This window comes from Oreochromis niloticus, linkage group LG6 (genome assembly GCF_001858045.2).
Source record: "Oreochromis niloticus isolate F11D_XX linkage group LG6, O_niloticus_UMD_NMBU, whole genome shotgun sequence".
Taxonomy (NCBI): Eukaryota; Metazoa; Chordata; class Actinopteri; order Cichliformes; family Cichlidae; genus Oreochromis; species Oreochromis niloticus.
The window spans coordinates 6912181-7036270 of record NC_031971.2 but is presented as its reverse complement, the minus strand read 5'-3'; the positions used below and the strand labels follow the sequence as shown (position 1 = coordinate 7036270).

At 40.0% G+C, this 124090-nt stretch overlaps 6 protein-coding genes and 1 long non-coding RNA gene across 16 annotated transcripts; 3 read left to right on the top strand and 4 right to left on the bottom strand.

The window, feature by feature from the left end:
- Positions 1-8094: 8094 nt before the first annotated feature.
- Positions 8095-11662, bottom strand: wdr83os (WD repeat domain 83 opposite strand). Its single transcript, XM_003454080.5, has 4 exons — positions 11478-11662; positions 10553-10658; positions 9387-9484; positions 8095-8454 (listed from the first exon to the last, which is right to left on the bottom strand). Exons 1-4 carry the CDS (start codon positions 11525-11527, stop codon positions 8388-8390), a joined length of 321 nt encoding a protein of 106 aa, XP_003454128.1. The 5' UTR covers positions 11528-11662; the 3' UTR covers positions 8095-8387.
- A 73-nt stretch (positions 11663-11735) lies between these two features.
- On the top strand, positions 11736-16193 carry wdr83 (WD repeat domain containing 83). The gene is made up of 10 exons (XM_003454079.5): positions 11736-11878; positions 12546-12658; positions 12846-12966; positions 13096-13201; positions 13370-13418; positions 13642-13768; positions 13934-14001; positions 14146-14254; positions 14677-14791; positions 15359-16193. Exons 2-10 carry the CDS (start codon positions 12556-12558, stop codon positions 15512-15514), a joined length of 954 nt encoding a protein of 317 aa, XP_003454127.1. The 5' UTR covers positions 11736-11878; positions 12546-12555; the 3' UTR covers positions 15515-16193.
- Positions 16194-26142: 9949 nt separating this feature from the next.
- LOC100709542 (transcription factor IIIA) lies at positions 26143-27778 on the bottom strand. Its single transcript, XM_003454117.3, has one exon. It carries the CDS (start codon positions 27744-27746, stop codon positions 26529-26531), a length of 1218 nt encoding a protein of 405 aa, XP_003454165.2. The 5' UTR covers positions 27747-27778; the 3' UTR covers positions 26143-26528.
- Positions 27675-33786, top strand: yju2b (YJU2 splicing factor homolog B). Its single transcript, XM_005458681.4, has 10 exons — positions 27675-27798; positions 28535-28584; positions 28714-28767; positions 28852-28934; positions 29451-29506; positions 29607-29667; positions 29833-29975; positions 30246-30418; positions 31610-31748; positions 31918-33786. Exons 2-10 carry the CDS (start codon positions 28582-28584, stop codon positions 32409-32411), a joined length of 1206 nt encoding a protein of 401 aa, XP_005458738.1. The 5' UTR covers positions 27675-27798; positions 28535-28581; the 3' UTR covers positions 32412-33786.
- A 1667-nt stretch (positions 33787-35453) lies between these two features.
- Positions 35454-67358, top strand: LOC100709003 (complement C3). The gene is made up of 44 exons (XM_005458683.4): positions 35454-35613; positions 35703-35720; positions 35839-35874; positions 36870-36908; positions 37475-37664; positions 38127-38292; positions 38544-38614; positions 38849-38940; positions 39340-39422; positions 39511-39598; positions 40070-40172; positions 42969-43083; positions 43665-43780; positions 43851-43994; positions 45239-45451; positions 46701-46901; positions 47211-47366; positions 47481-47610; positions 48286-48354; positions 48661-48936; positions 49538-49868; positions 52697-52782; positions 53718-53857; positions 53938-54147; positions 54253-54313; positions 55693-55776; positions 55863-56066; positions 56286-56361; positions 56626-56788; positions 58431-58544; positions 58630-58780; positions 59358-59521; positions 59624-59779; positions 59932-59991; positions 60123-60213; positions 63053-63104; positions 63455-63542; positions 63956-64045; positions 64185-64290; positions 64540-64629; positions 64724-64807; positions 65441-65521; positions 65702-65849; positions 66003-67358. Exons 1-44 carry the CDS (start codon positions 35534-35536, stop codon positions 66145-66147), a joined length of 5361 nt encoding a protein of 1786 aa, XP_005458740.1. The 5' UTR covers positions 35454-35533; the 3' UTR covers positions 66148-67358.
- On the bottom strand, positions 67070-85365 carry LOC102080925 (B-cell receptor CD22). Of its 9 annotated transcripts, none has more exons than XM_025907929.1 (16): positions 85284-85356; positions 81223-81314; positions 80971-81111; positions 76342-76695; positions 75995-76222; positions 75366-75716; positions 75031-75270; positions 74617-74877; positions 73043-73303; positions 72495-72755; positions 72139-72399; positions 71686-71776; positions 71535-71595; positions 71062-71103; positions 70632-70810; positions 69410-70364 (listed from the first exon to the last, which is right to left on the bottom strand). In XM_025907929.1, exons 3-16 carry the CDS (start codon positions 81032-81034, stop codon positions 70301-70303), a joined length of 2718 nt encoding a protein of 905 aa, XP_025763714.1. In that variant the 5' UTR covers positions 81035-81111; positions 81223-81314; positions 85284-85356; the 3' UTR covers positions 69410-70300. The 9 variants fall into 9 exon arrangements, with proteins under 9 accessions (XP_025763719.1, XP_025763720.1, XP_025763714.1 ...); XM_025907932.1 differs by having other exon boundaries at positions 81235-81314; positions 85284-85349; XM_025907930.1 differs by having other exon boundaries at positions 85214-85292.
- Positions 85366-101537: 16172 nt separating this feature from the next.
- LOC109202561 (uncharacterized) lies at positions 101538-105658 on the bottom strand. Of its 2 annotated transcripts, none has more exons than XR_002062483.2 (8): positions 105340-105658; positions 104679-105139; positions 104398-104481; positions 104162-104304; positions 103713-103985; positions 103382-103614; positions 103145-103272; positions 101538-102178 (listed from the first exon to the last, which is right to left on the bottom strand). It is a non-coding gene; the product is annotated as an uncharacterized LOC109202561 (long non-coding RNA). The 2 variants fall into 2 exon arrangements; XR_002062486.2 differs by having other exon boundaries at positions 103713-103905.
- Between the last annotated feature and the right edge of the window lie 18432 nt (positions 105659-124090).

Genomic DNA, 124090 nt, shown 5'->3' with positions numbered 1-124090 from the left:
TCTTGTTTTAGAATTCGGTGTCAAACTGTGTTGCACATGGCAAACCCATGCCATTGCACCGGTAACACTGTGCAGCCTACCATTTGAGTTTTCTGTGCATGTTTGCCCGCCGAGTCTTGGCATTATTCCATGCACAAAGAGTCAGTGCGTGACAGGCTGGTGACGCAGAATACCAACTCAGCATCTTCTCACCCACAGTGCTGGTGTTCCCATCTAACAGCCATAAATGCAGTTTAACCTCATTTGAGGACACAAAAAGCTGCCAGAGTAACAGAGACTCAGTGGGGTTTCACTGAGCTTTACACGCATTAACACACATGCACTTTAATGCCTGATCACAGCTCACATGGGCTGTGGTACAGAGACTGCTGCACTATAGCATTTGCAAAGGATACAATCTACATCAAATAAATATATACTGTGCAAACACACTCTGACAGCCAGTGGTAAAATTCCAGGTTGGAATCTTAGAATTACCCTCACAATAAAAATTTAGTCTTTGATGGCTTCAGATTACTTAACGTTGTCACCCCATGTTACCACTGTAATCATATCATTCAACATATGAAAATAATGACCAATTTTAAATGTAGCCCCTCATTACGTGTAATTAAAAGAGTGTGCACCTGTTTGCCTGTCCATTCAAACTTCATGACCTTTCTTATTTATTGGTTTATACAGTCATAAACTGTTGATATCATACATTTTAACCATTATCCCATTTGAAAATCAAGTCTTTAACCTTGTTAACACGTCAGTCTTGTCTTTTATGTGCTGGAAGACATATCAGTGACGTATGGAGTCCATGTCTTGGCTCAGCATGGCACGTTGGAACTGCAGCATGCAAATGACGGGCTCAAAAACCACATTCAGTTGCAACTTGTCAACATGGTAGCACCAGCAGTACATAATTAGCTGGCTCATACTGTAGTCAAACCAAAGACACTTTACGATCTCTTGCCTGCTGCATTTTGCTGTCACTCACAGCAAGTGCAGAAAAACTTGTGAAAATATGTGATCACATTTTTTGCTTAGCTGTAACAGCTGCATCCATGCGTTGTTCAGCATATTCCAGGTAGTGCTGATATTTTCACAAAATCACAAAATTTTCTTTCTTTTTCTTTTCTTTTACCAGCAACCTCTCTGTGTTCAGGACAAATTAAGCACTGGGTTTTCTTCAGCTGATTAAGGAAATACTTACTTTGGCAGAGTGGACTGGTTCCACATCTCCCTATAATCGTTAAAATTTGCCCTTCGGTAATAGAGAAAAGAAATGCAGGCAAAGTATATTCAAGTAATAACTTCAGAGCTGTTTATAATTTTGGAAGTCATCCAATCTTTTCCCTGCAATTTACTTCACATTCTTCATTCTTGAAAGCAAACAGTTATTGGAAATGACCTGCTTTATGACACAGGTTTCTAAGGTGAAATGCAGGATTAGCCCATGTCTTCCTGTGTTTGTCAGGGGAGTAGCTGCTTAACTAAGCAGAAGAAAGGGTAATGTACTGACTCACTGATATAAAAGCAGTCCAGCTTTTTTTCAACATTTTAACATCATCAACACGTCATTTTATGGACCACGTTTTATTCTTATGATAATAATAGTAAGACAATTTTTTTTGCAGTGGTAAAAAAAAATTGGGGTAGGCCACCTTCCACTTTTTGTGCGTCATTACAAAATATAGTTATTATTCTGTTATTTGATCTTTAAATCTTTTACAGGGAAAATGCCAAATATTTAATTATTTCATGTATAAAGTTACTGTAAATTTAATAACACTCACCTAAACTTGTGTTATTGTTTCATCAGAGATTCGTTCATTTGTGATGCCACTGTGCCCTCTAGTGTTAGACGGACACCTGTCCAGCACTCTCCTTACACTCTGGATCAGAGGAGGCAGAGCAGAACAGTGAGATTAGATTTAATTACAATCGCCTCCAGCCAGTCATCCACTGAACTTAAGATCTCCCTTCAGTAAAGTGTGGCAGTTTTCAATATCCAAATTATGCAGCCCATTGATCAGCGCTGACGATAACTGCTAACTCATCCAAATTCAATATCCTCCCCATGGATCACAAACAACTGGAGCAGATGAAATGGAAAAACTACAAAACTGGCCTCCTTAAGGGCTTCAAAAAACAATTCAGTTAGCAGTTTGACTCAGGACAGAATCAGGGAAAATCCAATGGATTCTGCTGTAAATGTGGCAGCAAGCCAAGCAGCTCAAGTGCCCACTTGGCATGGCTGTGGTGGAACCAGGCCTGGGGGGACATGAGTTATAAGCCACTAAATCAGTCTCACATCCAGCTGACTCTCCAGCTTCTTGTCTGTCATCAGCACACAAAGTGTAGGTGTCTGCATGAGTTGTGCTCAGTGCCCTTGCTGAATGAGACATTGGAGAAGCAAAGACTAAACGGTGAGTGTGTGTTTGTGTGGAGGCGATTAACAGATGTAACAGCTCCTCAACAAAGAAGGAAAATTGTACAATCAGAAACGGAAAACTTTGAAGTATACTCTGAGGTCATGTAAAAGATCTTTATAAGCTGTGGACTGTGTTAACTAGTGCTTCTAAACTGTGGAGCATAGAGCTAATGTAGGAGATTTGTGGATCACCAGAGGCAGAAAACTGAGTTGAACAAGAAGCACACAGATAGTGCAAACCTCCACCAAGGCAGCTCACTCTCAGGGCAGCATTTAAGTATAAGTATCTTTACTCTTTTAAAACCTTCTTTAACAAGTTTATAGTGCAGTAAATGATGTTTACATCAAGTATATAATCATTATGTATCAGTGGGTAATGGATAAAAGGTACTGATTTGTAAATAAGTGGACATGAATAACTTGGGCTTATTATTTAATGATACTGAAGTATATTTCTAACTAACTAGGCAGCTCATTCGCTCTTCTTGACACATACTTGAAAGAAAGGCAGATGTGAAATGTAAAAGTGAGATCAGAAGTCAAATCTGACATGATATTTAGATGCAAACTGTAATGTGATATTTAGAATCTTCATATATCATTCCTTATAAATGTTGTCAGTACAAACAATGTCAGTGAGAAACATAGTGTTAAACAGCTCTATAGCATTATTATCAGTTTGAGATTCAGATAAATCTACTGATATTGATGGAGAGGTCACAGGTCAGTTGTGACATGATATTTTAAATCTTTATATGGTACTTTTATATATATATTTTTTTTTTAATTATTATTTTTTTGCCCCTGTCCCGTTTGGCTCTTTTGTCATCAGAATTATTGTCTAAAGGCGAAGAAAGATGCCCAACGGATTTACTTTACCAAATGGACCATCCCAGCCTTGCCGTAATGGTCTATTTGATTCACCTTTTATTGTTTATTTTATTGTCACTTGCTGAATACGGGACAGACTTGACTGGGGGAAAGAAGGGGAGAAAGAAAGAGAGAAAGAAAAACAGCTGAGAAGAGGGACGGGGAAAAAGGGCAAAAAACAAAAACCAACAGAATAAGCAGACAAAAAATACATATATCGATCACCTGGATCACCTGTTGAGAAAGAAAAAAGAAAACAAGCAGAAGAAAATGAGAGTAATAGAATAAACAACATCACAATGATATATGGGAATATGACAGTAAATACTAAATATTAAACATTATGGTGCAGCACGTAAGATTGACAGCGCACAGTGTGCTTTGAGGTAGGAGCCAAAAAGGGTGTAGTTTGTGTGTGTGAGCACCCGTGTGTGCACCTGTGAGCATGAACGCGCTTGTTTTTAAAAGGTTCCTTCATGTAATGATCTGCTAGAGGGTGTGGGGAGCCACAGCCCCGTCCTCCAGGGCATGAAGCAGGTATGGAGGAGATCAAAACTCCAGACATCCAGAGGCCCCCAGAACACAAGAGACCAAGGAAGACCAACAGAGGGGCAGCCGCGCCACTATCCCAGAAAGAGCTGAGGAGAGTCCCAGATGAGGGGTCACTCAGCAGCCGCGGAGCAGAAGCCGGGGGGGGTTGCAGTGACGTGCCCGGGAGCTCCGCCGGCAGCCAGCTGTGCCTGAGTGACCGAGCCCCGGGCCGAGAGGCCGAGGGCACCCCACCCCCGAAGTGGCCCAAGCGAGCCCCAGGCTCCAGGCCCCGGCAAGCAGCCACCAAGGAGTGAGCCGGTGTGTACCTGGGCGCCCATCCCCGGACACAGAGAACCACCAACGCACCGATGTCTGAGGGCGTCCGCCACCAGCAGGGGAAGTGGGGGGGGGGGGGGGGAGATAGGCCTCCAAACCTTGGAGGGCCTGAGATGTCCCTAGAGAGGTGACGTCTGATACCAAACCTGACATATAGACACAGACATACAGGCACACACAGATACAAACATCCATTCCCACCCTTATGCTCTCATATGCAATTACTCAACACTCACCCAACGTGGAGACAGACATAAAGAGACACTGTACACATAATCACACTCCCCAAACGTACTCTAAGAACCGGGTCTAGGTACCCTTGCCCCTGGAGGGGGAAACTGCACCCAGACCCAGGTGGTGTTACCCTTTTCCCTGCAGTGGGGAGAAGCAGACCGCCCCGACTCCGCAGCAGCAGGGAGGCCCCACATTCCAGACCCCAGTCGGACGGCCAACTCCTCCTCCCAGCCCCCCCGCTCCAGCAGGCCGCAGAGAACGGGGGTGTGAGAGGACTCCAAACCTCCCTCCACCCGCTCATATGTAGTGTTGATGTATGTGAGTTCTAAGGTGCATTTAAAACCCAGGAGGGCATGGAGCTACCTGCCAGAGAGCAGCAGGTAAACGCATAGCCCCTCCTGCTAGCCCTCAATGTCTACGTGTATTTAAAATTGAGAGGTGGGCAATGACGCCAGGGGTGAGGTTGTACACCCTGATGGTAATTTGGAGTCTGTGTTGCGTGCCCACCCCCAAGATCCTATATGTATGTGTTATGAGAGTGTGAGTAATGTGAATGTCTAAGTTGTGAGATAAAATTGAGGCAGAGGCAGCCAGAAGGGGACAGGGGGGGGGGGGGGGGGGGGGGATGCCTCCCTGCACCCTGGTGACACACCTTTACCCCAAGGCCCTGCATGTGTGGGTGATTGTGGTGGAGTGGGAAGAGGGAGGCAGCTGGAGATGGGGAGGGAAGGAAGGGAGGGGCAAGTGACCCTTTCCTGGGGCCAGCTCCCCTGCTGACCCCAGTAGGCACCCCCATACTCTGCAACCCGCCAGGGAAAGGGGGCCCAGGCCCATCCGGACCGGGGCCCAGTGCAGCAGCGCCGCCCGGCCCCACAGAGCCCGGGACAGCCCACCCGACCCCACCACAGAGAAAACTGCACCCACCCCGTCATCCACTCATCTTCCAGACTACACAAGACAATAGACGCCCAGGCTGAGATCTTCCTCCACCTCTCCTGTATCTCCCCCTCCTGCAGAGAGAGTTCCTGAAGAGAGGAAAGCTCCTGCAAGATGTGACAACCTCCCCCACCAGTTGAAGAGCCCCCCAGGTGGCTCGATGCACTAGCGGCACCCTGCGCCAGGGCTGGGCCCCCATACACCCACCCGCCCACAACCCCGGCAACACACCAACCAGGACCCAAGCCCCCGAGGCCCGGCCAGGGCCCCAGCCCTGAGACGGAGCGCCCCCAGAACCTCACGCCCGTCCCGGACCCACCCAGGGGCAGCCAGGCTACCAGGTCAGTAACCCACGTCCATCAGCACAGACCCTCCCCTAGCCACGCTGCACGCAGCCACGAGGAAACCGTCACCTAAGAGCCAACAGAGCCCTTAATTGGCCATGACCGCTACCCCGGGTTGAGCCCCCCAAGGTACTTTTATATGTTGACACACCACACAAGAATCTACCTTCTGAATTATAAGGCTGTTTGTCCATTTTTGACCAATAAATCATGAAGTTGACCTTGAAGACCTTGGTGGATTTAAGCAAAATTTTAATGAATTGTTAACATGACCCGACTCTACACCCCTACAAAGCTTAATCAGAATTCCTTCAAAAGATTTCAAGCTATGATATTTACAGATACAATGACATGGAAGCAAATGCTGCCAAGAACATAACCAAGGTAACAAATGAACACATGTATATTCTCCTGCATATATATATATATATACATATATATATATATATATATATATACATATATATATATATATATATATATATATATATCTATATATATAGATATATATATACACATATATATAGATATATATAGATATATATATAGATATAGATATAGATATAGATATAGATACATAGATATATGCAGGAGAATACCTTTGGGTTGTCTGCCTTATTAATAGTAATGTGATAGGTCTTGAGAGGCTTGAGGGAGTTTTTTCCAGTTTATGAAGAACTGATTAGAATTTTATGGTCCCAAAGTTCAAAAGTCGAGATCACTTTCACCACCTTCACAAAAGATATTTTTAGCAATAATTTAAAAAAATCAATGCAGCTTTAATACCATTACCACATTTTTTGGTAATTGTTCAACACCATAACTCATAAAGAGAAGGTGCGATTGTGAGCATATTTCTTTGGTCACACATGTCTGTACGTGTATATTACATAAGACTTCGGTGCAAATGCATTTGCTGGTGGGAGGAATATAACTATTCCATTAATTCCAGTTTTTAATATAATTGTATGAGTGCTAAAATGTAGTAATCTACCTTAATATTTTCAGTTGCAGTTCAGTTTCATTTTTATTTTTCCTATGTAAGTTAACATTGGGTCAACATTGTAATGAAATGTGTATGACAAGACAAAACAAGTCACTCAGCATCTAAAAATGTCACCAGATAAATAGCAATGTAAGTTTAAAAACCATGAAATAAGCAGAGAAAAATAAAATTTAAAAAAGTCCTAATGTGTTGGGTGACTATGATCCTTGATAATGCTGTGGGCAGACTCGGCTGGAGATAAATGCCCTTAATGGCTACACCACTTGCCAGTGATGTTGTCGGCCACCTGCACCACTCTGTAGTGATTTCTGACTGTTGGCAAATCCTCTCCCATACCAACCTGTCACACAGGCCTTCAACAGGTTCTTGAGGTGCTCCTGTAGAAGGTTGAGGAAATATTGGGGGTTCATACCAAACTTCCTAAGCCTCCTTAGAAAGTTTAAACAACGACATGCCTTTCTGACCACAGTGTCTGTAAAGGTACCAGGAGAGACCCCTGGTAGTGTTCATGTCAAGGAAGTTGAAGTTGCTGACCGTTTCAACCTTAACGCCTCTGATGTTTGGAAACAATTTCAGAGCAATGATGGTGATGAATGCAGAGCTGTAATCAGTGAAGAGCATTCTTATATACTTCTTCCCCTTGTTCAGATGGGTGAGCACAGTGTTTATTGCCAATATGATGGCATCGTTGATGGGTCTGCTTTTTTGGTAAGGCAAATTGAAGAGGGTCCAACATGTCAGGGATGGAAGAGCAGATGTGTCTCCTTCGTGTTGTCTGGTGCAAGATGGTAGTCCTTAAGACATGAATCCACCAGTTTCTTGGGGAAAGGAATGATGGTGGATTCCTTGAAGGATCTGGGGACCAACAACTGCTTAAGGTTTGGTTTTGGCACTTATTGATGATGGTTAGGTACCTGACCAGTTTAAAGCAAATGCGGTGAGCAGTTTTGGAAAAGGTGAGTGACACGCAGATACAAGACTGTTGACTCTGTTCAGCCAGATTTAATTTTGGGTGAAGCATTTGCATCTCTCACTGGAAACTCTACATCCAAACGTAGAAAATTTACTTTCTGGGATTTGCTTACCTGGTTGATTAAGCATGCATCAAAACACTGACATACAGTAACATCCAAATATTTGCAGGAGGATTCAGTAGGACTTTGTGTAATTCATGTGTAATTCACTATGATGGTGAAGCTTTGTGGAATAAAGCAAACCAAAATGTAAATAGGGGCGAGATTAACTTGATAGGATGTGTCAAAGTCTGTTATTTATTTTGTGACCTGTCAAATGTACCCGAGCGTCACAAAAATGAGATGTATGTTGACATGATTATTTAAGGCCAAGTAAACAATCTAAATGTCATATAAGCAAATCCTTAACACTTTTCCTCCAGAGTAATAAAAGCCAGCAGATCCTTTTAAAACCGTAAAACTTTATTGATGACATCAGTTCATGAACAAGCAAAAGACTTAGAAAAGGTTATAAACACAAAAAAACAAGTCCAAGATATTTTATCTTTCTATCTTGACGTAGTGCTCTCCTTGCTGTCTACCTCTCCTGCTCGTCTGTTTTCTCTCTATTACATTATGTTCTTCTTCGTCTCTGTTTATGCTCATAGATGGCCGGGGGGGATTCAGTCAGATGTGCTGTCACCCACTCCTGCATCCACAATTCACTTCTGCTCTCTCCTGAGATTGGCCGTATGTTACCATGGCGGTGACATTGGCTGTGGGTTCTGGAGGTAGGACATCACAACTGCTGAGATGGACAGCCTGAAGACAGCACAGAAAATGGGATCAAAGCATCATGAAAACTGTGCAATTTAGGTTTTTAAAGGCATGTTAAAATTTTGCTTTGTAGCACCTTTTTCTGCAAAGGGGAGCTCTTTAAAATGACTCATTGTTACACTGCTTACAAAACAAAAATACACTCCTGGTTGCTTTTAATTGTATTATTTTGCTGAATACTTGGGGTATTATAAAATCCTGCAGTTGAGCACAGCTAAGAGTAGAATTTGTGCCTGAACCTTTTGAAGCTTCTATGGGGTAAATTCACCCACACACGTGGGACCATTTTCATCTGATACCCTCAATGTCATACTTGCCCTCCACTGTCCATTCATCCTGCACAACCACTTGGAGTGTCCTAAATTTGGCCTTGAACCAGCTTCTACACACACAAGGCTGGTGCCTTTAACTGGTCGTCTGACATTATTTGCCGAGCCAAACATTTTGCATTACTAATCTTTGAGTGCATTAGGTTCATTTTTAATACGACCTCATTCAGACAATGGACAAGAAGGCTTTTCCTCATTGCAAATCTGTCTGTGAAGCCTGGACAGGGGCCCTACTGTAGTGGTCTTTTATAGGCAAATGTACCTCCCAGATGGGTCACACATTTAAAAGCTTTTGGACATTAAAGCTGGCTTGTCTGGACTTGCAGTTGCAGAAAGACACAAGGTCTAACCTCCAATTTCAAAAATGCAGACTCCTACCCTATAATCTAAACATGTTCATTTTACTGGCCATTATAACTAAGAACTAACAAAAATAGTTTAAGTTTGTTCCAGTTTGAGCCAAAAAAATGTTAATTTTATATCAAATGGCTTTAACATAGATAAATCTTAAACAATATACAAAGCAGTGCTACACATGCATTGTGTAGTGTGTTTATAGTGCATCCACAGATGGGATGGTATACTCACATGAAGCTGCTCATCATCTGTTTGGTGTCCTCTGAGCTTCGGGAGTTTGCAAAGCTGATGAACGAGCAGTAGACTGCGATCCATGCACACCACTTAAGCTGAAACACAAACACATGAGTCAGCTTTAGACTGTGTTTATGTTCTGACGAGCTTATTAGAGATGTATAACAAAAAAAGGTGAAAAAGTTGCAGGGCTGAAATCTGCTAAAGAAATAGAGGAGCATCTAACAGCACAGCTCCTAAATTGCACTTAACTGGTACATGAAGTACATGAGGAACAATTATGTGGTCTGGAAGTGCTCGTATCACAGAAAGCATACAGAGATGCTTAACACAGCATAACCCGTGTGGGGGTTATGCTGTGTTGAGCATCTGTTATCCCATTTGGACAGAGGTCCAAATAGGATAACAGCATTCCAGGAAAACTCTAGTCTAAAGCCAAGGGTGGTCCTGATAATCTGTTTTCAAACAAGCCTCTGAATCACTAAATGCTTAGCTACAGTATTGAGTAGAGAATGGAACAGAAAGAACATGAATCACATGGGCTCAAAATAAGACTCCACAGGTTTTATATACTGAGGAGCTGGAAGAGTAAAGTGTGTTTAATGCCTGCTTCAACTGATTCAGAAAGTTGCATTCTCACACAGGGATCCTTTAAGTAATGTCTACAAAGTGCAAATGTGAAAACAGCAAGAGAGTACGTTTTTAGGTGTTGCCACTGTTTGTACACCATCTTCAAATGCAATCATTCCCAGCATTTGCCTAAAATTTAAGATGCTCCTTCTTAATATTTTGCCTTGAATCAAAAATGAGTAAAAATTGTCAGTTGGTTATTAAAAGAAAGTCAATTATAAAAATGTTCTCCTTGGACCTTGAATGAATGACTTCAGCTCCATCGTCTTTTTTTTTTCCCCACTCATTGTGTCCTTTGTGGTCACGTCGGTAGCTGCTGTTCATCCTTTCATCTAAAAAGGCAGGTTTACCTTTAATCTTCTAAATGGAATGAATGGGCCTAAGGTCTATCCTTCAGGGGCAACACATGTTTATGTGGACACATAAATATGCAGAAAACAAAGGAGATGGAAGTCAGAGTTTTGGTGTGAGGAGGGTTTTGTGTGTGTGTGTGTGTGTGTGTGTGTGTGTGTGTGTGTGTGTGTGTAGGTCACCTTGAGCATAAGTCCACACATGCTGAAGATCATGCCGAGCAGGTTCATGTAGTCAGGTGTGGGGTCCTCCAGTGTCGGGTTAGTCTCTGTGCTGGGAGGTTTGTACCTGTCATGACACAAACTTATTTTAACCAAAGACAACTAAAAGGGAAACTTACTGTTTTTTTGGTCACTGTTAAAATCTCTGGTCCTAAGTTTATATAAATAAACACACATTTTACACAGCTGAAAATTTTCTCTACAAAACTTTTGACACTATAAGACTTTCATATGTTGCTACAGAAGTCTTCCCTGCTTCACGATGTCCTTAAAGCAAATTTTGGAACCTGACTATAGGGATTTTCTCCCATTCAGCCACAGAAGCTTTACTGCAGTGCCAAACTTGCACTTGATGTTTTTGATCCAGTTTATCTCACATGTTAAACTCAGTTCAAGTATGTCCAAAGGAGAATCACCATGTTACCAAAAAGGAGCCATCCCCAGTGTTTCCAACAAGTTATTGCCTAATTTATTGGTACTGGTTGTTGTTGATTTCCTGCTGTTATCATTTTTCCTACAACAACTTCTTAGTTAACCATTGAACACCTTTATGAAAACCGCTACTGACGGGCCCGAAACAAAGCAATCTATGACAGCTAACTCAAAAGAGACCCATTGGAAATCATAATCGTAAATAACGGTGAAACAAAGATGGGAACAGGTTGGGTTAGTCACGACGACTTTGTGTAAAATTAAACAACCAAGAGCGGACAACATATTGATTAGCTGCCATTATACAGCTGCTCTTCAGCAGTATATATTAGGTCCTACAGCTAATTCGCCCAGTTAATCCTTTCAGGCTCCACTCATTATAAATGATATAGGTTAGCTAGCTGTTAGCTCTATTCTATAACGTAGAAACTTGTTGACTGAATTAAACGCCCACCTTAAGATTTTATTTTGCCTCCTCGGGTCTGCCATATTGTTGGATAACATAATATGTTTCAAGGTCTTCCTATTGTAAGCAAATGAAAATAAGTTTAAACTCCGAAAACCGACAGACAGCTGACCAGCTACTTCAGGAAAGGAGTCGACAGAGAGAGTCGTTTCCGGTGTATTTAACAATAAAAGCTTAACGCAATCCTTATGCCAATATCAAAGCGGTAAATGCTTTTCGAGCTTTTATTTTGACGGGAATAATTGTTCCCATGATGCATTGCGTGCCTGTGCTAAAAACATGGAAGAAATGATGCGAAGGAGAGGGTTATAGTAACAAACTGAGCAAAAACGTTACTTTTAATCAGGAATGTGAATATGGCACGTCCCTGAAACTGTCTTTCAATAAAAGTAAGTGAGCGAAATAAGCTACATAGAAATAAATAAAGTTGTCTGCTTTAATTCAAGAGGTCCTTTAAGTCATTCATGGATTAAGGAGAAATTGCCTAAATGTATCCGATAAACGTAAATAGTTTAAATGTTGGTATGTAGTGCTTTTGTGAAAGCTAATAAAACTGTCTGTATGACAGGATATCATACTCTGTAACTAGCTTAAATTTTTGTAGCCGTGTAAACTTCTGGTCTTAAATCTACAGCTACAGCAGACTATGCGGAAGAATTTAAGAGTTTAGGATCGCCACAGCATGTCCTTCACTTCACCAGTTTGTCTTCTCTGTGGTCTTCCTTTTTTCCTCCCAACGGGCACCTCCACATCCTCTGTTCAATACTGTCTAAACCATCTCAGCTCTGCCTTTTTGACTTTGTCTCCAAACTGCTCGACCTGAGCTGTCTCTCTGATCTAATCTAATTCTAATCTTGTCACTTCCAGTGTTGCTTTTTATTGACCCCAGATTTTTAAACGTTTCCCCTTTCACTACCTCTACTCTTTGCATGGTCAACGTAACACCCGCCTCTTTACCATTTATACACATGTATTCTGTCTTGCTTCTGACTTTCATTTTAGAAGGAGATGCTAATGTGGGTAGCTAAAAGGTTTGTGTGTGTTTGTTTTAAACAGAGGTTAAGTGATGGCATTTCCTCAGCCCAGACCTCAGGCTCCTCAACTTCCTCAACATCTTCTCAGAACCATAGACTGTCAGCAAGGAGCTGTCAGGGCTGTTCGCTTCAACAGTAAGAAAAAGCTAAAAAAACAAATCATTCTCAAGTTGAGTCTATTTAGCTGCTGGCATAATATCAATTGCCAAATCTTGTTGAAATTGTATGATCTTTATTTCATTTGTTAAAAGTATGTAAGCTCCATTCCTCAGTTCTGAGTTATCCACTTATATCAGCTTGTCTCTGGGTCATGTCTTTTAAGTTGATGGGAACTACCTGCTGTCTTGTGGCAGTGACAAGTCTTTAAAACTGTGGAGTGCAAGCCGAGGCACCTTGTTGAAGACGTACAGTGGTCATGGATACGAGGTTTTGGATGCTGATGGGTGAGAGAACTACCACGGGGTTGTCTACGGGGTTTTAGTCTCAGGAATATAGCCCCAGAAGTAATATAAGCAAATGTTTAAAGTGTATAAAATAAATGAATGACCTTTTCTCGTTGGCTCCTTGCACAGGTCCTATGACAACAGCCAGATTTGCTCATGTAGCTCAGATAAGACAGTGATTCTGTGGGACGTCGCCACCGGCCAGGTCACACGCAAACTCAGGGGTCATGCCGGGGTCAGTCCTTCTCTTTTTAGCTCTGTGTTTCACTTTGGGCATCATGGTATTTCATTTGAAAAACATCTGCATGTTTTCATGGCGGCTGCACTGTTGTTTGTGCCTGTGTACTTGTTTTATGTAATATTTTTTTCACTGTCTGTCTCCTTTTCAAATTTTTGTTTGCAGAAAGTTAACTGTGTGCAGTTTAATGAGGAGGCAACAGTCATATTGTCTGGTGAGTCATAATGACAGTAAATTATTTATGGAATGTGGATGTTCTAACTGGTGTCTGCCTTATGTTAAAGTCAGTTATCTGTACATTCTCAAAGTTTCCATGCTTTAATCATCCAACTTGAAACGTAAACTATTTTTAGTATTTCTTGTATTTGCTTAGCAAATGTATAAACTATTACATTTGTATTTACTGGGTTTTATTTTTATGTATTCTCATCATTCAGGGTCCATAGACGGGACAGTTCGATGCTGGGACACCAGATCCAGAAGATATGAGCCAATCCAGGTTCTAGATGAAGCTCGGGACAGCATCAGCAGCCTCAAGGTGGCACAACACGAGCTGCTTACTGGGTCAGCACTTCAGACATAGTTGGGAAAAAAAAACAATCTGCATGTTAAGAGTTTCACAAATAAAAACAGAGATTTGATTCATTTATTCAACTATTTTTGTTCATTTTTGCTATGGAAGTTTATAATAATAATAATTATAATAATGATAATGATCTTGTGTTTTAGGTCGGTGGATGGCAGAGTGAGGCGCTACGACCTGAGAATGGGACAGCTACATGTTGACTTCATCAGCAGTTAGTAATCTTTTTCATAACATTTTTTTAAACTTTCACACAGTTTAATCTCAGCAGATATTACTGTTACATACTGATTTTTGTAGCAAAACAGTTTCACTGAAAATATAAAACCATTGAAGTGTTTTTATCCTTGCGTTCCAGGTCCTATTACCTGTGTGTGTTTCAGTCAAGATGGTCAGTGTACCCTGAGCTCTAGCTTGGATTCAACACTCAGACTTCTAGACAAGAGCACCGGTGAAATGCTGGGAGAGTGAGTGCTGATTGTTTTCACTTACAGTGTGATGTGCTGCTACTATGGCTTCATAAAGTAAAAGCAATACAATAAATATTGTTTTTTTGTTACCTCATTATGATATCTGAAAACTGAAATCTGAAAACTTGTTCCCTGACAAGCTGACTGGTTGCAATATTTTCTTTGCAACCAGCCATCAGCTTGTCAGAGAACATTTGTCCCTCGCGACCGTTGGTTGTGCTCTTGAGTAATGTCCGCATGACATCACTCGAGATACCTCAACATTTAACATAACCTCAGGACCACATGACATAAACTGAAATTTAGAAATTAGACCACAGTTAACTTAGAGTGAGTAATTACAAGATTCTAAATCGTACGATTTACTGATGTAAATAAGTTTTTTAACTCATGTTTTTATCATATATTTGTTTTTATAGGTATACCGGACACAAGATGAAGGGCTACAAATTGGATTGCTGCCTGTCCAGTAAAGACACCCACGTCCTGAGCTGCTCAGAGGACGGACACGTTTACTGCTGGGACCTGGTGGAGGTAACTATGCATTTGAATTTGATTTTCGAATGGTACTTAAAGGGCCTCTGCAGAAAACAACTGTTATTAAATGAAGTGAACAACATCTGCATTCTGTCAGTCACTTTTGCATCAATGTGGTTTGACATTTGTAATCATTGGTTAGTATCACAGTTAGGTGTAGTAATCAGGGAAGCTGATCAAGTAGCATTTCCACACAGATATCATTTTATTAATGATATCTTAAGCAGGCAAGGTACAGAGTGTAAGCCAGCCTTGCTGCACAAATCTAGTGATGGTTAGCAATAGCCTGCTACGTTACCAGATCAGCCCTGAGAGTTTAAAGGCTCAAGAAAAATATTTTGACACATAAAGCTTAGTTGCTCAAGTCTTTTTTTTTTTTAGCTGGTATGCTAACATTACATTCTCAGTGCAAACCTCCACCAGATCATTATAATGCAGAACCCGTATGATATTTGTGACAGAATAATGAATAGTGGAGGTATTTGTCAAACCCGCACAACAATTCTTTACTGAAAGCATACAGTCTAGCATGCAAACTAACATTTTTGCTTGTTTTACTTTCAGGGGTCTTTATCATTGAAGCTGCCGGTGGGGAAAGCAGTTGTCCAGTCCCTGTCCTTCCACCCTACAGAGACCCGTCTCCTCACAGCTATGGAGGGGCGTGTCCAAGTGTGGGGCGCAGAGCAAGAGGAGATGGAGGAGGATGTGATAGCCACATAGAGGGAGAAAACAAGAACCTGCTGTCTGTACATACAGTCTATCTGACAGATCCTTACAGAAGCACGCAAACCTGTTCTTCCCACAGTCAGATGTTGTGCCTGGAGACACTGGGTTTGATGCTGGAGTTATCACTATATTGTTTGTTATGTGAGTCTTTCCAGGAGAACCTGTTCTCTGGCATACTAATCAAATGGGATTAGGTGTGCACCCAGTGATAATGCACATGCCTGAGAAACCAAGCTGTTTATCAGAGCTACATGGAAATGTTCCTCCATTTATTTTTATTTCTGTGTTCCACTCAAAAATAAATAAAGTGGAAAAAGGTTCAGCTTGAATAAAATCTTAACAAGAGACTATTTAATTCTTAAAAAGTTCCAAGTATTAGAGTTGTTTTTGTTTGAAGCTGAGCTACATCAGTAAACTAAATTCTTAATTTGTAATCAGTCTGACGAGAAGACAAGTGAATCATTAGCAAACCAGCCAAATCATATAGAGGCAAAAATGAAAGAAAAACTATGCTTTGCTTTGGTTCACAGACATAAACACTGTGGTTGTGAATCCACTTCAAATCCACAAATTAAACAGAAAAGCTTGCAAAATGAGTGATTTTTGTATTTGTGTCATTCCTGTTTTTTTTTTTTAATCTAAAATCCTTCAATAATAAATGTTGTGTAAATTACACTAACGCATTTACTGCATGTGTCTTTTTCAACTAAGATAACTCCCATAAATTCAGATGTGGTCAGCAAGAGTTTATTTTTATCAGAGATTGTGGACATCATAGATTTGCAGTTTAATTTGTAATTGTAAAATAAATATAATGAAAATGACAAAAAAGTATCAAATAAATAAATAACTTATCTTACATACATACATTTTATCTTACATACATTTAAAACTGTCCACTGCAATCCGCAGTGATTGTCGAACCACTGGGCGTGTCTACGCAGCTTTGTACATGTCAGTTCTGTTATTCAACCCCAACATCGCACCGAAGAGTTTAAATAAATACATATGAGTGTATAAACAAAATGGTCAAGTTGTTGTTGAAGAATTGCATTGACACTTAAGCTTAGTTTACCCTTTTAGATCAGAAAATATTTACAACAAAAATCAGTTAGCAATAATAAAATAGTAAAGCTTTCATTAAAAGACAAAAAACGATCAATGCACTTTTGAACAGATAACTTCTAATGCCCCATACACACATTTTTAGCGGACATGCCATTAAAACTGAGTCAATGAGAACAGCAACTGCAGTCCAACATTTAAGACAGCTAAGTAGTTTTGATATTTTCACCCAGAAGTCATAAAGAAAACAGCTTATTTTCAGCTTATTGAGTTTCCCATTTCATAAGAACTGATTTCCACTTCACTGACAGCATGCCACGAAAGAACAAAAGTTCAGTCATTCATATACAGACATTACAAGAGAATGTTCGCCAAGTTCATGTCCCCCTTTTACAGTACCCGTTTACTCTCAGCCATCTAGCCCACGCAACTGCAGCCGGCAGCTGACAGCTTCTCCACCTTGTGCCATCGGTGCGAGTTATCAAGAAAGGCCACGTCCTCGTGGTGGGTGGGCCTGCAGCAGGGAGCATTGTGCCACAGCTCCCCGGGCACTGGGCTGGGGAGAAGTCCAGTGAGCAGCAGGTTGGTGAGGGTGAGGTCGTGGTTGGAGCGCACACGGGGGCATGTGCCACTGCAGTACTTGAATAAAATAGTCTCATCTGAGTCGTAGCCCAGCCCCAGGTCCCGAACCTGCAGCAGGATGGAGTGGAGGCCGCACTGGGAGTCCAGAGTTGAGCGGCGTGATCGAACCGGGATTGGTACGATGGGATTCAAAGATGATCCGACTCCAGAAGCTTCCATGTGACTGTTTTCAACTGCTGAATAACTGCTCCTTTTGTCCTCATCTGGAGAAATGTGTGCAGATGCTGTCTGTCGTTTCAGATCTGGAAAAGACAAAGTCATTTATACAACTGATAAACCCACTTACAACTATATTTACTTTAATTTTAACATTCTCAAAACAAAAAGCCATCGGTCCCAACCGTCACTTGAGCCATCACTTACCAATCAGCGATCTCAGCAAGTGGCCTTGTCCCCTCTCGACGCAGAAAAGAATCACCACAAACTTCAACAGGGACCTCATCTCTACGTTCTGGTCTTCGTTTTTCGCTGTCGATCAAAGTGAACCGTACACGAGTGGGCTTGTATGTCTGCGAGTGATGCCTAAGATGCAGACGAGTTGCGACCTCCAATATATAGCCCCAGGAGATAAGGGGGGGTGAAGAGATGAGGCGAGGAGGTGTAGCGGGGAGACAGACACTAACCCGTTACTTGCCAACAGACTATCCTACTCACCTGAGCCTGACAGGGAGCGTAGGAGGGCAGGCGGGCGCTTGACCCAGAATTTGTCCTGTTGGGATTATCTAATTGATGTAAATCACTGGTTTATTGTTGAGATTCTCCCAGATGTTTTTCCAGAGGATGCTGGCCCCTAGCAATATGGATTCCCAAAGGCTCAGGGCTTCTTAAAAGCTCCTCAGCGGTGGACAGTGATGTCACTTTGGTAATGCTGAGAGGTATGTGCGACTGTGTGAATCAGTAGATACGCAGACAAGCAAATAGTCAAACATTCATAGATAGTAATTTATCCAAACATAAATACAGGGAATAACCAATGGAGGAAATGCATGAGAAGTGTTAAGGGCTGAGAAATAAAAAAGGCCTACTGAGTCATTGTGGAATGTCTCATATTTGGGCCCTCTTATGTTCTGCTTCTTGATTAAATGCAAGAGACGTGAAAATGTGAAACACATTAAGAATAACAAAGGGAGGCTATAATTAGAACATAACAGGGCCTGCTTCAACAGACATTCCACATTGGGTGACTTGTCTTGAGCTGGTCCGTAAATTGAGGGATTTCACCAGCAATGTGTGGCTGACAAGTGGAATATGTAGAATGTGGATTATGTAACAGTTATAGGGCCCAAACAGGCAGAGCTATTGGAATTTCACGTTTTCATCAAAGTGCATATTTGGGGGCAGTTTCTGCCAGCCATACGCAGGACGAACGCCCGATTGTTCCTTATTTAGCAAATGATCTTAATTATTCTGAATATATCCAATCGGCTCAAATTCATTTGTAAGTTACCAAAATTTGTGAATTCATTTTGGCCTTTCTCTGTGCTTCTCACTAAAGATATTCTGCTTGGGACATAAACAGTATCCATCGTTAGGGATGGACTGAGGTGACGTGGGAAGCCTGTGCTCTAACGCTTCAAAATTCCTTTTGGAATTGCCATATTCTCTGGGCTAAAGCAAATTTAGCGGATTTAGTGAACCCTAAAAAATTGTATCTAAATACAATGATTATTTACATACAGTACAGTCTATAGGAGTATGTTTAGATATGCCACTTTGAAGTTGCCTTGTTCAACCCTGCATTTTCAAACCCTCATTATCTCAAAAATCCAGCACTGAAAAACAAATAGTAAATAAACTGGTTCTTATATAACACTTTGTACTCTACCTGAGGACTCAGCAAACTTTGTACATCTTGCCTCATTTACACCCACTCATACAAGCACATTCTGCTATGCTTTTAAGTGCTTTCTATCTATTATACACACACTTTCATACTCGAATGGATGCATTGGAGATAACTTTGGGATGGGATATGTTGTAGTTTCACTATCCATCCATCCATCCATCCATCCATCCGCTTCTCCTTTCCAGGGTCGCGGGGGGCACTGGAGCCTATCCCAGCTGTCATAGGGCGAGAGGCAGGGTACACCTTGGACAGGTCACCAGTCTGTCGCAGGGCCAACACACAAGGACAGACAACCATTCATGCTCACATTCACACCTAGTGACAATTTGGATTATCCAATTAACTTATCCCCTCAAACTGGACGGTGGGAGGAAGCCGGAGTACCCGGAGGGAACCCACGCAAACACGGGGAGAACATGCAAACTCCACACAGAAAGACCCCGGCCTGATGGTGGAATTGAACTCAGGACCTTCTTGCTGTGCGGCAACAGTGCTAACCACCGTGCCATCGTGCTGCCCTTGTAGTTTCACTAGCAAACCTAATATCTGTGTCACAGAGTAACAGAGACAGCCGTTGTTAATTTGGATGTTTTCTCCTAATTCTGCAAATTTTTTGGCTAAACTTTGAAGGGCCATATCACCTTTTGGGATAGGTGGCTGGCCAAAACAGCAACATCTTATAAAAAGGTCTCCTTTTTATGACACAAGGCTCATATTGTATCCAAATTGTTTTCTAATACTAATATAGTCATATTTAAACACTTGGCAAATCTTTAATATGAGATTAAGAGAGTTAATGCCATGAAAATCCCAAATGAATGACCACTTTATATTCAAAATGTCCCGTCAACCTGCACTAAGGAAGTTGTGAGCAATCAGAAATGCTCTGAAAAATATAAGGCGAAGAAAAAGGCCTGTAAGTTTTCATTGCACGGCAGTAAAAATTTGCACAGACCCAATGAACTAAAGTTATTGTGAGCGGGTCAGGAGGAAACATTTTGAGTGCTTTTACACAGAGTTAGCAGATGAGGAGTTTACATAATGTCCTTGTGTTTCGAGCGGGGCGATCGTGGCTCAAGAGTTGGGAGTTTGCCTTGTAATCGGAAGGTTGCTGGTTTGAGCCCCAGCTCCGACAGTCTCGGTCGTTGTGTCCTTGGGCAAGACACTTCACCCCGCTGCCTACTGGTGGTGGTCAGAGAGCCCGGTGGCGCCAGTGTCCGGCAGCCTCACCTCTGTCAGTGCGCCCTAGGGTGGCTGTGGCTACAATGTAGCTTGCCATCACCAGTGCGTGAATGGGTGGATGACTGGATGTGTAAAGTGCTTTGGGCTCCTTAAGGACTAGGAAAGCGCTATACAAATACAGGCCATTTACCATTTTATTACTTCCTGCAGGACAGTCTGTGCTCTCTGTTTTTATGTGACCGTTTAAATGTTTAAAAACTGAATTAAACCACATCTTGTTTAAATGTGGAGACTTCTACCTATAGAGAAATGAAACTAGAAGAAGAAAAAATGATTACTGGTAAACTTGTAGCACTCAGTTCAGGAGCAAAAATTATTATATTATAAAATTAATGTTTTGCAAGGATGAAACAATTACATTTGCCTGAGTCTTCGTTGAATAGACAAGGCTTTTACCATTAAAGAGCTTATTTAAAAAATATACTCATTTTTCATTCAATCGAGAAATTTACTCAGGCTTCAAAGTCTGATCCTTGAAAGAATTATTGAAATTCCTGGCAATAATTTTTGTGGGCCATTATTAGTTCAAGACTTAGGGATGAGTCCTCAGTAATTCATATCAACAGTGGTATAATAGATGAGAACTGGTGCTGTTTAATGCAGTAATAAATACACTTAAAATCTCTTTGGACACACTCATTTTGTCCAAAGGATTGAAGCCAGACCTCTAATATTAAGAAGACTCAGTAAAACTAATGTTCTTTCTGGTGATTGCTGTGTTGTAATTCTTGCTATCAGCACAGCACGATTTGCACGTCTTATCTTTTGTAATTCTTTATCTCTTATTCTTTTATATATTTATGTATTTTGTTATGTGGAATTTAAATTTAAATATGAAAATGTCTGCAAAGTTCAGAAACTGGATTTGGGCATTAAAATGAATTCCTGATCTGGGGAAGAGTGTGTATGACCAACAGTCACTGAATTGACGTGGATAAATGAACAGGCTCGCTCACATCTGACACCAGGAGTCTTATTTGTATGCAGACCCTCTCCCCTCATTATGACCATATTTTTCACACGTGGTAAGGGATGTTCCACTTTTTAGTATAATACTTGCTGCTTCCATCTTCTGATGAAAACCATTCAATGCGATTGAAAACCAAACAATTTCTTTAAAAACCAAAGGTGAAAGGTTAAATCTTTTTCACATGACTAAATTGCCATATGGATTCAGGACTTGGAACAGGACCAGTCAAATAGAGAAAAACACCACAATACCACAGCTAAATGTGTCCAGTCATTCTTGCTTATCTTTTTTGGGCTTATTGTAAATGTATATGTAAGTTTATTGACAGCTGGACCAAGCTTTCAGTTAGCTGTCCTCAGAATATTAAGACCTTTATTACATTTCCCAGCTATTTGCATAGAAAACCAGAAAACGAAAGGGCAAAGGACCCAACACATTCCTTCCACTTCTTAAAGAGACAGGAAGAGACAGGGGAAAGGGGAGGAGGTGCTGGGAGAAATACAGTGGAGCAAGAGCAATCCTTTTGGATTACAGGGTGAAGAGCCCGTCTGGAATTCCACTGTTGTCAAAAGACAGGAATGGAAAGAACGTGGCACCAGTTTCTGTAAATGAACAAAAACAGAAAAGATAGAAATCTGATGCTATTTATCAGACACTCATCAAGCACACTGACTGATATTGTTCTAAAGTTAGAAACACAGTATTCAAAGCAGTATCAAAACCTATGTCAAAATAAAATAAAGTAGGTTGATATCACAGTAAGTGCTTTTTTATAATCTTGTGGATCCAATTGCTGATGTTTACAGATGGTTTCTAATTTAGAAAAATTTCAAAAGAAATGAGTCAACATCTCTAGCTTTTTTTATTGCGCCACAAGAACCAATGACCTGATGTAGAGCAGAGGTGCTTGAAACATCTCTTTCTTATTTGGTTCAATAAAACTGAGCCCTACATTGTGCAAACCTTGAATATTTTTTAATTTTTGTTTGCTTGTTTTCATCCCAGTTCAAACACCTCTTGCCATTAAGGTTTTTTTTCTACTTTGTAAGCGGGCTCTATGCAGTCCTGGAAAACTGAGTACACCCATACTGCTTACATAGGAAATAAGATGGTAAGTCATGTGCTGATAATCACATTTACTGGATTAAATGATCTCCAGCAGTGTCAGCAGTTTTTGTCCGTTTGCTGTCCTGGAGCATTCAGGTGTGTTCTAACACAACGCCACAATATTCCCAGGAGCGGACGCCCCAGTAAATTCACCCCAAGATGTGCAATATCCGAAGAAACTGCAAAATAAACCCCAAGAGCTTCATCTCAGTTCATGAAAGTTCATGACAGTACAATTAGAACAAGACTTAACAAGTATGGCTTATTCAGACAAAACCTTCTTTTTAAAGTGAATATGTCAGCATAGCTTTGTTTTGGAGAGTAAAAGACTTCTTTAACAATGTCCTTTGGACAGACGAGGCCAAAATGGAGATGTCTGGAGATAATGCACATTCCCACCTTTGGTGAAAACCAAACACAACAGATCAGCACAAGCACCTCATACAAACTGTCAGCACAGTGGCATGATCAGTTGGGTTTATTTTGCAGACACAGGACCTGGGAACCTTGCACTCATTGAGTCAACCATGAACTCCTCTGTATGCCAAAGTATTGTAGAATCAAATGTAAGGCCATCTCTGTGATAGCTAAAATTTGGTCAAGTTGTCATCGTCCTGCATGCAGCATGACAACAATCCTAAACACAGGAAATCTACAACAGAATGGCTGAAAAAGCTATCAAAATGGGCCAGTCAAAGTCCAGACCTCAACCTGACTGAAATCCTGTGGTAGGACTCTAAGAAAGCATCATAAATTAATGCCTGTAAATCTCAATGAACTGAAGCAACACTGTAAAAAAGAAATTCCTTCACAATGACGCGAGAGACTGATTACAGAAAAAGGATATTTGTGCTAAAGGTGGCCCTGCAAGCTACTAAAGGCTGTGTTTCTGACGACTGCACAGAGTCCTGGGAAAACTTTCTTTTTCACCTGAGTGCATAATATCTTTCCAATAAGCCATGGCCACCGGTCATGTACTGGTGGCCTCTTCAAATCCAAAAACAATGCTTGCCTGTATTCTTCTATTTTCTTTAGACTGGCCTGATTTTGCAGGGGCCACGTTACAGCTTTTTAACTTCTAGGTTTTTAATAAACTGTCTGGTTCCTGGCCTACTTTTACATTTGCAAAGCACTGTAAATCTTTAAAGTGAAAATCACTGCCCTCCATAATACTTTGCCTCTGCATTCCTACATGCTCAGCACCTTGTTTTTTGTGTGTCTTGTGAAGCACATGCATACAATCAAAAATATATTTCCTTTAGAATGTACTGCTTCCTCAGTGTCTGTCCATTCAACAATGAGAAAAATTATCCTACCTGGGTAAGGAGAGGCATTAACCATTTGAATGTGATAGTCCTACCTCCTTCACTAAACAAGTGCAGTGGACCTAAAGTCTTCTTACTGTCATGTATTTTACATTTTCTCCTAATGACATTTGAAATTGTTGTTACCTGTTAATTTTATATGCAAGTCGGATTTTGGAAAAACTAGAACCAGTCAAATTGTGAGAAATTGTCTCAGTATGTGAGAAAATGTTGTATAGTCCAACATGAAGAAAGACACCTCATTGCCCTACAATACACTCCATGCTGTAGTAAGTTAAAGGATGGACTCGGAGATGCTTTTATGGTTCCTTATTAGTTTTTTAGCCTAAACTAATTGTTAGTACCAAAGTGAGTTTAGTCACCAAGGGCTTTTTTTAATTGTAACACTTCTTAAATTCATCAAATTATACTTTTTTGTACTTTTTGTATCAACTGACTGAATGTACTCACATGTTGTGCTTCTAATATATAATTATCCACCATCTAATTACATTTTCAAGGCTAAGTGAAGTGTTTGAGATACAAATAGAAGTTTGTATAGCAGTTACCTTTAAACCAGTGCCATCAGCCTACAATCATGTTCAGACAGAAACTGGGATGACTGTGGCCTTGCAGAAACTGATTTGATGGAGTATAAAGTTTACCATCATATATATAATGCGGAAGGTTTTTTAATACACTTAGTGTGCACTGTATGTGTCAAAACCTACAAAAATGACCCCCCCCCAAAAAAACAAACAAACAAACAAACAGAGAAACTAATGTTCATCAAAGAAAAAGAGTGTTATTACATTTCAAAGTAAGAGCGTGTGCATTACACTGTATCTGTGTGTTGACGACTGCAGGGCTATCAGAGGGTTTTGCAGCTTTGTCATCCAAGAAGAATTAGTTCTACATGATGAATTTGGGTTTTATCATTCTAATAGTCATGTAGGAAGCTCTTAAAATAGGAACTGATAACAGGACATGTTACATTCATATTCTATGAATACTAATTGGCTGCAGTCTCTGGTGCATTCCTGGAGGAGCTGGTCAGACAGTCAGTCCATATAGGGCTCGTCTGAGTTGAGCGGGTCAGGAATGAAGGGAGCAGCCTTCCTGTAACTGGAAATATTCAGAGAGGATTTAGCCTTGGAATGTCAAACTTGCACGGAGCTTCTCCTATTCATGCCGTAAATCTGTTGGTCCGAGCGGAGACGCTCTATCGTTTGTCATCAAGGCACAAGAATGCACAGGGCTTCATTCCAGCTAATCTGGGCAGCAGGTGATTTCACACACACATGCACACATGCACACCTCTCCTCTGATTGAGGATGTGCAAAGTTGTTGGCATCAGCTGAAAACTCCTAGACCACGATGACACGGTGACATTTCACCTGTATGTGATAAGATAGGCAGTTCCATTATCATTGGCATTAATCTGCTCTTAGATTTTGGAACCTGGCTGCAGATATCTGCTCCTGTCCATACACTCATCCAGTTTTCCTAAACATGTTGAATGGGGTGAGATAAAGTTCATACTGAACACAGGGTGTAGGATACTGCTGTTTTTCAACATTTTCAGGGTGTCTATCAGTAGCCAAAAGTTCAACTGAAGACCCCTTTGAATACCAACATACCAAAGTTGTCCATATTATTATGAGGTTGTCTGAGTCTGACTCTGAAACACCTTAAAAATGCAGAGACCGACTTCAGAGATTTTCTCAATTTATTATTAATCTCGCTTCTTCTATTTCTGCAGACTGACATTCAGGTCAGTCAGCAAGATCTCCATCATCCTCAAGGCCTTTTCTGTGGCACTTTACCATCTTTGCCATTTTTAAGATGGTTTTTAGACTTTGAAGTTAGAGAATGTAATCAGTTTTCACATATAAAAAAAGCTGGAACTGTACAGCACCAAAGCTGCATCACGATTTGCCGTGATCTTACAAAGCCTTTTAAACAAATTAGTACTCAAGGCTTTTTATTTTTAGATGTATTTAATATATTTTTAAAACTTCTGCACACACCTGAACATTAGAAACAGTTCTAAAGCAAAACTGAATATAATTAATGTAATGCATTGAATAGAAAGTCGCGTCCAGATGTTTTTAATGGTATGTTTAGCCATGTAGTGTCAGGGTGAAAGTTTAGTTTTCATTCCCAAACTCTTTAAAGACTCTGTTGTGAACAAAAATGCTAAACAGCAAGACATTATTTCCAATTAAATACCACTTTTATCATCACTGCGAACAATTTAGTGTTTTAGATGATGCTGCAGTTCGAAGGATTTGAAGACTGTTTTATTATTAGCCTTTAGACTTGAATTACCAACAGATACATGTCAACACCAAGCTCTGCATTTTAGTTATACTGAACTCTTGGACAGGTTATATTATGACCCACTTATTTAAATGAACAAATAAGAGCACTCAAGAAGAAAAAATACATTCCACAGGTTTTATTGAAATACTGTCATTATGTAGTAACAAAACACCCATCACATTTTTTCAAGTTTTATACAGTAAACAAAATATATTTTCTTAGATACAAACATCAAACATAATTAATTGAATTGCTCTGGGGAAAAACAAAACATTATAATGTTTTTCTACAATGAAACACTCTAGAGGACAGAACACCAGGATCAGGTTCCACTTCTTCATTCTGAATTCCCTTTCAGAAAGATTGTAAATTATAATAAACCAACCAATGACCAGTGTTCAACACCAAGACTCCCAACAACCATGTCACAAATAATATATATTATAAATGCTCTTTTAAAGTGCCTGCTGTCCACACAAAACCGGGGGTGCTCCTCTTCATTTGACTCTACACTGATAATGGTGTAGCCAAGGTGTTTGTAAGTCCCTGCCTGTCCACAGCAGGGTTGCACAGCAAGGACGCGTCCTGTAGGAGAGACACCAGCTCAAAAGGCCCAGGCTGGTCTGCTTTCTCTTGTGAAGACTGTCTGTGCGCTGCATGTTCGGTTTGCATTTTGTAGACCACTCTCTTTGTTTCACAGTAACCGCTTAACCTCGAAGCAAGAGATCTTTTGGCTCTTGGCTTCTTCAGCTTCTTCCTCTGTGGGTCGTGGACGACGCTATGACGCTGGAGGCTCTGGTTCATGGCGAACGTCTTCCCACAGCCAGCGTGGGTGCAGACAAAGGGCCGGCGCTCCTCGTGGAAGGAGCTGATGTGGCTCTGCAGGTTGAAGGCAGTGGTGAACGACCTGTCACAGGTATCCCTGGGACATTTGAGGACCACTCTCATTTCAGAGTGGATGCGCTGATGCTGCTGCAGAAACCAGGTGTCCCTGAACACTCGGCTGCACTGCTCACACTTCAGGGTGACTCTGTGCTGCTCCTTCCTGTGCTTCAGGTACTCAGTCCAGGTCTTCCCCGTGAAGACGCAGCTCTCCTCTTTGCAGGGGTACCCTCTGTGCACCTTCTCGTGACGCTTCAGTTTGCTGGGGAAGCTGAATCGCATCTGGCAGCCTTCGTAAATGCACTGATAAGGGGGCAGCTGAGTGTGCTGCTCACACATGTGAGATTTGAGCTGTTTGTTCTTCTTGAACTCGAGGCCGCAGCCCTCAAACCTGCAGACGTATTTCCTCGGCTCCAGGCAGTGGATGCGGCCGATGTGTCGGGCCCGGTTTGCGTTGGTGGTGAAGGCCTCCGCGCAGCCGTCCACGGTGCACCGGAAAGGCTTCTCTCCGTTGTGGCTGAGCTCGTGCCTCGCTAGGTGGTACTTACTACAGAACGCCTTACTGCAGCCATCGCGCTCGCACGAGTACGGCTTCACCCCCGTGTGCTTACACAAGTGAGCGTCCAGTTTCCACTGTTTGTTGTAGGCAGCCGAGCAGCCGCTAAACGAACAGATATAACGTTTGTATGACTCCGCTTTAGTTTCCATTTCTGCGGCATTGACAGGCGAATTGTTTTTAGCTCGTTCAAAAACACGTTTTTTCTCCCGATACCGGCGCTTCCCAGAGGGCTTTTCGACGTGACGCCACTTCCGATGCCAGGAAATTACGTCTTCATTACCCATCAACCCTCTGATGTTGTTGTAGTGCAGCAGCAGTGCAAACGGCAGTTTCAAGGTTGTTTGAGAGTATACTTTAGATTTTCATCCACAAGTAATCACAGCTGTTGGATCTTTCAGATGTCATTGCAGTGATTTTATATTTATGGATGTTTTTGTGTTCACGTTCTTCTCATTCTGGCTAGTAGCAGGCGCTAACATTAAGTAGCAAGCTAGCTTTTGCTAAGGCTACGTAGCCTTTGGCCAGCTTGCGATAGGTCATCCTCTCCAGAAATTTGTCAAAATACCTTTTGATATAGTGTTTAATGTACACGACACTAGTGTAACAGAAATACTGTCAGTGTTCACGTGCTCTTTAACACACTACTTTCTACGTTTTGCGCTTCAAAGACTGTTGGCTTCTTTTGTTACACATCCGAATCAGAACTTAATTTTGCCTTTAACTGTTTGTTGAAAGATTACTGGGCTATTTGCTTCAACGTGCTTTCGGATGAAATCCGTTTCGCCAGCTTTAGAAATATTGGTTGGAATTAGACTTTGAGTGAGGTGCGGTGTTTCATGCTATCTGTGGTTTAGAAGATACTCGGGTAGTGAAACTATGATAACATATGCAAAGCTATGTGTTCCTTACGAACTCAGTATGTTTATGTGTGATTCATTTCCTAACTTACAGGATACTTTTTCAAATATTCTTAAAAATAGTTAAGGAGAGCGCTTAAATTGCTATAATGAAAGGTACATTAACCTTACTGTTACAGTGTGGTGTAAATGACTTACCTTCTTTTTTTTGTCAGGTGAAAAGGAGTGAGTTCACTACTGGGGCAGCGTTTCAGTTGTCACAATGGTAAGCCTTAATTCAGCTATGTTTCCAGGGATGCACACAATCACAGGAATATCTATGTGGAAATACTAGCTAAAGAATAATAGTTTGTATTCTTTATTAATAAAGTCTTCTGCACTGTTTTCTTGACAGGGTGAAAGAAAAGGAACAAACAAGTATTATCCTCCAGATTTTGATCCAGCCAAGGTATGTTAGATCACACAAACTTTTGTGGGTGTCAGTTGTTTTAATTTTACTATGGCTTACATTTTTATCATTCTTTATCTTTAGCATGGATCCCTCAATGGCTACCATAAGACCCACGCCCTGCGTGAGAGAGCCCGGAAACTGTCCCAGGGCATCCTCATTATCAGGTTAGGGCACACTTGTAGAGTAGTAATGAACTGAGGCTGGAGATGGGAAATTATTACATTTTTAGTCTTGTGTGAGTTACCATCCACAAAAATATTTGTACATTCAAATGACAGATGCCACAGTATAGCTGTGCCTTCATGAATGATATTCTACCACCACCATCACCATGTGATTAAAAATCAGAAAAACAATACATGTACGTGTATTATATAGTTATTAGAGTTTTGTGTGTTTTTGATTAGTATTAATTTTTGTTTGGTTTTTTTCTCCAGCTTTAGCTTTTTTCTGTCTAGACTTGTATGGATTTAGTTTCAGTGTTCTAGAATAACTTATTATTATTTTTATGTTAAACAGAAAATAGCCAAATGGTGAATCTATTAAAATAAAGCATTTCCTTTTAATGGCAGAAACATTGAATTTGCATTGAACAGAACCTGGAACCTTTGTACACATGGGTTTTTCTTTGAAACTCACCCAAATGACATGTTTTAATTATCTATTTTGGTTCCATCAAGGTTTGAAATGCCTTACAACATCTGGTGTGATGGCTGCAAAAATCACATTGGCATGGGTAAGTTTGGAATGAATGAATGACAAGATTATATAATTTTCTTTGAGGTACAATCAGTCCTTCTTTTCATTTCCATAACACTGATGTGTTGTTTGCACAGGGGTTCGGTACAATGCGGAGAAGAAGAAAGTGGGGAACTATTACACCACGCCAATTTACAGGTAAACGGGAGGATCAGGTCAACTGTTAAAAGAAAAAGCTTGTGCTGTTGTGCGAACTTGAAATCAGAACTATAAACATGTGTGTTTGTGTTCTGCACTTTACAGTATCACAGTAAAATTCATCTTGAAGCTGTCCTCAAGTTAAAATCTTGTTTCCTTAACCAGGTTTCGGATGAAGTGCCATCTCTGTGTGAACTACATTGAGATGCAGACAGACCCAGCCACTTGTGACTATGTCATAGTAAGCGGGGCTCGCAGGAAGGAGGAGCGCTGGGACATGGCTGAGAATGAACAGATTCTCACTACAGGTAAAACAGTTGTTATTATAAAAAAAACAAATTGTTTGGTCAGTGCTCTTACCTGCACCGTGTGTAAATATCATGCACAAAATGGGCACCATGATATAATCATTTTTCTGTGTTGGACAGAATCTTATAGACGGCACATATCAAACAAAAAGACATCTCCACAAATGGTTGTTTGAATATTTGATGTAATCTGATGTCATTTTTACAAAAAAGGGGCTTGTTTGTTGCTGCTCGCTACGTACGTAACTTTCCTTGCTCCTCTTTGGACAGAGCGGACAGAGAAGGAGAAGCTGGAGACGGATGCCATGTACAAACTGGACCACGGTGGGAAAGACAAGGAGAAGCTAAAAAAGGCTCTGCCATCTCTGTCAGAGATCCAGGACTATCAGGCCGGGAAGAAGGATGACTTCCAGCTCAACAGCACCCTCCGTAGGAAATTCAGAGTAAGATATTGACTCTTGGCCATTGCAGTAATACTCTTTTCTCATTTGCTTACACAAGTAACATTTTCTAAATGGTTCACTCACAGGCCTAAAATTAAGGTCGGCGGCTGGAATGACACCCTTTGCAGAAAACATTACGACGTTACAAAATAAAGTATTCCATAGTAAATTATTATTATATTTTCACTCAGTCATTACACATTTCAAAAGAAAAATTAGAAAATACAACACATGCCAGTAAAATTTTAATGTCTGCTAGTGTTAATTTATCTCCCCCTTGTTTATAATGCACAGAATATGGCATGTTTCAAATGAAAAGCTAAATCTTCTTGCCCTCTACAGCTTCACTTTTCATATTTTCTTTTTTGTGTTTTCAAAAAAATCAAGCGTTTTCTTCATTTATTTTAGTCACGTGTCTGTGAACTGATATTCAAATTAAAGACCTAATCTACTGCTAGTGAAAATAAAATATGCATGTAACTGCATATTCTTCAACACTCTCTGTAATAGCCTTTTACTCATCCTTTTACATACCTTTGTGATATCACGGGCCTCGACATCCGTCAGCGACCCCACCAGGCAGCCTCTGGACATCAGGACCAAAATGTTCTGGTTGTTGAGTAGTTGCTGGGGATTTCTGGCTGTCACTGTAAAGTCGTCCAGAAAGTGGGTGCTGTACAAAATTTAGTGCTCATAGTTTGTAGGATGGCGGCTAGTCTACAAACCCACTGCCCCTCAGAACTTGGAAGTACGAGACAAATTGGAAATTGACAGTTTTCATTGTTAAAACAAAATTTGTGCCCTACTGCTGAAAACAGCATGTTTCAAAGGACACAACGTTTACTGTGAAGGTAAACAACCTTCATTTCCAGTTTGCGTGACACTTTTGAGTGTTTTACTACTGCTAGTTGGAAAATGATTATACATAAGTCTGCGCCTTTCCTACAAACTACGGCTGACTGTGGAAATCTGCTAGTGACTCAAGTAATCACAGACAGGTTTTCAGTGCAACACCTTACACTTGTTTGAAGTGTGCGGACCAACAGGAGTCAACCTACAGTACTCTCAACTGCTCAGGGAATACTCATTCCTGTATTTGATGGTTGCCAGGCAGCTCTGGTTTTTAATGACAAAATTAAAAGTTTCATACAATGTCTTTCTTTGTCATCCTCCTTTTTCTTGGCTGTATAGGAAGAGAAGAAAGTTCTGGCTGATCAGGAGGAGAAGGATAATGCGGTGAGGATGAGAACCAACTTATCCATCCCACTGTTACCAGAGAAGGAGGAGGATAAGAAACTGGCAGCACTACTTACCTACCAGACACCTGACTGTAAGCAACATATTTTGTCACAAGTACATAAATTTAAAAAGCGTATAGTGAGTTATTTACTGTCTCACTCTGAAAATGTACCCATTTGTAAATAGTGAAAAGTCTGAAATCCTTTAATAGAGCTCATTTAACAATTTCTGCATTATTTCTCTCCTCTCATTTCAATCAGCATATGAGGACAAACAGCAGAGCAAAAGGAAGGAGATCGCCTCTCGTTCATGGTTTAACTCCGCATCGACACCACCAGGTGGTGCTGCAGGCAGCCTGCTCCATAAGCTTGGTCTCCAGGGGAAAGAAGTAGCTGTGGCCAAAGCCCTGGGTTCCTCACACAGTCCTTTAATCCGCAAACGGACATCACAGTCTGAAATCAAGACTGAACAGCGTGCCACCATCACCCGCAGAAAGTCACACCATGATGTCAGCACAAGCGATGGGGACATTTCATTGGCCACACCCACAGTGGAAACCTCGTGTATAGTATCGGAACAAGTGGTTCAGAATGAGACAAAGGGTGATGGTTTCAAGGAAGTACATATCAGACCTACAGAGGAAGCAGACACAAAACTGACAAATGGAAAGGTGGAGGACCGAAGTAAATGCTCAGGAGGAGTCACATCTCTGGTGGCAGACTACAGTGACTCGGATTCAGAGTCTGGACAGTGAGACTGAATGATAAATGGGACACATTGTGTTTTCAGTGAAGAGTCAGAAGAAAAATGGAGACATAAACAAACTGTAGATATTTGTCACAGCTGCACACGTCTCACATAGGCTTCTTTTATCTGCTGAAGTAATAGTGCTGCATTCATCTTTAGGATCTGTGTGGCCTGCAGATTACAGTGTCATGATTGTGTCATGTGTGAATGTGTTGGAAAAAATGTTTAGAACTTGACCCAGCATATGGTATTTGGTTATCTAACTCGCATGCCTCAGATGCCCAAACATGTGTCCCAGTCATAAAACAGCCAAGAAGCTTGTAAAATTAAATGTAAATTGCTTCATCTAGTATTGCTGCATTTTTATTTAAATTTTAGTTCACTATGTTGGCTCAAAGTGTTGAAACTATCCATCCACAGTAGAATAACTTGTATCAGATGCAAAGTTCATTTTTACCACAGGCCTGAGGGGGTGTACTGCAAAGGAAGTTCAGTTTTCAGTTCAGTTTTCTGATGCAGGCTTTGTGTGCACTCACACAAAAAGGGGCACAAAATGATCTCTATGAGCGCTGCCTACTCCAGTCGTCGATGTTATCAGATGATGATAAAACAGGGATTACAAATGAATAAAGAATATAAGAAACAGAAGACTGTTGCAATAAAACAGGAAATAAATACTGCAGAAAATCATTGCTCTTAGAATTTCAGCTGCAAAGTGGAAAATAAATATTTTTAGATCATTATTTTATCGCTAATTCTCAGTATTGGTGTTTATTTTTAAAGTGACAGCTGCATATTGGCGTTCTGAAACTTTAAACCAGATACATTTAAACATTAAAGGTTAATGTCCCCGCTGTGGTGAAATCCCTTTAGTTTTTTGCCAGATCGAAAAGAAATAAATTTTATTGATTTATCCTTGGTGATAAAAACCCAGATCAGTTGGCTGCTCTAGTAGCTGCAATTCCAGCAGTGTAAAAAAAAAAAAAACCTTAGCAGCAGATTAACACTAAGGTGTCACAGCCTGGCCCAAACTATATGTCACTGAAGCGTGAGACCATACGTAGACTTAGGTTGTTAAATAACTTCATGAAGTAAAGAAACTTAAAAAAAAAAAGCTTGAGTAATTGTCAGCATATGCATGTCATGTCTGAAAGCGTTGGTGTATGAGTGAGTATGTGCCAACACCAAAAACAAAATGCTTTGTCAGCCAAGCAGCACCCATTAAGAAAAGAAAGGAGGCCCCAAGAGGCCCTGGCAGGGCTTCTTTATAGGGGATCTTAGCCTGACCTGCTCAGGTGTGCATTTCCATAAAACAGGCTTCTACCCTGAAACAAAACTGGAAAACTATTGACATTGTAAATAAACCTAACAAATGTAACATATGCATATGATATGATTTTTATGATTTTTTTTTTCATAATCAACCTCACTGCCAAAAACATTGATATATGCTCAAACCGCTTCCATCTCCAGACTCCGCTGTCTTGGAGCCTAGCAGAGGAAGGAATACTGAAGAGGAACTAGTACAAAGCATATTAATGATACAGCTGTGACAAATGACTGAGGGACACGGGACAAAGCATCTGCCATGACATTATCTTTGACATGCTGAATGTCTAAATTGTAAGACTGAAAGAAAGCCCACCAGATGAGCCTGTGATTTGGGTTCTTCACTGAGTTTAAATCTGATAGTTGATATGTGACATCTACATGCAGCTTAAATGTGTGATCCAAATGGGGCCAACATCTGAAACTGGGTCAGCTCCACCCACCAGTTGGCTGAAAAAAATAGACACAGATAACAAGAAAACAAGGCCATGTTGTGTTGGTCAAAAAGGATAGAAAACTACTCATTTTCTTCATCACCACATGACTGCTACGTACACATTCAATTGACAATAAAATGCACAGATTGTGCTGCTGTAACTTCTAGCTGAGCTTCATTCGTCATGTTAGTAAGTTACAGCTTAATGATTTACACATGTACAAAGGAATTCTACAGCATAAAATCAATATTGCACCTAAAACATACTGTAAAAAGGCCCAATCAGTGAAAATGTGGCTGTGTCTAGCTGGTTTGAAATCAAAACTCTGAAGATAACCTGCTCCCAACCAGGTTATTTGTTCAACATACGTTACCATGGTGATTTAGACAAGTAAATAGAGCCACTTTTGTGACACACTACAGTCTGACTTTAGGTTCACCATAACTCCATTAATCTGGCTGAAAGTATACTCACTGGATTACTGGATTTGGACATAACTATAAACAAAAAATAAACTTCATTACTTTGATTATTACACAAATAATTGCTCATTATTTGTTACCAGACTAGCACCAAAACACAATACAGTAGTATAGTCATTTGTATTGTCTTTGTTCCATGATTTCACTCCCTATCAACAGGGTATGAACTACTACAGGAACTATTTCTAGCCGGGCAGTTTACACAACATGCTTGTTCCTTATCTCCACAAAGCTTAAAAACATAGTTACAAGTCTCATTGCACTCAGCAGAAAACATCTGTTGTGGTACACTATAGGTATGTCAATAAATGTAATCCACTTTCCAAATGGAAGCACCTCAAATTCATAACTTAGGCTTTATAAAGCTTCTGAAATGCAGTGCATTGTGGGGTTGTGAAATGGCTTTAGACAATCATTATCTCACAGCAAACGTAGCTGCAGCACTGTCCTGTTAACAGGCACTGTTGTCAGTAAATTGCACTTACGTCAATTCAACGTTATTTTAGGTTGCTTGTGTTAAACAAGGCTGAAAAAAGTATTTTTCTTTAAAAACAAAAACAGGTTTGTTATAGATGTGGTTTAAAATGACTTAAAAACTGAAATAAGTTAACTATTTGTACATTTTAAAATTATAGAAGTAATCAAATTAAATAAAATTAGTAAACTTAAAACAAAATGACCCTTTGCCCTGATTAAGACCTCCCCATGATTCTTTGCCAACCAAGTCAGTAGTTTGTTTTATTGATCAGCAGCGACATCCCTCCCCTTCCCGTTAACACTACAGTATTTGATGAGGAAATATGACAACGTGTTTGGGTCTCTCGTATTAGGTGACTGTCTGACTGGTAGCCATAGTCCACAGAAACTCCAAGACAGGTGGTATGGTTCGATTGAAGCTACACAACATTTTATTTCTTGTACTTTTCTGCAACTCAAATGGACAGTTTGACAATTCTAGGAGGTAAGAGGCTTTACTGACTCAGTACCTGCTGTGTGTTGGACATTACATCTTTGAGGTTTTGTTTAATAATCGTGCTGTGCTCTTTACAGGCGTCCATGGATGGACAGGTATGTGTGTGTGTGCACAAACATGTTTACATAGGAGGTCTGTGCGCAAGAATCATACAGTACAGAAAAGGTTAAGCCTCTGGTAGCTTCAGTTATTGTTTTTGAATCTCATCCCCAGATTTGTACCAATTAGGCGATACTGGGATCTTCATGAGTAAGTAACTTTTCTTTAACATTTATTTTAAAATATCAAATACAGATTTAATACCCTTCATCTTTGGATATGCACTCTCATTTCCTTATCAAAAGTATTCTCATCATGGTTTTGTGTGGCCTTTTCTGCTGTAATGATGAAGAATTTCTTATGTCGCTTTTGAAAATATCATTAAGGCATGTTCCTTTTTAATGTTTTTTTTACATTTGTTATAGCAACTTCCATGTCATCATCCCCTCTCCATTTTCATTTTAACCCTGTGAAGCCAATCTGAAATAATTGACAAAAATTTGCATTGTTTGAAAAGAGTTTATTGAACCTGGTGACATTTTTTTAAAGAAATGAAATACTGTATATCAGTTTAAATTTGTATCATATTTGCTGCATGTGGCATATGTTTTGTGCAGTTTATTTACAACATGGTCTCTGCAGATGACAACACGTGCAGACAGACACACACACACATCCCATACACAATTGTAACTGATGTGCAGTATTACCGAGTACAATTTTTCCCACTATAACAAAGCATTTTATTCTATTTTGTACAGCACTTTATTCTATTGTATAAATTATTTTATTCTTGTTGTATAGTGTGTTATTCTATTTTTTCTTATCCTATTTTATTGTGTTTTCTTACCTTTTATTGATCTTAAAACTTGTACTTTCTGCCGTGACCAAAAAATTTCCCACCTGTGGGACTAATAAACGTTTATCTTATGTTATCTTATCTTATTTCATAAAAATAAATTTTGTAAAATTCATTTAGGTTTTTTTATTTGAGAAAAAAATGCTGCTGCTGATGCAGACGTCTCAAAATCTCACAAAATCTCATGCAACAAATATGATACTTGGTATTACCACACTGAAGATCAATAGAAAAATGCAGTGTCATAAGCTGTATGTTGTTATATGTGCAAAATATGTTTTATCCCAGTCTCATTTAGCAGCACTATGTGATGACTGAAATTAATATGTTTCCTCTTCATTTGTAGGAGAGAAAAACCACCGAAAACAATTAATCCTTCACCAAGGTACAGACGTTCACCAAATGCCTTCTCTTAATATATCATATATCAGTCAAACCAAATTGCATATTGTGTTTACCAAAGTGTATTCTATTTTTGTTTATTTTATTTTTTTTAATTGTATTACACTGTTAGTTATTCATATTTTATGCTGTGACTTGTTGGTTCAAAATGAAATTGTTTTTTAGAGTTATTCTAGAGCAGTGGCTCTTAACCTTGTTGGAGGTACCGAACCCCACCAGTTTCATATGCACATTCACTGAACCCCTCTTTAGTGAAACATAAAATATGATTTTTTTCAAATTCAAGACATAGATATGTTTTTTACTGGTGCACAAAATGAGCCGTGCATGTCACGGCGGAGGCTCTGCCGAACCCCTGAGACTGGCTCACTGAACCCCTAGGGTTCGATCAAACCCAGGTTAAGAACCACTGTTCTAGAGTCATTTACCAGAGTAACATAGAAATGCTGAAATTGTATAGCAGTGGTACTGCAGTAGCCACAATAAAGACAGCTGAACCACTGGTGACAGTAGTATTAGTGAAATCCGTGTTTTGTTGCTCTCCTCCAGGTTTGTTCTGCTGGCTCCAGATCTGCTGAGGACAGACAGCGATGAGAACATCTACTTACAGGCTGATAGTGTGTCTGACCCCATCACTGTCTACATCGTGATCCAGGACTTCAGCGAGGCTGTCACATTTTTACAGGACTCGGTCACACTAAACCAGGCAAATGGATTCAGCACCCTCAAGCCTATACAGGTGACTCAGCAAGCTCATATTTAAGGTTACCGATTCAACTCAAACAGAGGATATGTGCACAAGTGCCATTTGTCTGAAGCTACTAACCTACATCTGAAAAATGTGCAAACTATTTATGATATGATGTTCAATTTAAAAGCCACAAACAAATATAAAAGGAGCAGTGCAAAATCTTAGAGAGTGTTTGTAACATGACTCATCCTCATTGTTTGCATGCAACTGCCTTCGCTCAGTTTTATTTATTGTTAGCCAAAGGACCAGTGAGCTGATGTGATGGTAAGACGTTGCCCCTCCTAAAAGTCCCAAGAATTTCTGTCCCCCCGGGAGTCAGACTTTAGTGGAATGAGATTTATTTGTACAGCTTGTCTTGGATATGAATGTTTGTGAAATGATAAAATTCATTGACAGAGAGCAGCTTTTGAGATTAACTGTTTTCTATATCACAATCACATCTCAATGCAGCTTTCCTCTGATTTATTGAATCGCGAAGAAAAGAAGAAGAAATTTGTGACTCTGAAAGTGACCTTTGGAGGTTTCCACGTTGAGAAGAGGTTACTGATGGTAACCTTTCACTCTGGGTACATCTTTATCCAGACAGACAAACCCATCTACAACCCAGGAGATACCGGTGAGAACACAAGATACTGATTAAAACTTCAAAGAAAACTTCAAAATAAAGATGCGAATAATGAAAACAACTATAACATGACTAGAAGAGATAGTTTTCAAGTTGAATCTTAAATAGCATAGTTGTTAAGGACTATTTTGAGATGATAGTGATAGCAGTTGCTGAAATGTTTCCAGTAGCAAAGATCATAAATAATAATTTTGTTTGACTGATTTAAAAGAAACGTCTCTTTCTTTTCCTCTCGTCTCCAGTTCGACTTCGAGCCTTTGTGTCTTCTCCAAACTTTAGGGCCATTAACAACTCCATCGCAATAGATATTGAGGTGAACAAACCATTGATTGCGAATATAAAATCTTGTTATAAATGCTGAAATATAAAATGCCAAAAGATGTTATTAAGACCTAAAACCATCCATGTGACACTACAAGAGGGATTGTCCTGTAGCTACATAACTTGGTAGCTTTTGTAGAAACTGGATTCTGGCAGTATTTTGGTGATATCTCTTTCATGTACTGAATGTATCAGCTCAAATGCTGACATAGTTTCTGTGTTATAGAATCCAGATGGTGTGGTGGTTAAACAGGTCTCCAGGACCAGGGCTGTTCATGGCATCTTTTCGGAAACATTTCCACTCTCTGAATATGTCAAGTAAGTATCAACCCATTTGGTAGATCTTTTAGAGATCTATTACAAGCTGTGTGATAGTTTAACACAGATATTTGATAGATTCTTGGCTTCTAAGTTGTCTTATCAAATTCTTAGGAAGTCATCATTCCAGTATGATTTTATCTCATGCACATGTTTACGTTAGGCCACCACCTGCCCCAGTTTAGATTTTAGAGTATCTCACAAAGGCTGACTGGGTGGCACACAGAGTACCTGTTTGCTGCTTAATGTGTGCAGCGAGTCAGCAAGACTAACAACATGGCATGACAGAATGTTAGAATCTCAGGAAAGAGAAGAACAAAAACAAAGACATTTTATTTGACCTTTACATTGTTGGAATGAATTGTGCGTTCGGTGCTGAGCGACATTTATGTCTTCCAGTGAAGGAACGTGGATTATTACAGCAAAGTTTGACCACTGGGAGGAGAACACTTTCACCTCTCAGTTTCAGGTGAAGAAATATGGTAGGTGGAGTTATTATGCTAATCAAATTAGCAATATCTTTCCCTGTGTTTCCTGAATGTCACATTCACTGTAATGTTTCTGTTTTAGTGCTTCCTGCCTTCAATGTTACCTTAACACCCAAGAAGACCTTCCTTAGCTTGGATGACAGTGAACTGGTAGTAGAAATCTCAGCCAGGTTTGTTTATTACACTTAAATACACCAACAAACTCTCTTACTTGTGACTTTTTTCAACATCCTTTGGCCATATTCAGTCTCTAACTAAATCCTAGCCTGTCAGTGCTATTGAAATGTTATTTCCATTACAATTAATTTTAGTTTAACCATATGTTCTTAACCATAAGAACATTCATGGTCATCATTTTCTTGACTTTGTATTTTCTCTGCTGCGCTAAAGAAATTGCACACACATAATTATACAAAAAACATTAAAAAGTAAGGGGCTTCAAATTACATATTTAAGGCTCTTCCGCAATGAGCTAATTTTTCCTACCCAGACGTTACATCCATGTTTTTTACTGTCTGTCCAAGAGGTCATTAGAGGAACTGCATATTCTGTGTTGGCTTCATTTGGCTTGGGAATTGTTAGAGAGGTATTATAAACACACCACTGACTGATGGATAGCTGTTTTGGGGACTGTGTTTCAGGTACCTGTATGGAGAGCCAGTCCAGGGGACAGCTTATGTTGTGTTTGGAGTCAAGATCAATAAAGAAATGATAAGATTACCTTCAGTGAAGCAGGTGTCAAATGTAAGTTTACCCTAAACGTTTACTATGGCTATAGATTTTGGCCTCTGTATTTTGGATCTATGTCAAAATTTATTTGCTTATTTGCTTCCTTTTACTGTTCTATTATTTTCGTTTAGCTCTGATGCTAAACAACCATACTGCGACAGTAAAAAAAACTGCAGCCTTTTTTCCCTTTGTATAAAGGGAGATACTGTTAGCAGCTACTGCTGTTAATAACACTTAGGCCTTAGTCACACAGGCCTGCGGCATTATATCTGGCAACCACGTGTTCCAAGGATAAAATATGTATTCTTTAATCAGGTGCGAGTGGTTGGTGGCAGTCACTGTGAAATCAGTTGTTTCACTAGGTGGAGACCAGCTAGTGACCCTCATGGTAGCCACTGGCTGGTATTTCATGACTGACTGGCAAGTAGTATGCACTGAAAAGTCTCTGCGTGAGTCCTTTGGTTGCTGGCAGGCCACGTGGAAGACACGGGCTCACCTACAAAAACTTGAAAGCTACTCACCTAGCAGTAGTGAAACTCTGAACAGAGTAATGCTAACTGGAAGATAAAACTTCTACTCTGAAGATAGCATCCTCTGTTACTACAGCTCAGAAAGCCAATGGGAAGTATTTGCAGACAACTCAGCAGGGCCACATACTAGGGCTGGGTGACTCAGACCATACCTGCTTTTTCTATAGACCGCAATGCTTAAGTCATTTTTATCTATGTGCAAAATAGTTGCAAGTAGTTTTAAACAGGAAGTTGGTGAGAGCCATGCGGTCTGAGTGAAGCTGGAGAACAAAAATAATAATTTATAAGAATTTTCAAAAGTTAAAAAAGGTTTAAGAAATTATTAGTTTTGTGCTTAGTTTTTTTTAGCATGATATGTTATTAAACTTGGAAAAAGTAAAGCAACCCCCCCAAAACAAACAAGCAAACAAACAAACAAACAAACAAAACCCCCAAAGGCATTGATGCCCCAAAGTCTTCATAAAGCATAGTGGCTTTAAAGAGGTGCTTGAGTCAACAGTTTATATATATTAAATAACCAGAGGAGCCTGTTCAGTGACAGGTTGCTTCTCCCAAAGACAAGAACCAACAGACTCAAAAACTCCTTTGTCCCACACGCCATCAAACTGTTTAACTCCTCTCTGAAGGGGAGAGGGAGGGGAAACTGGGGGACAAAGGAGGGCTGGAACAACTAAGGGGACCCCTGCTGTAGTGCCTTTTCACTGTGCAATAGTTTTTGTTAATATCCAATGGTGCAATATATTCACAATACTTGAAATGTGTAATTCCCTTGTATTCTTATTCCTATTTATTCTATTTATCTCTTTTGTATACTCTGTGTTTATATATGTCTCTGTATTTATATGTGTGTATATATGGTATATTTCTGCTCACATTCTGTAACTTCTGTCGGTGCTGTGCTATTGGAAACCGAATTTCCCGGAGGAACCCACCCGAGGGATTAATAAAGTTTTATCTAATCTAATCTTTATAGCAGGGGTCTCAAACTCCAGCCAGTGTCCTGAAACGCTTCCATGTGTCCCTGTTGCAACACACCTGAATAAAATTAGTAGGTCAATAGCAAGTAGGGCTGCTCGATTATGGCAAAAATGATAATCACGATTATTTTCACTGAAATTGAGATCTCGATTATTTGACGATATTTATTTAACAATAACAATGTATTGAATAATGGCTTTAAAGATGTCAAAAATAATATAAAATAGTGTGCAAATACTGATAACAGTGCAAATGTTTGCAATATAAAAAATAAATGAAAAATGTAAACATCTATGTTTAGTGAACTTCAAAATCCTGCATAATACTGGTTGTTCACTGTGTTAATTGAGCAGTGGTCTTTGGCGAGGAAAACGTTACCGCGTTTGTTATCTCCTTGTGTCTCTGGGAGCTGGTGGGATATTTAGTTGCGTTGTACAGGGTAGCATGAATGGAGGTCTGTGAGGATGAAGCAGGTGTTGTCAAGAGTTTTTCTCTATGTTCCTTCATTGTTTGATCGTATGTCACTTTGTGAGCGGTCTTCAAATGATTGAATAAATTTGTAGTGTTGCTCTGTGGTGCAGCTACAAAGTTTACACACTATATCTACTTGATTCACGTCTGACTCCGCAAACCCGTAATGTTTCCACACCATTTAAGTCGTTTTACCTCTCTTTTCAACCAACGGCATTCTTTCTTCAGCAGCCATTATCCTCTCCTCACCAAATAACTTCTGCTTAGCTTTCCGAGCTTCCCTCGGGTCCTCTTAATTGTTGTGACGCGTGTTCGAAACGCAGAGAGGTGCGCTCGATTTGCCACACGGAGCAGCGCGAGAGGAGGAGCTAATAATCGGCTCAGTCATTTTTAATGATCGTTGAAAGCCCAGATCGTAATCACGATTAAAATTCGATTAATTGAGCAGCCCTAATAGCAAGAATATAGAACGATTGCATGCTGAAGTGGCAACCCCTAATCCTACTCAAGTAAATTTAAGTAAATGTAAGTGTTTGGGAAAATGTACTTCTAAAAGTACTTTTATTGCACCATGTCCATTCACTCAGGAGCTGCTGTAACAAGAATCAAATGGCTGAATTACCACCTCAGCATGCAGTCAAATTCTATACTCTTGCTAATTGTATTCAGGTGTGTTGGAACAGGGACGCATGGAAAAGTTTCAGGACACCGGCCCTCGAGGACTGGAGCTTGAGACCCCTGGTTTATAGTAATAACAATTTTAAATACTGGGTGGGCAAAATGGCCTTTCTAGCTGCTAAATGTGTTGTCCTGACTGTTTCTCTTTCTGCAGCTTGATGGTGGAACTGTTACACTGAGCATGGAGGAGATCAAAAGTGCTTACCCCAACATTCAATCTTTGATTGGGAACTCTGTGTATGTCAAGGCCTCTGTGCTCACCAGCACAGGTGAGCATGAAGTGTGAGCCAGAATTTCAGACAAACTAAAGAAAGTCAACATTTTGAAATAAATAAAACAATAACTAAATAAATTAATTAAAAAATAAACATGTTTAAAATGCTGCAAATCTAAAATAAGCATAAAATGTGCTGTAAATGAGCAGATAAATTTCGTGTGCTTTCTTATGCAACTAACTCAGAATTTTGGACATACTGTTAAGTTGGCTTTGTAACTGCTTCATGTACTCACATCGTTGATGATCAGCTTGTCAATTTTGCCTTGCTCCTTTTCTGATAACTCTCCAGTGTGTTGTAATTAACCACTGCTTGCCAGGATCAATAGTGTCTACTGTGAAACTCCAAACTGACGCAACTTAAGCTCTGAATTGTATCAACATGCCCTTTAGCATTCTGGATAAACCAAAGCAATCAAAACCTTTGACTCTCTTTAGTATCACATTATTTGGAACTATAGGTCACACCCTGGACATGTCACTAGTCTGATGCAGGGCTAGATTCTTTGTTCATAACATTAATTACCTCAGTGGTTATTAATACAATTTTTTTTGATTGTTTGATGATCATTACAGGAAGTGATCTGGTTGAGGCCGAGAAGTCTGGCATTAAAATTGTGGAATCTCCCTACGTCTTATTGTTCCAAAACATACCAAAGTACTTCAAGCCAGGCCTGCCATTTGACTTCACAGTAAGGGTCATTCTCTGCATTTTCATTCTATTTGAATGAATTATTGAAGTTGAAGAGAATTTTTTTCCAGATTCAGGTGAGCCACCACGATGGTTCTTTGGCCCGTAACGTCCTGGTTAAGCTGAACTTGCTGGACACTCCATTAGTCGTGTCCTCCGGAACCACCAGAGCTACCATCAACATGCCCAAGAATAATCAACCACAAACCATCATTGTTAGTATGACTGTTCTACCTAACTGATTCTACCTGTGTATGTGATCTAATTTTTTTATTTAAAAGGAACCCCGGCTATTAAGACATGTTTGCGCTAAAATATGCACTGTGCTTTCAATAACATAATATAACACAATAACATAATAATATGTGATATTAAAATATGCCAAAAGTTTTCCTTTTAAGCACATTTTATATAAAACCGATTTACCAGTAGGCCGCCATTGTTATTTACTTCTCAATGCACTCTGGGTAGTGACGTCACACGGTTGCATTGACTTCACAGTTAGCAGCGCACTGGAAATGGCTTCTGTTCCAGTTTGAACCAGAGCAGTCCGAGAGAGAGGATGAAAATAGTCAACCAGTACTTAGTTTAGATGAAGATGAAAACAATCCGTCACACGAGGACGCGAGAGTGAGGGAAACTACTGGTGTCTATGCGGCTACTGCTTGCCAATGGCAACGCCGTCGTGCCAAATTATGTATCCCCGACAGAATTTGTTTCCCCTGCGTTGGGACCTTGGCACAACATCAGATGGGATTATTTAAATAAACCAATGACATTTTGAGTGATCATTATTTGTATCCTTCTGTAACTGTACAGTACTGTACTGAGCTAAAACCTCCAAAATTTCAGGAGCAATAATTCTTGGGACAGGGGGAACAAATTGTGGCAGGATCAGCCTGATATTATTTGTATCCCACTGTAACTTTACTGTATAAAGAGCTAACATCTCCAAAATTTCTGGAGTAGTTAGTCATTATAAGAAGTGTTTGTTTCATCTTCATCCTAAACTAAGCACTGGTTGACTATTTTCGTCCTCTCTCTCGGACTGCTCTGGTTCAAACTGGAAAAGTTGAACAGAAGCCATTTCCAGTGCGCTGCTAACTGTGAAGTCGATGCGGTGCAACCGTGTGACGTCACTACCCAGAGTGCATTGAGAAGTAAATAACAATGGCGGCCTACTGGCAAATCGGTTAAAAGGAAAACTTTTGGCGTATTTTAATACCACATATATGTTATTGAAAGCACAGTGCATATTTTAGCGCAAACATGTCTTAATAGCCGGGGTTCCTTTTAAGGTCAGGAAGTCTAATTAGTTAGTTACATTTCTAGCTATTGGTATTGGTCTTAGTTTAATACTTTTTTCTTTTCTGCTTGTGGTTTTTTTTAAGTAGAAGAGATAGAAAAGAAACACTGGCACAAGCCTACATTTTTTTTCTGTTTGGTTCCCGTTTTGCAGGCTGAAACAGCACAGGATGGCTTGAGACCAGAGCAGCAGGCAAAGCAACAGGTCACTGTTCAGCCCTACACCACCCATGACCATGAAAAGAACTACCTGCATGTCTCCACAGGAACTACCACAGTGTCTTTAGGAGAAAGACTGTCTGTGAAGGTCACAGCCAGTCCTGCAGATGACTCGTTCAGAGGATTCATCAAAGTTATCACCTACCTGGTGAGCTGACATGTTGTAATACACGTGAACATAAAAAAGAATATGGGACAATCAGCTGTCCACAAAAATAAAAAATAAAACACACATTCAAAGATAAAACAATACTAATACTTAATGCTAATATCTATCTATCAATCTAAAAAATAAATTACCACGGCCGGTTGGTTAACCATCACCATTTTGTCCGTCTGTATCTGGAAGTCCTGCAACCACAGTGAAGGGTTTTCAAGCATGAATGGCGTGTTTAAGGTCATCCCAAAGCTTCTCAATCTTACTTTGACTAAGCCATTCCAAAACCTCTTTTTTGAGTCATTGGGGGTGGACTTGATCTTTTTCATATTATAGTCCTTTTGCATAACCCAAGTGCTCGTGAGCTTCAGGATATAAACTGATGATCAGACATTTTCCTTCAGGAAAGTCTTGTATAATTCATGGTTCCATCAAGTCATCCAGGTCCTGAAGCAGCAAAGCAGGCCCAGACCATCACACTACCACCACCATGACTGTTTGACGCTGTGCTAGCTTTATACCAGATGCAATAGTACTCACATTTTGTCTTGTCAGTCCAAATGTGAGATGAACCTTTGTGTTCTTTTTGGTCAGCAGTAGTTTTCTCATTAGAACTTTCCCATGGATGCCATTATCACTCAGTGTGTTTCTTATTGATGAATCAACACTGAATGTAACTGAAGTAAGTGAGACCCGCAGTTCTTTATATGGTGTTCTAGCTTTGTTTGTAACCTCACAGATGAGCCGTTGAGGCTAAGTTGTTGAGGCCAACCACTCCTGGGAAGGTTCTTTACTGTTTCAAGTTTTATCCATTTTACGGATAATGGCTCTCACTGTGGTTCACTGGAGTCGTAATGCCTTATAAATGGTTTTGTAACCCTATTCAAACTGATAGAGGCCAATAAAAAAGTGTGATAAATATGCAAAAATCTAAGAAATTTACAACAGGACAATCTGTCGGATGATGAGTGTAATCAGGATGCACTTGAGCTCAGTTCTAAATGCATAGGAAAGGCTGTAATTACCTTTGTATACATTATATTTTCATTTTTTTTATTTTCATTTTTTAATAATAGAGTGTTGTGTTTAGAAGCTTAAGGTGAAAAATAAATGTAATCCACTTTAAAATAACATGACAAAATAGAAGTGAAAAGTGAAGCACTGTGAATACTTTCTCGATACACGAAATATATGTGTGTGTGTGTGTGTGTGTGTGTGTGTGTGTGTGTGTGATTCTCAGATTCTCAGTAAAGGAAAAATCATACAAGCTGGGCGCATGGATGTAACTGGTCAGCTGGTCACCAACATCGGGCTGATGGTGACACCAGACATGATGCCGTCGTTTCGTGTTGTGGCGTACTACATTATTCCCTGGATTGGAGGAGAGGAGGTGGTGTCAGACTCCATCTGGATAGATGTGGTGGATTCCTGTCTTGGAGGGGTGAGTCCTCAGCTCTCTCACTCACTCAGAAGCTACAGTGTTTACCAGCTGGAGGGTTGGTGGTTAAAACCCGGGCACCTTCAGTCTGCGTGTCAGAGTGTCCTTGGGTATGATACTGAACCCCCAGTTACCCCGGGTGCATTCATTAACCATTATTAAACGTAGTCTTAAATTATGATTTTATTGCATTCTTAAATGTTTCTGATAACAAGAAAACCAACAAACGAAAGATTAAAATTTGTTCTTTTCTTTAGTCTTTTGTTTATTGTTCTGTTTGTGGGGTTTTTTTGCTTTCATTCTCTGTTATAGCTCACAGTGGGGCCAGTGGACGGCATACCGAGAGACTACCTTCCTGGGAAGATGTTTCGCTTTAAGATAAGAGGTGACCCGGGGGCAAAGGTCAGTCTGGTGGCTGTGGACAACGCTGTGTATCTTCTCAGCAGGGACAGACTCACGCAAAAGAAGGTGAGCCTTTTTGACTTTGGAAAATTTGTGTTTTATAATATTGATAATAGACGGAAAAAGACAAATGCAATGCAGAAGTAATTTCACCTTTTGTTAATGGAACCCTTTGCTCAGATTTGGGACGTGGTCGAGCACGGTGATATTGGTTGCACACGAGGGGGAGGCCGAGATGCCAAGGGGGTATTTCAAGATGCAGGACTGCTTTACTCCTCCAGCAGTGGCTTTCAAACCCCAAATAGGCAAGGTATCTATGAGCATGGAGCATCTGTGGAAAGTTTAAACTTTTTAGTCCCTCTTTATAGCGACTAAAAAGCAGCTGAAGACCATGTTTCTGCCGCAGATCAGACCTTTCTACATCTACTACGGCCATTTTGTCTACAATCTGCTCATCAGTTGGGCCTTACACTGTATATTACAGTGCTGTCTATTAGGCATGGGTTTAGCTAAAAGTTAGTATACTAAAACTGACTTAAAACTAAGATTTATACAAATCCGGTTCCATAAAAACTTGGACATTTAGCTAAATGTACATAAAAATTCAGTGCAATGATTTGGAAGTCACATAAGCTCATATTTTATTCACCATGAAAAATGCAAATGATTGCATTTTTATTTATATTTTACACAATGTCACAGCTGTTTTGAAATTAAGGTATAACTGGCAAGTAGTTTCAGTTTGTTACATTAAGTGTAGCAGGCATCGGTTTATATTTAAGCCAATCTGTACCCTTTTATGTCTTGATGAATTCAATTAAACCCATACAAAGCAGTAGACCTCAGTGCAGTTGCGCGTCTTATTCTTCTCCCCATGTTACACCACCATGCCAGATGTAAGGGTCCCAACACTTCACAAATCCCACCTTAAACCCTGATTATGTATACAAAGGTTAATAGTGTTATTCTACTCTTCTTGCCCCAGCCTTGCAGTGTCCAGGCAGTGCCAGAAGGCGGCGCTCTGCTGAACTGTTGCGACGTAAAGCACAGCTGGGTGAGTGCTGCTGAGATTAGCTTGTATAAAATGTGCCTGCAGTTTAGCTCTGCTTTCTCTGCTTTTCCACCTTGTAACATTAGTGTGAAATTTATGGCATCAAATAAATAATTAAGAGAAGGTGAATTTCATTAAATGTTATGGTTAAACAGCAGATGCGGGGCAACATTATCAACAATTTTATTATACGCACTTTTAGACATTTAGAATTTGACATTTCATTAACACAGAAATGGCAAAATACAGAGTATCATACAACTGGTGCTGACCCTGCTGCTTACCTCTCTTTCACCCCTCTGCCTCCAGAGAGTCACTACAAGGAGAAGCTGCAGTATCGTTGCTGTAAAGATGGCCTTCGGGAGATCCCGATGCCGTACTCTTGCACACGACGCTCCCTCTACATCACCGAGGGATGGGAGTGCATCCGGGCTTTCCGCTATTGCTGCGCCACATTGAGGGACCAGCCGTTTAACACAGAGATTCCTACGACACCGTCGCCCACTACAACACCTGTTCCCACCACCACTGCTGCTGAAATTATTTTGCCAGATCGGAGAGTACATCTCTCGCGAGAGAACTTTAGTAATTTCTATACTTCATTCTCATCAATTTGGCATTCATATCTTTGATTTTAGCTTGATATGTCAAAGCTTTTTACATTTAATTTAAAATTGAGCAGTATAACAATAAAATAGTTAATCAAAAATAGTTCATATTATGATTTAAAGAGCCACATTTCTAGATTTGGCACAAATCTAAAACTTCGGGTCCTCTCAAATCAGTTTAAGGACGTTGACCTCTGCTAGCTTACTGGGTGCTGCTTCTTAAGAAAACAGTCTGCTTGACATTTACTGTTTTCCTGTGGAGGGCCAATTGCGGCATTTTGCCCTCTTTTACTCACAGCACTGAAAATCTCTGATCAGGGCAGAAGGCATCTCCTGCTCCATCTACTGAGATCGCCAATAGATATTTAGAGTTTAAGAAAACCTCATGTTTTACAGAAACATTTTATTTATTGTGTAAAAAAAAAAGAAACAAAAAAAATTTCACTAATTTCTCCAATAATAACTATGGATGAAGTCAACACCAGTAAAAGCTAAACACTTACGCTTTAATCACAATCTGCTGGGTGTTGTCTAAAACACTATGCGCATAACTGTTTGAATATATTCAAATATTACAGACTGGAGATATCCTTCACCTGGACTACCTGGACTACTTGAACCACCTGGACCACCTGGACCACCTGAAATTGAAGGAAGCATTGTATTGCGTGGACTTCCCGGCCAGCCTGGACCAATTGGGCGTGAAGTGTACCTTCAGACAAATGCGAGGAAAACAGAGGAAGAAGATTTGGTGATTAGTTCAATTGCAAAAGAGATCATCGAAGAAGGCGAAGAGGAAGAAGAGTACACAGATGAGGCTGACGTATATCTGCGTTCCAAGTTCTATGAGTCTTGGATGTGGATGGATGTTAACCTGCCCAGTCAGGCAGATAGAGACAGTAGACACGGGTGAGTAAATGATTAGACCAGAGGTTACATCTAATGAAGACAAGTGTGATTGGTTAGTTAGTAACTTGGTTGTTTCAGCTGCAAAGTGGGACAAGCAATGTGTCATAAACAATGCTGGTCAAGTTACTTGAAAATAGTAATCCGTTACTAATTGCTGATTACTTCTCCAAGAAAGTAATCCTATTACTTTACTGATTACTTATTTTCAAACATAATTAGTTACATTATTACTTAGTTACTTTTAAAAAACATGATACACAGCCTGAATATATAATAAAGCAGTAGACCTTTCAGCCCAATTCTATTTTTTCTGCATAATCCATCATACAAAATTGAATCAAATGAAAAAAATCTTTTTTTAAAACTTGTTTTATTAGTTTTAATCTTTTAATTTTATGCACATTGCATCAAGCACAAATTACATTATATACAGCAGTCTTTGATTGGAAGCAATTTGTTTAACATTTAAACCTATTTTCTGCATATTCCAGCATATAAAATAAAATGTTTTGTGTTTTTACACACTCTTTGAAATAGATGCAAGTAAAACTCAGCAAAACATAAATAAAATCAAAGATTCAGCAGCACTAAGTCCTGTCGCTCTTAAATCTATTTTCACCTGTTTAGCAGGAGTGGGGCGGGTGGAGGTTTGCCTGGTGCCGCAGTGGTTATGTCAGTGGGGGGATCCGGGGGTTTCTCTGTGAATTTTGCATTCCAGTGGCGGCTTGCTCGGTGCTTGATCAGATTCGAAGTTTAATTTTTCGCTGTAAAAAGAAGTTTTCTTCCCAAGCAGAGTGTACAGCAGACACTAATGTTTTTGCCACATTTTACGGAATCAAACTAAAAGTAATGTCCGTATTTCGACGCTTTAAATGCTGCATGTTGAGCTACACACGCCTGTTGCTGTCACAGATGTTGCACGTACTCATGTCATTGTCATGAGACACACTCACAAACACAATGACGTTTTAGTAACCATAACGCAGCGTGCTTACCGGAAAGTAATAGTAATCTAATTACTTTTTTGCAATAGTAATCCCTTACTTTACTCGTTCTTTTAAAAAAGTAACGTGTTACTTGTAATGTGTTACTGCCCATCTCTGTTCATTTATACTTTTAACTTTCCACTAGTCCGATATTTAAAGCATCGTCATATACTGCCTTTCTCCCCGACACTTACTTCTCACCCCTCCATCGTGGACACTGGTAACAGCTTTTTCTTTAGTGATAAACCACCTGAATGAAATCTTAAAAGTCATGCACAGAGACAAACACGGATCAGTACCAACTCTAAGCAAATCCAAAGTTAGCGCATCACAATAATGCAAATATCCGCCCTTAGTGTAGCCTTTGTGATTGTTCCCACTTGCATGTAAATCATATTACACCAAATTTACCACAGTGTGAAAGCAGGGTGGAGGAAACAGGTAAACTGAAAAGTATTAATATGCATTAATATCATGTGGGCTCCAGTGGGAAAACACTGAACTCAAGTTCAGTGGGTTCATTTGACTGCGGTGTACACTCTACTAGCAGTGTGTGACTCGGTTTGTTAAAGATCATGATTCATCGTCACTGATAAAAGTAGACGGCAAACTAGCTTTTCTGTGGGTTAGCAGGAACACAGTATTTCATATCCATTGACCTTTAAAGACTTTTATTGTACCTCACAATATAAAGGTCCTTGAGGGGAATACTGTTGTGTTTTGGTGCGATAGAGTAGATCAAATCGAACTGAACTAATAGACTTTTAAACACTTGTTGCCGCAACACTTAAATGTTCGCAGTATTTGAAGAGTTTGCAAGACTTGGCTTTAAATGCTGTTCTGTCAACATCCACAGATTAATGGACTAATTAGGTGGATCATCGCTCACTGATTTCTCTCAATCTGTCTGTCTGATAAAAGAAAAAAACTATTTTTTAAGCGAGCGGGATCATGCTGTTTGGTCAGTGATAACAGCAGAACAAACAGTTCTAAGTGCAGAAAACATGAACACAGCATCATTCTGTGTTTCGCCATCGTGACCATCGGTGTGTGTGCGTACACTCACAATGTAGTAACACAAATTCCTGCACTGTATCTGTGTCGTGCTTGCTCTGTGAAAACCATCTGCTAGTGTCCAGAACCAAGTTAATGTTTTACAGATTGTTTGCTGAAACTTCAAAAACCTCCACTGCAGTTTAATAGAGATAAAAGAGAGTGAGAAATGTCATTTTTAACTGCACATTATTATACCATAATCATAAATCGTACTACACTAAACTGGTAGTTAATGAATTGCTAGTGGCTAGTTATGTTTCAGCTAACAATGATAACTAATATACACAGGTGATTAGTAATATTTAATTAATGTTAATTTATTAGTCAACGCTTTATTTTAAACAGCATGTTTGGTGTCATAGGTGGTAAGTTCATAAATAAATTTAGGTCTAATGACATTAGTGGAAAGTAAAATTCAGTGTACTTCATTATTCATTAGTTAATCATTACCAAATGTTATTCTTCTGAAATACAGACTTTATGATAGATCAGACTCAAACTAATGGGATGGATTACCAATTAGTGATTAAACACTGATTTGTTGCTTGTTAACACCAAAAAACAAAATTTACTTAAAATGTAATTAAATGTTCTGTGCATTAACTGTGAAATGTGTATTTTTTTTTAATCTTACTTTAAATATATATTTACACATCTATACTATACACATTTTCTGTTGAGCATGCAAGATTTCTACATAGTATAATATATAGTAGTTGTCTTCTTGTAGTTTTGAGCTTGGATCTATTGGAAGATAAAAAAAAATAACATGCATCTTATCAACAGGTTGGCCTCGATGACTATGGGGGACCCCTTACCTGATAGCATCACAGAATGGGGGCTTCTGGCTGTCAGTGCATCACCCCACACAGGTAAGATGACAGTGAACTAGGAATCAAAGTGCTTAACTGGTTAAGGACTCAGTTTTTGGAAATTGATGCAGTCTGGCTTTAATGGGAAACACTTTTAAACTTCCAGATGTAATTTTGTGCAATCCCAAAAAGGTTATCTAAAAATAATCATTATTTTTGCTTATGAACATGGATATACTGTTACAACACTTTTTTGTAATAGTGGTAATAATTCACAATATTTATATAGCGTATTTCAAAACACATTGACGTAATACTTTACAAGGTGAGATAGACATAGTGAAAGAGACAGGAGAGATCTGGAGAGGAGAGATGATGAAATATTATAAAAAACAACATAAAAGAAGAGTCAGTGAGAAAGTCTGCTTATACAAATGTTAACTTAAGAGTGTTTTGGAAGATACTGTGATCAGATTTCTTCTATGAGGTTGTTCCAGACCAGTGTGTATTTTATTGGCTCAATAAAGTGTATAAGGAGTTACAGTAGTTTAATCAGGAGGAAAATACAGCAATTTTTACACTACCATGTAAGATTAAAGCATGATTTGTAGGAATATCTTATATTAATAAGAAATATCGTGTCCTGGCAACAATCAAAAATGAACTCAATTCTTAAATTAACCATTTTCAAAAAATAAGTTTTGCTTTTCTATGTTTAACTAAAAGTTTAACTAAAAGTTAAGGACAAAGTTTTTCACATTCTGTCAACCACCAATCTCTCAGAGCAAAAAAATAATAATATACTTTCACACTTGGCAAAAGAGTGAATGTGCTCTACCTCCATCACCTCCAGGTGAAAACAAACAGTGGCAAACAATGCTGAAAGATTAGAATTTTCCAAACTATCCTGGTTTCTATCATCAGCCTGAATGATAGAGAAATTGTCAGAATTCTAATCACTCACAGGCTTTTTTCACCATCTTGTGAATCTGCAGGTTTCTGTGTTGCGGAGCCCTACAACTTCAGAGCGTGGAAACGTTTCTTTGTGGAGCTGAAGCTGCCGTATTCAGTGGCGAGACATGAACAGGTTGAAATAAAAGCTGTGGTCCATAACTACGGCTCTGAGGAATTACATGTAAGATTATTGACTTTTACTCTTTCTCATAAATTACCAGCTTCTTCTTCTTCTGTAACGGCTGATCACTTTCTGCTCAGGTCAGGGTGGTGCTCATGAAGACTGAAGGCATATGCAGCATTGCTTTCAAGGACAGACACACACAGGAAGTGACAGTGCCAGCTGGCTCTTCGATAGCTGTGCCCTACACCATTGTACCGCTGGTGGTGGGAAAACATCCGTTGGAGGTGATGGTGCTCGGGAGAGACATGACGGGAGGAGACCGTATCCAGAAGCTTTTACGAGTAGTGGTAAGTGACTGTGTGATGAAACTGGCATTTTCTGTGCGCTTAGACGATAATTAAGAAGTAACACATATCTTCTTGAATCAAGACCTTTTTCCCTGATACAAACAGCTCGATGGAGTTCAGAAGACTGAAGTTTGGAGTGTGGTGTTGAACCCATCTGCTGAGGGAGGTAAGTAGATTGTAGTGAGGTATGATAAGGTGTCATTCCCTGTTTTATGACCACAGTTCCCAAAAAGTTGGGATAGATATGTAAAATGTCAATAATAACAGAATGTAATGACTTGAAAATCTCATAAATGCATATTCACAATAGAGTTATAATAAGAACATCGAATGTTTAAAATGACACACTTTAGTACTTCATGGAAAATTAGCTCATTTTGAATTTAATGGAAGAAGCACAGTTCAAAAAAAGTGGGAAAAGTAAGTGGTACTAGACAAAACAGCTGGAGGAACAGCTGGAGACTAATTGGGTTTACTGGTAGCAGCTTAGTAACATGAATAGTTCTAAAAAGAACAGATTAGAAGGGCGGGGTTTCTGAGAAGTAAAGATAGGCAAAGGCTCACCGAGTTCACAAACTGAGTCTAAAAAGTGCAGAACAATTTTGCACGAATATTCCTTATTTAATTATCATCAGTTATCATATATAACATCATCTAAAAAAAGAATCTTGAGAAATCTCTGCGTGTAAGAGGCAAGGTTGAAAAATGGGGTGCCCTCGATCTTTAGACTCTCAGACAGCACTGCAATAAAAACTGGCATCATTCTGTCATGGAAGTCCCTGAACTCACTGTCTGCGAATACATTTAGCTATCAACACATACTAGTCCCTGCCTCATCTTCTCTGTGCCACAGCTCATTTAAAAGAGACTTATCGGGTATCGATTTCTATAACTGCTTTGATTCTGATTCACAAGGTCCCGATTCGAATTGACTCAGACAGTCAGAAATGTTATAATTCTGATCATTTATCAGGACATATCCATGTTTTGATATCTAGCCTATGTATAAAAACAAAGCTGACACTAGCTGTTTGGTGGTTGTTGAAATAATTTTGGGAGCATTAACTTTTGATTCTGCAATTTCTGGCAGAATATATTTATATTTAAAAATCGATTCTGGATTTAATGAATTGATATTGCATTATCCAAACTAAAATCGATTTGAATCAGGAAAATCAATTTTTTAAACCCACACCGACTTTTAACCAGTTTATAACACACATGAAACAAAAAATCCAACACCCAGGACCGTTGAACAGCTAGGGTCTGGGATGGACTGAAAAAACCTCCAAAGAGAGGTGCCATCGTTTGGCATTGGGTTTGTTGGTCAGGCCATGTGCATCCCAGCATTGCAGACTGGTATTTCGAATGTAGAACGGGAAAACATTCATTGTGACATTTGCAAATTTTTGCATTCTGTTTTTATTTAGATTTCATGGAACTGGGTCTAAAGTTTACCAAAGTTATGAGGTTTCACATTTATGTCTGCTCCCTTTGAGTCTCTTCATTTTCAATTTGGTGTCAATATGTTTGCATCCAAAACAGGAACACAGACAGTCCGTGTTGGAAAGATTGAACTGGAGTCAGTAGTGCCAAACTCTCAACCTGAGTCATTGGTCAATGTCAGAGGTCAGTAACTGTCAGAGTGGTGAGAAGGATCAAAAATGAAACCAAGAAGGAGGCTTGTTCATGAAACTTCTCTTTTTCCCTACTAGGCAGCGTGTTAGCAGACAGTATTGAGAACTCCATCAACGAGGACTCTCTGGGATCTCTGATCAGGATGCCTGGTGGCTGTGTGGAGCAGAACCTAGCCTCCATTACTCTGCCCCTCATTGCCACCCTCTACTTAGACCGAACTGGCAACTGGGAGAGCGTAGGCGTGCAGCGCAGGGCAGAGGCTCTCAAGTACATCAAGAGAGGTGAGACGAAAGCAAAAAGCAAAGAACAAAAAAGAAGGAAAGGGGGATTTACTGTTTTTATTATTTTCTATGGCTTAATTCTACAATAAAAGCTGAGGTTTGCAAAAAGAAAATCTAAAACCAGTTCGCAAAAAACTTTCTAACTAGGCACAAAAGGCTGGAATATGAACACCTAACACTTATTGTCTCTGTCTTTGTCTCTGTCTTTTGTGTTTTCAGGCTATGACAATCAGCTGGCATACAGAAGGCGTGACGGCTCTTACCCGCCCTACAGCAGGGAAGGAGCAAGTACCTGGTACTGTCTAATCCTTACATTCTTAGAGCTTTCAAGTATCTCAGTTTTAATGACAACACTAAAATATTATTTTTATTAGTCTTTGCGGTAGTGATTTTCCTGCTTATATGTGTCACATAACAAAAACAATACATGTTTATTTAAGTTTTACTGTGCCAAAATGTACAGAAGTGAGTGAGGGAGGAAAATCAGTTTGAGAGTCATAAATAAATAAATGTATTCTGTTGGATAAATAGTATATATGACATAGATTGTGATTGACAGGATCACAGCATATGTGGTAAAGGTGTTCTCCATGGCTCACTCCATCATCGGCATTGAGAAGCAACAAGTGTGCGACCCTCTGGTCTACCTGGTGATGAACAAACTCAGAGAAAATAAAGGAATATATGTAGAGAACAACCCAGTTTACAGCACTACCATGACGGTGAGACCCACATGCAAATACAACCACACACTCACACTATGGTGTTGGTAATTTATGGGGTTTCCATTCAAAGACAGAGAAGTTTTAATTTCCTGGTCCTTGTATTGTTTCTCTTGTAAATTATCAAAACTAATTATTATAACTACATGTCTTCATGAGCATAACCTGAACCTGAATCACCCTGAACACACGACTGAAAATCAAATGAGAAAAAGGACAAATTTATTCAGTGCAGCCACGGAAATGTAGAATTTATGGAGTGCAACAGAATAAATAAAAACTTTAATTGCAATAAATGTTTAATAACAAAATAAGCTGTTTCATTATGATAGCTATTACAGCTAAGTTTATCAAATGTAAACAGTTCAGTCAAACTGTAACTTGGAAAATAAACATCAGTCTATTGATCCGTCCATCTGTCTCTTGGGCAGTCGTCTAAGCAGAGAAGCCCAGATGTTCTTCCTTTCAGTCATGACCCAGATCTCATGACCAAATGGCACATAACAACAGGTTAGATATCCATCCTCCCACAGCGCTCCCTAAATGATCCCCTAAGAGACACGGTTGATGCCTTCTCCAGGTTCACAAAGAAGATGTAGACTGGTTGGGCAGAATCCCTTATCCTTTACAGATTAAAGAGTTGGTCTAGTGATCCATGACCCAGGCAAAAACTATATCCCTCTGAATCTGAGATTCAACCATACCGTGACTCTCCTATCGAGAACTGGGAGTCAATCCACCAACCTTCTGATTGGTAGATGGCCTGTTGTACCATCTGAATCACAGCCACCCCTCGCTTACACCTGTAAATGTGAGCGTTAATTGTTATCTGAATCTGTACTGTAGGTAGGATAGATACATGCAGGCACATATATGAAGTAAAAACTACACCTTTCAAAATGATTGCCTTATTATTCAGTCATAACTTCCAAGACTTAACAAAATCAAATCAATAAACTGAAAAGAAAGAGATTATTATGAAAGTAGAATGTAAATACAGCAAAAGTCTTTATAATCCTTTGGTCTGCTGATGATCAACAGAAAAAGCACGCTGTCATGTAGCATGCCATTATTTTCTGATGACATATTTTCTTTCTTGAACTTTAAGCATTTGTACATTTTTAAAATCTAACAAACAACTTTATTTAACTCATTTAAAATAGTTTCCATTATTTTAGACACTTTATTCAGCGATTAAAATTCTAAATAATCAAATACTTGAATTATTCTGATGGTTTTAATACAAAATTACAAGGCATGGGAGAAAGACATGACGAAAGTTTTAAATACTGAATAACCCCTTAAAAAGTTTCTAGTTCACAAGGTAGAGCAGGCCCCCTGCTAACTGAATGGTTGTTGGTGGACTGTTCCAGTCTGCATGCAATTTGCACAGTGTCCTTGGGAAAGATACTGAGCTCTCTGATGTGTTCATCGGATCATCACTGTTAGACTGTATCATGGACAAATATTAGATAGAAGTTCTGTGGGTAATGATGTCTAAGCTCCTTGAGTGCTCAGTAGGAAAGAAAAGTGCTAAATAAGCACTTTTCTTTCCTACTGAGCACTTTATTTACTTTAGGTGCTTTCTGCCTAAAATCTTTGATAACTGTGATAAAGCCCTTCTGCCTCTCATCACCTCTAGGGCGGTCTCCGTGGTGATGACCCAGAGATAACACTTACCGCCTTTGTCCACATCGCACTAGCTGAGGCCAGGCAGGCAGGGATCACCTGCGTCATTCCTGGTTTGGAGATGGAGGTAAGTTACAAGCAGCAATGTCTCTTTAACATTTGTTGTAATTGTAATTATACTAATCCATCATCTACCCACTCATGTGATATAGAATGCCATGGGTAAGACCACACAGTACTTGACCAGTGCCCTGACTAGAAATGGGAGGAGACCGTACACCGTGGCCATCACCTCTTATGCTCTGGCTCTTGCGGGGGCACCTCACAATGTTCATCAACCGTTACTCGAAGCTGCAGCCCGAGGTATCCTCAATCAGAATGATTATAGTTCTGTTTTTTAATTAGATTTGTTTTGTTTTCTTGTTTTCATTTGAGTTACCAGAGTAAATGTACCTTAAGCGGTCCTGCTTTATTGCCATGCAAAGCATCAGTAAAACAAAAAGCATGGCTCTGCTGGAGGTTTCTGCCTGTTAAAAGGGAGTTTTCCGTCCCACTGTCGCCAAGTCACTCCTAGGGGGTCATCTGGCTGTTTTCTCTGTATTATTATAAGGTATTCACCTTAAAATAAAACACACCTTTAAAGGAACTGTTGTGATTTAGTATTTTATAAATAAAATACAATATAATTGAATTGAACTCATTTCTGTCTACTAGCAGGATTCTGTTTACTTGCTATATCATTGATATTGTCATATAACACTATTTTATAATCACGTAAAAGTTTGTACTGGTGTTATGGCAGACAGTATGGTATGACATAGCCCTAATCACTGCACTTTTGCTGTACAGACTGTGTGCTCTTAAAGCCGGCATTCAAATAGTACCAAAAAGCCACTGAGGATAAGTGTAAAACATCCCTCTAATTCTGTCGCTCCTGCAGGTGGCAGCCACTGGCCTGACAGGGAAAACCACTTCTTCACGTTGGAGGCGACCGGCTATGCCCTGCTGGCTCTGATTAAGTTGGGACGCATGGAGGAAGCAGCAGCACCCTTTAAATGGCTGAACAGCCAGCGAAGAAGAGGAGGCGGCTTTGGCTCTACTCAGGTCAGTTAAAGGATATTTATTTCACTTGTTGATATTATATTTCATGCCCCATTTAATTGTCAGAAGGCTGTCAGTTAGGTTTTTCTTTTTCTACTCTTCCAGTCCACCATGGTGGTGCTTCAGGCACTGTCAGAGTATATGATCAAGAGACCTCCTCCTGATGACCTCAGTCTGGATGTAGACATCAGGATCACTGGACGCAGAGATGTCCGCTACCATTTTAACCCAAGGACAGCCTATGGCGCTCGCTCATCCAAGGTGAGAGACGCCAAAAGAAATATAAAAAGAATCTGGCTTTGTGGCAGAGTTTATAACTTTAAACTGTGATGCTTTGGGATTTTAGAAGATCTTGAATGTAAAAACATCATTATCCAATATTTTTCCTCTTCTCTGGTGCTTTTGTTGCACAGTTGCCTGCTAACCTTGATTTGGAAGTCAGAGCTCAAGGAAACGGACAGGGAATACTTGAGGTATGAATTCACTGAACGATGTTTAATAAAACTCATTAGAGATAATTAAACTAAATAGTAGGACAGTACCATCATTTGGCTGTATAACCTTTTTTGACTGATTGATTTCTCTTCCTGAAATTTGACCCAAGGTTGTGACCCATTATAACCAGCTGCATGAGGTGGATGAGAAAATGCCCTGCCAGCACTTTGAGCTCAGTGTTGCTATTGAAGAGTCCCGGGGTAACTCCATTTATATGTCTCAAATACAGCAGATAAAATAAGGGTTGAATGTGTCACCAATTTAAGTAAATGTGTTTCTGAAGGTGCAATTGACATCTACACATGTAAAGAAATCAAACAATGTTATGCGTTATAATGAGAAATGACACAGGGGAAAAATACTGAACAAAAAGTGGAGGCACTAAAAGGCACCAGCTGAAATCTGTTAGTAATTAGAAACTAATCATGCCACTTATTGCAAATTAATATCAGCTGGTTCAGTCCTGACTGATGGTCTATAAAAAGGTGTCTCGTTACCAAGGTGTCACACAAGAAACATCTCATGATGGGTTAAAACAATAAGCTCTCATGAGGCTGTCACAACCTTATTGTTGGGAAACATACTGATGGCATTGGTCACAGAAGAATTTCTAAACTACTGAAGATTGCAGTGAGCACTGCTGGGGCCATAATGTGGAAATGGGAAGAACACCGCTTCACAACAAAGCGGCCAGGACCAGATCCTCTCTGCAAGATTTCAGACAGAGGAGTGAAAAGAATTCAGAAGAGTTTTCTAAGAGCCAAGGAGCACTTATGGAGACCTACAGAAAAAAAGAAAATCAGTCAGCCACCATGGCCTGTATGAACGCTCACCATGCAACACTCAATTTCTGAAGAAAAAACATGTTGAATTCAAAGTTTGCTGAACAGCATCTAGACAAGCCTGTGAAATGCTGGGAGATTAAGTGTGATCAAAACTGACCTTTGACACCATAATACACACAATGTTACGAGGTCAAAGGGCACTGCATGTTTTCAGAGGAAAAAGAAAGCACAAAAAGCACCATACCAACAGTGAAGTTTGGAATTGTGGTGTGGGCTGTTTTTCAGCATACGGCACTGGCACACTTCATGTAATTTCAGGAAGGATGAGTGGAAACTAACACAGACATATTCTAGGTCTGACCAGCTGTCTCAGCTGTGGGCAAAAGATGACAATTAATACAATTCTGACATAATTTTTTAGTACAATGATCAAAAAAATGAAGGGATACACAGTCCAGCGTCCCACTTGCTAAAGGTATAAAACACACAGTTGAAGGTCTGAGCCAGCGATGCCACAAGTCAGTTGCACTTTACATGCCAACTACTTAACAGGGATTAGTAGTTGTCCTTCAAGACCCACCCTGTAAGTAGAAGGCTGGTAATCACTCCAACCTCAGCAACCCAACTCCGCTTTTAGGCTGTGGCATATAGTAGGTCCTGGCCTGCACAGAGACACACAATATCACCCCATCTTCATTATATAATTCACAGAGCAGCAAACTATCCACCATCAGCATATTTAAATCAAGTCATCTTAGTTCTGGCCATATGATATACCTCTACACAGAGACAAAATATCACAGCAGTGTTTGTAGTGTGGCCCTGCAATTAATCCAACCCCATCACAGCCATTGGCTCACAGCAAATGTGACGCATAAAATCACACCAAAACCAGTGCCAACTTCACACAACAAACAAGGAGATGAATTATACAGATAACACTAGACCAATATGTTACAGAAACATGTACTATAACACTGTTGATAAAAATCTGCAGCCCTCCACCAGGATTATGGTGGTGAAACGAGGGTGGATGTTTCAGCAAGGCAATCATCCCAAACACAGCCAAGGAAACTCTCAGCTGGTTTCTTAGCCAATCACCTGACTTGAATCCAGCTGAGAAATCTACTGAAAGAGTTCAGAGAAGGGGCCCACAGAGACCTCGGGATTTGAAGACTGTGTGGAAAAATGAAAAAAATCACACCTGACCAATGCATGTGACTAGCCTGTCCATGCGGGAGGCGTATTGAAGCTCTCATCACCAACAAAGAATTTTGTTCGAGGCATTAAATACATGTCAGTTGGCGTGTTGGGATGTTACTGACATGTGGCGATAATTTCATGTCAATAGCGCCTTTAGAAATATATTTACTTGGAAAATGGTGACACATTAAATACTTATTTTACCAGCTTATTTATGTTCTCGTAGTTCTTAAGGTGTTAGGGTTTAAGTTATTATAAGGGTCAAACAATGATGAAATACATTTCAGCAAAGATGTTTCATTTCCTTGATATTTTGAAATGAGATAAAACAGGACTTAGTTCAAAAGATACAAATTTAACTTTTCTTAAATAACTGTAAACTACAAGCCTGCCATAACACAAACATATGTTATTTGTTTAATGTTTTAATGGGATCTGGAGGGTGTGTTATATATGTCACTACTGGCACAGAAGGAATTCAGATTGTGCAGCAGCTTTTAGGTGGGAAAAAGAGAGCTGTTACTGGAGAATCAGCTTTAAAAAGTCAGTCATCAACAGATCGAGGTTTCACATAAAAACAAAGAAGGAAATTCCTCTCAGGCTGGTGTGTGGTCAGAGTTTGATTGTAAGGTGTACGTGGGCTGGAGAAGATTTTTGAAAGTCTCTCTATTCTTAATTTTGGGAATGGCTGAAATACCATTTAAAATACCGATGTATGTACATTTAATACATTGTATTTATGTGGCTTTTTAAAAAATAATTTTAAAACGTTCCACATGTGAAAGATTCCCAGTTCAAGACCTGGAGGGGACACAAACCCTACCTTGGGAGGTAAAAGCCAGTGTGCTAGTAAATGGGAGGTTTCAATCATAAACGGCATCTAGTTAGAAATCAAACATCTGATATTTTTAAAAAACAGTAGAAAAGACAGCAACTGCAATATGAAAAACATATACATAAAAAAAACTATCAATACATATACACACCAAGTATCTTCAGCAGGCTTTATGGATTACATATTTAATAACACTTTTCCTCCATCTCATAACAGAAAAGCCTCCAGCAGATGTAGAGAAGTCCTATCAGATCACCATCAAAGTGAGGTAAGATACAATTACTTGCTAAATTTTAGAGAATAAGAAAAAAAAAGTATGTATTTTCATATCTTTTACTTCATACAAAGTGTAGCAAACAGCAAAAACTGTCAACTCTTTAATATGGGACGACCACATTTTAAACAAAAACTGCCAAATGTGTGAGTCTGTCTGACCGTAATACATTGTCTTTGAACATTTGGTCCACTGAATGTGAGTTATTGTTCCAGCGATTCAGAACAGATTTCTGATTTGATATTCAGCTGCTCACATTTCTCATGAGGTTAATCAGATCATTTGGGTCCTTTCAGATTTAGATTTCATATCCTTTGTCAGTGCTTTGTGTTTTTCTTTCACAGGGCTTTAGGACCCAGAGATGTCAGGATGGTGGTTCTTGACATCAGTTTGCCCACTGGCTTCACCCCAGAAAACTCAGACCTGGAGATGGTAATCAGCCTCTCGTCCAGTGCTTCAAAAATCTGAAACAAAGCTTTCATGGCTAAGAAATGATCCAAGTTTAGTTTTAGCTTTCTTACACAGAGTAAACCTGAATTTATTTTACATCTATTTTATTTTGTTTTATTTAAACCTTTTTCTGCGCATATTGTGAAAAAGTTAAGCTGCAAGTTCAATTTTCTTTACTGTAATTTATCAGTATCACACCAAAAAGCACACCTCAGCTCACTTGTTTGACCCCTGCATCACCTAAGGCTGTAATGGGTTTAAAATATTTCGGTAATAAATACAGCATTGCATTGTGAATTTACACTTTAAATACAATTTTATAAAATGTTTCCTACACGGCAGTATTTTATTTCTGTTTAAATTAACTAATACATTCTGAACATGTTTGTCTCTAGTTGTCCAACTCAGTGGATCATTACATCAATAACTTCCAGATAGTAGATAACCTGAGTGACAGGGGATCCCTGATCATCCACCTGTTTAAGGTAACCTCATTTATTGGATTGCAGAAAGAAGGAGAGTTTGAGGTGCTAAAATCTGTCCAGTTTAAGTCAGTTTTATGACCCATTTTTAAGAAGTATGTCTTACAACGTTTCCCTGCTCTGCATTTTTTTCTCCTTTTAGGTTTCTCACAAAGAGCCTGAGATCCTAATATTCAGACTCCAGCAGACCTTCAAAGTTGGCCTCCTGCAGCCATCCTCAGTGACTGTTTACGAGTATTACAACCCAGGTTGGGAAATACCGCTGTAGACATAAAACTCAGAGATTCTGCGATACAGTATTATAAGGAACACTTATAAAAGGAACGCCAGTTTAGCTCACTGGGATGAGCAGGTGACCATATGTTGCATGGCTGAGAGCGGCCAACCAAGTGGCCAAGTTGTACTGCATCCTTATATTTCGCATAAAACCAAGATAAATAAATAATAACAATAATATTAAAGCTTTTAGATTTCTCCCCCCTCTCTCTTTGTCACAGACCGCCGCTGCAGTCGTACTTACACCCCCCGTGAGAACAAGGAGCAGCTCAGTCAGATCTGTAGAAACAACGTCTGCCGCTGCACACAGGGTAAAGTATGGGATTTGCAACAATGCATTAAAGGATGTCTATAGTTTTTTTCCACCTCTGCACATTTGACCTCCCGTGGTTTCAAAACCTCCAGGTGACTGCTGCATCTCCAAAGCGGACAGTGAAAACTTCCCCAGCAAAGAAAGAGAGACGTTTGCCTGCAAGAGCTTACACCATGGTACATGTGCTTTTACACTCTGGCAGCTTTAACATGCATGCCTGCACACTGGAGGCTTACACTTTTGCATGTTCATTGGATGACTGCCATTCAAATGATTTAAAAATATTCAGATGTAAGTCGTCAAAACTGCCACTAGATGAAGAGATTAAGATTTTAATATTTATAGAAATAAAAGAAGCCACATTAAACACCCTTATTCAAGCAGTAACAGTGACATAAGCCCTGCAGAGCATCAGCTGTTAGAGTAGGAACAAATAATATGTTGTTTGAGTAATAAATGGAAGCATAATGTGAGCATTCACAGAAACTGTAATATTTAAAACATTGTGAAGAAAGTTTAGCTGATGGCACTATTGCTATCCTGTTTTATTTTTCTCTCATTTACCATGGGGACCATGAAGCGCTCATATAGCGACTCCCCAGAACATCAGACAGAGTTTCAGTTTAGTATCTTACTGGAAAAGGGTGGGAAACTGTCACCTCCCCCTTTTGTTAGTAATACTATTATTATTTCGTCGTGGAAACAGTTACTATTACTATATGGAAACAGTGCCTCACCCATTTAAGAGCCCCATTAATTTTAGAGTAATTTGCTCATGATGCTCAGGTTTGGTTGCTGCTGTGTTTTAGTTTTCCAGGTGAAGGTGCTGAATGTCATCCAGAGTTACTACGACAAATACGAGATGGAGATCACACAAGTTATCAAACTGGGTGAGTCCTAGTAGTGACTGGCTTTCACCTCTTAGTCTTTTCAGTGCGAGAAATGGAGGAATGATGTGGTCCAGTTAACTTTTACATTATTTGGTGACCCCATTTATGAAGTGCTGCTTGCACATTATTGTAACTCAATGAGAAATTAAGGCTTATTATATCTGTTCTTCTCCCACCCAGGTCTGGAGGGTGGAGTTGGAGCGGGTCAGACGAGGATCTTCATGTCTCACGGAGGCTGCAGAGATGGACTAGACTTGAAGCAGGGCTCCCAGTACCTCATCATAGGCCCCAAGGAGGACCAGTGGAATGTTGATACTGAAACCAACAAGTGAGCAAAACAGGAAAAATAAATGCTTACAAATAATTTTGTGTTGATTCAAATTGGGAACTATGACAGGACAAGTTTACTATGAGACACTTGGGTGCTCTTACTTGTTAACTTGACATCTGTCTTTCTTTCTTTTTTCATTTTGTGTGTCAGGTTCATCTACATGTTGGGGAAGGACACCTGGGTGGAGCGCTGGCCTTCACCTGCAGAGTGCTCCAGCCACCCCAGCCTGCAAGCTAAATGCAGGAGTCTAAGCGACACTGCCAGAGAACTGTCGGTCAACGCCTGCAGGCTGTAGAGGTGTCAGAGCAGCTGTCGCACACTATTTTGTGGCAAAAAAAGGAAATAATTTTGTATGCGCAAGCTTACTGTACCCCTGATAAATTCTTTCAATCTATATTTAGTTTTCTCTGTGAAAAGGGAAGTGAGAGTCTTGCCAGTTATCAAAACTTTGAACAAGAATGAAGAAGTATAAACCGCAGAGAGAGATGTGTAGTTATTCTGTGTTTTGCATATTTGTCGCACTTACATGTTTGAGATCAACTTAATTTTAATGCTGGACAAAGAAAATACACGTAATTATAAAATGTATTTTTTTAATTATGTTTTTATTAAGGGAAAAAAGGCTATTCAAACCTACCTGACCCTATTTGAAAACATAATTGCCCCATAAACTGGTTTTTCACATTACTGTGGGGGGATTTTTGGCCTACCCTTCTTTGCAGAATTGTTTTAATTTAGCCACACTGGAAGTTTTTACAATCATGAATCACCAGTTTAAGTCCAATCCAAAGCATATTAATTGGCTTTACATCTGGAGTTTCACTATGCCATCACTTTCTGGTCTGCTTTGGGTCATTGCTACATAACCAAACTTAGCTTGTGTTTTCAGGCACAAAATGATGGCTAGATTTTCTGGTATGAAGCTGAATTTATGGTTCCTTCAATAACGGAAGGTTGTCTTGAAGCAGGAGAGCAGCCCAGACCATCACACTAACACCACCATGTTTGACTGTTTTTATGATGTTGATTTATAACATGCTTTTAATTTGACACCAGATGTAACAGGATTCAAAGCTTGCAAAAAGTTAAACTTTTGTCTCATCAGTCCACACAATATTTTCCCTGGAGTCAGATGTTTTATGGCAAATGTGAGACAAGTCATTGTGTTGTTTTTGGTCAGCAGTGGTTTTCTGATTGTAACTCTGCCATGGATGCCATTTTTGTTCAGTCTCTTTCTTATTGTTGAAGCATGAACTCTGACCATAACAGAGGAAAATGATGTCTGCAGTTCTTCAGATGTTGCTTTGGGTTCTTTCATGATCTCCTGGATGAGTAGTCAGTGCTCTCCTTGAGTCATTTTAGCCTGCAACTCCTGGGAAGTTTCACCACTCTTCCCAGTTTTCTCTGTGTGTAGATAATGGTTCTCTCTGTGGTTCACTGGAGTCCCAAAGCCCTAGGCTTTGTAACGCTTAACAAACCGATAGATATGAATGATTGTATTTTAAATCTGTTCTTGAATTTCTTTAGATTGTTTCTCTGACATCTTTTAATCTACTTCACTTTGTCTGACAGATTCTATTTATATGATTTCTTGATTCAGTGCTCTGACTTGGTACACACTGTATGAATAATGATGTTTTTTTCACCTCTAAAGTTGTCTCATTGTTTAACACAGATCAAGATCAATTTATTTTAAAGAACAAGCAAATACAGTGTGTGTGTGTTTGTGTGAATAAGACCTAAAATGTAAAAAGTCCTTTGAGAGATCAAAGTTGAGTACTGGTCCAACTTTTCTTTTTCAAGGGTAGAATGTTTGTATGGCAAACATCTTTAATGTCATAAAAAATAAATATGAAAGAAATGAGTGGACCAGCTTGACGTATTTGGGAATTTCGGTAACCTATAGATACGCCGCAAATAATATTTGGCCTTAGCAAGTTCTGCCTGGATATTTGATCACTTGGGAAAATTTACTGAGCTCGTGACCAGCGTGACCCCAGAGAAGGAGCGATTGGTGATTGGAGCAGACTTCAATGGACATGTAAGACAAGGGAACAGAGGTGATGAGGTGGTGTTGGTTAGGTATGATATTAAGGAGAGAAATGCAGAAGGCTGAATGCTGGTGGTTTGAGAAAAGGAATCAAAGTCAGTGGAGAGAAGACAAAATACATGTATAAATGAGAGGGAGACGGGTGGAAAAGTGAACGTGCAAAGCGATATTGAAGGTGGATGAATTTGAATACCTGGGGTAAGCCATGAAATGAACAGTGCACAAGAGAGATGAAGAAGTGAGTGCAGGCAGTGTGGAGTGGGTAAAGTGGGAAGTGACAGGAAGTGATGTTTAACTTGGTTGTACAGTGTTTAATATGAACACAGACATGATGTCACACACAGTAAAACCCTCCACTGAAGCTTATTTTAATACTTTTATCTTTACAGTACACTTCAAACCTCAAAGAGAGGAAGATGTTGCTAAAACACAAAAGGCTTCCTTCCTCTTTACCTCTCAGTAGAATAAACAACATGCCAGTAAAAGGCAAGAAAAGGCAACTTGGTAAGAGATGCAAGCTTCATAACATTTCTTTTCCTGCCTTTTTTGTACAGGAAACGTCTTGTTAGATTTGTATTTACATAGTTTCACAACTAGAAAAATGAATCTGTGACTCTATACTTGGCCCTATGCCCTTTAACAATGTGCTGCATTACTAATAGGTGTACTGAAATCTATCTGTTATTCATTTGCATAACACACGGGTTTGACATTAGACTTCCCCCAACTTCTTATTTTTCTACTGTTCCATCTGACTTTACTTGAACAGGTGTGGTTCCAAACCTTTAGTCAAGTCCAGGAAGTGGTCACGTACTGGTGATCATGCAGCAGAACAATGAACAAAAGAAAAAGAGAAAAAAAACCCTAAGTCACAGACACAAAAACAACCTCTAGACATGGAAGTTGAGAAATGAAAAATGACGACAAGTTAAGAAACAAAGGGTGGCAAGGAAGTACTGGGGTAAGTGATGATCTGATGGAGCTGAGTATTCAGCAGACAGGAAACAAACTATTCAGGGCGGTCAACAACGATGACAGAAAGCTAACATACATCCATCCTCTTACCCTTATCAGGGTCACAAGGGGACTAAAGCCTATACCAGCTACCATAGGCCGAAAGGCAGGGTACACCCTGAACAGGTCACCAGCAGGGCTAATACAGAGAGATAGACAACCATTCACACCTATGAGCAATTTCAAATCACCAGTTAACCTAACCCTGCTTACTGCATGTGTTTAGACTGGGAAGAAGCCAGAGTACCCAGAGAAAACCCACCCAAAGACAGGGAGGGCGGCAAACTCCACGCAGTAATGGCCCGGCCAGATGGTGGAGTCAAATTCAGGACCTTCTCAGGACACCAGTGCTAACCACTGCACCATCGTACTAAACACAAATACTAACAGAGGAAGTAAAACTGACATGAGCACACAAAGGCACATGATTACAAAATAATACAAGAAATGATTTGAAAGGAAATATCTGACACAAAAACATGAACTCGGTAACTCAGATGTAAAGATTATTCTATTTGTCAAGCATGTTATTAACAATCAGTGTGAAAAGAAGACATTTAAAACAACATTCAAACCTTCAGAGTTAACAACAGGAAACAGAAGAGTTCTTTTAAATAATGATGGTTTTACTTTAAGCAAATTACAACTGAAAAACTGAGAGCAGGAATGATGCAGACAAAATGTAAAACATACAGAACTAAAGTGAATCGTGGAAAATGTGTAAAATATTTTTCTGTACTACTATTGAGTGGAAACAGGACGCATGTTCTTTTCCAATAACTCAGTGTTCTTTAACTCAGCATATGTATTACAACAACATCAATAATATTAATAATATTAATAAATACAAGCCTACCATGTATTAGCTATTACATACAGTGCTGCAGTGCAAAAACATTTCCTATGTCTCATGAAACTAAAAGAAATACAAATTTTAGTCAAGTATACATGACTTCCAACAAACCTGTGAGACAAATTTTTTTACCTGATGGTGGACACGAAGGTTTGCACAAAATTTTGGCAATAGATGGCAATAGATAACCTGAATATTTGTACCAAACTTTATGATCCTGAAAAATCTTGAATGGACTTGTTGTTTTTTCCAGTGTTGAACAAGTAATTTCAACAGAAAATGACAAAATAACCTCTACTCCCCAAACATCTGGGCACTCTTTTGAAGAAATATCAGTTGAAGTTGAAACTAGAAGTGTAGTACAAAACTTCAGATGAAATCAGACAATCAAGTCCACAGCGGTTACCCTCAGGGGACAATGAACGCCTGACCAAAATTATATAGTAGAATCATATCTACTGTCCAGTAGCTGTATGGTTGCTAAACTGACAATTAAAGAAGGGTCCACAGTTTGGCTTCTTTTTGTTTTTATCAGATTTTCTTGACTGTGCTGTACAATTCAGATGGATCCTCCTCACTTTCCTGGTGTGCATTTCTGGAGAAAAAAACAGGACAGATGAAGGAGGCGTGCTGTAATATGTGTGCCCAAGTTCATGTTTGTAGTGTATAAAGCAGCAGGCCAGGTCAGTCAGAGAATCACTAAAGTCCACTGCGGTTTCCCTCAGGCTATGAAGTCAGTTGGATGAAATGTTTTTCCCACTGTAAATGCTACATCCAGATGAACAGAATCAACTTTCTAGGATTTCCTTACATGGATCATTGAGCATGCATCTATACAACTGAAATTCTTAGTGCTGGTTACCTCGGGGCAGAACTGAAGTTGACTGCAGCGTACTCTACATGCTCATCCTCCTCCTTCACCTTTTGTCTGCGGGATCCAGCTGATCGGATGTTGTAGTAAATGGGATCTGTCTGGTTCGTTGAGAATCGGACACTAGCATAGTTAAGCTCTTCATCTTCCTCTGAGTTACTGGGTGGAGACTGAAAAAATAAAGAGTTCAGAAACCTGTTGAACTTTGGCTGATTTCCTTCATTTGCTCTACTTACAGTCATTTTAAATATTTATGTTTATAAATATTCATGTTGTAAAGATTGACCAACTTTGGGATAAATAAGCATACTCATACTCATATTTAAAGTAAGATAAGTAACGTTGCCCAGAGCTCCCCCTCAACAACCATGACCCTCAGTATAAAGTTCTTTTTCAGTTCAGATCTGGTTTTCAGTCTTACCTCTGTCTTCCCTGTGTGCTGACTTGGAGATGTGCAGGAAACCTGTTCAAGAAAACGTTCAAGTAAATGTTATGGAGCCAGCTAGATTAGACATCCAGAGATTCCAAGCTAGTTTTAAATCAGCTAGTTTTAAATCAGTGTGCGTCTATGGCCACAGACAGCAAGAGGTCTGATACCATTGTGTGGTTTATCAGTCTTGATTTAACCCAAATGGGCATTATTCATGTCTCAGTTGCAAAAGTGAAATTACATTTTTAGCAGAATACTATGATTTGCAGAGAATACTGCGAGTACAGCCACATTTGGGTTTATCAAAACATTGATAAGGATGAGTTCTAATTGGGGTGGCTCAACTCTTTTCTTCTGCAGGTGTTTTGGAATTTTAAGCTTCACTTTGACTGTTCAGATTGAATTTTAATGCATAACCAGAATGCAGTTTCACAGGATTTCACACTTGGTTATTAAATGCTCACCTTGTTGTTGTTGTCCTGTCTGTTTCCAGGCACAGGAAATAATGCTGAGGGCTTCTTTTTTCTAGATCAGGGGGATGAATGAAAAACTTCATTAAAAGTAAGCAATCTGAGCACCAACAAAGGTGATTTTTAATGTGCAGCAGATACTCACGTAAGCAGGAAAAAGACCAAGAGGCATATAATAACTAGGAAAACCACAAGAGTTATTCCAGTGACAACTAGTTTTGCCGCCAGTGGGAAATCTGTGATTTAAAAACAAATATAAAAAATAAAAACAAGTATTTATATGCAGCCAGATCACAGATTACAGACAATAATCTCTGCTTTGTTTTCTCTTCTATATAAATGTTGCTGGTTTTTAAGTTGTAACTGATGGACTTGATTTTTTTGTTTGTTTTGTGAGCATTATTGTTATCTCACCATATTAATAGATTTGTATAAGTTAAACTCCCAGTGACTGTGAATAGTTTGCTAATATTTTTTAGTGTGTCCATGCACTGATTATAAACAATGCCATGAGCTACTCATTACTACCACACACATTATTATATATAGTGGTTTATTACGTCTATGAGCAAATGAGTAAGTGAAATAAAAAATGTACCTTCCCTGACAGTCAGCTGTAAGGTGACATTATGAGTCCCTCTGTTGTTGTGGGCCACACAGTAATAACTCCCACTGTGCTCAGGTCTGATGTTGCTGATGGTGAAGTTGTGTCCTGATGTTTTAGGTGAGTCTTCATCCTCCTTGTACCAGGTGTAATTAGCTGCTGGGTTAGCATCACTGCTACAGGTCAGAGTGACTGAACTACCCTCCCTGATTTCACCAGAGGGACTGACTGACACAGAGGGAAGCCTCGGAGGATCTAGCAAACATTAAATAAAAAACATGTATATAATCACATTATATTAATGTTATTAAGTATTATTTTTTAGAGATCGGCACTGAAAAAAGACTAACATTGAACATCTATGGATAGAGACGTAGAGTTCTTCTGTCCATACTGATTTTCAGACTTGCAGGAATAATTCCCGCTGTTCTCCAATTTAATGGAGTTAAAGTGATAAACATCCTTTTGTCCTGTTGCCAGTACTTTGTTGTCCTTGTACCAGATATAATTAGCTGCTGGGTTAGCATCACTGCTACAGGTCAGAGTCACTGAACTGCCCTCCACTATCTCAGCAGAGGGACTCACTGACACAGAGGGAAGCTTTGGAGCATCTGTTAATATATAACAGTTTAATGTAAATTATCAGTGTCTTACACACAAACTGTTAATGAAAAAACTAAGTTACATACGTAGAAGAGTATATTGATGTGTTATATTTATTAAAAGAAATTCACAGAACAAAAAAAATCTTTAGTCCAAAAAATTGTGACAAAATTGTGTAAAATATAAATAAAATACAAATACAATATATTGTTTTGCAAATCATCAGAACACAGAAAACATACCACATCTTAAACTAAGACAATGTACTTTAAAAAAAAATCTTTATTTTACTCACATTTCACATCAATAGTTCTTCTTTCAGATCTCTTTTGTCCCAGGTTATTATCAGCTGTACAGTAATACTTTCCAGAGTCAGAGGGCCGGATGGAGCTGAAAACATGTTGGTTTTGGTAACTGAGAGGGTTGATGACATCCTCCTTGTACCAGGTGTAATTAGCTGCTGGGTTAGCATCACTGCTACAGGTCAGAGTGACTGAACTGCCTTCCACTATCTCAGCAGAGGGACTCACTGACACAGAGGGAAGCTTTGGAGCATCTGGAGGAGGAAACATAAGAATTATAATATATAGTTAGAACCAAATTTTCAAATATTAATAGCTTATATTCTAAAAGGAAAATAATGTAAACTTCCCAAAAAGAAACAAATCAGCTTTATTGAGGAGTAAAGCAGTAAGAGAAGTGAACTCACACACTGTTAGAGAATGGAAAAGCTCTTATCCTTTCACAGCACAGTTAAAACTGTCTGCAGGGTTTTCTTCGGCTAAAAACTTGTTTGATTTCAATATTAGAGGAAACTCAATGAAACTGCTTTACTTTGAAGACTGTGTATAATGAGAAGCTGCAGTTGATGTTCTCAGCTTAATAAAGTAGTCTGTTACTTAAAAAGAAATGTCACAAATATATGTACGCACACAGAGATTTTTGAAAGTGGAAATGATCGAATCAAACTATATATCACAGGAGTGAGGGTGAAAGGAAAGAAATGACATCCCACTGGCACGTTAATCCCATTCTGCAGCAAGATGTGGATGCTAACATGGAAGAAACCAAGGCTACTTCTGTCTGTGCTGCTAAGATTAGCCAAACTCTGCAAACACCCAATTTTAAATTCGGTGGCAGCAACATGTCTCAAAATAGTTGGAGCAGGGCCATTTTTACCTTTTTGAGGGTCTGAATATCACAGGCATCCAATAATAATCTCAGTCAATGCACCTTATGGACACAGATTTCTCTAGATTCTCTCAATATTTGATGGTATCATGTACTATAGTTGGTCAGATATCCAGAGTCTTAAAACATAAACTCTTTAATTTTACATTGTGGACGATAATTCATTAAAATTTCCACAATTTGTAGTCAAATGTTTTTACAAATTGAAGAACCTTTGCCTGTCTTTACTTCTGAGAAACTGCGTCTCTCAGATTGTATTTTTATACCCAAACATGTTACGAGACTGTTGCCAGTTAACTGTTTTAGCTGTTTTAAGTACCTCTTAGTTTTCCAGCCTTTTGTTGGCCCCATTCAAATTTTTGAGCTTGTGTTACTGTCATCAAATTCAGAATGAACAAATGTTTTTTTTCTTTAAATCGTACATATTCTTAGCTGATATGTTTTCTTTGTTCTATTGCGAATAGAAAACATATAAAATGTGTTTATGAGATTTTCTAATCATGGAATTCTGTTTTTTTTTCTATTCGAATGCATAAAAATAGTTCCGATCACACACTCAACTATTGAAAATAATAAGAATAACAGTATTTCTACTGTAACTCAAGTTTTTCCATATTCCTGCAGCAGTCTCACAGCTCTTCAAAAAGTCTTTACAGCTTATAAAAGTATTTCACTCACATTTCACATCAATAGTTCTGCTTTCAGATCTCTTTTGTCCCAGGTTATTATCAGCTGTACAGTAATACTTTCCAGAGTCAGAGGGCCGGATGGAGCTGAAAACATGTTGGATTTGGTAACTGAGAGGATTGATGACATCCTCCTTGTACCAGGTGTAACTAGCTGCTGGGTTAGCATCACTGCTACAGGTCAGAGTCACTGAACTGCCCTCCACTATCTCAGCAGAGGGACTCACTGACACAGAGGGAAGCTTTGGAGCATCTGGAGGAGAAAACATAAGAATGATGACATGGTCATAACAACTAAATTTGACATTATTAACAGTTTGTGCTCTAAAGACAAAACATCAAAATCTACCCAAAAAGAAAAAAATCAGCTTTATTGAGAGTAAAGGAGTAAAAGAAGTGAACTCACACACTGTTGGAGAAGGGAACTGCTCATATCCTTTCACAGCACAGTTAAAACTGTTTACAGAATCAAATGTGTTCAGGTGTAAATATTGTTTTTCTGATGAAAGTTTGTGTCCATTCCAGTACCAGATGTAGGAAGATTGATCAGGTAGCTGACAGTTGTTGTGACATGTCAGCTCTGTCCAGTTAGAATAAGAGTTTACTGTTGATCTCCTCACATGTACCTGGAGCTGTGGATCTGGGACTAAACAACAGATATTATATTAAAACAAACTCAGCATACAGACAGCTGCAAGGCTTATAAATGTTTAAAGAGACTTTCTGTGAAAATTATTTTACCTGTGACAGTCAAAGTGACTCCAGGTACACCAGAATATTTCCCTCCTTCATGGTTTGTTATGAATCTGAACTTGTACTCAGCTGAGTCGCTCTCTCTCAGGTCTGAGATTCTCAGAGTGCAGTCGTTATTTTCAGACTGATACTGAACACGACCTGAATACTCTGCCTCTGTTTTTAGATCCACAGGTTCATTATCTTTGACTTTAGTAAACCAGAATGTTTTCTGAATGCTTGTATTTCTTCCATCTATAGTTGATGGGTATCTGAAGGTGCAGCGTATTTCTGCTGTTGATCCTTTGAAGGCACAGACCTGAGTAGAAGTGTAAGTCACATCCCAGACATCCTTCACTACTGTGAGACAGAGAGAGTTGGATATTAGTCAGAGTCATAACATCCGAGGACAGAAATGAAAATGATGTGATAAGGCCTCAGTATAAGCCTGTGAGAAAGGTTTCCTCCCTCCAGTGACCTCAGTGTAGGATAACTATTTATGAGCCCCGACTATACAGGTTGTGTGATCAACAGCAAAATACAAATCAGTAGTGTTACCCTTATTAAAACCTATAAAATATGCAGCTCATTTGCCACACGGCTCGACAACATGGCATTATGTTAAAGCATAAACTCACCCACTGAAGGAGCGCGGGAGTTCTCATATCCTCTGACAGCACAGGAAATCCTGTTTGTGGGATCGCAGTAGTCTGTATAAGAATTAGATGTTTGTCCTGTGATGATCTGTTCATTCTTGTACCAGATGTAGGAGGGATTATCAGGCAGAGGACAACTGCTCTCACACTTCAGATCTGCTGACTTAGAATCACCTCTGACAGCTGATCTGCTCACCTGCACCTGCAGATCTGCCCATTAGTAAATAAAGAACATTAAACTCAGCTGACAACATACAGATAAAACACACAAACACACTCACAGTAAACACTTGGATTTAAAATAGTAAACGAGTGGATGAACATGTTACCTGTGACAGTCAAAGTGACTCCAGGTACACCAGAATATTTCCCTCCTTCATGGTTTGTTATGAATCTGAACCTGTACTCAGCTGAGTCGCTCCCTCTCAGGTCTGTGATTCTCAGAGTGCATTTGTTGTTTTCACACTGATACTGAACACGACCTGAATACTCTGGATCTGTTTTCAAATCCACAACTTCATTATTACTCTCTTTTGTGAACCAGAATGTCCTCACAACTCCATAAGGATTATATTGTCTAGATGGGTATGTGTAGGTGCAGCGTATCTCCACTGTGGATCCTTTTACAGCACAGATCGGAGTAGAAGTGTAAGTCACTCCCCAGCCATACTGACCCAAAACGACTGTAACACAGAGCACATCATAACAAAAAATAAAGTTAGATTAACAAAAATAATAGAATAACAAAAATTAAACACACTCATTTGGGTTAGTATTTTTCTGTAGGCTACATTTTCAGCTTCATGTGTCATGGAAAACAAAGTTTGCAGGTTTTTATTTTCAGCTAAAGATTCATCTGATCTTCACATTAGAAGGCAGGAACTGAGTGAGAGCAGCTGCTTTGTAGACCGACTGTAATGAGAACCTGCAGTTAGTGTTGTCGTTTGGACAGATAAATAGATTCTCACTTAATGTTAGAATAAAACAAACTATAATGATAAATGATTTGCTGATGATAAACATAAATGTGTAAAAGTTACAGGCTGCCAGAGATGATTGCATTGACCCACTATTACAGTCACTGTATGAAACACTAACAGCATGAACTTCTCCTCTTTCCATTATGATGCATGAGACGCCATTCTGGGAATTAACCACAAAGAGAAGTGAAGTTTTGTCAAACAGTTGTTTTCTTTGTGTCGGAGTATTTTAGCAGGTGATAGATGCCATCCTGAGCACAGATGAAGATCTAAAATAACATTTCAGTGGTGAGGCTACCCTTGACGCCCAGGTTAACCCAGACTGAGAAGGAAACACCTGGCCAGCCCGAGTGCTTCTGGTGACACAGACAGTGGCGAAGGAACAGCCAATCAGAAGTTTCATGTGTCAAGGGTGAAGGCAGGATGGAGATGGTAAGCAGTGATGATGGAGACAGGAGAGGACGTGGGAGAGGAGAAGCACGTGTAGCCCACAGTAACAAACAGATAAAAGTAGAAACCTTTGTTGGAATTATTGCTCATGTAGTTTAATGTATTTTAGTCTAAAATCTTCAAAATTAGGAAAAGAAACAAAAAAAACTAAAGCAAAACTAAATTTTGAATAATTGTATAAACTTGTATAAAAGTAAGTTATCGTTGGGTTGAAAGCCTAATTACTTTTTGTTTTGTTATTTATTCTGTTGTGTTTAATAATCATTATTTTCTGACCTTGATGGACGATTTCATTTTTAACCAATGGGATTTGTTGTCCCACCTTTAGCTGTTTGCTGTCTGTTTACACTGGTAAAGCTGCTTACCGCTACACCCGCTACACGTGTACCTACAACACTAAAGGAATGTTGCTGCTATTCAGGCTTAATAGTGGCTGAAGCCTCAGGTCTGTTCGGTCAGCTGCTACATCTGGAAACCTGTTTTTTGTGAATACACGGAGCTTTGCATTGGTCAGGGTTTTTTTTATTGGATATCAAGAAACCGAGTCCACAGAGAACTTCCACAGACCTTCTGGAAATCCACAGAAGAATGATGATCTTTCATTGCGATGGATGGTGAGGCACAGCTCATATGGAACTGAATCTTGCAGTCCGATTGTGGCAGGACAAACTGTGCAAAACATACATTGATTGTTGGACTGGTTTCACACCAGTAAAGTGCCCAGATCACCCAACAGGCCTGAACTGGACAACACTGACACTGAAAAGACCCGGGTCTGAATTAATTTTACTTTATTATATTTTTTTGGTATTCGTGCACGCACTCTATATTCGTTACTGTAGTTGGTTATAATACAGTTTACAATATTTTAATACAATGAGATGCAGTTTCAACATCTTGTGGTTGTGTTTTCCTTGTGGTTACCCATCCTCTTGGCTCCTACCATTCCTTAAGTTTCTAAAATTGGCCATCTTTTGTTATTGTTCTTACATACTGGTTACACGGGCAGAGTGGCGGTGAACGGAACCACAAAGAACCACAAGAAGACAGAAATAAAAATCGAGGCAACCATGGTCCTAAAGTACTCTTTTTATTACATTTATGGCTCTTTTAATGGGACATTAACTGGAGGGACAACTGCGCCACTGTCCATGAAAGAGCTGAGGAGAGCCCCAGATGAGGGGTCACCCCGCAGGCGTGGAACAAAAGCCAGAGGGGGTTGCAGTGACATGCCCGTGAGCTGGTAGCCAGCTGTGCCAGAGTGGACCGAGCCCCAGGCCTGGAGGCCGAGGGCACCCCGCCCCCCGAAGGGCGGGGCAGGCCCCAACAAGCAGCCACCAGGAGTGAGCCGGTGTATACCTGAGCGCCCATCCCCGGACACCAAGAACCACCAACGCACCGATGACTGAGGGCGCCAGCCACTGGCAGGGGGATTGGTCGGGGAGAGACTGGAGGGGCTGAGAGGTGGTGTCTAATACCCGACCTGACATATAGACACAGACAAACAGGCACACACAGATACGAACATCCATTCCCACCCACATGCACACATATGCAATTACTCCGCACTCACCCAACGTGGAGACAGACATAAATAGACACTGTACACACAATCACACTCCCCAAGCGTACTCTATACCCCAGGTCTAGGTACCCTTGCCCCTAAAGGGGGAAACTGCACTTTTCTCTAGGGTGGAGAGAAGCAGACCACCTCGACTCTGCAGTAGCAAGGAGGCCCCACATTCCAGACCCCAATCGGACGGCCAACTCCTCCTCCCAGCCCCCCCGCTCCGACAGGCAACAGAGAACGCAGGTGTGTGTGAAGACTCCAAACCTCCCTCCGCCCGCTCATATGTAGTGTTGATGCATGTGTGTTCTAAGGTGCATTCAAAACTCAGGAGGGCATGGAGCTACCTGCCAGAGAGCAGTAGGTTAGCGCATAGCCCCTCCTGAGAACCGCAATGTCTACATGTATTTAAAATTGAGAGGTGGGCACCGGCGCCAGAGGTGAGGTTGTATACACAGACGGTAAATAAGACGCGCTGGGGGGGGGGGTGCAAGCAATTCTGTTAGAGATGCAATGTGTGTATTATATGTTCACACATCACAGGCACCCATTGTGCAGGCTAAACAAACACAATCTCTTAGTATGCATGAATCTTATAGACGGAGTGTCGATCACTGCATGGTCGAGGTGGAAAAGAGGAAAAAAGTGGGAATGATAGTGAGTGTAGAAAAGGTGCAGGAAGAGGAAGATAGATTCTTACACAGTCGGTATTCGAGTTTTTGTTATTAAAGGGTACATTTTAGATAATTAACTATTAACTCAGAAACACTCCAAAACAGGAAGGCACTAATCACTACTGTAGTAGTCTAACCACTACTGAAGAGCAGTGGTTAGACCCAAAATAGGCCAAATGGAGTATTTTGGTAGTTTAGTCAAATTGAGTTCTACCACACACTTAAAACAACCGCTGATGACCAAAATGAAGCACAGTTAAAATGGAAAACACAGGAGAACAGGACAGGATTTTAAAAGGAAGTAAAATAATAAATACATAAAACAGATAAAAGTAGTTGGACCTCATTCTGATTTAAAAGCTAAAGAATAAAAAAATAAAAAATGTAGTCTATGGAATTAACAATTTCTAACACAAGTAACTTCTAGGATAAATTACAGTCAAACACACTTATATAAGAAGAGACGCACTGACACATAGAGACACTTCAGCAGAACCACAAAGAAGGACACAAACACAGACACAGAGACATGTTCTCATACGGGGACGTTACACGTTGGCTTTTCTGTGTAACGAGGTGAAAACTTCCATTTCACAGATAAAGTTTTGTTTCTAAACTTTTCAGGTTCGAGTGATTAAAAGTAGCTGAAAATGCATCCCAGACAAGAGCTCAGGCCTCAGCAGCTTCAAAGTCAAACGTTAAATGACTCGTTCATTTTACAGAGCAGCTTGAAGTGGCTGTAGTGTCACTATCACTTAGTCAATGACAGCCATGAATTTACAATTTGTTCTTTATGTAGACAAAGAAAAAAGAAAAGAGGTGAAGTGAGACTGATAGTCTGGGTTTTGTCAGCATGAAAACAAAAAGAGGAGCAAACAGTTCACACTGATAAACGTCAGCCATGTTCATCCTGAGAAAATCCACTTAAACACAACAAATACATTCTGTGAATCTAAGACGACAGATGATTTATAATAATTAGACTAAATTATTGGGTCTTTCACCCAAACATCATTAGTGTCCAGATTTATGGCACTGGAATAAAATGCAGATAAAATGATTAGACTGCAAAACTCTGAACTGCTGAGTGTTAACAGTGCAAAGAAAAACATTGAAGAATGGAGACAGAAGGCTGGAGCTGCAGAGCTGTAAGGACAGACGATGTTTCACACAGCATCATTTTACAGATGGAAGAAAAATACATTCACCTGAAAACAAATCAGTGTCTGAATTATATTTTCTGTCACATTTGGTTACTCAAAGTAGAATTACTCACAGCAGACCAACCTGTCACAGTGAGGAGAACAAATCCACTGACTGCTGTTATTACACTCATAGCTGCTCCTCTCATTGCTCTGTGTGAGCCGTTAAAATGCAAGTAGATAACTGACAGTCCTTTCTGTAAAGCAGAAGTCGACTCATCCCAGTCTTTAAGATACAGAAGAGAAGTGTTAAAAAAAATGACACCCTCTCATCTTCCTCCTTATTTGCATACATGGTTAACCAGATGCAAGTGGATAAAACTTCAAGACAGCAAACCTGCAGTTTTACCAGCAGTGACAGCGTGTCTGATATTCTTTACGTCTTGGTCATCCAGGAGATGCTCTCTGTGGCAGGAAGCCTTTTTCTATCTGTGAACAAATGTTTTTGATGTGATACAAGTGTGTGAGATGGACTCACAACACTTTACAGAATTAGAGCTGAGCTCAAAATGAGGTCAGAGTTAAAAGAGGAGTGTGGTCTGAACCATGAGTGCTGAGAAAAGCACACATGAACTGTGAAAGCTAATTCCTGGTTATCTGCTTTGCATATTCATTATAGTTTAAATGTGTGTGTAGGTGCCCGTATGATCTGACTAAACACAGCGTACATAATAACATTGATAGCATAGTGTAGAGAAGAGAGCTCTCCCCGTCTCTTGATGTTGGCAGAAGAAGCGTGACGAGACAGGTTCAACTTTTTTTTGTAGACAAATTAAACAAATGCACATTTGCAGATTAACAAGTTCCACATGAATATTGAAAATGCAAACTGGTTAATACACACAGCAGCTTCAGAAAAGACATCAGAGGATTCCTCTGTGTGTGTTACATACTACACATATTACACTTGTGGTTGGCAGAGTTGGTTTATTGTGGTGCTTTTCAGGGTTTCTGCAGCGTCTTGCACAACAACAGTTGTTACAGCACAATTCATCAGAAACTCTGTTTTCACTTTGAAATAAAGATCAAGTTTGAATCAAAACATCAGCAAAATGAACAGCTGTGGTACAAGTGTTACACCTGTTACAAGTGGTGTGTTGTTTGTTTAGAAAGAAAACAGCCCCACCAAAACTAAAAACTTGTAAGTACCTAATTATACCTATGCAGTAGTAGCACCCAGATTTTCAGTATAGTGCTGTTTTGTATTGCATTGCTGTTCTAATGCAGTTTTGTCTTCATTTATGTTGGAAGTGATAGCAGAGCTGTACGTTTTAATTTTTTCAGAAATCTCTCAGTCAGACCGTGGTTCATCATGCTTAGGTGGAAACTAGTGAGCTAACTTCCTGCTAACTTCACGAGGCTCCTGACTACTGTAGCCGTAAGGCGCAGACAATCCATCAAGCGGTGCGGCTTCGTAACTTACAGATCTTTGAGTGCCGTGTACCACATAAAATCGGTTCGAAGTCAGAAAGCACAACCAGAATTCGTATATAAGATGCACCGGATTATAAGGAGCACTGCTGATTTTTGAGGAAATTAAAGGATTTGAAGTGCGCCTTATAGTGCGGAAAATACGGTACTCATATGACTCTGCATGTGACAGATTAAGAATATTGAATCTTCACCCTTCTAAAGTACAGTAATTACAAACATGCCTGTATATTGTGTCTCTTAACTTGGATCATAATTAATAATTATTATAGATTATGAAAAGGGGTGGAAACAACACCCACCACCGGGGGAGGCGGATAGGAGGAAGCTCCGGTGGGAAATCCGGGAGAAACTAGCCCAAGGGCGGGTCCCAGTAAGTATTTCTCCAGGTTTTTATTTTTTTTTTTTTTTATTTATATTTTTTTTTTTTAAATAAAAGAAAGCTGACACTTGCAAGACTATCAAAGGTGTAAACATCACAGCAGATGTCTTTGTGTCAACTGAGGATAAAACACAGAAAAGCATGAAGGAGATTTTCCTGGCCTGAGTTTTTTTAAGCAGACAACCTTAAAAATATTCTGCAGTAGAACAAAAACTGGAGAAAACCATGAATCAACATGTGAGCATTACCTGATGCTGCTGAATTGAAGCAGAGCAAAGTACAGCTAAGCATTATAAAAAAACAAAAACAGCGTCCGACAGTGCTGTAAACAACGTTAGACTGGTGGGTAATAAGCCAGAGAATAATGCAGAAAACAGATTTTTAGATGGGAAACTCTTCCTCAGAGAGAGAGCTCTGCATGAAGTGTGATTTTATCATGGTGGAAGAAAAACAGCCACAGTAAAAGGGAATGAATAACGATGTTTATGTGAAGAGAAATATTGGGGTCTACTTTATATTCCAGCTCTAAAGTCAATGTCGTCTTCACTCATGAAGATTTTTACTGTCCTGGGGACAGGAGAGAGGAGTCTCATCAGAGGAGCTATAATTTTATAGCTTGCAAAAGTAGAAACAAATAAGTGTTCATTTGAATTCTTGTCTTAGTGATTGAAAATGGTCTCACTTTCTGCCCTTCACTGTTTGTATCTAAGGCTAAAAAAACTACTTTATCTAAATTAAAAGTGACTCTAAATATTACATATTTAGTTGTGTGTGTGCATGCACATATTTTATGTATATAGATTTCTTTTCAATTATTACTCATGATCAGTGTTGGGTAAGTTACTTTAAATTAGTAACTTAGTGACATTACTAGTTACTTCTATCAAAAGTAACTCACTTCAAGTTACTCATTACTTTCAAAGTAACTAGGTAGGGAAAGTAACTTTGGTTTTACTCAGAATTCTCTTATTAATGTGTTGCTTCCCTAACTGGATACCAGCAAGGATGCCAGTCTTCTAGCTTGCTTACATGTTAGCGCTATCCACAAGTGCACTGTGCCACCTAATGGCCTGAATCTAAAATGGCAGTGTAGTAATGCAAGTGCAAGTTAAAGATGAAATGAATGAAACTAAATTTGAAATTAACAATGTTTGTTTTATGTGTCACTTTTTTCTCTGTCTGTTTTAATCGATTTCTATTGTTTCAAACCTCTATGAATGCAAACACATCATTTTGGGGTTGATGCATCAGTGTTATAAATCTAATCATTGTACGTAGTATCACTAGGAAGAAGCAGTGGATCACAAAACATGACATACAGTGTGTTGAAACTTTTGAAAGGTATATTTATTTTTGCCATTGAAATGGGTAGAAAGTTTACTTTTAGCAGTGCCAACATTAAACTGTGGCTCAGACCATTTAGGAGCTGTAGGTATCAAAATAGTGCAAAAAATGTAGTGCACAGTGAGGTTTCTCCATTCTGTGTAAACTGTAAGCTGAACTGCACCAACTGCACCTCATGTTGAGTGACAATACTCAACATGAGTTTGCAAAGTTTGCAAGACATTACTAATGTCTTGCAAACTTAAAAGTATTTTCAGCCTCACAAAGAAAACTAAAATAAATAATAAGTATTTTCAGCCTCATAAATACGTCCAACACGGAAACTGCAGTTGTGGTGCTTTCGATTGCATTCGGAACTCGGACATTCTGCCTTCCGAGTAGGAAGATGTAGGTAACTCCAGACTGCAAATAAGCTGCATATGTGTTTAGTAGAAATTTGTTTTCATAGAGGGCTAGCAAAACAACCGTTTTCGAGGGCGTCGCCATATTGGAATCCCGACTTCTCTGACGAGGCTAACCAGAACGCCGTTTACTGGAGTGAGACATCATTCCCAGGTCCGTGTTCCGATTTCCGAGGTAAGCCGAACGCAACACACGAAGTAACGAATAACGACCCTATCTAAATCCCAGTAACGATAAACGCGTTCCTGATTTTGGCATAATAACTAGTTACCGTGTTCGTTACCACAATAATAACGTTACTTAATAACGCGTTAGTCACTACACTGACTGTTTATAAGGTTGGGGAAACCTGCAGTCAGCTGAGACTTGGATGAGCGACGAAACGTTTCTCCCAGTGAAAACGCTGCGTCCAGATCAGAATCAGCCTTTTGGGATAAAGTTGTTTCCATGTTCACAGATGTCATATATTATATGTAGTTGCCACAAATACATGTTGTTTCCATTTCAACCTTCTTAAAAGTAATGTTGAGTCTATAGAAACGTTTGGTCACAATAAATAAATTAATAAATAAAAAGAGAAAAATCCATAACCCAGAATTTGGACCCACAGTGTCCAGGAAATTATTGATTTTTCATAAAAACCTACAATTGTATCATTTTGGTTTTGTTTTGCTCTCAACTCTGATTTTAAGCCTGATTTTAAAGACTTAATTCAACTTTCCTACATTTGCCTTTTAAAACAGTGAATGTAAATGTCGACACACAGTACCTGACCCAGAGAGAACGACGACAACAAATCCTCTCACTGCTGTATTTAATCTCATAGCTGCTCCTCTCACCTGTCTGTGTGACTTCAGAGACAATAAAACACGTCAGCAGGTAAATAATGTATCCAGGAATCAGACCCATCAAAGAACAGCTCTACTTACAAATGTGAAGGGCGTTGTCTAAAGATTTCTTTTGCTGTGGTCTGCAGGCAGATAAAGGAAGTGTTTAAATATATCAGCTTCCTTCCTGTTCACAGTAGGATAAATGCAAGTAAACACAGAAGTTAAAAACTACTATTAATCCACTTTGATTATCTTTACTCGTTCAATGAAAAATAAAGATAATGTTGTTCTCAGCATGTGCTCTTTTTTCTTTAAGTTGTATGAACTGATTCTTCTGTGGCGCTGAAATGGATCAGTGCAAAGAGCATTGGTGGGATGATGGATGCAGACAGTGGAGTCCTCAGTACTGAAGCAGCAACACTAAAGTCTCACCACTGGGGGAAACTGAAACATCACAAACTCAAAGAATAAAATTTTTTAAAAAGCAAACAAATTTCTCTGATCATACTTATAATAATACTCTGAAAACCATGAAAACAGAAAATAATTAAAGGTATAAACTTTCTTCAACAAATGGTCAGTGTGGACAAGTATTTAAAGACTCTAACCTTCCTGTAAGGTTCCCTTTTTTAAAATCCACACTGCTGTGGTGGATATCAGTTTTCCATGGTTCTCTTTGGTCAGTGACTCTCAGAGATCCATCTTCTCTTTTCAGTGACCTGAACATGACTAAAAGTCCTCTGACATCCTCAGGGAGTGAAGGATTTTACCGGTGTCGCCTACATTCAGGACTGAACCAGAGTTTTGATTCAAAATGATCATTGGAGCTGTTTCACTGAGATACCTTTCTGCTGTGCTCTCCAAGTACAAGAAAGAAATCCAACTATTATAAAATACCAGCTTCCTTCCTGTTCACAGCACTAATATGCAGATGAGCCAAATGAAAATAAACAGAAAACGTAAGTGTCACTAATTTTGTATTTCTTGGTGTGAGAACCAGAGCAGTTTCTTGCTCTATGCAGATGGACAGGAAATGAGTTCAGCTTTGATATATTTGATATCCATTTAATGTCTTCATGTGTTTATGAATGTGTTTCCAGCTGCAGGATTTCAAACATGTGTCTGTGAAAGAATGTTCCAGCATTGTGCCGTGATATAATTCCACCTGTGCAACAAGTCCAGTCATGAAATTTCCCCACTACTAAATATTCCACAGTCAGCTGTTTGTGGAATTATAACAAACTGCAAGTGATTGGAAACAACAGCAACTCAGCCATGAAGTGGTAGGAAATGTAAAATCATCATATCAGGAAAATTCAGACAATGGGAACAGTTTGGGGATGGCCTCTTCCTGTTCCAATATAACTGCACACCGGTGCACAAAGCAAGGTTCAAAAAGACATGGATGAGTGGGTTTGCTGTGGAAGTAGAAAATGGAATTAGACTTCTCATCCAAGATCAGAGTCTGACTTCACAAACTCCCATAAACACTCCTAAACCTTGTGAAAAGTTTCCCCGGAGGAGTTAAAGCTGTTCTGCAAACAGTGGGCTGACATCACAACAAACCTTGAGGATTAAGAATGGGATTTCACTCAAATTGATGTGCGTATGTGAAGGCAGAAGAGTGAATACTTTTGGCCATATAGTGTATTTTTGCAGATAATTTCCACAGGAGAGTCCATCGGAGAGAGAGTGAGCTTTTACTTGGACATGGTGAGGAGGCATCTTTGAGGAGGGCCACTGGGAGGGTGGGCATGCCAGTGGAAGCTGCAGGGGAGTATTCTGATGATTGATTCTAAAGGAAAGTGAGTCTGAGGACAGATGATGATGATGATGATGATGATGATGATGATGATGATGAGGCAGCTGAGCAGCAGGTGAGCTGGATTTCCATTCCTGGATTCCAACATAGGATTCCACCCAGAGAAGGAGTTTATTTAACTGAATTTTGGGTTCACAAGCTGGGCCTGTTTTCTTCTTAAAGTCTGACGTTTTACATTGTTGATCGATCACCATGGATCATCTTAAAAGCATATCCCATTGTAGTTCTTCAAAATTGGGCCTTCAAACAGTTTCTTACGTAGGTGCCATAAAAAGCCCAGATTAGCACACAGAGAAAGATGAGCTGTATGATCAGCTGACAGGTGGACTGTTTCTAACTATTTCTTGTTTTAACAGTCTGCCACATTGATGTAGCTCTGCTCTTTCACTTACATACAAAGCAAAATACAATTCAGCTAATTTAGCTTTAATTTGAACAAACCAATAAACCTCAAAACAGGTGGAATCAGTGAACTAGTGCCCCTTTCACTGCAGGTCACACAAAAAACCACTTTAACACCACTGATACTGTACTGGTGTGAATCACAAATATTCAAATAGTTCAATATTTACTCTCCATATTTACTTTTTTCTTTATTTAGGATGAACGGACTCTGTACAGATGAGAGAGTGCTCAGATTGAACCTGGAACTGTAACACTATAGTTTCACCACTAGAGGGCAGAGAAATATCAGACACGCTGAACCAGGAGCATCAAAAACACATTTCTCCTGTTTGATTGTTGAGATTATTGGAATTTTACGTTGTTTACACTGATGATTTAATTCATTAAGCTCTAACATACAGAAAAAGTTGAAAAAGTTTGAAAAATGACACTTTTGTCATTTTCTTTTCATAATCACTTTTCATTGATCTTGATGTCAGGTCATGTGGTCATGTGGTCATGTGGTCAAGGGAAGATATGAAGACAAATAAAAGTTGTTCTGTGTGTTTGTCATGTAGAAACTACAAAGTCCCAAAGATGGACTAAGAATTACATCTTAAACACTGAGCCTCATGTGATCTTACAGCATTGTTTTAAACAGGCTGTATACACATGGACACTTTCCAGTGTTTGCTGAAGCTTGAAACTTTGGGCTAATCATTCTGGATGTTTTTACTCTTGTACACATCGTTCAGTGTGCTGCTAAAATGACTGAATTCATATTTTTATACTCAAGTTTGAGCCGACACACTGGATTTCTGGGATGGCACCAGTTAACTCATTGTGCTGAAGGACTAATCTAAGTTGTCTAACTCTGACTATATGCCAGTACATCAGTGATCAGAGCACCGCTTTAACTGTTCTAACCTGCAGTAACTCTACTTCATGTTACAATCAGGTAACTGAGGTCATAAAATAAGGAAAGCATTACGTGAGTTTCAGTGAACTCAAGTCTTACAGTAGCTTATTTTACTGGCTATTCATGCATGAACAAGTTTTTATGCAGTTTTACAAAGAGTACAATTATCTAAAATTCAGGCACAGTAACATTTATTCTACAATGTTGTGGCTTAACTTGATCTCGTGCCTGAATCGACTCTGTGCTCAGTTGTTGTAATGCTAACTCAACTGTCAGTGTTTTATTTGGATCTTTGTTTCCACAGGAGCAGGAACATTAGAAGCTGCTGGAGTAACTGCTGCTGTTCTCCTGCCTGTCATATTCTTCTCTGTCTTCCTGTGGATTCAGTGAGCAGATCTGTTACATTATTGTTTAGAAGATAAAGTTTGATTTTAACAGTTTATGAATGTCATTATTTTGTTCATCATTAATTGTCCCAACCAGAAAAAAGAGGATGTCCAAGGAACCTGTTAAATCTGAAGACAGAGCCAACAACAGAGAACAGGTGAAAACAGTCACATCAGTGTTGTACAAATAACCAACATTGTGGTTTTAAACTTCCTGTTGGACTCACAAATCCTTCTTTGCTGTTGTTCTTTAACTCAAATACATTTGATCACATTTGTAGCTGAGATCTTTTTTCCTATACAGTGTTTACCTGATCAGAGACAGCCAGAGGAGCAGGATGATCTTCAGTATACCAGCATCCACTTCTCCAATAACCAGGCAGATCCTCTCTACTCCAACATCAGAGCAGCTCAGCCTCACAGACACATGCAGGAACAGGAAGTTACTGAGTACACTGCTGTTAGATTTAACAGAGGCAGTGCAGCCAAGAGGTGAGAGAGACTGTCCTCTCATGTCTAAGAAACAAACTCACTGCTTTTACTGCTCTTTTTCACCATTAATGGAAATGATTTCAGTTGATGCTATATCCTCCAAATCATGAAATGTTCTTCTCTGTTTTCAGAGATAGAAGTCAGGAAACAGGAGAGTCTCCATGTGCACTGTACTCCACAGTCAACAAAACCAGATGAAGAGACGGGTTGATGATGATGATGTGATATTTATGTAGATTTTAAAAAAGATTCGGCTCAATTGTAGCTAAATTTATAAGTTTATAAAATAGGTGAAAATTTCTTATACGGTTATGTTTACTAGAAAAATGTTACTGTTGTGTAAAGTATTTTCCTCTTTTTTTAGATTTTTATTGTTGTTAAATGTAACACTTTACTAGACTAGACCAAGATCTGAGTGTATACAAAATGCAGAAGAATAATTTTTAAGGGACAAGCAGCTATCCAGACCTACCTGGATGCAGGAATCCAATAAAGTCTTTTCACAACAGACATGTCAAAGTGGATCAGCTTCCTCACTTTGTTCAATGATTTCACTCATCTAAATCAGACCATGGATCACACTTTGCTAACTGTACCAGTTTCCATGAACTGCAGTAGCTGCTTCAAATAAACAGCCAGATTCCTCGACCGTTCTCTAGTTACAGCCGTCGTGGTCCGCTGTGTGGCAGGTAGAGTGTGGACCCAGATGCAGGACACAGAAGGCAGAAATAAACTCATAAAGTTCACCAAATGTTTACAAACGTCAAGAAGTCACAAGCAAAGAGAGACCACACCATGACACATGTTTAAACAAGGAATGTTTATTCATCAAAACTACTTATTAATCAAACAGACATGTTCAAAGCACCACAGTGGTAGAACGATATCACACAGCACCGTCACAGGATATTAAACAGAAACTGGCAACAGAGCTCTGTAGAGTGAGCGATCATAATGAAACTTTCACGGTCCTGGGCCTGTGGCCCAGTGTTTTGATTCTATATTATTGTTTATTGGGTTCTGTTTTGCTTTTCTAGATTTCTTGTCCTTCTGGGTTGTGATTTCTAGCTCTTAAGTTTAGTTCTGCCCTCATGTTCCTCCTGTCCCTGTACTGTGTTAGTATTGTCTCTGAATTCTGCCTGTGGAGTTCCTGTTTTACTTTGAAGGTCTAGCCTAATGAGTCCCAGCTGTGTGCCCACCTGTTCCTCCTTTCCTCATGTGCCCACCAGTGCATTTTAGTCCCTGTCAGTTAGTTCTTGTTGTCGCGTCGTTAACGTCAGTTCCCCCTCATGCTGTGTGGAGCTCCCTGTGTTTCCCGTGAGTTTATGTTGTTTCCCAGTTTAGTTTAGTTTGCTTTGCTTTGTATGCTTGTTTTCCCGTGCCAGCAAATAAAGCTGAGTATTCTGAGTTCATCCCTCGAGTCTGAGTCCTGCATTTTGGGTCCACCAATCCTGCTTGCCTGCCTGTCACACAGCCAACCATGACAGAAGCAGTTTATTTTAAGTTGTGATTCAACCTGCTCTTCATATTTCAGGCCACCAGATGTCACCAAAGACAACTGTGGTGAAAAGTTTCAAGTCATGAAACCTTTTTCAGTACAAGCTTCAGAAAGCTTTATTTGGCCATCAGCTGTGTTGGTCGAGTTACTTGAAATTCGACTTTTTCTGCATAATCCATCATATAAAATGTAACCAAATGAAAAAGTCTCTTTTTAAAACTAGTTTTAATCTTTGAACTTTATGCATCAAGCAAACATTAAATTATATGCAACATTCTCTGACTGGGAGAAATTTGTTTAACATTAAATCTATTTTCTGCAGATTCCAGCATATAAAATAAAATAGTTTTTTGTGTTTACATTTACTCTTTCAAATAGATGCAAGTAAAACACAGCAGAAAATAAGTAAAATCAAAGACTCAGCGGTCCTGTTGCTCTATTTTCACCTGTTTAGCAGGAGTGGGGCAGGCGGAGGTTTGCCCTGCTGCAGGTGTGCCGCAGCAGCCATGTCAGTGGAAGGATCCGGGAGCTTCTCTTTGAATTTCACATTCCCGTGGCAGCGTACTCGGTGCTTGCTCGGAAGATTAGGGTCTTTTTTGCTGTAAAAAGAAGTTTTCTTCCCACGCAGTGAGTGAACAGCGGACGCTAATGTTCTTCTCACTTTTTACGGAATCAAACTCAAAGTAAGGTCAGCACTTCCACGCTTTAAACGCTGCACGCTCAAACTCTCTAACGCACTCCATGGCTGTGTCCCAATCCAGCGACCGCACACTTGAAAATGAAAGGAAGGTTAGAGATTGGCCTATAATTAGCTAAGACAGCTGGGTCTAGAGATGCTTTTTAAGTAACAGTTTAACTACAGCCAGCTGGAAGGCCTGTGGTACACAGCTGATTATTAGAGATAGGTTGATCATATTTAAGATTGAAGCATTAATTAATGGCAGGACTTCTTTAAGCAGTCAACTCAATCCAAGATCCTGCAGTTTCCTGTCCAACGATGGTGTTGAACGCTGAGCTGTAATCTACAAACAGCACTCTCACATATGTGTCTCTGTTCTCCAGGTGTGAGAGGGCAGTATGTGTCAGGGCTATGGTGTCATCAGTGGACCATGTGTCATATGTTAAAACTAGATCTAGAGTGTGATTAAAGTGGTGGGGGGTTGGTTTACATTTTGAGAGAAGCCCACTGAGTCTAATACATGATTAAATGCTGTGATGAGGCTGTCATTGTTAGCGTCTACATGGATGTTCAAATCACCCACAATAACGTATTTTTCCGGCTACAAGCCGCTGCTTTTTCCCCACACTGTGAACACTGAAGCTTATAGTAACGTGCGGCTAATGCATGTTTTTTTTTTTTCATGTCGCCAAAAACATTTTGCCTGGTAACAGCAGACCAATAAAATTGATAAGGAGTTCTCAGAGGACCAATGAAATTGTGGGAGATAAATGAAGAGCACTTTCACAATTAAATGATTGTAAATCAGTAGTTTGTACTCACCCTCATCAACATGGAAAAGACTCGAAGAAAACCATATAATGCAGCTTATAAGTTAAAGGCATCAATCTGGCGGCTCAAGAAGGAAATCAAGCTGCTGCACAGAATCTTGGCATAAATGAATCGATGGTGAGACGGTGGAGACGCCAGCGTGAAGAACTGAGTCAACGCAAAAAGACGACAAAGCTTTCAGAGGTAATCATAGCAGATGGCCTGAGCTTGAAAACTTTCTTGAAGACTGTGTTAACACTCAGAGAGACAGCGGCCGCGGTGTTTCCACCGTGCAGATCAGACTGAAGACAAATGCCTCCAAAATGAAAATCTAAGATTTTAGGGGTGGGCCATCCTGGTGTTTTAGATTTATGAGCCGCAAAGGCCTGTCCATCAGGGCACGCACAACTTTGTGTCATGTCAGCAGCTCCCCCCGATTACGATGAAAAACGTGCTAACTTCCGCACATTTACTCAAAGAAAGATAGCGGAGAATTCCATTGGGCCAGATGATATCATAAATATGGATGAAGTACCTTTGATGTTTGACCTGCCTCTCAATCGGACTGTTGATAAAAAAGGTGACTCGTCCATCTCACTGAAAACAAGTGGCCATGACAGAACGCATTTCACTTGTGTCCTGAACTGCACAGCGTCCGGACTAAAGCTTCCATCGATGGTGTAAGCGGCTGACAATGCCAAAGGAAACATTCCCAAAAGAAATGGTGGTGAGAGTCAATAAGAAAGGCTGGATGATGGAGAGCCTAATGAAGGATTGGCTCAGAGAGTGCTACGCCAAGCGACCAGGGGGATTTTTTCACAGAAAAAAAGCATTGCTCGTTATGGACAGCATGAGGGCCAGATGAGGCCAGAGCGCTATCAAACATACTAATGAAGACACTTATGTTATGTTATGAATAGCCACATTTTTGCATCATGTTACATTTTAAGCAATGCCACTTTTAGTTACCAGCCAGCAACGAGTAGGACACAAAAATCATCAGGATGACTGAACTTGCCCTTTCCACCATGTTTGTGCTATTGGTGCTTTTAAGTGGATTTTGATGAAATTCTCTCATAAATAATAAAAATAAAAAATAGCCTGCAGCATGATACAGCTAATCCAAAAAGTCCAAATAGACTTCACTACTCCAAAGTGTCCTACCACATTCTTTCCATGTTGGTGCTGTGCCATATGACCAAAATCTCATGTCCCCATATAAACACGTTTCATCCCGATAACGATATCTATCGCAAAATAGTACATTTTCTGTAAATGTTGTGAATCTTGGGACACTCGACTTGTGTGAAGTGTTTTCAGCTGGAGTCGAGTGTTTTGAGCGATGTATGAAGCTTGTAAGATTTAAAGAAATTAGTTTACTGCTGAATTGTATATAACCACCATCCTTAACATTGTATTAATTATCATTCATCAGAGCGTTTATTGAAGCTGCTGACATCATGTTATAATTTGTATTACCAGGGTTATCATAATCAAATATTAATATGTTTATTACAGGTGCAGTTATAACTACTTTAAAATGATTGAGTTAAATATATATGTATCATAACTCATATGCTGAGTATATTGTTACAGTAAAATAGTAGCTGAGCAAAGGCCTTAGATCATCACCATATTCGGAAGAGTATGCCACAAGGAGGAACTTCTGTGTTTGCATTTAATTCTTTAAATACATGAATGTTCTGTACATGCAAATTATGTGCTTGTAAACGCAAGAAGGGCCGTTACAATACCCTGATGTTATAAAAGCAATCTAGAGTGTATTTTGGGCAGAGATGTACAACTGTTTTGCAGTTTACACCTCTCCACGCTGCGTGCATTAAAATCAATTGTTTGAACGACCTCTTCTGGACTATCATTGTTTTACTCTCATCCTCAATTTCGAACCCGTAACAAGCTACACCTTTTTAGACACAAGTTGTAATGGCCGGCGGTTTCTCTGTGAGTATGTATTACATGGCGTGCTGCGGGGAAAAGCCTGTTCTAACGTTTGAGTCTAAGGTTTATTTTGCGCACCTGACGGCTCTTTTTTGCTTTTCATTCGTAAACTCTCTCCATACTCTTTCACGTGATTCTTGCGTAGGTGCTGAAGAGGTTTGCTGTGTTTGCGTCTGTGGTGGGGACAGGTCTGCGGCATAATTTGCATAGTACAGTTTTCTGGTACCTTTATCCACGTGGTGACTGTAAGCACCATTTATAGTTACTTTGTGTTTTTATTTAGTTTGATGCATATTCTTAGGGTGACCAAAAAGCCTATGTGACACTTTTTATTTCACCATTCACAGAGAGGGCATCTTTTAAATATGTGAAATTTTCTTTAACCAAACAGTATTAATAAAGTTTTTCATGCCTGGGCCAAGTGTATATACAGACCATTTTCAGAGGTTGCATTATGATGCATGAGACACCGTTTTGGGAGTTAACTCAACTACAAAGAGCCGTGAAGTTTTGTCAGACAGTTGTTTTCTTTGTGTCAGTGTATTTTAGCAGGTGGTAGATGCCATCCTGAGCAAGATGAAGATCTAAAATAACGTTTCAGTGGCAAGGCTACCCTTGACACCCAGGTTAACACAGACAGAGAGGGAATAAGGAAACGCCAGCCCGAGTGCTTCTGGTGACACGGACACTGGCGAAGGAACAGCCAATCAGAAGGGGTTTCATGTGTCCAGGGTGAAGGCAGCTGGCCAATGGCCATCAGTGATGGTGGAGACAGGAGAGGACGCGTGAGAGGAGAAAACTGTGTAGCCCACAGTAACAGTAATTTCTTTATTTTTGGTATTTTTTCAAATTTTTTTAATAATTGTTATTGTCTGACCTTGATGGACGATTTCATTTTTAACCAATGGGATTTGTTGTCCCGCCTTTAGCTGTTTCCTGTCTGGTTACACTGGTAAGGCTCTACAACCACTACAGGTGTACCTCCAACGTAAGAGGAATGTTGTTGCTGTTGAAGCTGGATAGCGGCTAAAGCCTGAGGTCTGTTTGGTTAGCTGCTAGATCTGGAAACCTGTTTTTTTATTTGATATCAGAAAACAGAGTCCACAGAGAACTTCCACAGACCTTCTGGAAATCCACAGAAGAATGATGATCTTTCATTGCGATGGATGGTGAGGCACAGCTCATATGGAACTGAATCTTGCAGTCCGATTGTGGCAGGACAAACTGTGCAAAACATACATTGATTGTTGGACTGGTTTCACACCAGTAAAGTGCCCAGATCACCCAACAGGCTTGAACTGGATAACACTGACACTGAAAAGACCCAGGTCTGAATTCATACTTTTTTATTGCATTTCTTTTGGCATCTGTGTGCACACTCTATATTGGCTACTGTTGTTGGTTGTAATACTGTGTACAACATTTTAATACAAGGAGAGGTTTCAACATTTTGTGGTTGTGTCATTATTGGTTAGTCTTCTGAAATTGGCCGTCTTTTTTTATTTTTCTTACATACTGGTTACACGCGCAGAGTGGCAGCGAAAGTAGAGATAAAGAACCACAAGAAGACAGAAATAAAACTCGAGGCAACCGTGGTGCAAAATTAGTCTTTTTATTGCATTTACGGCTCTTTTATGGGACATTAACTGTGGGCCATTAGATGAATATGTGAATACACCACAAGCAATTCTGTTAGAGATGCAATGTGTGTATTATCAGTTCACACATCACAGACACCCATTTTACAGGCTAAACAAACACAATCTCTTAGTGTGTGTGAGTCTCATAGAGGAAGTGTCGATCACAGCATGGTCGAGGTGGAAGAGAAGAAAAAAGGGGGAATGATAGTGAGTGCAGGAAATGAAGCAGTGAGAGGAATATAGATTCTTACACAGTCGGTATTCGAGTTTTGTTATTAAAGGGAACACAGGGATCATCTTATGGGTACATTTTAGATCATCAATTATTATTTCAGAAACACGCCAAAACAGGAAGGCACTAATCTCTACTGACGAGTAGTGATTGGTAGTTTAGCCAAATTGAGTTCTAGCACACACTTAAAACAACCGCTGATGAACAAAATGAAGCACAGTTAAAATGGAAAACACAGGAGAACAGGACAGGATTTTAAAAGGAAGTAAAATAACAGATAAAAGTAGTTGGACCTCATTCTGATTTAAAAGCTAAAGAATAAAAAAATAAAAGATGTAGTCTATGGAATTAACAATTTCTAACACAAGTAACTTCTAGGATAAATTACAGTCAAACACACTTATATAAGAAGAGACGCACTGACACATAGAGACACTTCAGCAGAACCACAAAGAAGGACACAAACACAGACACAGAGACATGTTCTCATACGGGGACGTTACATGTTGGCTTTTCTGTGTAACGAGGTGAAAACTTCCATTTCACAGATAAAGTTTTGTTTCTAAACTTTTCAGGTTCGAGTGATTAAAAGTAGCTGAAAATGCATCCCAGACAAGAGCTCAGGCCTCAGCAGCTTCAAAGTCAAACATTAAATGACTCGTTCATTTTACAGAGCAGCTTGAAGTGGCTGTAGTGTCACTATCACTTAGTCAATGGCAGCCATGAATTTACAATTTGTTCTTTATGTAGACAAAGAAAAAAGAAAAGAGGTGAAGTGAGACTGATAGTCTGGGTTTTGTCAACATGAAAACAAAAAGAGGAGCAAACAGTTCACACTGATAAACGTCAGCCATGTTCATCCTGAGAAAATCCACTTAAACACAACAAATACATTCTGTGAATCTAAGACGACAGATGATTTATAATAATTAGACTAAATTATTGGGTCTTTCACCCAAACATCATTAGTGTCCAGATTTATGGCACTGCAATAAAACGCAGATAAAATGATTAGACTGCAAAACTCTGAACTGCTGAGTGTTAACAGTGCAAAGAAAAACATTGAAGAATGGAGACAGAAGGCTGGAGCTGCAGAGCTGTAAGGACAGACGATGTTTCACACAGCATCATTTTACAGATGGAAGAAAAATACATTCACCTGAAAACAAATCAGTGTCTGAATTATATTTTCTGTCACATTTGGTTACTCAAAGTAGAATTACTCACAGCAGACCAACCTGTCACAGTGAGGAGAACAAATCCACTGACTGCTGTTATTACACTCATAGCTGCTCCTCTCATTGCTCTGTGTGAGCCGTTAAAATGCAAGTAGATAACTGACAGTCCTTTCTGTAAAGCAGAAGTCGACTCATCCCAGTCTTTAAGATACAGAAGAGAAGTGTTAAAAAAAATGACACCCTCTCATCTTCCTCCTTATTTGCATACATGGTTAACCAGATGCAAGTGGATAAAACTTCAAGACAGCAAACCTGCAGTTTTACCAGCAGTGACAGCGTGTCTGATATTCTTTACGTCTTAGTCATCCAGGAGATGCTCTCTGTGGCAGGAAGCCTTTTTCAATCTGTGAACAAATGTTTTTGATGTGATACAAGTGTGTGAGATGGACTCACAACACTTTACAGAATTAGAGCTGAGCTCAAAATGAGGTCAGAGTTAAAAGAGGAGTGTGGTCTGAACCATGAGTGCTGAGAAAAGCACACATGAACTGTGAAAGCTAATTCCTGGTTATCTGCTTTGCATATTCATTATAGTTTAAATGTGTGTGTAGGTGCCCGTATGATCTGACTAAACACAGCGTACATAATAACATTGATAGCATAGTGTAGAGAAGAGAGCTCTCCCGTCTCTTGATGTTGGCAGAAGAAGCGTGACGAGACAGGTTCAACTTTTTATTGTAGACAAATTAAACAAATGCACATTTGCAGATTAACAAGTTCCACATGAATATTGGAAATGCAAACTGGTTAATACACACAGCAGCTTCAGAAAAGACATCAGAGGGTTGCTCTGTGTGTGTTACATACTACACATATTACACTTGTGGTTGGCAGAGTTGGTTTATTGTGGTGCTTTTCAGGGTTTCTGCAGCGTCTTGCACAACAACAGTTGTTACAGCACAATTCATCAGAAACTCTGTTTTCACTTTAAATAAAGATCAAGTTTGAATCAAAACATCAGCAAAATGAACAGCTGTGGTACAAGTGTTACACCTGTTACAAGTGGGAACAGGTGCAACACTGACAATCTGATCATTGCATTTATGGACTGAAAACATTCAATAATGATGTGAGTACTGTCACATCAGCTGTTTGTCTTTAAGAGAGAAAAGTCAGAGGAAAGAATGAAACCCATTTCATTTGACTTCACTTGTCTGTCATTTGTCAGAAGAGACGAGGAAATGGAAACCAAAAGGTTCTGTACATTTCTCTTTGGAGGCATTTTTGACTGTTTGAAAGAACAAAAGTGTTTAACGAACCCATTTTCAGATCAGTGGAGCCGAGCAGATAAACACTTTTATGTTCTGTGTCAGAAAAACTGAAATATCCCCACATTGATCTGACATGTGACACAAAACAGAGAGATTAACACTGTCTGTCAACAGAGGCGGCAAAATACTGACACTTTGCACTTATGAACAAGTACAGATACTTGTACTTAAGAAGTATTTAAAAATGCTTGATATTTAAAGTGCTGTGAAGTACTGATTCAACATCTTTATTTAAGTGAAGATGTTTCAGATGCTCTGAAATGTACTCACAGTTTCTACCAGATAGTTTAGTTACACGTTTACAGAACCTTGTTCTATATTAATATAATCATAATATAATATGAGTACATGGGAATACTAACTATTAACTGTTCACTGTCTTTATTATACAGCTGGTATTGTATATTTACTTTGAACATGCTAAAATAGTAAAACAACAACAAAGAAAAGAGACAAAAATACAAAATACAAGGAAAACAAAATAATAATTATAAACAACTTCAAAGTTCAAAAAGGAGTAGGAAGAAGCATAATCATATTTAATCCCGCCCCCTTTTCAATATTTAATAACACTTTTTCTTCCAGTTTAGGCCCTATCCATCATAACCTCTTCCTTACAATTTGTTACATCTTTGCTTTTATTACCCCAGTAACACATAAAACCATATGCAAATGTACAGCTATATATACTTATTTAAACAAGGGGACTGTTGTTGTGATTTGGTGCTATATTATAGCTATATGATAATAATAAACAGATTTGAATTCAGTAGTTTATTGAAATTAGCCTTCACATTTTCTTCTGTTAATAACTGTTGAAGAAGTTGTCTATTTTTTCTTTCTTTGTGGGGGAAGCAGACTCCAGGCCTGACGAATGGGACGTCGTGTAAGTCAACAATAAACCACAACACCAATATAAAGATTTTTCTTTCTACAAACTTTAGATAATCTCTCACATGAATTTTCATTTCAGTCATTAGGCCGGCGGTCATACCACAACCACTCAAAAAAAATGACCCGGTCGCCCGGTAAGTTATAAAATGCAGAGGATCAAAAATTAAAAAGACTGCCACTTCTGTTTGAAACTCACACTGGAAATAATGTGGAAATATGATTCTAGAGGCTCTTGATAGGTTTCATCACTCTGACCTCTTCACATTTGATAAATATCATCATTAATTCCTTCTTACCTTTGCTGTTTTGCTTCCACCACAATAAACTCACACTTCCTGCACAGCTCTCTCTCTCTCAGTGGACTCAGAGAACAGTTTCCCATCTCAAATCTCTGTTTTCTGCATTATTCGCTTGCTAATTATGTACCAGTCTACTGTTGTGTACAGGCCGTTGTTTTTTTCTTCAAAATGACCCTTGACAAGAAAGCCTCATTTGTGCTGTTCAACACCAAAGAAATTTAATCTTTTTAAAATGATGGCACATTGCAAAATGCTCAGCTGTGTCTCTAATAAAACCTGTAACTTTGCTCTGCTTCACATCAGCAGCATCAGGTAATGTTCACCTGCTGAGTCATGGTTTTCTTTGGTTTTTGTTCTACTGCAAATATTTTAAGGTAAATCTCCTTCATGTTTCTTTTATCCTCAGTTACTTTGACACATCTGCTGTGATGTTTACACATCTGATGAAGTCTCACAAGTGTCAGAACTGATAAATGATCAGAATTATAATATTTCTGACTGACTGAGGCTAAATTTCACAGATTCAATCGAATCGATTGTAGAAATCAGTGATGAGACCCAGCTCTATTTCATACATAACTAAAGTTACCCACTGACGATAACTGATGACAGTGTGCTCAGATTGTTCTTGAATGTGGAGCTTTCAAGTATGTATTCAGCACAAAAAGGTTTTCGTCAGCTTCATTTAACTTCTTCCTGTAACTTCTGTCAGTTAGACAGTAATTATGCCAAATAAAGGACAGTAATTTGAATTGATTACCCTCATGCTGTATAACAGTTCTGTAACATTCTGTTTGCACTTCCTTCAGTCTGGAAAAATCACACCCATCAGATTCACATTGATGTGATAGTTACATGTTTGCTCACTGGTTTTTCTCATGTCTGCAGGTACCACTGGTACTGGAAATATGGAGGCGGCAGCCCCCACCTGGGGAGGCCGACCACCGCCTCCTCAGGTGGACCATCCGGGTATGTGTGGGATGAGGCATGAAGTTATTACACCGTCAGTTTCATTGTCCTGGGCAGCAATGTTTGTTGGAAGTACTTGTGTGTTTTTTTAATGTATTTTTTTCAGGACCAGTTGGCTCGTGGCCTGGTTCCTGTAAGTATTTCCCCGGGTTTTTTAAATTTATATATATTTATAAAAAGAAAGCTGACACTTGCAAGACTTTATCAAAGGTGTAAACATCACAGCAGATGTCTTTGTGTCAACTGGGGATAAAACACAAAAACATGAAGGAGACTTTCCTGCCCTGGGTTTTTTTTTTTAAACAGACAACCTTAAAATATTCTGCAGTAGAACAAAACTGGAGAAAACCATGAATCAACAAGCGAACATTACCTGATGCTGCTGAATTGAAGCAGAGCAAAGTACAGCTAAGCAGTATGCAATTTTGCATCATTTTAAAAGTTTGCTCAGCATTGAACAGTAATAACGTCCGACAGTGCTGTAAACAACGTTAGACTGGTGGGTAATAAGCAAGAGAATAATGCAGAAAACAGATTTTAGATGGGAAACTCTTCCTCAGAGAGAGAGAGCTCTGCATGAAGTGTGATTTTATCGTGATGGAAGAAAAACAGCCACAGTAAGAGGGAATAAATGACGATGTTTATGTGAAGCGAAATATTGGGGTCTACTTTATATTCCAGCTCTAAAGTCAATGTCGTCTTCACTCATGAAGATTTTTACTGTCCTGGGACAGGAGAGAGGAGTCTCATCAGAGGAGCTATAATTTATAGCTTGCAAAAGTAGAAACAAATAAGTGTTCATTTGAATTCTTGTCTTAGTGATTGAAAATGGTCTCACTTTCTGCCCTTCACTGTTTGTATCTAAGGCTAAAAAACTACCTTATCTAAATTAAAAGTGACTCTAAATATTACATATTTAGTTGTGTGTGTGCATGCACATATTTTATGTATACAGATTTCTTTTCAACTATTATTCATGATATAACAGTGTGCAGACAGGCCCTTTGAGGACATGAGGAGGAAACGGTGATAAAAGGTGTGTGAGGCTGCTACAGGCTGTGGATCCCTCACCAGCTGGAATAAAAAGAGCACAGCTAACAATAACACGTGTACCAGTTGTTCCTGTTCTGTGCTTTTTCCTTCACCCCGAGTACCAACAGGGCCATAAGGCGTGTCAGCCGCACAGGGCTTCAGATTCCCAGCAGTGAGTGAGGAAATAGGAGGAGGCTACAAAGCTCAGAGTAACTTGGGTTAGAGAACCTGGAGCTGGTGGAGTCATAGCTGCCTTTGTTCAACACCATCTTCTCATCTGGCTTGCAGGCCATAACAGCATCCACAGGCGAGGTTAATTCTACAGTGATCATTTCCACTGAGTTCAAGAAGGAGTGAAAGTATTCACTGGGGAACCCGCTCTGGAAGAGAGAAGTCACAGAACAGAAGAAGGGCTTAGAAAGATTGGAAATATACAAGATATTCAACCTGCACTTTAATGGAATCAGTTAAATAGGTAAGCATCAGGTGTTTGGGGTGCTTCACTCATACTTGACTGAATTTGAATTGCTTGGATCATGAAGGTCATAAGTCTGTGACTGGATCAGTGAGTCACTTTGTCTGTCTGGTTACACCTCCCACAGAGTTCACATCTACCTGCAATACTCTGTCTTTTATGGTACATGTTGTGTTGCTCAACTTTTTGCACTGAGCTTATTTTTGCTTTTAGACTCCTTAAACTCTCTGTAGCTTCCTGCTACTTTACAGAGTTTTTTTTCAAATGAATATTTTTAGACATGAACATTAGAGCTTGATGCAGTCTACCTCTGTGGTTATACGGTGAGCCTTGTTCCCAGCAGGCAACAGGTTAACAGAAAATATTGTGAAGTGACTGTTGTTGTTAAATGGTGCTGCATTAATAAAACTGTACTGAACTGAAATAAAATCGTTGTATAATAAACTTCCCCATGAACTTCTCCAGCATCTGATTTTAACACTGTGATGAAGCACTCTACTCTTAACCCTAACCCAGCGCTCCAGCCCCTACCGGTCCATGAGTCACTTGAATTTTACAGTGTTTATTTATCAGAAAAAACAAGTTAAATTAAATAGCTGTCCAGTACCTGTGCAACAGATGGTAGTGATGGTTCAACAGAAACATCCTATACAACAAGCACCTGGTACTCCACTAATTCTTCCCTAAAGCTATCCAGGTCCAACCGCAGCTGCGGCAGACTTTTCCCTAGCTCAATAACTGCAAATGAAAATGAGCAAATTAAGCACAAGTGAGCTGGAGACATAATTGCTTTCTCTATTATTATAGTCTGTAACTTCTGAAGTTGATTATTAAACAACTTCCACCATCAATTAAAAAAAAGAGGATGTACCTGAGTTTGGAGAAAATTGATGCAGTGACTCTGGATCCAACACGGTCAGGCTTTGGAGGATGATGTTGTCGAGGGGGAATGCGGTCATCATCTTTGCGGTCACAGCTACAAAGAAGTCTCTCACTGCCCTGTGACACATGATCAGATCAATGATTACAGGCATTGTATGATGGATTATCAGCCAGTTAGCTCTTAGGAGGTAACTTATTTGGACAACACAATAATTTTAATGCTTACTGGATCATCATTGGAACAGAAGAGGAAAGTTCATCCATGTTGTCCCCCCAGAGGCTTTGTGCAGCTACTCCAAGAAACTGTTCTTTGTCTGGCAACTGTAGGCTGGCATCCATGAACTTCATGTCCTTCAGTGGGACGTCAGCAATAAGGCTGGCAGGGAAAAATCTTCCCATGAATCTTCTCACCAGGCTGGTCATCTCCTTGTGTAGCCAATGGACCATCACTCCTTCAGCCTAGAAACACATGAAGGATTATCAGTTATGAAAATTATGAGAACAGCATTATTTATTATCACAATTATTAAAGTTTATCTTTTGCTGGGCTGGCTGACCTGAAATAACCTTGAACTCTGCCAGTGGCTTCAGAACCTGGAAGAGGAAGAAGAACTTTGTCTTCTTGCTGGTTAAATGCTCTGCCAGCATCTTCACCTTGTCAGGCTTCTCCACATCCTCATACTGGCCTGCTGTGCATCCCACTGGTTGAGCACCCGGTTTATGCCAAAACAAGTCAGCAAGCTGGGCCACCTGGTTGCACAGTATTGGAGTATCTTCAGTCTCTGAGTCTGAACTGCACAAACTCTTTGAAGAGTTCAGCATGTTTGGCACTAAAGTTGAGAACGGTCAAATAAAATAAATAAATAAAATACAATCAGGAAAGAAATTGTTAAATAATGAAAAGCCAGGAAGCTAAAAATGATATCCAATAACAGTCCAATTGTGGAACAGAGGCTCTTTTTTAACTTATGTGCAAGTGTAACATGTAGCATATCAATATGCTTACCTGACGTCAAAGAGCATAAATGCTGCTGAGGATGTGATCAACAGGCTGGCCTAGAGCCCTAATGCCACATCCTGTGGCCAGCTGGACCTCGTCACCCCCTTCTGAGTTTTCGGAGAGAAAACCCTGGCCAATATCACAAACTCCTTTAAATAAAATCATATTTATTTAGAGAGCAATTTTCACTGACGACAGCCACAAATTACTTTATAAGAGAAGTATAAATACAAAATACATACTTTATCTGAGTTTCTGTTTGTGCTTTCATCACACATCAGACCAAAGGGTTGGTTTAGGCACAGTCCAATTCTGGGCAATGGCACCTATCAAAGTGCACAGAAATGAAAACGCCGTTTTTCTACTAACTGTACTGCACTTGCTGCTTACTTGAAATAATAATAATAATAACAACACTAATTAGAATATTTAACGACTTAATCTTAAATACGGGAGGACTCTGTATTAAAAGGGATAGATGGCAACCCTAACTCTTAGAAAACAATATTTTATATACACTCACCTTTCACTATTTGAGCCTTTGTTCTGCCATTTGCCTACTGGCGAGCGATCTCCCAATCCGGGAACATATCCTTCAGGGACATGTAGCTTGTAGCTTGTAGCTTGTAGCTAACAGCATAGCCATCTTTGTCTCGGCATAAACACCATCCTTGGGTCTACCTTCAGCAACATGCCCCAAAATACTGGGTCGTGATCCGTGCTGCACGCATATTTCCTTCTCTTGCTGGTCGTTGCCATTTCTCTTCTGCTTCGTCTTCCTTTGTTCTGATTCCCGCGCTTGACTTCGAGGTGTCACCGTTATTATTGTCCGCCCGCCAACGGAAGCTCAGTTAAGGATGGTTTAGCACTTTTGTTGTCCGGGTGAAATTAGGAGAAATTCTGGAGAATGGTGGCTTTCAGGAAGGGCACCGAAATTCGGGATTCTCTCGGAAAAATCGGGAGGGTTGGCATGTATGATGGCACCTATCAAAGTGCACAGAAATGAAAAAACACAGTTTTTCTACTAACTGCACTGCACTTGCTGCTTACTTGAAATAATAATAATATTAAGAACACCAATTAGAATATTTAACGATTTAATCTTAAAATACGGAAAGACTCTGTATTATAAGGTATGGATGGCAAGCCTAACTCTTAGAAAATAATATTTTATATTAACTCACCCTTCAGTATTCCAGTGCCATTGTTCTGCCATTTGCGTACTGGCGAGCGATCTCCGAATCCGGGAACATATCCTTCATGGACGTGTTGAAAACATCCGCAAACGTGAATGGGATGTTGCTTGTAGCTAACAGCATAGCCATCTTTTTCTCGGCATAAATACAACCCTTAGGTCCCTATTTGGCAACATGACCCAAAATACTGGGCGTGATCGGTGCTGCACGCATATTTCCTTCTCTTGCTGGTCGTTGCCATTTCTCTTCTGCTTCGTCTTACTTTGTTCCGATTCCCGCGCTTGACTTCAAGGTGTCACCGTTATTATTGTCCGCCCGGAAACGGAAGCCCAGTTAAGGATGGTATAGCATTTTTTTGTTTTGTTTTTTAAAGTCTTTGCACAAATTTACAAACTCTCAATGGGAGATAACATTGGTGCAATTACAGCTGAACAAAAAACATAGGAAAAAACAAAACAACAAAAACAAAAAATAAACATTTACAATATAAATGGGCCATATTCTTATGACATTTTCTTTTCTGGCAACACTAACATACGTGAGGCTTACCTGGTACAAAAAAATGAAACACATTCATTAATAGTGTTTCATTATTATTCATTATTAGTTTCAGGAATCTGATTTAACCGTAAAGAGGGTAGCTTTATTTGTTCTTTAGAGTAACATAAATGATTTTGTATCAAGCTCAACAGAAGTAAAGGGATCACATTACAAACTTTGTTATATACTCTAAGGGAACACTGAATGTTAAACTTGGCATTGAAAACACATATTTTGAGAAACTGCCCCTTCTCCTCAAGTAAATCTGTTATAAAGATGTTTTTTTTTCATGCCAATCTTTAATGAATGACTTCCTAGTAATTGTAATGGTCCTGTTATTCCACAAGGTGGAGCCATGGGGCGTGAGGTCATGGGCAAAACCATCTTCCAATAAGATGAGACTTGTTTATGATATTCTGACAGTTTGACAGGCAACTTCCATATATCAAAATCACATTTCAGGAGAAAATCCAACCCTCCCACCTTTTGAAAACATTTTGGGGATATGGAGTCAGGTTTTGAGAGGAAGGCTTTTATCCAATTTATTTTAAATACTCCAGCCATTGATTGAAGTGATTGATTGGAGTTCATCTTTTTAATACTTTGCGGGGTAATGTATCATGAATAACCTGGATAAACCATCTTTGAGACACCCTCTGATTTTCATAATAAATTGCATCCAAAAATTGTAATATCTCTCATTAACCAATGATTTAGTGTTTTGGACATACCATCAGTTTTATCTTTTAGCTTTTTTTGACTTTTGATATCTTTTTTAAATAGATGCCTAAATATTTAACTTCACTTTTCACGGGAATTGTCCTCATGCTTTTTTCCAACAATCATAAAGTGAACATTTCTTTAGATTCAGGTACAAGTCTGAAGCTTTAGAAAAAACTGAAATTCCACTCAAAGCTTTATCAAGCATTGATTAATCCTTCAAAATATTACTGTGTCATCAGCGAACTGACGTCTTTTCAGTTCAGTATCAAATATATTTATTCCTCACCACCAAGTGTGGTTCAATTTCTTACTCTTAAAACCCCCAAATTACTGTCCAAAATATACAGAATGCTTTCTAAAATAGATGAATCAATATCACTTCCTATTGCAAAATGGGAAGCGGATTTATCAGTTAACTTTGACCAAAACTTCTGGTCTCAGATTTGCTTAAAAACTTTTCATCTAATTAGATATCCCAGTCTTCAATTAATTCAATACAAAATACTACATAGAGTGCACTATACAGGTCATCGGATGTTCAAGATGGGCTTTACATCTACCAACAACTGCTCACACTGCCAAACCAATTCACCGGACAATTATATCCACGCACTTTGGTTCTGTCCACCAGTTCAGAAGTTTTGGCGTGAGATATGTGAAGACTTATCAAAGTGTCTGAAATGTAACATTCCAACTTCGCCTTTAGTGTGTTTGTTGGGCAGCTTAGATAATGTCACTCCGGAAAAGAATATAGCCCATATGGTTTTCACTGCCCTATGCATAGCCAAGAAAACAGTCCTCATGAACTGGAAAAATAAAATAATCTTAATTCTAACCAATATAGAAATTATCTATTAGATCACATTAGTCTTGATACAGCCTCTGCCACCACATCAGATCAATTTCTCTGGGCTCCTTTGATCAGCTCCATCACCTAGTGGGGGTGGGGGTCTTAGTTTGGTCCCACCTTCACTGTTGTGATTGGTGTGGGGGTAGGGACAGGCTTAGGGCATCGGGGGTTCTCCGGGAGCATCTTCCTTGGGGGCTCAACCCGGGGTAGCAGTCATGGCCAATTGGGGGCTCTGTTGGCTCTTAGGTGACGGTTTCCTCGTGGCTGAGTGCAGCAGGGCTAGGGAGGGTCTGTGCTGACGGACGTGGGTTACTGACCTGGTAGCCTGGCTGCCCCTGGGTGGGTCCGGGATGGGCGTGAGGTTCTGGGGGCACTCCGTCTCTGGGCTGGGGCCCTGGCCGGGCCTCAGGGGCTTGGGTCCTGGTTGGTGTGTTGCCGGGGTTGTGGGCGGGTGGGTGTGTGGGGCCCAGTCCTGGCGCAGGGTGCCGCCTGTGCATCGAACCACCTGGGGGGCTCTTCAACTGGTGGGGGAGGTTGTCACATCCTGCAGGAGCCTTCCTCTCTTCAGGAACTCTCTCTGCAGGAGGGGGAGATACAGGAGAGGTGGAGGAAGATCTCAGCCTGGGCGTCTATTGTCTTGTGTAGTCTGGAAGATGAGTGGATGATGGGGTGGGTGCAGTTTTCTCTGTGGTGGGGTCAGGTGGACTGTCCCGGGCTCTGTGGGGCCGGGAGGCGCTGCTCCACTGGGCCCCGGTCTGGATGGGCCTGGGCCCCCTTTCCCTGGCGGGTTGCAGAGTATGGGGGTGCCTACTGGGGTCAGCGGGGGAGCTGACCCCAGGGAGGGGTCACTTGCCCCTCCCTTCCTTCCCTCCCCATCTCCAGCTGCCTCCCTGTTCCCGCTCCACCACAATCACCCACACATGCAGGGCCTTGGGGTAGGGGTGTGTCACCAGGGTGCAGAGGAGACATCCCCCCCCTCTGTCCCCTTCTGGCTGCCTCTGCCTCAATTTTATCCCACAACTTAGACATTCACATTACTCACACTCTCATTACACATACATATAGGATCTTGGGGGTGGGCACGCTACACGGATTCCAATCACCATCAGGGTGTACACCTCACCCCTGGCGTCGCTGCCCACCTCTCAATTTTAAATACACGTAGACATTGAGGGCTATCAGGAGGGGCTATACGCTTACCTGCTGCTCTGGCAGGTAGCTCCATGCCCTCCTGGGTTTTAAATGCACCTTAGAACACACATACATCAACACTACATATGAGCGGGTGGAGGGAGGTTTGGAGTCTTCCTACACCCCCGTTCTCTGCGGCCTGCTGGAGCGGGGGGCTAGGAGGAGGAGTTGGCCGTCCGACTGGGGTCTGGAATGTGGGGCCTCCCTGCTGCTGCGGAGTCGGGGCGGTCTGCTTCTCCCCACCGCAGGGAAAAGGGTAACACCACCTGGGTCTGGGCGCAGTTTCCCCCTCCAGGGGCAAGGGTACCTAGACCCGGGGCTTAGAGTACGCTTGGGGAGTGTGATTGTGTGTACAGTGTCTCTCTATGTCTGTCTCCACATTGGGTGAGTGTTGAGAGCATGAGGGTGGGAATAGATGTTTGTATCTGTGTGTGCCTGTTTGTCTGTGTCTATATGTCAGGTTGGGTATCAGACCCCACCTCTCTGGGGACATCTCAGGCCCTCCAAGGTTTGGAGGCCCATCTCCCCCCACCACTTCCCCTGCCGGTGGCAGACGCCCTCAGACATCGGTGCATTGGTGGTTCTTTGTGTCCGGGGGTGGGCGCCCGGGTACCCACCGGCTCACTCCTTGGCGACTGCTTATCGGGGCATGGAGCCTGGGGCTCGCTCGGGCCACTTCGGGGATGGGGTGCCCTCGGCCTCTCGGCCCGGGGCTCGGTCACTCAGGCACAGCTGGCTGCCGGCGGAGCTCATGGGCACGTCACTGCAACCCCCCCTGGCTTCTGCTCCGCGGCTGCTGAGTGACCCCTCATCTGGGACTCTCCTCGGCTCTTTCTGGGATAGTGGCGCGGCTGCCCCTCTGTTGGTCTTCCTTGGTCTCTTGTGTTCTGGGGGCCTCTGGACGTCTGGAGTTTTGATCTCCTCCATACCTGCTTCATGCCCTGGAGGTCGGGGCAGTGCCCCCCCACACCCTCTAGCAGATCATTACATGAAGGAACCTTTTAAAAACAAGCGCGTTCATGCTCACAGGTGTACACACGGGTGATCACACACACAAATTACACCCTTTTGGGCTCCTACCTCAAAGCACACTGTGCGCTGTCGATCTCACGTGCTGCACAATAATGTTTAATATTTAGTATTTACTGTCATATTCCCATAGATCATTGTGATCTTGTTATTACTCTTGTCTTCTTCTGCTTGCTTTCTTTTTCTTTCTCAACAGGTGATCCAGGTGATCGATATATATATATATATTTTTTTTTGTCTGCTTATTCTGTTGGTTTTTGTTTTTTGCCCTTTTCCCTGTCCCTCTTCTCAGGTTTTTTTTTTTCTTTTTTTTTCTTTCCCTCTTTCTTTCTCCCCTTTCTTTTCAAGTCTGTCCCGTATTCAGCAAGCGAAAATAAAATAAACAATAAAAGGTGAATCAGATGGACCATTACGGCAAGGCTGGGATGGTCCATTTGGTAAAGTAAATCCGTTGAGCATCTTTCTTCGCCTTTAGACAATAATTCTGATGGCAAAAGAACCAAACGGGACAGGTTAAAAAAAAAAAAAAAAAAAATATATATATATATATATTTATTCCTTCAAGGTCTATGAATGCCTATCACCGTTTCACATGTATTCTCATTTTCTTTCTCTGTCAGGCCTGAGGTCCCATCTTCTGTGGTACCGTGCACTCTCCAGACAGCTCTCCTTCAGTTCTTTGTTTTCCTTCATCAGCGACTCCATCTTTGTCCTTAGCTTGTCAATTTCCTCTTTGTTTTCTTTGGTTGCCTTTGTGTTTGCTTCGATGCTTCATTCGAAGGGTCTTGTTAAGTGAATCAAATCTTTCCTCACATCTTTTTGTGAAGGCTAGCAAGACTTCATATATATTCTCATTGCCCACCTGCTTCCCGGTAGTTTTTGCTTCTCAGTTTTTTGGGATTGGGACTTGGTAACGGAGTGTGGTCGCCCATCTCTTCTATATCTTCATCCTCACATGCTTCTTCCATTGCAGTGAGGTTGTAGTCGTTGTTGGAAAGGCTGTTAGCTTAGGAGAAATGGAGGAAAATGGAGGACTTTGTGTTGGAGGCAACTGTGAGTTCACGCACTGAAAATCTATTTGTGGCCTAAGATGTTTAATCTGTCCAAAAAAGTTGAAAAGCAATTTCTCAGTCTTTGTTTTCTGTTTGTGAAATGTTGTGCTCATGTGCAAGACCCAGCAGAAACACTGAAAAGCACCACAATAAACCAACTCTGCCAACCACACAGTTGTTTCAGGTCACCATGAACAGCTCACATTGTAAATCACAAAGAGCAAGTATATTATACTGTAGATTACACTCACTGTGACAGGATGGCTTGAAGGAAGTAATTACACTCTGCTTCATTTGGTTACAGCTCAGATTAAGGGACAACACATGGACAGATGGAAAAAATGTCTGAAAATATTTACTATTAGAAAACATTTATTACAGAAGTTTCTGTTTGGCAAACTTCAAAGGGGGCTTAACAAAAGCTTGATTTTGTTACACGACAGATAACTAACTATTTGGGAGGGTGCAATGGCTGCCCCTAAGCTTTCAGTAGAATATTAGCTCTGATTTCTAATTAAACTACAAACTGAGATAGAGCATATATGATTTTATCTCAGGGGCTTGACAGTGATTTGATTTATTCACACACTCACAGTGTATTCAATTTCAAAGATCATGGAGTATTTCTTTAGGGCTGGTCTGGAGATGTCAACAGACTTTAGGTGACAGGAAGTGCTGCAAGAACTGAGAAACACAGTATTAATCTCTTTTTGGTGCACATGATGACAGATGTGATTCATGTATTGTGAGTATTATGTGTTGAGGATTTCTCTTTGTGACTGAGATCCTTACTGGTGGCAAGATTTATATTGAGCATGCATCATGCATGTAGTGTCATCAGATACGTATGTGCTGTTCCACAAACATGTGATTTTTTTTTATTGTAGTCAGTGTTTTATTTCTCCAAACAGTCACACAGAAAAAAGCCAGTTGGCTACAGATAAACGTAGAATAAACCGAGGACGGAACAACAGAAACAGAAGTGTTTCACATCCTGCCTCAGTTTGTCAAACTAAAAGCAGTGATGATGTAATCCACACTCCTACTGTGTATACTAAGTACCACTTAAACTTACTGTGTTTTAATTTACGTTCTTACCATTCATCCATTTTCTTCTACTTGTACAATTTAGCATTGCAGGGGTGAAAGCTAGAGTCAGCTTGCACAGGTCGAGGGTAAGGTGCACCCTGAACGAGTCACCAATCTAGCAGAGGGCTCATTCAGGTATGGTTATCATCAGTGGAAATGATAATAATCACTCCTCCATCCCTATTAACCTGTGGGAGTCAGGGCAGAGGAGCACAGAGAGTGAGAGGGGAGAGACCTCTGCTGGAGAGGTGAGTCAAGGATTTCACAGGATGGAGTCATTTGTGATGCAGACAGTCTGATTAGAATTTAATGGAACTCAATATGGATATGAAATATGAAACATTTCAGTCATGGTACAACTTGAGCTCTTATTTAGGAGAGTCAAGATTAGAAAGTGGAGAGAGCAAAGAGAAATAGTCAAATTAGCCTGACTCACATATTTTTGAGGGATCTATTTTAATATGACTTCAATTCAAGTCATTTAGTGATATTTTTCAGGGCTTTAAATTGCAACCATTTTAGTCACATGTGCCCAAAATGTAATCTGTGTAACTTCAAAATATTTGGAGCAACAAATTACTGTGGTGTGTGAGCAAAAGTCATGACATTAGCCTCTATGTTGTATCAGTTATCAATTCAGTATGTTTGAATGTATCTTGAAGGGTCAGGCAGAAGGAGAGGCTGAGGGAGAAAAAGGTCAGCAGGCAAGTTTAAGTCATAGAGAGCAAGGAGAGACAGAAGAGCTGCAGCAAATGGATCAAGAGGCAGAGGAAGATCAAGTTATTAGAGAGAGAGGAGTAGGCCAAGAGAGGGAAAATGATGAAGCAGCTGCAGCAACTCATTCTACTACAGGGTTTGATTGGTGACAAAGACACAGGGCCCAGACAGCTGAAGCTGAAGAGCTATCCAGATGACTGTTTTGGTACACAGAAGCGAGCATTTCACCGCAGCTGGTTTGAAAAGCACAACTGGTTAGAATATTCAGTCAGTCAGTGGCTGTGTCCCAATTCAGGGTCTGCACGCTTGAAGTACGCATTTCAAGTGCGAGTACGTCACCGCCACGCAACGACGGCTGTCCCAATTCAAAGTGTACTTCAAATGCATACTCCAAATGCGCCGTAGATTTCCTCAAATATCAAGCGTGGTCCGGTGCACGCTTCGTGGCCCCATATATCCCACAATCCATAGCGCGGCGGTGGGTGTGGATAATTTTGCCGCAAAATACGGCAGAAGGGAGCGGCCGAAGAGTGAACTGTCAAAAGTAAGTACTGAATATTATGTCACTTATTTATGTGCGAATGTTTAAGAACATTAAAACATTACTGTTGGCCACATGTCGGCAAAGTTATGTGACATTAGTGATGTTTGTACTTTCAGCGTCAGCTTGGTTTTAAAGCCTCTACTTCTAAATATGTATATAGTTGACCTTAATCTTACAGAGAATGTGATGATTTTATGGATAATTAAAGTCAGTCATATATCCACAAACACAACAAGCTGAAAGTCAGTGATACTGCTCGGTTTGCAGTCCTGAATATGACGGCACAAGCAGGATTCACTGCACTGTTAATGTTAGCTATGTTATATTGCTGCCTCTGTTCGGTGGTGTCGAGCCAAACGGACTTTAACGTGTGTTTGAACGAGCTGACGGTTCACTCGTTAAGCTGAAAGAAAGATGCTTTAATCACAGGAGTCACACATGTGTCCACTGGACCATCTGGGAACTCTTCTTGTTTAGCACTCGTAATAACACAAACACTAAATCCTCCTTCTCTTGTGCTGTTTTGTAGCAGTGTGTACACCTGAGACTGTCACCTGTCTGTCTGTCCTGCACTCTCTCTCTTTTTCTTTCTCTCTGATTGTGGAATAAAAGTATGAACATGTATTTATAAGTTACACTTGTGTTTGAATCCTGCAGCTTATCACACATTTGATTTCCATGTGTGACAACTGCAAGTGTCCAGAGTGAGGACAGACTGAGGGACCCACTGCTGCACATCATCTGTGAGGCTTTGCACCCCTGATGATCCACCAGGACAAACTCAGCAGTGTGTGAGGAAGAGGAGGAGGAAGAGCCAGCAGCAGCTGACAGATGGAGAGAATAGACAGACTGTTCCCTGTTTGTGAAGGACTGCTAGGAAAGTTTAACATAACTAATTGTCTGTCCTGAATCAATCTTATTAGGTAATGTTCAAATAATTTGATCATTCCAGTGTTTTCAGTGTGGGAGAAAGTACTCAGGGCCTTCAAGTTACACACTATGAAAGGCAGCAACAAGTTTAATATTCAGAAACCTAAAGTATGTATCAGCAGCAGAATGGAGCTAAAAATAAATGTTTGTTTCAGTTCTATGAAGCTTTGAGTATTTTGGATCAGTAGCACTGCTGTGTTTGTTGCATCATATTGCTGTAATTGTTTATATGCTTTATATATTCTGAGCTAAGTTGATCTATAGTGTTACATCACATTCTATAAGGATGTTATGTGTTTGTATACTTTCTGCCCAGTTTGACCCATTTAGCAGAAGTCAGCCTGTTTAAGGCTCTGATATCTATTCTGTATGACTTAAAGCAGTTATGACATGCTCTGATTTTCTCACCCAATAAAGGAATATTTCATATATCAGTCTACTCTTCATTCTATCAGAAACAGTTATCACAGCTCGTACATTTTCTTTTTACACATATATGTAAGCATTGAGCCAAATTTAGTAATGCCAACATATTAAATAACAATGTTTGTCTCTTATATATAATACATCTGTATATACACTGTCAGAGATACTTGTCTTTGAGTGAAGATTTAAGGTGATAGGAAATATAAATAACTGCTACTTGCATCTTTGACCCAGAGTTCAAGCTCATATATATATATATATATATATATATATATATATATATACAGGGAGTGCAGAATTATTAGGCAAGTTGTATTTTTGAGGAATAATTTTATTATTGAACAACAACCATGTTCTCAATGAACCCAAAAAACTCATTAATATCAAAGCTGAATGTTTTTGGAAGTAGTTTTTAGTTTGTTTTTAGTTTTAGCTATTTTAGGGGATATCTGTGTGTGCAGGTGACTATTACTGTGCATAATTATTAGGCAACTTAACACAAAACAAATATATACCCATTTCAATTATTTATTTTTACCAGTGAAACCAATATAACATCTCCACATTCACAAATATACATTTCTGACATTCAAAAACAAAACAAAAACAAATCAGCGACCAATATAGCCACCTTCTTTGCAAGGACACTCAAAAGCCTGCCATCCATGGATTCTGTCAGTGTTTGATCTGTTCACCATCAACATTGCGTGCAGCAGCAACCACAGCCTCCCAGACACTGTTCAGAGAGGTGTACTGTTTTCCCTCCTTGTAAATCTCACATTTGATGATGGACCACAGGTTCTCAATGGGGTTCAGATCAGGTGAACAAGGAGGCCATGTCATTAGTTTTTCTTCTTTTATACCCTTTCTTGCCAGCCACGCTGTGGAGTACTTGGACGCGTGTGATGGAGCATTGTCCTGCATGAAAATCATGTTTTTCTTGAAGGATGCAGACTTCTTCCTGTACCACTGCTTGAAGAAGGTGTCTTCCAGAAACTGGCAGTAGGACTGGGAGTTGAGCTTGACTCCATCCTCAACCCGAAAAGGCCCCACAAGCTCATCTTTGATGATACCAGCCCAAACCAGTACTCCACCTCCACCTTGCTGGCGTCCGAGTCGGACTGGAGCTCTCTGCCCTTTACCAATCCAGCCACGGGCCCATCCATCTGGCCCATCAAGACTCACTCTCATTTCATCAGTCCATAAAACCTTAGAAAAATCAGTCTTGAGATATTTCTTGGCCCAGTCTTGACGTTTCAGCTTGTGTGTCTTGTTCAGTGGTGGTCGTCTTTCAGCCTTTCTTACCTTGGCCATGTCTCTGAGTATTGCACACCTTGTGCTTTTGGCACTCCAGTGATGTTGCAGCTCTGAAATATGGCCAAACTGGTGGCAAGTGGCATCTTGGCAGCTGCACGCTTGACTTTTCTCAGTTCATGGGCAGTTATTTTGCGCCTGGTTTTTTCACACGCTTCTTGCGACCCTGTTGACTATTTTGAATGAAACGCTTGATTGTTCGATGATCACGCTTCAGAAGCTTTGCAATTTTAAGACTGCTGCATCCCTCTGCAAGACATCTCACTATTTTTGACTTTTCTGAGCCTGTCAAGTCCTTCTTTTGACCCATTTTGCCAAAGGAAAGGAAGTTGCCTAATAATTATGCACACCTGATATAGGGTGTTGATGTCATTAGACCACACCCCTTCTCATTACAGTGATGCACATCACCTAATATGCTTAATTGGTAGCAGGCTTTCGAGCCTATACAGCTTGGAGTAAGACAACATGCATGAAGAGGATGATGTGGACAAAATACTCATTTGCCTAATAATTCTGCACTCCCTGTATATATATATGATAATCTTACAATACATATATATTGTCCATATTATATTAACATTACCACAGTGAGATGACTTTAGTCTCATGAACAACATTAGCTAATTATTATTTACTAACTAATCTTGAAATGACTGTTCAGTACAGAAATGAAGCCCAACAATCATGTTTTACAGTCCCGTGGTCTCAACTAATCAAAGTGATGTCATGACAAAAATGAATGACCAACAAAACATTTTTTCTCCATACGGTGCGTACTATAAGTACGAGAAGTGCGGAAGTGAGAGGTTTGTGAAATGGGACGGTCTAGCCTTCGTCGTGCTGCTCAGGTAGCCTAGCAACCATGATACTAACCGCGAGAAACGTTTCATACAGCATTGTTTGACAAAAATGAAGGAGAAAAAATGTTTTGTTGGTCATTCATTTTTGTCATGACACAACTTTGATTAGTGAGTATCTGAGCTGAGACCACGGGACTGTAAAACATGATAGTTGGGCTTCATTTCTGTACTGAACAGTCAGTTTAAGATTAGTTAGTAAATAACAATTAGCTAATGTTGTTCATGAGATTAAAATCATCTCACTGTGGTAATGTTAATATAATATGGCCAATATTATAGTATGTCAGATTATTGTGATATACATTATATACACACATGGTACTGTTAAGGGTTCAGATATTGAGGAGGAATCCAAATAATAACCACTGATCTGGCCTGGTGCAGTTAGACGAAATTTTAATGTACACACATGTGGAGTCCAACACTGTGCAGATTCGGTGTTGAACTGTCTTACAATAGTCAGAACAAAGACTTTATAGGTTTCTGTTGCCAGGCAGATCCAGTGCAGCATACGTCAATCCAACACCACAAACGTTCAGTTAACTTTGAACACAGTTTAAAAGAACATTGTCTTCGGCTCGACCCCAGGTGCTTCCTGTCACCATCCTGCCCAGGCTTATCTTCTGGAACATCAGGCCACGTTCTGCACAAACTGTCACTCATGCAGGCACAATTTTGCAGTTGCAAGCAAACCATGATTAAACTCTTCCCTATATAAATGAGTCTAATACTGTGTGTGTGTGGGTGTGTGTATGCTTCCTTTATTTCACCCTTCACTTCATCAGCTAAACCTTGTAACCTTTCCACCAGACAGAAGGCCAGCACGTACACAACTGAAACTATGTGTGTGTATGTGGTATGTCTGTACATGTGTGATCCTCACGCTGCACCTTAATTGACCTCAGCTTAAGCAACCAGGCTAAGGCCATCCTGTGTGTGCCGATCTTGACTTATATGTAAAATGTATAAAACAAATGTTTCAATCTAATACAACTACTTAAAGCTTAATCAAAGCTTAATCAAAGATAAATGCCTAATAAAATAACCTGCTCAAAATACTTGCACTCAGACTCGGCTTTCAGTTTCACTTCTGCAAGCCTTGCAGAAGTGTTTCCTGTCTCATTTTGGCACAGAGTATATTTCCTGTCCCTGCAGCTCCCGTCTCTCACCGCTGAAGACTTCAGTGTAAAATATAAAAACATTCAAAAGCCTTTAAAATTATAGATTCAACTCAACAGTTTAAAGTGGTTCTTACTGGACCTGTAATAAAGACTAATATAATACCAATATATTTGAACATCTGAATGCATCTGAATGCAACATTCACTATTAATAATGAAACGGTAATGATGATTAAAAAAATAGCAGCAATAATAGCAGTAAAATATTTCTACTCTTCACGTATATATATATATATATATATATATATATATATATATATATATATGTAGAAGGTATATATAGATGGTATATATATATATAGAAGTAGAGGCTTTAAAACCAAGTTAATGCTGAAAGTACATTAACTTGGTTTGCGCCGTTGATGGAGTATGCATTGAAGTACACTTTGAATTGGGACAGCCGTCGTCGCGTGGCGCTGACGTAATTGCACTTAAAATGCGTACTTCAAGCGTGCAGTCTGTTGTGGAAGTTTTCCATTTAAATAAAGCCTGCAGACGAGCGGTGAGCGGTAGCTAACATTCTTTAATCAAAACACACAGAACAGAAAACCAAGCTTGTGGAGAGCCTGCATGACCGCGGGCAGGGTCAGCAGAGTCTCACTGAGCCTAGCATGGCTCTCAGTTAAATACCTTCTTCAGAAACAAAAGGCAGTACAGCTGTTTCACACCTTAAGGTTCACACTCGCTTGCTACCTCCCAGAGTCCTCGAAGAGACAAAAGACTCTTCCTCTGGAGTGGTCTGCTTCCCCCCAACTTCCTTCTTACAGTATGGGTGTCAGACATGTTAAAATCCAGTGCCACCAAGGCATTATACAATAAATAATGTGATTAATACACAAGTAAAAGAAATTCCTATACAATCCCACCCTTTGATTCTTAAATCAAGAATCACATTAATACCAGAATTTCTTTCCTGACATTCTGTAATCACATCAACATTATTTTACACTTAAAGGAGTTTCACACTGTGTATCCTCACTTCACTGTTCTCCCACCACCCTTTGTTCATCTTTAATCCTCCCCACAATCTAAGCTCTCACATGCAAATGGCAACAACAATGATACAGAGGAAAGGCCTTCTCCATAGTGTCAAAGTACTTTGCATGGCAAAGTGAAGCAGCATTAGGTGGTCATTCTCAGTCCCAGTCATGGCTCCTGGTGTCTGTGCCATTTACAGAGTCATAATTCCAACTCTGGTCTCCCTCTGTGCTGTCACTTTTGGAGGTTGGCACGCTCTCTTCATCCCTCTATTTCTGTTCCAACACGGCTGTAGATTTAAGGCAGAGCACGTCGTACACCTTAGCTGTCTTCCTCAACGTCAACGGCGAAACTCTTTCATTTTATTTTAAGATTTTGCTGTTCAAAATCTCCTCGTGACAATCATTTGGAAGCCCAGTGGTGCAACCCACTGTCGTTTGTCAGCTGTCCTGCAGATGGTCCCTGCTCTAACTGGTCCTGGTGAAGCATTATCTCCTCTCTGCATCTGCACCTCAGTCAATCCTTCCATATCCCTCATGTCACGGTCCCTGAAATTTAAAAATGAAAGCTCCCCGGAAAACCCTCTTGTGCCCTATTGTCAGCTTATCACACTTAGACATGCCCAATAAAGTTGTGCATTGTCTCTTAAAAATTCCCAGGGCTTCTACCCTGGAGTAGTTTCACTCCAGGCCCTGTCGTAAGAAAACATTAGCCAGTGGTGTGATTAGATCATATGATTAACCCTCTGCTGTGGAAAAAATTAGATGTTAGCGCAGTGCATCTGTATGCACACTTTCTCACAGTGACCTCTGCACTGTAAACAATACAAGGTCATGAATAACACACCGCTGGTAAATTCACAAAGACACAGAAAGTGGCAATTAAGAGGTTAAATCAGCACGGCCTAAAAGCTCATGCAACCCAGGATGTTGCTGTCACCTTTCTGTTCCTGTAAAAAAAAAAAAAAAAAACATACATACATCCACCCTTTTGTCAGGTCAAGGCGGAGGTGCAATCTTGCATACTGGTGTCAAGTCAGTAAAGCATTTGTCAGTCCCATTTTTTATTTGCTGACAGTAGAACCTCTCGTGACGCAATAAGTTTCTACTGCCAGCAATGACGTCATTTCAAAAAGAAAAAATTTTTTTAGACTGGATTACCTCGCTGAATCCTTTTTGGCAGGGACTTGTTTTCTGATTGTCCCAAATAAGTGGCTTTCTCCCGAGCCCATTTTAATTTTGGGGGGGAGAAACTCACTTGCGATTGTTCAACATGTTGTGTAGCGCTTTCGATGCCGATCTTGCAGGCCTGCATCAAAAAGAGGAAATTGCCAAACAAAAATCTCAGTGCACTGTTAAAAATCGAAACAATATGAAGGCCTCTTTTTAGAAGTTGTCTGAGCATGCTCTCTTAGAATGATGGATCAAAACAAAACTAATTGTCAGGTTCAAAGTGGTACCAAAAGAAAATGCATCAGTAAATCTCCCAAACTTTCATCCACCAGTCACACACCTCACACAACAATATTCTATTAGATAATGAGTTCTGTTTTCCCCCATGTAACCAGATGTATGTCATGATAAGACCTCCCCCACACATCAGAAACAAGAAACTCAATAATCTATTAGTCTCCACTCATCTCCTCTTTGCGGTGCTCCAGACACTTTTCAATTCTCCACGCAAGGCAGTCGTTTTTCTTCCCAGTTTCCTAAACCCAAATTTCATTTCCCACACTAAAACAGCCATGTCCTCCCCTGCTCCTTCCACTGTGGTCTCATCTCATCTCTCCCCCTTGCAGCAGTCCAGTGAGAGTCAGTTGTCTTTCAGCTTTGTCCTGTGTTTTCCACTGTCTCATCTTGCCATTTTGCTCCAAAAGTGGAAAATGTCCAACTCAGACAGTCTTTTCAAAGGTCCATTCACACACAGTGAAGTTGCAGCTCGTTCGAAATGCACATCCATCCATCCAGTCATGATGATGCCATTTTTCTCCTTGCTGTCGCTGTCTTGCACAGCTGCTGCTGCTGAACCTTTTCTTCACTGCTCAGGACACTGCTGTGAGCTCTTGATATCCATCTCGTTGTTCTGGAACTGCATTTCTTGTCTTCAGGCAGAGATTCTTGGAGCTTGTGTTCTCAGGGTGACAAACACATGGAAATTAAGCTGTAAAACAATTCATCCAAACTTGGCTTGAGTGTTTCTAATGATGTTAACCTATAATTTTCTTCCAACTGCTGCACGTGGAAAATTGATCCGGGTCTGCTCTTCACCTGCAAGTGACATGCTGAGACATTTTGATCATTGTTCTCATTGCTTAAAAAAACACGTCTCCCCTCTCTAGTTCTGAAACTCCCCTTTCTTAAAAACCCAGAGAGATTGTAGTTGTTCTACATTGAAAATCACCAAACCCTCTTCCTATTTTTATTGCTTATTTTTATCAACAATTCTGGTAAAAAAAGAAATTTTTGTGTGTCCACCCTAGCGGAGCTGGTGGCCTGCAGTACCACCCTCTTCCGCTAGTTGGAAACAACTTTTACACACATTTCTACACTCCTCTCTTTTTTTCTTTTTCTTGTTTTTTGTTCCCCATTTTCAACATTTTGAACCCCATTTTCACTGTTTTTACACACACATTAACTTTTCCCACACAACCATTCTCTGCAATCTTACACACCACACATTTACTCAGTTCTTACCATACAGTCACGCATTGAGTTTTGTCTCTGGCCGCCTGGTGGAAGGCCTGCCGCTTTACTGGATCCAGTTTCCCTTTACATTCAGCGCGTCCTCTGCAATGGCCTTCTTCCCTTACCGGCAGAAAAGTGCTAAAATACCGTCATTTCACGCACTGTAGTACGCAGAAATGATTCCCAACAGTGTACCCGAACCGCCGTTCCTGTGGCGTACTTGGACCGATCACAGGTCTGGGCCGGCTTCTCCCCAACTGCGTGCTCGAGCCAATGTCCTTGTGATGGACCGTACCCAACACAAGCCTGGGGCATCAAACCGCCAGGATTTTTCCTCCGGAGACTCGAACTCCGGGGTCAGCCAGCGTTCCCCCCTCGGCCAGACAAAACTCTCCATGACTGTATACAAGTTAGCTATCACTCACCCATCTGCAGGAGTCCCCTCAAAGTTGATGGTCTCTGGGTGGCTGAAACACACGGCTCCGTGACTCTTCCATTTCCTTCGCTTCAACAGCTGATAGGACAAAGGTACCTTTTCCTCAGGGGTGATCAGCCCGTCCACGGAACCGTTGTTCAGCGACCACATGGACCATCCCATCCTCGTCGCCATTTTGTTGTGGAAGTTTTCCATTTAAATAAAGCCTGCAGACGAGCGGTGAGCAGTAGCTAACATTCTTTAATCAAAACACACAGAACAGAAAACCAAGCTTGTGGCGAGCCTGCATGACCGCGGGGCAGGGTCAGCAGAGTCTCACTGAGCCTAGCATGGCTCTCAGTTAAATACCTTCTTCAGAAACAAAAGGCAGTACACAGCTGTTTCACACCTTAAGGTTCACACTCGCTTGCTACCTCCCAGAGTCCTCGAAGAGACAAAAGACTCTTCCTCTGGAGTGGTCTGCTTCCCCAACTTCCTTCTTACAGTATGGGTGTCAGACATGTTAAAATCCAGTGGCACCAAGGCATTATACAATAAAATAATGTGATTAATACACAAGTAAAAGAAATTCCTATACAGGTCTCTGAATTGGGACACAGCCCTAGTCTCTGGTGTTCTGTTTGTATCTCTCCCTCTTCACTCCCCCCCACCATGGTGGCATCTGGTTCCTAGTTCCCGCCTTGTTCTCCACACCCACTCATCACTCACCTGCTGCTCATCATCTATGATTGTTCCTGCCGGTACTTAAGGCCTTGGTGGAGTGCTGTTCTTTGCTGGATTGTTGTATTTACCCCCATTAATGTAGTCCCAGCTCTCTCTTGTGAATCTGTTTGTCTGCCATCGTGTTTCTTGGTTTTCCATTTTCTTCTCTCTGCACAGACCTTCCTGGACCCCCGCCTGTTTCCCGTGGATCCTGTTTGGATGAGCATGAGTGGGAGTGAGTTTCAGCGTGGGACTAGAGTTAGTGTGTGTGAGTCAGTGTGAAGAGGAGTGTAAACTAGTTACCCCTGCCCTGGCCCTTTCCTTTGAATTTCTAGAGCCCCCGTCCCTTCGTCACTGTACATATGTATACATTTCACCTGGTGTTGTAAATAAACCTCCCTTTAGTTGCAAGTTCTGAGTCCTGCATTTGAATCATGCCTGATCTGATGTGACAGAGATGGAGATGTGCCGGGAGGGAGCGCCATACTAGAAAGAGATGGTACAAACTAGTTCTTTCCTCTACTTCAATTAGAAGAGATCATCAGGAACATTATTTATTGATATGCAGAATTCATAGTTATGAGGAGACTGAAGAGGCTCTGAAGGACCATTTTTACACAACAATGTGAGAAGTGCTTTGTGATAAAGTGGGAGGACATTTATGGCGTGATGGATTGCAAAACAGGCTGCATTAATGTATGTTCAGATAATGCTGTACCCACCAGGACTGTACTGTGTTTCACAAATACTAAACCGTGGCTCAGTCCTGACGTCAAGGAGAGTCTGCAAGTCAGGAAACAAAGAGGAACTGAAGAGCGTGCAGAAAACAGAGATTAACACTGTCTGTCAACAGAGGTGGCAAAACACAGACATTTTTTACTTAAGAAAAAGTACACATATACTTCTACTTAAGAAGTATAAAAAAATACTTCAGTAAATATTTAAAGTACTGTGAAGTCAAAGTTATAGTCAAATGTATTTATATAGCAGATTTAAAACAACAACCATTGACAAAGCTGCTGTTCAATTAAGATAAAGAAATAAATACATCGGGAGACATGATAAGAGTTAAGAAAAGAATCATAAAATTAGAAGATTTGAGTGAGAAATAAGATAAATAAAAGTAATACACCTCATTCTGATTTAAAAGCCAAGGAATAAAAGTGGGTTTTCAGACAGGTTTTAAAAGTGTCCAACGTTGGGAAGTCCTGACGTGAAGGGAGCTTAGGAGCAGTTACAGCAAAGGCAGCATTAATCTGTTTATCAAACATTAGATTAGAGTCAAAAAAACACTCCTAGGTTCCTTGCAGAAGGTTTTTTATTATTATTATTATGAATTCCTAAAGGGCCAAAGTCACAGCGGTCACAGGGACCAAACACAATCACCTCTGTTTTCTGTTCTTTTAGGTTAAGGAAGTTTAAAGCCATCCATGCCATCCTTAACATCCTCCAAACAATCTAGCGAACCCTTCAGAGGACTCACAGATTTA

What these genes read in the sequence shown, in the direction of transcription:
- wdr83os (XM_003454080.5), bottom strand. Translation starts at nt 11,527, where the DNA reads ATGTTATCCAACAATATGGCAGACCCGAGGAGGCAAAATAAAATCTTA. An exon ending in TGTGTGGACTTATGCTCAAG is followed by an intron (nt 9,485 to 10,552) that starts GTGACCTACACA and finishes TTTGTGTTTCAG; the next exon opens with CTTAAGTGGTGTGCATGGAT. An exon ending in CAGATGATGAGCAGCTTCAT is followed by an intron (nt 8,455 to 9,386) that starts GTGAGTATACCA and finishes TGCTGTCTTCAG; the next exon opens with GCTGTCCATCTCAGCAGTTG.
- wdr83 (XM_003454079.5), top strand. Translation starts at nt 12,556, where the DNA reads ATGGCATTTCCTCAGCCCAGACCTCAGGCTCCTCAACTTCCTCAACAT. An exon ending in AACTCAGGGGTCATGCCGGG is followed by an intron (nt 13,202 to 13,369) that starts GTCAGTCCTTCT and finishes TTTTGTTTGCAG; the next exon opens with AAAGTTAACTGTGTGCAGTT. An exon ending in ACTGCTGGGACCTGGTGGAG is followed by an intron (nt 14,792 to 15,358) that starts GTAACTATGCAT and finishes TTTTACTTTCAG; the next exon opens with GGGTCTTTATCATTGAAGCT.
- LOC100709542 (XM_003454117.3), bottom strand. Translation starts at nt 27,746, where the DNA reads ATGGGTAATGAAGACGTAATTTCCTGGCATCGGAAGTGGCGTCACGTC.
- yju2b (XM_005458681.4), top strand. An exon ending in CAGGGCATCCTCATTATCAG is followed by an intron (nt 28,935 to 29,450) that starts GTTAGGGCACAC and finishes GGTTCCATCAAG; the next exon opens with GTTTGAAATGCCTTACAACA. An exon ending in TACCTACCAGACACCTGACT is followed by an intron (nt 31,749 to 31,917) that starts GTAAGCAACATA and finishes CATTTCAATCAG; the next exon opens with CATATGAGGACAAACAGCAG.
- LOC100709003 (XM_005458683.4), top strand. Translation starts at nt 35,534, where the DNA reads ATGGTTCGATTGAAGCTACACAACATTTTATTTCTTGTACTTTTCTGC. An exon ending in ATGGCGCTCGCTCATCCAAG is followed by an intron (nt 59,780 to 59,931) that starts GTGAGAGACGCC and finishes TTTGTTGCACAG; the next exon opens with TTGCCTGCTAACCTTGATTT. An exon ending in TTACGAGTATTACAACCCAG is followed by an intron (nt 64,291 to 64,539) that starts GTTGGGAAATAC and finishes TCTTTGTCACAG; the next exon opens with ACCGCCGCTGCAGTCGTACT.
- LOC102080925 (XM_019360313.2), bottom strand. Translation starts at nt 85,268, where the DNA reads ATGAGATTAAATACAGCAGTGAGAGGATTTGTTGTCGTCGTTCTCTCT. An exon ending in TTGGTCTTTTTCCTGCTTAC is followed by an intron (nt 71,596 to 71,685) that starts GTGAGTATCTGC and finishes CCCCTGATCTAG; the next exon opens with AAAAAAGAAGCCCTCAGCAT. An exon ending in AACTTCAGTTCTGCCCCGAG is followed by an intron (nt 70,365 to 70,631) that starts GTAACCAGCACT and finishes TTTTTTCTCCAG; the next exon opens with AAATGCACACCAGGAAAGTG.